The sequence below is a fragment of the Erpetoichthys calabaricus genome, chromosome 2, assembly GCF_900747795.2.
Source record: "Erpetoichthys calabaricus chromosome 2, fErpCal1.3, whole genome shotgun sequence".
NCBI classification, from domain to species: domain Eukaryota; kingdom Metazoa; phylum Chordata; class Cladistia; order Polypteriformes; family Polypteridae; genus Erpetoichthys; species Erpetoichthys calabaricus.
In genome coordinates, this window is record NC_041395.2 from 258,928,192 (window position 1) to 259,072,370 (window position 144,179).

Consider the following 144,179-nt stretch of genomic DNA (forward strand, 5'->3'; position numbering starts at 1 on the left):
ACATCAGCTCATAGTTCAATAAAGAGTGACTCAGTATCTGAGCGTGGTTCTATAACATCAAGAACTTCAGGAAGCAGCTATAAATCCAGGATTTCTACCCTAACAGGAAGATCAGAAAGTGTTATTGAAGAGGAAACAGAGGAAGATGAGAGTGAGGCAACTGCTTCAGGAGATGAAGATGAGGAAAGTAATGATGAAAGCAATCAGGATAAAGATGAAATAGGTAAAGAAACAGAATCCATGACATCCATTGTCAGCAAAGCCACTGTTTCAACAGAAAGAAGCAAGAGCAGCCACATGAGTAAAAAGTCTGGTACTATGAGCAGTCCAGGGCGAAATACAGCTGAGAGTGAAAGCCAGTCAGAGGCAAGTGGTAGTGATGAAGATGGAACACTTTCTCGAACAACAAACATTTCTAAGTCCACTACTGTAAGATCAAAAACTTCAAGCAGAACAGTTAGCTCTTCCATAAGTGACAAAAACAGTTCAGGAAAATCAGTGGCTAGTGGTCAGTCTTCCAGTACAACACAACACACAAAATATTCTGCTTCTCAGAGTAGTGGAAGCACCAAAAGTTCAAAGTCAGTTGCTTCAGCAGCATCAGAGTGTAGCAGCAAAGACACTGCAAGCAGAACAACTCATGACACAGAAGAAGATGAGGCCTCAGATGGTGAAATCTCAGAGTCAGAGGCTGGTGGTGATTCCACATCATTTTAATGTTGGCCTGCAGGTGCAGTTTTATTATTATTTCAAAAGTGTTTTCTGCTGTGCTCTGCGTGACACCTTCTTTCTTCTCTTTGCTTGGTAAAATACTATTAAACACTTTCATTTGGAGAGAACTGGGTCACTGAAACATGAATCTTAGCTCTACCTTGCATGACTTTTTCTAAGTGGTGTGAAAATGTTTTCCTGCATCATACATTTTCAAACCTTTGATTTCTCTTTTTTATCACTTTTTCTGGAGTGAATCATATTTAGAATACTGGTTATGTAGAATCTATACAACAAGTGTGCTCTTGAAAAATGCTTATACAGCAGAGTTTTTGTAAAATATCTTCCAAGTATACAGTATATGTAGTTATATCTCTTAAAAAAGTAGACACATTTTGGAAAATATTCCCTCTTGACATTTTGATGTACTATGATAACTATAAGCACTGAAGTCATTTGTATTTTGTTTACTGTTAACAATATTTATTACTGTTTATTGTGGTTATATTTTTTATTAAAATGTGTCTACATTTTTGAAAAAATATTATGCAACAACAGTCCTGGTTTGAAATAATAAATGATGGTTATATTTAATAATTTATATTAATGTTATTTTAAGAGAGATCTATGAAAGGAGTGTCTTTACAGATCAATTAGTAATTCTTCTTATTTTCTATTTGCAGCTGGTTAGAAAGAAAAAAATCAAGCTTGTTATTGACCGTGAGTATGAAACAAGCTCAACTGGTGAGGAGAGTGCACCGGAGTCACAGAGAAATCGTCTATCGAATATTAATAGTCGCAGCAATTTGAATGGCAGCATCTACATTGCTCAGAATGGCTCAATTGTTAGGACAAGGAGAGCTGGTCATTCGAACAATTTAAAAATGAGCTCACCATCCAGATTAGCAAAGCAATTTAAGAAACTTGATAAACTTGCTGTGACTCATGAAGAAAAGATTCCTCTCAACAGCCCATTGCAAGTGGGTGTTTCTCAATTACCAGTGTGTATTTCTTCAAATGCTGATGACAATCTTAATACGAGACCATCAAGTGGATCTTTAGCATCAAGTACTACGGGACCAGATAGTATAATTTCCAAATCCAATATAGCAAAAACAGGGATTGAAAGAATGAGGAACATAGATGAGCAAGAATCTACAGTTGACAATGAAGATATTAAAGAGCCTTTAGAATCACCAAGCGACCAGACACAGTCCGATGAAGAAGAACTGTGGATGGGACCATGGAATAATCTTCACATACCAATGACAAAACTGTGACTTTTTACTTTTTCTTTCTATTTATAATGAAATTATACTTTTTACTCTCTTTATTCTAATGGATTAAATAATTTGTACTGTGACCACAAGTTGAATATCGGAATGAAACAGTTCACTCTACATATATATAAGCACTTATATTCCTAACTTTTATAACAGTTACCTATGTAAATTGCTTGAAAGAGATGAAATAACTCAGTATAATGTGATTTATTCAGCAAACATCATAATGGTAAATATTAAACCAAATACGGTAAATGGACTACTTTAAATCAATTGCAGTGTATCCACAGGATGGTAAAACAACACTTTTCTAGAAATCTGAAAAAAAAAAAAACAGTTTCCTATAGTAAAGCTGTTTCATTTTGATTATCTTTTTTATTTTACAGAGGTTTCTAAATAAATGAGAGTGCTTTATGTGTTTGTTTTGTTTGTTTTTATGCAAATTACGTTGAGTACATTAAAAATGGCCTGAGTTTTACGAATGCTGATGATTCCCTTTTTCAAACATTTTACTAACTTTAAAAATAAAAGTATAAAACAAAATTCAAATGAGTCATTATCCTAACACCTTTTTCTAAGCAGGATCGTCATAGAAAGAAAGTTTTGAGTATAAAAATGGAGCGATACCCTGTACAGTAGCACTCTAAATCCATAAATGGATAATTTAAATTTTTCATTTAATGATGTCATTGTATGGTGTAAGAAAATTGAATCTCCTGATAATCATCTCGGGCAAGATTTCAATCTCAACAGTGTTCAGAAAACACTGCTAGGCTCTCTTGCTTCATATAGACACACTGTTATTCAATAAATATTTGGCAGAGCATCTAGTATAGCATCTAGAGAAGCATGGTGGCTTAGTGGTTAGTGCTGCTGTCTCATTGCTCCTGAGACATTGTTTTAAATAGTAGACCTGAGCACTGCCTGTGTGCAATTTGCACTTTCTCCTTGTGTCTGCATGATTTTTTTACCTTTGGTTTTCCTCTCATATTCCAAAGAAAGGTTGAGTGTGCAGTTTTAGATGGCAATTTTAATTAACCCAAATGTAAGTGAGGGTGTTGTGTGACAGATTAAGCATCCCATCCAGAGATGGTTCGTTCTGTGCATACTGATGTTGGATTAAGCAGGTTAGATAGAGAATAGATGGATCTCTATTTTAATGATTGTTAAAATATCCTTATGGTAAAGTAATTATCAAGTTTACAAAAAAGAGAGAAATCCAAACAAATGCATATACATAAAGTATTGTACATGAAGTAGCAAGATTGGACTTTCCATTAAAAAAGTAAAGCTTTATAGTGGGTGACACATTATTTTAAACTGGAGAAGCAGTTATAAACAGCAACTAAACAAAGGTAAGTCTGTGGTTTTGATGAGTTTAATACCATAATAAGTTTAATTCTTCTCATGCAGCATATGATGAGCTAGAGGTGTGTTCAATAATTTATCTACCTGAGTATGAAAGAAAGTAGCAAGCATGTTGAAACAAACCTGGGCACGTTGTCACATGTCTCAAGGTTACTCACACACACTTGTGGCTCAGTACGAGTCTAACATTCCAAGAGACAGGATGTCAGGAGAGTCCTCGTGTGAATCAAGCACAACAATGTGCCGGTTCACATGTCATGTCAATCATAGGCTGCCATCCAAGAATATGGGTTTCTGTAGCTGAGCCATCCAGCCTACAGTCCTGACCTGGCTACCTCAGATTATTTCCTGTTCCAAGTTTTGAAGAAACCTTTCTGTGGACAGCAGTTTTCAAGTGATGAAGATGTCAAGACCGCTGTGACATCCTGGTTTGAAGGTCAAACAGAAGATTTTTTTTCAAAGTCATTGCAGGAAAAGTGGATGAAGTGTATGGAGCTATCAGGGACTATATTGAAAAATAAAACAAAAATTATTTGAAAACTCTTTTCTTTCCTGCTAAGGTAGATCAATTATTGAACGCCCCTCATAAATGTTTCTACTTGCTACCAGAAAATAAGAAGCCATAGTGACTTTAAAACGACCTCCTCATCATCAGAATTATTATTTACTTATTTGACCCTCTGTGACTGGCTCCTAGACTTTCTGACTGGCAGGCCCCAGTCTGTCAGGATTGGTAATAGGATTTCAGCCACCATTTTCACAAACACAGGCACCCCACAGGGATGCGTCCTCAGCCCCATCCTCTACACCCTGTTCACCCACGACTGTGTCGCCTCACGTAAAGATAACATCATCCTAAAGTTCGCAGATGACACCGCAGTGATAGGACGCATCACTGGTGGGGATGAGGCGGCCTACAGGAGGGAGATGGACAGTCTGGCGTCATGGTGTGAGGACAACAACCTCACCCTCAACACAGACAAGATGAAGGAGATGATAGTGGACATGAGGAAGGAGAGGAGACCTCACTGGCCACTGTTCATCCGAGGGCTTGAAGTGGAGAGGGTGAGCAGCATTAAATACCTGGGCGTCTATATCAGTGAGGACCTCACTTGGACACTTCACACCACACAGCTGGTCAAGAGGGCTCAACAGAGGCTATACTTTCTGAGGAGGCTGAGGAAATTTGGTATGTCGACTAAGATCCTCAGCAACTTTTACAGCTGCATTGTTGAGAGCATCTTGACCAGCTGCATCACCATGTGGTACGGCAACACTACTGCTATGGACCACAAATGCCTGCAGAGAACGGTAAAGACTGCTGAGAAGATCATCAGGACCCCACTGCCCTCTCTGCAGAGTATCTACAACTGCAGAGTCCGCAGGAGAACTGCCTCGATCCTCAGGGACCTCACCCACCCCCAACACGAACTATTCACTTCTACCCTCAGGCAGGAGGTATGGAAGTATGAAATGCAGGACTTCCAGGCTAAAGAACTCTTTCTTTCCCAAGGCCATTAGACTCCTAAATAACTGACTGGAGTTTATAACCATGGTTCTTCTCATTCTATCTACCTCACTCAACTGTATTTGACTTGTCCATCACACACCTACCTGCACATTACACTTTATATTTCTATTCTGTTTTTATACTTTATGCTGCCTGTTACTTATTATCTATCTATCTGCTACTTATTATTTATGTTTATCTTTATATGTTGGTTTTGTCATTTGGTGTGGACAGCAAAGAAAGAATTTCATTGTACAGGGAAACATGTTTCCTTACTGTGCACATGACAATAATCTTTGAACTTGAACTTTACTGGTTTAACAAGCCAACAACCCCACTCTGAAATGAAAGTATTATATTGTTTTTATGTCATAACAGATTTTTGACTTTCATTTTGACAGAACAGATTGTATTCTCTAAAAGCATTGTTTTAGAGTGAAAGTGAGTCTTGGCTTGAACGGTGAGAAATAATGGATGGAAGTTCTATTTCAGGTATAGCTTTAGAACCATTTTCCTGATATAATTGTTTACATGTATGTCATTTAAGCTGAGCGAATTCCTAGAGGGGTGAGGTTTGGAGAAGAGTCATGTCAGAGAAATGAGACAAAGCTTTGTCAGAACATGTCTAGAGCTTCCTTTTCCTGCTTCTTCTCCAATTACTATTTAGCACACTACTCTCTGCAGATTGTTTTGTATATTCAGGATTGTTGTCTGTGTGGACTTTGCACATTCTCTGCATGTCTGTTTAGCAATGTTATGTTACAAATGAATGAGTCCGATTCACAAAATGCTGCTTATTCAGGATTTTCCTTCTTTTTTTGCAATATTTCTAATAAGGAAAAAACTTCTCTTAGAAAAAGCAAAATGTGACTTGTAAAGGAGTCCGCACAAGCTGAAGTTCTGCCTCTTTGATTTATGACTTGTCACTATTGCCTTGATATTGCAAAATTACCGTTTTCCTAAGCAGAAGTGAATTATTTGTTTCATCCACTGCTTCACATCATTAAGCATTAAAGCATAACAAGATACATAAATGAAAAAGTAACATTCAGTGTTATTTATAAATACTGCTCACAAACAGAATACTTCTGAAATGCATCGTCTCAATAAAAATAATAATAATTTTTACATTTGTTTTCTCTTTATTCAAAGCATTCTCCACACAGGGAGGATCCAAGACATGAACTCCTGATCTGATCTTTTTAATTAGAGGTAGCAGTGCTATGACTGCGCCACTTGCACAATATCTACAGAACAAAGAACTGGTCCTAGCACTAAGCCTTGAGAAAATGAAAAAAAATTAGAGAAAAAAAACAATCTACAGTAACTGCATTCTGCAAAATGTAATAATTTTATCAAAATTCATCACTTTTAAAAAGCAATAAAAACGATGAGGTAAACTAATGAAAAAGAGAGCACGGCAGTTCGAGTAGATTTTAAATCCTAAGTAGCAGTGCAGCATGCCATCATGGACTTCTTTGCAGGGAGTGTCTTTTACGACATGCCTTCTTAGTTTCTATGTTGTAACCTGGATAAAATTCAGACTCTGTTTTTCATAAAGTTTACATTACTCTAGGTAAGGTTCAAGCTGTAAAAGTGCAATTTTCTTAACCACAAGTGTTAGGAGAATGTTATGGATAGTATATGGACATTATATGGATACATATATGGATATGGATAATATAGTGTAATTGTTAATATATTATGCATGAGTTCTTACAGCTTTTTAACATGTTAACCAGCTAGGAGTGTGTATTGACAAAAGGGAACATGGTAGATTTTTACAAGCCAAGGCAGATTAATGATTTTAATCAATACAGTTGAGTATTGTGGACGCTAGAGGCGCTGTTGCCCCGCTAAACCCACCAGACAGACGTCCAAGACACACATTTAAAAGCACCAAGAAGAATTTAATTATTTTCTTCCAATAAAGTGCACAAAGCACCACACACTCCACAATTCTCAAATCAATAATAATAATAAACAATAATCAATAATCACAATCCTCCTCTCCACCCAGCAGCTCCGTCACTCTACCACCCAACTCCTGTTCCAATAGTTCATGACCCGGAAGTATTCCTTCTCCGGGTCAAACGCCACATCATCCTTCAAGTAGCCCAGAAGTACTGCGGGCTTCTGTCTTCATGCTTCCGAAGTACTTCTGGATCGTAACAACAATAAGAGTCCCCAGGTTCCTTGTGAGCTCCCCCTGTTGGCACCCATGGCACCCAACAGGGCTGAGGAAATGGACTCCATGTCCCATGATGCCCTGAGGGAATCCAGGGAATCATTTCTGTCCAGGGGAGCTGCCACCTAGCGTCCCAGGGGATACAGTGCCCTGAAAAGCCTGCTCTTCCTCCTTTTTTCTGTTCAGGGACGTCCCGGCCAGACTGAAACGCTGGCCGTCCATCACAGTACACATAGTTCAAGACAGCTGCAAATTGAAACAAATTGGAAAATGCACAGTTTTACTACAGTACAGTACTTAACTTACTAACAGTATAAATTTAATGTTATGAATGGGAAGAAAGGCTTTTCATTTTAAGAATTGCATTAGTATAGAAAATAAATGCAGTTACATTATTAGGATCCATTAGATTTTAGCAATGCTTCAGGAGACTGGAAGTGATAAAAGTATGGAGAAGATGGAATGATTTGAACATGAGAACGAAGTGGCATTTGTGACTTTTAGAATATACACGTCATTCAATGCTCTATTTGTGTTATTAACCTTTTCTGCAACAGTTTTGCTCATTTGATTTAATGCATGCTTACAGCATATGCTGTTTAATAAAACCATTTAATATTCAGAATTCCAATAAAATGTATGTGTACATTTGCAAAACAACTAAATAAGTTAGGCAATTCTCACACAAATGCAGAAAAGGGAAGATAAATAAGTCAAAAACTCTGGCCATAACAAAACCTATAATATGTTTTTGACAAATTTTATTCAAAAAGAAACAAGAATGCCAAATTCCAAAGTAAAGAATAGTGTAAAAAATCAGGAACAAAATGGTCAAAATTCCAATTCCAAAAGATATAAAAAAAGAAAAAAGCAAACAAAATTCGCAACTGACTAATTACAAAAATAACTAATGACTAAACAAAATTCAGAATACAAAAAAAGCAAAGAGTATAATAATTAACAAATAAAGTAAGCCAAATACTTAATCCATTATCCAACCCGCTATATCCTAACTACAGGCTCACGGGCGCCAGCCCATGGCAGGGCACACACACAAACACACAGATGTCAGAGGGGGACATTTTTTTTTTGTGCACTGGGTGGTTCCATTAGGCACCCATTGTTGGGACTGGGGGGTGAGAAGTTAAAAGGCTGTCTTCAGGATGTATTTATTTGCTGTACTGCAAAGGAGTCACCACTTTGAAGTTTATGGCTGGTTGAGATTTACAAACAATACCACGTGTGATAACAGAACTGCTGCTTCCTTGGAGGATCCTGGATAATCCAGTTACTGATTGTGTCAGGGTTGTTTGTGGAGGTATTTGCTGTCTTGCAAAGGAGTCGCCGCTTTGAAGTCTGGCCTTGGAGGATGTCTGTATTTACCTGACTTGGAAATATTGGTTTCTAATCAGCATATCTGTACTTATTCATGATTGGTAACAATTCCTTTTTTTTAACTTGTGTTTTCATTAATTGTTAAACCCAGGAAATGCAGATGTACCATTGTTTAATCTGATTGTCCAGAACTGATAATGGCAGGGACTGAATTAGATAAAAACTCCTGGCAGCAGAAGGCGGAGGGGAGAGTCCACAGGAAACGCTGCCAAGACACTCGGACAGGGCACAGGGGCTCGCAGGCAGACAAGGGTACCTGGCTGGCACGACGTGAGGCACAAGGACGGCAACATTTAATTCCAGGGAGGAAGAGACAGCTCCACAAGGAGACACCAGTTGTGGGTCCAGCAAAAGAGGGAAGCTGCATGAGAGGACCAAGCGAAGCTCACAGATGAGGAATGAGGCGTGCCTAGGTCCCAGCCACACAAGGAGCCCAGAGTGGAAGAAAAAGGAACAACGAAGAGACGCTGACAGGGAGTCAACAATTTGACACAACTTCTGTCGGGGAACAGAGTGCATCCATGGACAGTTGAGCAATTAAGTGTTGGGGTAACACAGTGCCCAAACTGGACTCTGCACCACTAAAGGTTGTATCCTCCAATTCTTGTTTTTAACGGACTTTTAGAGGTTGGACTGTGTATTTTCCTTTTAAAAAAAAGGGAAATTGATTCCTGATATGTTTAGTTTTTGTTATGTTCGTTCATCTTTTTAATGTACCTTATATTGTTTTGTGTAATAGAACTTACTGTTGCTTTTTTCAAAAATTACTGTTGTGTCTTTCATTGTGTGTTTACTCACCGCCCAATTTAAAGAAACCTGTGTGCTATTATTGGTAAATTTCAGGAGTTCCCAGTCTCTTAATAAAACTGGGTGACGTAGTCGGATATTTTAATGGTGTCTAAGTTAAATTACCTATAAGTGTGACCAGACACCTGTGACACACACACCAAGCACACACTAGGGACAATTTAGAATCGCCAATGCACGTAACTTGCATGTCTTTGCACTGTGGGAGGAAACCGGAGCACCCGGAGGAAACCCACGCAGACATGGGGAGAACATGCAACCTCCACGCAGGGAGGACCCGGGAACCAAACCCGGGTCTCCTAACTGCAAGGCAGCAGCGCTACCCACTGTGTCACCGTGCCACCCATCAAATCCTTAATCTTAATATAAAAATCCTGAACAGACAAAAATCGAAAACAACAGAATTTCAACAATGACATGGTCAACAACCACTAGCAAAACAAAACATATAGCACAAAGGTGAAGAAAAACACAGTTAGAAACTAACTACTGTTATTTACATATAATGCAAAAAGCATCTACTGCAATGCCATGTCTGTCTGCCTGAAATTTATCAGAACAGTTCCATTCTTGTTAAGATATCTCAAAAATGTCAAAATCATTATTGAGGATCATTATTGAATGTGTGCAGTCATCGATCTTAAAATAAAGAAACATTCTGTGCAACTTTAGTTACAGAGAGTGGCGTCACTTCAACTTGTATATTTCGTACTTCGTATTCTTCTTTTACTTATCCAACACCTGCTTCTGACAGCAGAACAAATCCCTAAAACAAATTAGTCTGAACCCAAGGGAAGGCACATAAACACAAACTACACATCACAGGAGGAAAGAGATTGTGCAAGTGTCTCTCTGTAATGTCTCTGTATAGTGAACACATACAGTATGTACTTAGTATTTATAGTATGTTACACTAAACTTCAGAAGAATTCCAGATCTTCTTTCTCTGTCATGGTCTGAGGAAAACAACATTTTATCTTCAGACTTCAACAGATTTTAACTATTAGATTGAATATTAGATAAGTACCTATCTTCATTAGCACATGTAATATATATTCTAAACATATCTATGATATATTGGTCAATGATTTATAAAGTTGACCTAAACAAAGTGAATGCGACAGACAATGTAATTAATACACATTCACCAAGCTCCTCGTTCCTGACAGTAAAAGAAAAAAAAACTTTATTATTTGATCAATTGCAGGAAAAAGATTTATTTTTACTTGTTCTAAATGTAATTTTGCGATGAATCGTATCTCCTACTTCTCTCAACAGTAATGTAGTTCATAGTAATGGCTAGGACAATACGCCATCAAAATATATCATCAATTTTTGGCTTCTTAAGTAACAAAACACAAAGAAAACAAAAACTATTGGATGAATTGGGCATTGCCTTAATTTTTCTATGAATTCAGTGGTACACAAGGCCTGTTTATAGACCAGCCTTAGCAAGGATGCAAAAAGCCAGTTGTGCTACCCTAACTTACATTCCAAATTAACACTCAAATGAATAAGATAACTTTATTCTTCTAAAGGGAAATTAATTTTAAAACATCAATGTCCACGCTATCAACATGACATTAAATCGCATACATGTATTTAAAAAAGGGTTCCTTAGAACTCCATTGCAAGTAGCTACAACAGACAAAAGTATTTATTAAATTTATAAAAAATAGTTTCACTTTAGAACACAAGTTTATGTGGCAAATTAATATATAGTATGATTGTGATATATATTAACTTGCCACTCATATATTAAGAAATAACTTAGACCTAAATATTACTAAACTTATCCTTATAGATAAGTGCATACTGACATATTTTTTTACTTCATGGTAAATGCTAACTTACAACTTCAAATTGTCATGTAGAAAGAGTATTTTGTATAGAAATCCAATTTAGAAACCAAATCTGAAAATGCTGAGGCATATTGCATGACTACCTTAATTCTAGTTTAAAATGCTGTTCTGTTTTTAAAAGGCGGTCATTTTTTATGGATTAGGAAAGCAAAATGTCGTAGCACCTTGAAAATCTGAGGTGAAGTAAGCTAAACTGTCAGTTTAATAAAATACTGTAATTGTAAGTCACAATGTCTTTTTTCTTCTCCTTTCTTGTTATGAACATGCACCTTTCATAAAATTACACCCTGATGGTTTAATTGTCATCATGAGATGAGTGTTATGATGAAACAATCAAAAAAGCTGAAGTATGGTTTGGTTTAAGTAGAGTGATAAAATACACTACACTGTAAATCTGAGGTCACATGTAACCCTTCTCACTTAACCTACGTAGCAGCCAGACAGCCATACACACAATCATGGCTTTCATGGTAGGAATTTTGAAAAATATTAAAACATTTGTAGTAGCAGTGGCAGAAATTTTTGGAGAGTCAGCCCACCATTATATTTTGTATTTGCAGGAAACACTGTATATCTATTTAGCCTGAAACGTTTACTGGAAGGAAGAAGTTGATACTCCGAGTGCAACCCATGTCGCATCCAGGATGATTTTTCAGGATTGCGTGAAGATGGCTTCTTCATATACTGTACAGTACTTTTCATACTGTAGCTACCTGTAAAAGTCTAGTAATTTTCAACTTAAAGTATAATTGAGAACCAAATCAAACCAGGCTGAGTGTTGTGAACTACTTTTATTTTCTGGAGTTATTTATTTAAAAATTTGCATCCGTTCTGCACATTGTGGGCATAGACAGGATGACTTGCTGTTGTCCAGTGTTGGTACCATTGCGTCCTGTTCTATCAGAAACTTTGTTACATCCTTTCCCCTTGAAAACATGACATTAAAGTTTTCCTCGGCCACCACTACCAACTATATAGGGCAAGTAACATACAAAAAAATACAATTTAAATGTCTTCAGCTTGTTACTAAGCCAAGGTAGTACATCATTGCCTATAAGGTCCACCGCCCCATGCCACTATTAGGAAGGCCTTGGATTCACCCGTTCACAGACTTCATCATTGATCCGCTAGTGCCTATTGGACATACCATGGTGTTAGTACAAATCAACTGCTTTTCTAAACTCACCTTTTTCCTACGTTCCTCCTGTGTAATGAGTATTGTAGTAAAAATTGCCTTGTTTTGAGGAATGCGTCTACTGATTTGAAGGGTCCTTGCTAGGAATGTCTACAACACTTTACATCTACAAGGCTCTTCTAGGAGTTAGTGACGTTTAAATGGCTGTTTGCAATGTCACATGTTACTGCCAAAATGTATATTGTATATTGAAAGAAAGAGAAAGAAAGAAAGAAAGAAAGGAAAAAGAAGAGGCAACTGTCAATGAGCAGCAGCTGTTATGAAGAGTTAGAGAGTGATGTGTTTAGTAAAAAGCAGGAAGACAGTATTATTTTATTATAATGTTGTGTGACTCCTCCAAACAATGGTCTACAAGAGAGCTGATTTTTTATTTTAGTCCTAATATGTTTAAATAAAAACAATGTCTATTGGCTGCCACATTACAATTATAAAGTTCTGTGTCTTGTGCTCATTAATAAGCTTTTATTTCCCAACAATAAAACTGCTTTTCTAAAAGCTCTCTGCATTTAGTTTATCTAGGGGTTCAATGCAGAACCTCATTATAATAAAATCTTTATAAGGGTTCGTACTGATGCTGAACAGACTGCAACCCTGTATATTCCCTCCACACACAAAATAAAATTAACTTTATTGTACTCTCAAATTTACTCATAAACATACGCAGTCTTTATCATTTTGTTGTAAACTTTCTTCAAAAACAGGCAATTACTTTGATTCCGTTTGCTGTCTTAATGGTAATAAGAGAAAAACTTTGCATAAAGCAGTTATCATAGCTTATCATTCAAAGTGAAAGCCAGGATACATTTCTGTACTTAAATACAATTATTACAAAACACTTAATATTGAAAGTATAGCCCGTTAGTGGTTTTAATGGAAAAATAAAGCATTTCTACATTTACTCGGTAGCTTTGCAAGTCTTAGTCAAATGAAAATGTATTGTGCAATTACTACATATACAAAGGACATTAGTCATTAGGATTCCATCACAAACTGTATACCTTTCAAATTTTTGTTTTTATTATTTTTTGATTAGCATCTTTCATTTCAATCCAGTTCTTGGTATTTGTTATTTTATTCACCTTAACAGTAGCAATCAAACAGCTTTAAAAATATTTGTAGTGTACTCACAAAAGCAACTTTGAATTGAGTTTAAAATATAACCTACTGCAATAATGGTGCTAAAGATCAATAAAAGAAACTGAACTTTTCAAGACTAAAATGGAATATTAGCCTTAAACCTAATTATTTACAAATCCATAACGTTTCTGGCAAGTCTAATTATCATCACTGAAGTGTAAATGTACTAAATGTGTTATAATGAATGTAAAAGGTCAGGTTTTTTTTTAGTGAATTTAAAAAAAACGTTCCTTTCTATGAATAAATGATAACATATACCATGGCTGTAATTATGTTGATTTATGATCATTATCTAACCTATTGATTTTTTAAAACCTGAAAATGTGTTCTTGTCAAAGGTTTGACTGCCATCATTACAATTCTTGCTGTATGAAATAAAAAAAAAGTAGGAGGTCAGTATCACTTCATTTTTTCCAATAGTTATTATTACAGTAAATTTTGAAATATGGCTCAAGTGCAAACATAGCAGCTTTAACCAGTGAACTTTTATGTTAAGCAATGGCTGACCAAGCTTTATCTGAAATTATGACAGCTTTCTCTCACAAAGTGCATTTTATTAGTGACTACTGGCATTTAAGAGATGGTGGATTATATTCCTAAAGTCCAGAGCCAATATAGCAGTTTTAGAGAATAATAAAGTGAATTACATAAGCTTTACAATTCTTGAGGCATGCTTCTGCTAAGTCTAAGTGTAGCTATGGCTTATAGTAAGTCCTAAAGTAACTAACTGATCACACATGGTTACTGCAAGTTATGAAAGGGGAATGAAGTTTTGTTGTATAATTTCCTTTCTTGTGGCATCCCTGTAATATTCATACAGTACAATGGTTTCTTTACTTTCAAACAATCGTTATAATTTATATAAGCAGTACACCACAACACATTCCAGGTTCACTGACTACATAATTGATAATATACACTTAAAACTTTTTTGACACAGCAGATTGGAAGAATTTTTTAAAAATCAGTCAATGGATTGCTGGTTGGAGGCAGTATTGATAAAGGGTTACTATTGTGAAGGAATATATATATTGTGAAAAGGCGCTTTATAGGCGCCCGACCCAGCACAAAGAGACAGCGAGGCACACGTAAAATAAAATAAAGATTTATTGTCTTCACCTGTGGGGCACATCTTCCCCACAGTCCCACAAAGCACAAAACAACAACAAAAGGCACAATATTCTTCTTCCTCCACTCCTCCCAGGCAACCTCGTCCTCCTCCTCCTCCCAACTCTGGCTCCTTGAGTGGTGACTGCTGGCCCCTTTTATCAGGCACCCGGAAGTGGTCCAGCTGGTTGATTGCTGAATTCTGGCTGCACTTCCGGGTATGGCGAAAACACTGCCCACAAGGGCTCAGGAGTCCCAGCTGCAGCACCCCCTGGCGGTGGCCTGCGGGACCCAACAGGGCTGCACCAAACTCCAATTTCCATGGAGTCCTATGGGAAACCGAAGCACCACTCCAACCCAGGGGGGCTGCCATCTAGTGTCCAGGGGGAGGTATTGCACAGTCCTTGGCTGCTCCCCCTGAACATATAGTGAAGGAGCGTTCCGGCCAGGCATGTACTCCGGCCGTCCGCCACTATATATATATATTTTAATACATACAATAATCGTGCGTGTGTGTGTGTATATATATATATATATATATATATATATATGTATGTATTGTAGCAGTAGAGGTAGTTATCGACCTCTTTCACCCTCAGGTACCACGCCAAACACCAGGTAAAAGTACAAGACTTCTTTATTTTATGATAATTACGTGCACCAAGCACCCTCCACTCCACACTACTCATATAATAATCAATCAACACTACAATAATCACAATTCCTCCTCTCCTAGACACTTCGCCACCCTACCTCCCAGCTCAGCTCAATGTCTGGGCTTTCCCAGCGTCTTTTTATACCCCCTGACCCGGAGGTGTTCCTGTTCCATAACCCACAAGTCCTTATTACTTCCGGGCCAGGGTAAAAAGTCCTTTTCTTCAACCCGGAAGCACGTCGTTTCTTCTTGTCATGTGATTATGACGCACTTCCGGGTTATAGGGCACGTAAGAGTCCACGAGCCTCCCTACAGCGACTCCCAGTGGTCCCCAAGGTATCCAGCAGGGATGTGCATAAAAACTACAAAGTCCATGAGGCCCTGCTGAAATTCGGGGCCCGTCCATGCTGTCGGGAGAGCTCCTCCTGGTGGCCTGGGGGTGAGGGCGGAAACTCTCGCCGGCCATCCATTACAATATATATATATATATGTGTGTGTGTGTGTGTTGCTATTATTGAACACTGCCAGCCTTACCTAAAACATGCCTGACTATATGATAAGTTCTTTACCTTTTCTTACTCTTTCACAGTCTATATGATGATGAACGGCTCTCTGGCTGCCATTTCTAAGCTTATTATTGTCTTTATCTAATCAGAGTCACTCCATTTGAACAAAGAGTTCACTTTCCACTTCCCTATAGATCTACTGAATTAAATAAACATATTTATGTATCCACCAAACCCTTTGTAGAGTGACCAGAACATTTGTTTAAAAGAAATTAACAACACTATACACTAAAGAATTTCTGAGTTATTCCCATTTGTGGACATACAGGTATAGCATCTTATTGGTATTTTGATGATTTTTGCCTTTTCCATACCTCTATTAACTAAATCATGGCCCCTGAAACTATAATATTCCACATCTGTAAGCAATAAGGTCACTGTCATCATTGAATGTTTAATTTCATCCTTTTATCAGTGTAATATGGCCATCAAATATTTGATGTGATCTAATGTACAGAAAGGGAAGAGACATAGAAAGTGTAGGAGTGCCAAGGGCATCCCTATTTAATGAAGGAATTTGCAAAAAAAAAAAAAAAAAAACGGATGCAGGACTTAAACTGAAAAGGACTTGGTGGTCTTTAAGGTAATTAATTTTCTTTTCTTAGAGTTCTTGGATTAAGCCAGAAGTGAAAAACAAGTAGGCTGGCTGCCATGTAGCACTCAGATTCTTCCAGCATTAAAATTAGGCCCCATTTCAGACACACACCAACCACTTGTGTGTGAGAATATATACTTTTTAATGCTAGTATTAAACTATCCATCCATCCATCCATTTCCCAACCCGCTGAATCCGAACACAGGGTCACGGGGGTCTGCTGGAGCCAATCCCAGCCAACACAGGGCACAAGGCAGGGAACAATCCTGGGCAGGGTGCCAACCCACCGCAGGACACACACAAACACACCCACACACCAAGCACACACTAGGGCCAATGTAGAATCGCCAATCCACCTAACCTGCATGTCTTTGGACTGTGGGAGGAAACCGGAGCGCCCGGAGGAAACCCACGCAGACACGGGGAGAACATGCAAACTCCACGCAGGGAGGACCTCGGAAGTGAACCCAGGTCCCCAGGTCTCCCAACTGTGAGGCAGCAGCACTACCCACTGCGCCACCGTGCCGCCCTAGTATTAAACTATGCTATTAAAAAGGAGTAATGAGCAAAATGATTTGTACAAAATTACATTTGCAGTGAAACTTCCAAGTTTTAAGTGCAGAAGTAAGAGAAAATCTATTCTAGCACAGGGAGTGGAAAGGGTTATGTGGATGGCCAACATTTAAATGCAAGCACTTCAGAGTTGCTGCTAAAATCCATTGGCTTGGGTGCAGGATGGGATCCTGACTTGGATTGGTTTACAAAGTTGAGGAACATAAGCAGAGGTGGTGTTAACTCTGACCCCAAATGAGTAGTGTAAGGCTGACCTGACAATGTGAATGTACAGACAAACAGACACAAGGTAGATGACAGTATGTGGACCCATATGGAAGGAGCTGTGGAAGATAAGGACACCTGAGGAAGGAGGCAGCATTCTTACAAGTGGAATAACCCTTACGCCTATGTCACATTAGATGACTTTTTCGATGATTTTTAGTCCAAGCCTTCATGTACGTAATCTTAATGAGTCAGATTCAGTCGGTGACACACTCCAGTGAAGCTGATCGTATAATGTGACATACCCCAATGACTCACTCCAACTATACTGCGGTTCACTACGATAAAATTAAACAGGTTTGATATTGTCTTTTGTCGAAGGGGCAGGCTCTGTGTGCATGAGAGCTGACAACCAATGAATGGTCATCTAGAAGATCAATGCATAGAATATAGCAATGGGGGTTTTGAACGTCACAAAGAGAAGAGAGACTTGCCTTTGTGATGTCTTCTGTTTTATGTACTAAAACAAAATGGAAAAAAAGAAAAATAGGGAACAGGCTATTGACAGTTAGAAAAAGCCATGAGCAGGAACAGTGACATAGCAAGCAATTTTCTGTTGTTTAAGTTGACCTGGTCTGGTGACACGATCAGCAACTGCGGTTAGCAACTCTGACATACCCCATGACTAGAAATCATGCATTGTGACATTGACCTTAGGCAGAAAGTGTTATTTGCTTTCTACCCCAAAAAAACTTTAGTGAGTTTTGCACTTCACTGTTTGAAATCACATGTGAAACAAATTTCAGCAACAATTTTGTGAAACTGTATGTGCAATGAAACATGGCTGTTTTGCTCATCACTATTAAAACACTTTGACTATTTCAACATCCAGTGCACTTTGTTGGGTGTCACATTTGTAGACTTTTCCTCCTTCCTGTTTTGACTGTCATAAGAGGTTGCTGTATACTGCATGAATTACAGAATATATACCAGTACACTGCATGCATTAAATGTTGGACACCTGTTTAAAAATAATTTTTGAGAGCTTATTGATGCATCTCTATTTGCTATTTCAGCCCATCTTCTTAATATTTACTACAGATACAATATGATAACAGAGACAATTTAAATAATCATTTTTATCTTTCAGTTGTCATTGCTGATAATTACAGGTTATTGTGGTCAACCTTTCTTATCTTTGCATATAATGCTTGATATTTCACTTTAAATGCTTATCTAATGCTGTTAATGAATTCTGCTAGTGCACATTTCTGTATGGATGCTATTTAGCCAGCCCTGTTAATCCATTTAATATTTTAAACTTCTTTATAACTTGCTTTCCAAAAATAGATAATAATAAAATAAAAAAAATGATCTTGTCTGTATTAGAGGACAAAACTCAAGAACAAAGAAAAAATGTGAATTACATTAACACCTTAAAATATCCTGATAATACCATAAACATTTAAGCTTTGAAAGCACGAATCCCGATGCAGTGCTGCTAGCTGGGTTATGCTGCTTCATTTAAATGACACCCAGGGCAGATGTTTGTCTTTTTTTGTTTTGTTTTTTTATTGGACTCTTTATTCTTTGTAATGAAAAGTGTAAATCAGGTGAATTTCTGTGTGCTCATCACTCTTTGCAGTGCGGTTTCATGTTTAAAATAAAATTTATGAAATATGCCAAAATATAAAGCATAATAAAAATAAGCCCGGAATCATAATTGTGTGTCTGTCAAAACCCCTAAATCGCTACATGCTGGTTTTATTGTAGTTGTTTAGCTGCTTACATTGGTCTGTTGTTAGGAACTGTTCTTTATGGCTTTCTACTATTTTCTCTATTGCTTTGTTTCTCTGTGTAACTCTTACTAAGTTGACAAAGTATCACATTAGTGCCACTTTAAAATATAATTCTATATAAAGCAGTTTCTAAAAGTGATTTTTAATTTAAAAAATCACATCGTCCCATTTCAAGTCCGTTCATCGTTGATTCATTCTGCACTCCTGATTTTGTCTGACCAGATTTATTCCTGACTTTTCCATTTGATGTTATTGCATGTTGTGGTATTACTCAGCTCTTTCTCTTTAAATGCAGCACGTGTTTGTTCACAAAAGCCTCTCAGATTCAGAGTCTTGGGTTTGAATCCCATGTCCAGTTTTTCTCTTCATGGGTTTTTCTTCTCCATCCCAAAGGCATACAAGGTGGGTTAACTGCAGATTCTAAATTGGCCCTGTGTGGCTGTGTGCATGAATGGGCACAGTTGGTGATGGAGCCCCACCCATGTTGATTCGTACCTTGCACCCAGTGCTGGTGAGATATGCTTTGACCACATGCAGACTTCAACTAGATTAAGTGTGTTTGAAACAATTATATTGTAGTGAGGTTTACTATGCAACAACAAGTAGTTCATGTTTTATATCTGGTTTTATTAGATTAAATTATATGTAAGTACTGTTTTATGCCTACCTGTACTATGATGATACCGACTTTTCTCATTGTTGATATTACAATCTGTTTGTAGCTCACTTGTTAATGTACAGAGAGAAAGAGAGACTTAATATTTCATTTGATTTACTTTGTGTTATAATAATTTGTCTGCAAATGTATTTCAGTATTGATTTATTATCTGTTTAATTTTATTTTTCTTTGTATAATAGTTTCTTATATCTTGTAATGACTGATGTATTTAGAGTAAGAAGTAGTTGGTTGTAAATTAGTTTAAATACACTAACTGCCTGTTCGGGGATTGAAATGAAACACGTTCCGAGTGAGATGTGATAGCCCATTCATCATTGTAGTGTTCTTGTGCATTCCAGTCTTTTGATTATTCACAGCATTGTGATTTTTTTTGTAAATTTCAATCACCTTTACTATGCCATTGTGTTGGAAAAGTGCTATTTGATTGTGCACCCTCCCCAGTCTCAAGATTTAAAGGTGAACTTCAAATTCCTCTGCGGCTTTTAAGACCTGATATTCAAACAGATAATTCCATTCTTACAAATATTTTTCTAGTCTGTGTTAACAGCGCTCATTTGGAATCTGACCTTTACTGCTTATGATATTTTAGCATTGACATAACATTTTCAAAAAAGCTTTATTACATTCACAGTTGTTGGGAGCTCGAACCTATCCTGGCAGCTCTGGGTGCAAAAATAGGAAACATTTCTGGGCAGGTTGCCAAGCCACTGCAGGACCCCCACACGAATACGCCAACACTCGTACTTACACAGGGGCCTATTTGGAATCACTAAATAACCAGATGTGGGAAGAAAATGCACAAAGGTCCAGGCATGAAATTCAGACCCTGGATTCTGGATCTATGTGGTGGCAACGCTACCCACTGCACCATCATGTCATCTCATTCAGGCATTGAATTAATCAGTGGTTATTTTTATATCCTGTTAGAGTATGCAGACAATCAGCCAAGAGTCACACTTTCAGGTTTAATGGATTTATTGCTTATTTTAGGTGTCTTGCTTATTTTAAGGTACAGAATTCTGCTTTAAATTTTGATTGTGTTTCTTTTAAGTAGGGCTGACCCGCAATTGATGACTGAACCCATTATTATTATCAGATGAAGGTTTTAATAAACTTATCTTCATATAATATTTATATATCTGGAGATATCTGTGGTACTGTATGAGAAATACTTAACACTAGAATTACCAGAGTCTACGAAAAAACTCGTAGACCTGGCCCACCATAAAACCGTTCTCACCTCTCTCTTGTCTTCTAAATGTGCCGATTAAGACGAGCAGCAAGCAACCGGTTATTTCATCCCCCACCGCTGCTGAACGTTCACTAAGTTTTCCCAGCTCATGCCTTGTTTGATTATCTGGGAGTGACTGAAGTACTGGAGTTTTAGAGTGGAAATAATAGATCACTATTTGGAACACACGCATTTCATGTGGTTTCCGTTTCTACAGTAATCTGTGTAAACACATTTTTAAAACAGAAACGTTTTTCATATTTTAGTAGTAAATGACAAAATGTAGGCATAAACTATATAATGGATGAAGCCTGAAGTCCAAAGATCAAGTAAACACTTTCACAAAAGATTCAAGGTATTGACAACAGTTTCTGTGGCGTAGCGGTAAGATTTGCTGATTTGTAATCAAGAGTCCCTGCTTCGATCAACACTCACTCCTATATTTGCCGTTTTCAGTAGTGAGCTGCTCCTTTTGTTAATATTATACAGTACACACATACATTTGGTTTGCGTCAGTAACACACGGTGTGCATTTATAGGACTTGTAAAAGTGACTGTTTTTTCAACTTTTATTCTCTCTAAATCACGATCACGATACATACTACCAACCCTGACCCCCCCCCCCCACCCATGGGATCTGACGCTGTTATTTTTCATTTGAAACGGAATAAGTGGAGATGTGAGTGGTGTTTTGAGACAATGGAACTGGACATTCTCTCATCTGGAGGGATTAAAGCTGACACACAAACGCTGGTGAATCTGCCTTCTTCGTATCTCACCGTCACTTGATTTTTTTTTTATTCAGTTTTATTGAGTGTTCCTGCTCATGCTGAATTAGTGTGCACCTTATGGTGTATGATGTCAAAAAAACCAAAAAACACAGATGTAGGTATATATGATATTTGGAATTATTCGTTTTATGACCTGTATAGTACATTTCGGAAAACTTTGTGGCACGGATGCAACATTATTCACATTATTCATATTCATTCGCATAACATCTTGCGGTTTGTAATCAGTGACTGAGTGTTTTTTTCCCCCAATCTTGCCAGTCCCAACATGTTGCTGTTTGCTGTTTCTTTTGTACTCCAGGACATGCAGAGGATAGAATAGTACAGAGCAGTAAGTTCAGCGCTATATGCAATCATCAGATTCAAATGTTAACTGTTCACACACACGCAAGGATCGTCTTTCCTACATTTACAACGTGTGTACCTGTTATAATGTACACGCTTTTCTCTATGCTGTGGTTCCTATTACACACCTGAAAGAAAGACAATATATGTGAAAACATCATCGCACTAATGCAATATTATTTGAAAACGAACAGCGTCAGATCGGGTGTGGACTTATGCTGGCGCTATTACTGAAAGAAAAAAAAGATCAACATGTGCGTTGATCCTGCAGCACTGAATAAGCTCACGCACTCTAACATCACCCCTCCCCCGATCTGACTTTAAGAAACAGTGCAAGTACAGACACAAACCAAGTGTGATCAAGAGTCCCCGGTTCGATCCCCACTCACTCCTATATTTGCTGTTTTCAGTAGTTAGCTGCTCTTTTTGTTAATATTATGCAGTACAGTAATCCCTCCTCCATCGCGGGGGTTGCGTTCCAGAGCCACCCGCGAAATAGGAAAATCCGCGAAGTAGAAACCATATGTTTATATGGTTATTTTTATATTGTCATGCTTGGGTCACAGATTTGCGCAGAAACACAGGAGGTTGTAGAGAGACAGGAACGTTATTCAAACACTGCAAACAAACATTTGTCTCTTTTTCAAAAGTTTAAACTGTGCTCCATGACAAGACAGAGATGACAGTTCTGTGTCACAATTAAAAGAATGCAAACATATCTTCCTTTTCAAAGGAGTGCAAAGCAAGCAGTCCAAAAAAAAATCAATAGGGCTTTTTGGCTTTTAAGTATGCGAAGCACCGCCGGTACAAAGCTGTTGAAGGCGGCAGCTCACACCCCCTCCGTCAGGAGCAGAGAGAGAGAGAGAGAGAGAGAGAGACAGAGAGAGAGAGAGAGAGAGAGAGCCACAGAAAAACAAAGTAAAAAATCAATACGTGCCCTTTGAGCTTTTAAGTATGCGAAGCACTGTGCAGCATGTCCTTCAGGAAACAGCTGCACACAGCCCCCCTGCTCACACCCCCCTACGTCAGCGCAAGAGAGAGAGAAAGTAAGTTGGGTAGCTTCTCAGCCATCTGCCAATAGCGTCCCTTGTATGAAATCAACTGGGCAAACCAACTGAGGAAGCATGTACCAGAAATTAAAAGACCCATTGTCCGCAGAAACCCGCGAAGCAGCGAAAAATCCGCGATATATATTTAAATATGCTTACATATAAAATCCGCGATGGAGTGAAGCCGCGAAAGGCGAAGCGCGATATAGCGAGGGATCACTGTATACACATACACTTGGTAAGCGTCTGTACTTGCGCTGTTACTTAGAGTCAGATCGGGGGGGGGGGGGTAATGTTTAGAGCGCGTGAGCTTATTCAGTGCAGCAGGATCAACGTACATGTTGATCTTTTTTTTTCTTTCAGTACATGTGCCTTCCGTGTTATTTATATATCTAGTGACTTTTCTGCCTGTCTGTCTCTCTATTACGCAGTGCTCTGTCTGTCTGTGTGTTATGGATCTTAAAAATAAGTTATAAGGACACTTGTTCGTGTTAATTGCAGTCTCAATTGTTAAAAAATATTTTAAAAGGAGCATCCCACATGAAAATATAACGATCTCATTAACTGACATCCATCCATCCATCCATTGTCTCCCGCTTATCCGAGGTCGGGTCGCGGGGGCAGCAGCTTGAGCAGAGATGCCCAGACTTCCCTCTCCCCGGCCACTTCTTCTAGCTCTTCCGGGAGAATCCCAAGGCGTTCCCAGGCCAGTCGAGAGACATAGTCCCTCCAGCGTGTCCTGGGTCTTCCCCGGGGCCTCCTCCCGGTTGGACGTGCCCGGAACACCTCACCAGGGAGGCGTCCAGGAGGCATCCTGATCAGATGCCCGAGCCACCTCATCTGACTCCTCTCGATGCGGAGGAGCAGCGGCTCTACTCTGAGCCCCTCCCGGATGACTGAGCTTCTCGCCCTATCTTTAAGGGAAAGCCCAGACACCCTGCGGAGGAAACTCATTTCAGCCGCTTGTATTCGCGATCTCGTTCTTTCGGTCACTACCCATAGCTCATGACCATAGGTGAGGGTAGGAACATAGATCGACTGGTAAATTGAGAGCTTCGCCTTGCGGCTCAGCTCCTTTTTCACCACGACAGACCGATGCAATGCCCGCATTACTGCGGATGCCGCACCGATCCGCCTGTCGATCTCACGCTCCATTCTTCCCTCACTCGTGAACAAGACCCCGAGATACTTGAACTCCTCCACTTGGGGCAGGATCTCGCTACCAACCCTGAGAGGGCACTCCACCCTTTTCCGGCTGAGGACCATGGTCTCGGATTTGGAGGTGCTGATTCTCATCCCAGCCGTTAACTGACAGTACATACCAATTTATAAATTTTATATCTGTTTGAGGTTAAAAAGAAAAAAAAAAAACACTTTCTCCTCAATGGGGAATCGAGCTCAGGTCTCCGATGGACAGTAAGCCTGCTGCACTCTGAGACAGCAAATCTTACCGCTACCGCATATTTGAGGATAATAATCTCTAATGTTTCACACATAATAAACTACAAACACGGGCGACACAATGTATCAGTTATATTCAGTGGCATTTTTAGCATGAAAAAATTCTGGTGGCACTCAGAGTCTGCAGGCTTTGAGAAGGAGTGGAGTCATCCTGAGCAGGTGGCCATGAAAGAAATTGTGCAGATGATGTGTATCTGTATGGTGTGTGTGTGCGGTGTGGGTGGGTGTGAGAGGGAACAGAAGAGAGATATGATTAATCACTTTAGCCTTGTGTCTTGTTGTTATTTTTGTTACTGATTTGGTGTTCACAGGTCTTATAGATCAGAAACATTATTAAGTTTTTAAAACAATAAAAACATTAGATTTAATGTCAAACTGTTTAACAAAAAATTTTTAAGATTTACTATTTGCATCTTGGGCGGCACGGTGGTGCAGTGGGTAGTGCTGCTGCCTTGCAGTTAGGAGACCCAGGTTCGATTCCCAGGTCCTCCCTGTGTGGAGTTTGTATTTCCCTTGTCTGCGTGGGTTTCCTCCCACAATCCAAAGACATGCAGGTTAGGTGCATTGGCGATTCTAAATTGTGCTTGGTGTGTGTGTGCCCTGCGGTGGGCTGGCGCCCTGCCCGGGGTTTGTTTCCTGCCTTGCACCCTGTGTTGGCTGGGATTGGCTCCAGCAGACCCCCGTGACCCTGTGGTTAGGATATAGCAGGTTGGATAATGGATGGGTGGATGGATATTTGCATCTTGCTAGATCACATTAACCAGTGAAAGTGCAATTCAATTCTTGTGATAAAACATGATTTAAACATAATTGGAATATATGATATTAATCTTGAACAAATGATATAAATGAGACAAGTTTTACTTAGCTATTGATGTTTTTGTTTTGTGAACTGTACAAATTATATAGTGTTATACTGAATGATGTATATATTATATACTTTATATAATGATATAATGAGCCCAGGAGAACACATCAAACACCACATGAAGGACAGAGTTTTACTGTGCGTGCATTGCAAATATTTTTTTTCCACTTGGTGCTTAAACACTGTCACAAACATCACAGCATTTCCTCTTGCTGTTACTGGCAACAACCTAGAATGATGAAAACGTTGGTTAGTTCTGAAAGTCTTACACATCTCTAAGAATCTCTATTCCTCACACAATCATATATACAGTATATATACTGATATGTTTATATATATATATATGTATATATATATATATAATCTATATTTGCAGCTGGAGATCCACAAAGGGAGAAAAAAGAATCACGTATCATAAAATAGTTTTTTTTTTTTTTTTATTCCTGAGCTTTCAACCCCTATCAGGGGTCTTCATCAGAGGATAATGCTTAGACTTACAAGAATCAAAGGCAATATATAGCAACACATTCAGTGGATGTGGAGGTGACTAAGTCAGTATGATCAAGGGGGGGGGGGGGGGGTTGTATAGTTTATTTATTGTGTACATGTTCTTCTTAAGTTGGCATATGCTGGATTTATGTCCAAGTGTCTGTTGATGGCATTTTCATCTAATAGCCGAGACTCAGCCAACTCTCTGGCACTTTTAGTACTGGCCTTAAATTTTACTTTTACGTTGTCCCAGTTGAATGTGTGTCCTGTCGATTTAGTAAGTGCATAGATCAAAGATAGTGCATCCTTTCTTCTGACGGCGTTGCAATGTTCCTGTACACGTGTTGAGATTCTTTTTGACGTTTGTCCTATGTATACCGCTGAGCAAGAATTGCATGGAATACTATAAACTGCGTTTCGTGTTTCGGCTGTCGATTTCTTGTTTTTAGCATTAAACAGGACCGTGCGCAGATTGTTCGTGGGTTTATGTGCTATTCTGATGCCCCACTTGGTCAGGGTGCGTGCTGTGCCTTCTGACATATTATGGGGGTTCTGATTTAAGTCGATTGTTTGCTGATTCATTTGGCGTCTGCTGTGCAGACTCTGATTAATGAATGTTTTTGAGTATCCGTTCGAGGTGAAAAGGTGGAAGAGATAGCGTCTCATACTGACTTATTCACCTCCAACCCCCCCCCCCACTGAATGTGTTGCTATATATTGCCTTTGATTCTTGTAAGTCTGAGCATTATCCTCTGATGAAGTCCCCTGATAGGGGTTGACTCAGGAATAAAAAAAAAACTATTTTATGATACGTGATTCTTTTTTCTCCCTTCGTGGATCTCCAGCTGCAAATATGCAAACCATATCACAGACCTTCTCTTCCATTTATATATATATATATATATATATATATATATATATATATAATATAGACATACAGGCAACATCACTCATATTTGCTTCAGTTTCTGGGGTGAGTGTTCTTGCCCCCTCCTCCTGAATCCTCCTTACAGTGGCTGCAGAGGCAGGGGTGTTTGGGATGTTTTATCTCCTCTGGATCTGAGGGTTTGAGGTCTTACCAATTCCTTGCCCAGTTCTTCAAGAAAGAGCTCCTCTGCAGTTTTCCTGTGTTCCAATTTGGATGCAGTGCTATACAGATGACAAATGCATTGTAAGCGAAGACTTCCAAGACATCAAAAAATATTACAAGTGGCCAGCATAGGGCCCTTCTTTTTCAGGGGTAGCCTCTCACCATCTTATCCAAGTTATCTACTCCTCCTTTTGTAGCATTGTAATCCGTAATGTTTTGCAGTTTATGGATTGATGGATGATGCTTTGTTCCCAAGGAGAAATTAAAAACTTTATTGATGCTCAAAAATATAAATATTATTATAAATCAACACAAACAAACACACATAATGGAGAAGGATTTAGGTGTGAGTAAGATGAGGTCATACCTGCTCACATTGTACCTTATACTTATATAGAGAGGCAATGAGTAGAGCAGGTCCAGCTGGTTGTGTTTAAGAATGAAACAAGCTGATAGAAGTTTCTTTGTTTGAAGTCACTAGCATTAGAATGATTCATCACCAGAGTTATGTTGAACAAGAATAGAAGCTTACTTGAATTGACAGGCCTATTTGTATTCATTCAGCTGAGGTGGAAGCTCTGGCATTTATTTCTTATTGTTCCTACCATTGTCACCTTTCTCTTCATGTGTTCCTATCACAAATTGTGCAAAGTAAAAAAATCATCACATGCAGAGTCCCTGTGTCATGTCCAGGACAGCCAACAACCCATATCCTTTGATTTTCCACAGGGACTCCTCCATCCGGCTTCCCAGTATACAGGTATACCTGCATATGTTAAAGCAGCGTTAAAGCCAGCCCAGATATTGATTCCATATTTGGCAGGTTTAGATGGCATGTACTGCCTGAAGAGGCACCAGCACCTAATGACATAGAAGGCGTTCCACCCACTTGTTCCATGCTGACCTTGCAAGATAGCTTGCCTCTCTGTTGTTGAGGTGGTCTGGTGTCTCGATTATCAAACCTCAAATTTCTGGAAACAATGTTGCATGGAAATGTTCTTAGGCAGTTTCAGCATTCCACAAGAATTCAGTGAATTCCTCATTGGATCTGAAAAAATCAGCAAATATAAGAAGCCCAAAGTATGAATTTAAGTTGGTTTGGTCAATTTTCTTCCACTCACTGTCTATAATAAAATACCTCCTCTCCAAATTAATACAGTCCAGAATGATTTTCTGGGAAGTGTCTGGAATAAAAAATAAAAAGTGCATCTTTGTCATAAGGGCAGTTAGACTGGCTCTTTCTCTGGGCAAGAATGCCATTTAGTTTCATCATTTTTTTACATCCGTATTTCTCCTCCTGTCCGAGAGTCAATCCTACCCTTTCCATCAAACTTATTTTTAGACTCCGAATTAACACAAACATCCTTGTTTTCTGAAAATTCTTCATCTTCCAAAGTGGGCTCTCCTTCCATGTTGGCTTCTCTCTCTTCTAAAATGATTTCTAAGGCCATCTGAGCAGAGATTTTCTTTGCCATACTGGTCAGTTTTTAAAAAGGAACCACACAGACAAAGCTATTTAATTTGTCCCTCCAATAATTCCATGTTGGAAATAAATTAAAATGATTGGTCTGATACGATTAGGCCTTGTTTGTGAAAGTTGATGGGGATGTTCATGATTGACGAAAATGATTGGTCTGGGCATAACTTAGGGGAATTTGGAAACAATGCCGCTACAGAGGTGTTATCCATGTTTTATAGACAGTCTCTACAACTGCGTTGCTCCTGGGAATGGCAGACCTGGGGGGTATTTTTCATATGTGGATTACTCATTAGCCGGATGTAATTGTTGACGATTTGGCCTGATCCTGGATCTGTCAGTTTTTCGAAACTCTTGCTGGATGTGTTGTCAATAGCAGCACATCCAAATCCTCAAACCTGCTTGGAGCAGGTTTGTTCTATGTAAACAAGGATTAGCTCACACACTTAATCAGTGTACGTGCATGGAATTCATTCAGTCATGGCTTCACCGTTCATGAATGAGCACCCAATTGATATCGGTGCGCAAGTTATAAGAAGAGAATTTCATATAGAGAGGGCTTTGCGTGATCGGCAAGACCCTTTATTGCTCCCGGAGGAAATTCTTTTTGAAAGATACCGCTTTAGGTGAGGGGGGATATTGTACCTCAAAAATTTATTAGCACCTTATATTCGAAGTCAAACTCGGCGAAGTCGGGCTCTCACAACCAAAAAGACAGTATTCATTGCTTTGAGGTTTTTTGCAAGCGGCACTGTTTTATATACTGTAGGCGATGCGGAAAATCTAACTAAAAGTGCAGTTTGTCAGGCAATTTGTAAAGTCTGTTTGGCTCTGAAATATTTCCTTCGGGTTTTCATAGTGTTTCCTGGACACCAGCGTGTGCAGACAATAAAAGAGGTGTTTCATGCCATTGCAGGTAGGTAATACACAGGCTAAAACACCCACAGTTCCATGAAGAATCTCACAATCAGCCTGAAATTCTCATTATCAGGATTGTCAAATGTGATTGGGGCACATGGGACTGATCAGAGTGGAGTTTGATCAAACATTATTTGGAAAATGTACCTCTCCTCCTGATGAATAATCAGACACAGTGTCTTCAAATATTTGACCTTCGTCAATATTTCATTGGTCAGACACAAGTTCTAGGGATATGACATTCCCTGCAACTGACCCAACAAAAAAAGAGGGATATATGGAACATACCTATGGCACACATGGAGGACAAATATATGCAATGACCATCCTTTACCTGAAATGAAGTGACCACTGCATCCTGCCACTGGTTCTGAGGAGGAACTTCCCCCTGGAATGCCCTCAGAAACAGGGCGATGGGCATTTTGCTGGAGAGCCAACTCTTCTGCAGGGGTTAGGTCTGGACCGCGTGGACCTCCACCTGTTTTTTGCTTGTCTGCCTTCTTATTAGCTTTAAAATTAGTGTTTTTTATATTATATATGATTCTTTATGTCAACAATTCTTTAAATTGTTATATACCAATATTTACCAGTTTGAAGTATATTCTTGTACTTCACTTTAACCTGTTCCCATGTTCTCTTTGTGCTCACGTTTGATCTGGAATTATGACATATTAAATAATAATTAATCTGACACATATGAAATGAAATGCTGCATTCAGTAAGTACAATGCCCTCTATTTAGCGTTTAATTTGTTAGCCACTTTTTGCCAGCCGTCTTTTCTGGTTTGGGCTGCTTTTGCACTGTTACCCCTTGTGCATATTAAATCTTTCATTAAATTCTTCATCTCCTTCGAATAAAAGTTCCTGCTCCACTTGTGTCAAAAAAATGCGCCCGTTCTTTAATCATTTTGTTACAGCCTATCAAAGACTTGCTGATCATGTTTTCTAGACTCAATATATATGGGCTTTTCAATCAGCACGGGTGCATGCATTCATCTTGGGTCATTAGATCCAGCTCGACTAATCTACTACACAGCTGTGTTTGAATAACCGACTTATCCCAGATGAGTTTCACCGGCATTAACTCATCCAAGATGAGGCATCTGATCTTGGATGATTTAAGCAACGTACAGAAAATACCCCCCTGAACTCAACCAATTTAATGTAAATGTTGTTTGGGGTTTGGGGGTCACAGCATGTACTCAATACAAATTCTGCCCTTAACATGTTTGTCATAGAAAATAAGCCAAGGACGTCAAATCTCAGGTCTTTGTATCTTTTTTTTTAAGTTCCCATTGAAAATGGTTATCACAGAAGACTAGAATACCACACTAGGATTAAATATCAGTATCCACGACTCTTACAAGATTTGCAACTCTGCTTAAATCCATTGGACTGTGTATGTGACAACCAGTCTTCAGGAAGCGTTTTGTTTGGATTGAGTCATGGAATTTGGAGAAAGTGAATGCAGATGGTGTTTTTTCTGACCCCAAGTTACAAGTGTGAGGCAAAGCTGGCATTGTGAGTGTGCATGCAATGAACATGACAGAGAAAAGATCATTGGTGCTGTATGGAAGGAATTTGTGAAAGACTAGAGTGGCTAACATCACCAGTTACAATAAAATGTCAGCTGAAAAATGCCATCAAAAAAAATCACAATGAAGATCGACGAGCATTTTATTTTGTCTTTCAGTACAACCATAAAAGGACAGTATTAAAATATATTAACACATACATCAAACACTCAACACTGAAAGCAGAAATACAAATGAATATTCATTCAGTAAGCAGCACACTTCATGGCTAATACATAAAATTCAACACTCAAAGCATTCACAATTTCAATCCAAGAACACAGAACATAACTCTTCTGGGCAATGTAGTACTAAAGATTTAATTTCCTGTTTCTGTTCAATGGGCAGAGTACTAAATCATATTATACTTAAATCATAAACGAGATTCATGATAATGTCGATGACGACAGTTCCAGTGCACCAAGATGTACAAGTTTACTCAGCTTTTAAACTGAGTCAGGGAAAATTCAAACAATGCTTGCTTGAAAGGGCTTTTGTTTTCAAAGGGAAACTAAAAAGTTTATGCTGCATATGCGGACATGCACAAAGGTTTGCTAAAATACCCAAGCATCCTGGAAACAGGCTAACAGTGCCAGACACAAAGACAATTTCTCAAACCTTAAAAGGAAATATTTTTCTAGGTAAGAAACTGGATTGTGTATTTTGTAAATTAAAAAAAAATACATGGTGACTGAGTTGAATTTACTAATAAAACATTTAACAATATGTTGATCATTCAGACAAGTTTACTACTTTTTTATTTTTTGAAAAACAGCACCAACTGCTGGGAAGGGTTGGGAATTTCCCTATTTGCCCCGTAATTACATTGAAGGTATCACCAAAAACAATGTTGAAATTGCCAATTATCTCACAGCTGAAAAAAAGGACAGAATTTAGAACTGAATTCAGTCTGTTGACCACAATATAAAGGGAATAACTATACATCTTTATCCACTTCTATGTGGGGTCAATATTATTGATCAGCCTTGTCCAAACAGTTCAGTCCTGCACCTACTCTCCAGTCAGACCCTTCTCCTTAAAATTTCTTTTATTTTATCCATCCACCTCCATTTCCCCCACCCCTTGCTTTCTCTTCCCTTGTACCTCCAGTCCCATCACTCTTTTTCCCACATATTCATTGTCTCTTCTCATCACATGTCCATACCTACTTTCCTCTACTTTCTTAGATATCTCTCCCACTTTTGTTGTACTTCTCATTGTCTCATTTATTATTCTTTCCTTTCTGTAGCTCCACATATCGATCTGAGCATTCTCATTTCTGCTACATCCAACTTCTGCATTCTCTTTACTGCCCACATCTCAGCTTATCACTTACAAACCTTACCTTTTACCTTCACCTTAATTCTTCGATCAAACAATACTCCTGGTACCTTCTTCCAGTTGTTCCATCTACACTGCAGTCTGGGTTATCTCTGCATCTAATTTTATACCTGATCCTAGATATTTAAATGTCCAGTCTTTTCAAAGTCTCTCCTTGCAGGCTGGATCAAATAGGTAAGGACTTAAAGAAGATCCCTAGTGCAGAATTACTTTAAATGGGATCTTGTGTGTTACCCTAACATTGGTTTTAACCTAAGTCTTCACTCCTTCATACATATCCTGGACAATCCTCAAGTACCTCTCTGGTACTACTGTCTTCCTCATGTACCTGCAGAATAGCATTCTATCACAAGCCTTCTCCAAATCAGTAAACGCCATATGCACTCCTTTGTTTTTCTTGATGCTTCTCTTTGAGCTGCCTCAATGCAAAGACTGTATCAGTTGTTCCTCTCCTTGGCATAAAACCAAACTGCTCCTCCCCTATAATGGCCTCTTCCCTTAGCTGTCTCCCTATAAAGGGGTTACTATTACTTATAGTAAGTCGTATCATTCTTATTATGGATAAGGAGAAAAGATTAATAGGATGTTAGCTCAACAAATACATAAAAAAGATGTTTGAAATGCTGTCACAGAAATCAATACTGCAGCTAAAACCAGAGTTCCCAATCATCCCACACATTTAAGGAATTCTATAAAATGTTCCACGTATATGAATGTAAGGAATGAGGCTCTAACTAGATAGTTTTTTAATAGAATTAAAAAAGACTGCTCCGAGAAATGTGTTTAAATAAGCAACATAAATCTTAAAGACTCTCTAGTCTTGTCACTAAGAAGGCTCTCCAGTGAAACCTTGTTTTAAAATGTCTTTGCTATCTATAAGATATCATACCAGTTATCAATTGCTGCCCCCCAAAAAATTACAAACCCTTTAAAATGTGGATGCTTTAGGACAATATCCTTACTGAACATAGATATTAAGATTCTGGTCAAAGCAATAGGAAATAGAATGGACAAAGTTGTTTCTTCTATACTTAAGAAAGATCAAGCTGGCTTCATTAAAGGCAAATAATTACAATCTCCATTGCATATTTAACATAATGTATTCCCCAGAAAAAAAGCTTCCTGGGTGTTGTTTTTACTTGGTGTATAAAATAATTTAACTGTGTTGAACAGGCTAATTTATTCATTTTATTATACAAGTTAATATTTGAACCCAACAAAAGAAACACCAAAAAACACTGTAACTGATCGCTGTTATTTAATCTACACAAGCATGATAGGACTCAAACCAAAGTAAGGTAATCTAATTTGCAGTGCTGATCTATATTTGCCACTTCTATAACAAAATGTACTAAATGTATTAAAGGAGTTCCATTAGTAGTAGTGTGATGTACTGTGTTAGCCATTATGGATGCAATGAGAATTGAAGCAAAATGACACTTTCAGTTAGCCAATAAAAGCTTGTCACTTTGCTTTACTTCTCAAAGAAGTTCTATAAAATGTAAACATTTTAAGAGTAAATTAAAAAAAGGGCATATTATTTTCTGTAAATAGCTTTGGATATGTTCGAAAATTTTAATTTTATGTTAACTGCCTTTCAAAATGTGATATAATTTGAGATTACAATTACAAAATGACTTAAATATTTACTCAAGTTTAATTATTAACATGAAGGACATTATCAGATGATCAAAGAACATTATCTCACATTACCTTGTAGAATTAAAAAGTAGTAAAATTAATTTGTATGTCAAAAATGTATTTTTCATATGCACTGTGACGGGCAGCCTCGGCCACTACCCGGGATGGAAGAACCTACCCCTGGGACACTAGAGGGCAGCCCCCCTGGGCAGCTGTGGCACCACGGATTCCCACAGGGAATGCCAGGACTTGAAGTTTGGTACAGCTCTGCTGGATTCTGTGGGGGTCGTCTGGGTGAGCTGCAGAGCCCTATAATGGACTTCCTCCACACCTGGGACTGATTCAAGGTAATCCCATGAGCAGAATAAAAAGAGTCGGGAGGAGGTGGCCAACGCTTGCCTGGAGTAGTGGAGGCAGATAGAAGAAGAGAAGAAGGGTGTAGTGTACTGGGTACTGAGGTGATTATGTACTGTTATGTGGGGAGCAAGGAAATAGAGCTCCCTAGTTGTAAGAAAGAAAGAAGGTACTGAGCATTGTGAGCCATTTGGTACAGTGCTGTGGGGTGCAAAGGAAGCACACCCACATGTAAATAAACTGTGTGCTGTGTGGTAAACTTATGTCCAGCCTGTCTGTGTCTGGGTTAGGGAGGCTGTACACACCCTGGGCTTAACAGTACATACTATGAGGCTCTGAAAGGAACTGAAAAGTAACAAAACAGTAAACGTTTGATCAGTGATGGAAAGTAAATCCTGTTTTCTATCTGTCTATTTATCTATCTATTTTTTGAAAGTCACTTGGATAAAAAGCATCTGATTGGTACAGTTTTAAGTAAGATGGAATCAGGAGGTGGAAAGTAATAGTAAAAACAAGCAAGGTTAGAACTGTGAAGATTAATTTCAAATAAACAATGGCCAGGACATAAGACAAAATCAGAAATGGAGAGATGTAGTGAGAGAGTCCAAAACCAGAATATTTTACATAGCCTAAACCAAGACAAAAGATGTAATGCAAAATCAAAGAACAGAAAACAATTCATAGCCAGAGATCTTGAATAACGATGATGCTAGAGTTTTAAGTTGTGAATTAGTCACAAAGTCGGACAGTAAAGGAGTGTATGATGCTGACCTTTACATTGTTGTGGTAATTACATCACACATCACACACTCTTGCCTAGAAACAGGCTAGCAAAACTGCATTACAAACAGCAAACAACAGCATTTCATACAAATCTCAAAACCAACATCTTCAAAAATATCCTAAATCAAAAAACAGACAAGACCATTAAATTCCTTGACCTCTAAAACCTTCAAAATGATATCTTCATTATTTTTAGAGAAAAAGAAAAGGTTGTTAAAGTAAATAAATGAAATAACTAAATAAATAAAAATCCTGGATCATCATGACACAGAGAAAGAAAAGATTTAATATGAAGTAATCCTTTAGAGGTACTGAAATATCCAGAAGGTTTGCAGTGGTTCAACTTATTCAGTTAATTGAGGACAAGATTAATAAATGCCTGCTAGACTGTAAAACACTTATGAATTTCTTTCTAAAGTGAACTCAATTTTATTTTTTTCCTAAGGTAAATTAAACTTTACTGTATAATATAATATCATTTACTGATTGTGGTAAAATAGGTGGATTAGGATTCTTGCAGTTAAGAAAAGTAATGGCAACATAGCAGTGTATATTATCACACTAAGGTTCTTCACCAACACCTTAGGAAGTCCCATTAAGTATTCATTCAAGTATAGCTGGTAGAGGATGAGATGCTGTTGTAATTGACAGACTGTCCGATTAAAAAAAAAAAAAGACTTTGCTCCAATAAGGCCTGATTTGAGGGTTTTCTAAAATTTGTAACCCAAGGAGTAGGTGCCTGACAATAGTTTGGACCTTGACCTCAAAACATTTTTATTAGTATCACCTTATTAAATAATATAAGGAAGCACTTCCCTTATTCTGTTTATGAAAACAGGTGTCTGTCATGTGTGTAAGCTCCATCCCAGGGTCAATTCTGGGGTCAAGGTGGATATCCATTAGCCCTAGAGACTGCAGTCTATTACTCCCTCCTTTAGTTACTCCTAGTGTCCCTGTACACCTGAGATTTTAACTGAGATTCAAGGGCCACATCTTAAAATGGCAGCCCAGTTGTCATCTGTGTGAGATTGGTAGACACCTTCCCTTACAATCTTCCACTAGAACTTGTGCCCTACAGAGTTAAGGAGGTGTTGTCATTCCTGGTGTTTTCTCTATGGCCTCACTCTCTTACAGTGTGCTGATTGGTAATTCTGCCAGTAGCAGGGGCTTCTGCTCCAAAGAATTCTACAGGAGGATTGCATGGTTTCACCGTGGCCAGAGTTTTCTCTCTGTTACTTTTATACTGGTGACCCTTTCTGTTTTCTTCTTAGGGCACACAACACACGCACAGAGACACACTGCCCCTTAATGACCCCTGCGTTCACACGTGTGACTCTCTGTTTCACTCCTGGATGCTGTCCTCAATGTATTCCTACCCTGTGCAATCCTTGTGTGCCCTGGTACGTTCAACACTCTTCCAAGCTGCAAATCTTCACACAATATTTATACAATTACACTGTATCATTGCATCATTTTGGCACTGTATGCTTCTAGTAATGAACTTTAAAATTCTCATTATCTGCATTTTAGGATTATTATTGTTAAATCGTGATCCATACAAGTGCATTCAGCATTCAGCAATAGACTGACCCAAGTATGTTGCTGCAGAGAATGCTCTATGGGGTCATTTTTGCCAGCACCTTTTTGATACCATAATTACTGCTGGAATGGCATTGATCTGTTAGATTTGGAAGTTTATGGACTTGTTATTTTCACTTTATTATTGTCCTGCTTGAAGGATGGAACTTAGCAAGACCACTAAGGGCCGAAGTAAAGGACCACTGGACGAACAGGAACCCAAAAAACAAAGTGAAGGTCAAAACCAGGAAGTTAACAAATTAGCATCTTAATCAAAATTTAAAGCAAAAATCACAGTCAAAAGGTCTTTTCTAGTCTGATGTGGGAAATTTCAATACTTATAAACCACACAAGATTTTACTAGATATCCACAATCTTGGACACAGCCTATTGTGTGCTCCTGGATTATAATACATTGGGAGTGATTTTATATCATGCTATCCACAGCAGTAGGAGTAGCATTATAACTTCCGAGATTCAAGATGGTAGTGCCTGAATCAAAACAAAATGGCAGCATGGGAATATAAACATATATTATTAAAAATCAATCTACTTTCAGAAACAACACAAAAGTAAACTAATTAAAAGTTGTAATTCTTTGGAGTTAAAAATACACAATATGCCTTCCCCAGAAAATGACAGAAAATTATGAAAACCATTAAAAATTCCCAAAGTTACCTAAATTACAATTTTTTCTGTTTGAACATTCTATGTGATGTGATTATTGTTGCAACTTTTTTGCAATTTACTTGTGATTTAGTAAAGTTTTATTTATATCTATCTATTTATATAATAAAATACTAATGTATGTGTGCGTGTGTGTGTGTGGCCATGTCCTATAAGCAATATGATTGTTCACTTTTGTTGCTGTTGCTCAGTCAAACATGATTGGGACAGGAAGACCCAGCAAGGAAGCTTAGCACACATGAGGATATGAGAGGCATAGAAGGAACACTGAGAGTCCCCTTTAAATGCAGGAACACAATTTATGTTTTCACAAAAGGTAACGGAAGCCTGTCTACCATCAGCGTTAGTCAAAATGTGGAGAGGAGGCGAGTAGTACACCTCAAAATAACAAGAGTCTAAGAAACAGGCTACACGGGAACACAATCGAGAGAGGAAGCACCACCCAAGGTAGGTTGAAGCACACAAGACATAGGAAGAAAAACATGGGATGAATTCAGAAAGTACATGTAAAACAAGAGACAACAAATATCATTTTTAAATTCATTCTATTACCTGTCTTCAACAGATAACATAGCTAGTGTTCGTATATATATGTGGTGGGAGCAGTAGAGTGTGTACGCCTGATGAGCCCAAATGAGGGCGAAACATGTGTCGCTTACTCTTTGCTTTATTTGACAGTAAACTATGCAACATTCCATAATCTGCTTCTCGCAAAGAGGGCACCGTGGTGGATGTTTGCCAAATGGCAGACCAACCACAAGCGTTACCTGGTAGGTAACCACCCACACAATTCAGGCCGTCGAGACTCAGACTACGAATACAATAAATGTAATTACTCCGGACCTACAGGCTGTCAAATAAACGAACCACACGCTTTGGCGCAGCATAAAGGGGCTTCGTCTCTGACGTCTGAGGTTCAATTCCCCGAGAGGGGAGCAGTAGAGTGTGTACGCCTGATGAGCCCAAATGAGGGCGAAACACGTGTCGCGTACTCTGCTTTATTTGACAGTAAAACTATGCAATATATGTATATGTGTATATATATATATATATATATATATATATATATATATATATATATATATATATATATTGTGGTACATGGCTGGGGGTCAGACCCGGCCGGGACGCCTGGAAGGATGAGTTGGTGGCGTATTTGTCCTCCGGGCCATGAGGGGGCAACCGCCCTGGACTAGAAGAGGCCCACGGAAAGGAAGCAGGGAGGCTCAAGACCGTTGGGGCCTCTGGTCACCGCCAGGGGGCGCCCCAAGCCTCATGGAGCCCGGGACTATTTTAATGCTGCCACACCAATGGAGGACGATCCTTCCAGGGTCACCCGGAGTGTTTCTGGGTGCTCTCCTGACTCTTCCGCCACACCAGGAAGTGACGTCAGGCAGAGCACCTGGAACTCATCTGGGTGAGGATAAATGGGGCCGCCTCCCTCCTATCAATGAGCTGGAGTTGGGAGCAGGAGCAGGACGAAGCTCCTGGAGAGAGAGGACAGGTGGCCCAGGGACAAGGAGAGAGAAGGCCCAGGAGAAGGGAGACTGGGGCTGAAGCACTGTGAGTTGTGCGGGACTGTGAATAGACTTGTGTGTTGTGGAGGACAAAATAAAAAGATTTTGATGAAGATGCAGTGTCGGTCTGATGGTGTCCGGGCAGATATGACAATATATATATATATATATATATTAAAATGTGTGTACTGTGCACAAGGAAGAAACCTGTCACTATAGGGTGTATTCATGCTCACTCACTCATACCAGGCCAGTTTACAGTTTAGATAAACTATTGCACTTGGCACGACATTAATGGAAGTGTGCAAATTTCATACAGAGGGGGCCAGGGCCAGTATTAAAATGCAGCTTCCTAGAACAGTCTGGCCGCAGAATTAACCACTGCATTGAAGCCTATGACTATTTTGAAAATAAAAATCTGTAGTTTGCATTGCACACTTTATGAAGGTCATCGTCTAAATTTCAATGAGACTGTTGCTGTATTCATGAGTGTGTTTAAGCACTTCACTATTTTAAACGTCTGTTCATTAGTACCTACAGAAGAATAAAAATGTTTGCACTTAGAAATTAATTATGATTCCAGTTCAGCTGAGAATTAATAGTATTTTTATTAATAGTTATCATAGTTTTCCCTTATCGCACTGATGTATTTATGTGTCAGCAAAGACAATTGTTTTCTTCATTCTTGTAGCTTTAAGCATGTATTGCAATAAATCAATAGAACTAGGGAATGATATTCCATTTGGGAATCTTATTTTTTTAAACTCTCTTTCAAAATTGTTCAATCTGCTCTAAGTACCCTACAGTATTTTAGGTCACTGAAGGGCATACATCACCAAGGACTGCTTTATCTGATATTGCTTTGAAAAAACTAGCCAAAGTAAAAGACAAACTGTAGCTAAGTCAATAGGATAAGGGAAATTCCTCCACTTTGCAAAGAAGTGATGTAATATGATTTTTAGTAAATATTTGATATAAGATTTTTTTTATTAGTATTATACCATTTATCTAAGAGTGTGCAACCTCTTAAAGGGCTTTATGTGATATACGCCAGGGTGCATGTCCTAATGCAACATGCTTCAGTAAGAGTAATGTTATTACACCTTTATCTTGTGTGATGTTTATGTAATGTATAATACTAAATTTTAATTTACAGCATTTCAGTTAAGTCTTCTATCGATGCCATTCATTCATCTATCCATCCATCCAGACCTGCTTAGCTTAATACGCCTTCACAGGGAACAGCATAATACACAAGTGTGGACCCCGTCCACCAAAGGCCATGTTCACACACACACACAGACCAACATTTAGTCATATTTGTTCAATTTAGAAATGCTTTTAGTGTGGCCATCTTTGGGATGAGGCATAGAATCAGAATCCCAGGAAAAACCCAAGTTACACCACAGAGAGGGCTCCCTCTAGCAGCAGCGGAAAGAGTTGAAAACAAAATGTAAAGAAAACCCAGACAAGAGAGAAGAGAATAATGGAAAGGAAGAACATAAACTCTCCCTGAACCCTAACAGTTTCATTTAGTACTTATGGGCAGATGTTTTAGGAAGAAGCACTGTGGGTGTAGCCTTTGCAGCATCAGATTTTGCTGCTATTCAATACAAAGTTTTTAACAAAGTTGTCCCCAGATGTGTTACCTTGTTTGAGAATCACATCTGGCCCAGTGAGACAACGTAAAAGTTATTTGTAAAAATGGCTACCTTGCATCAGGCATTGTATAATAGCTAGCACCTGGATTCATAGATATTTTAAAGCTTCCACTGTCACTCCTCACTGTACATATAAGTGGGCCACCACTGTGCTATTCAGCAAAATTCTTGGAAAGATGGTTCCCTAGAATGGCTCTGTTATGGGTTCCTCAGACCCATTTCAGCTTATTGAACATATTGACAGGTCACTAAATGTTGATGCTGTGCCTCTATGTATTGTTGTTGAGCATTCACTTCAGTAGTTTTTTTAATGAAATTGTATTAATTTACAGAAACATATATTGCAAAAAGGCATTATAATACAGCAATAAAAATCCACTGTGCTAAAATTAAAAGATGACACATCGCACCTCCAAAAATACTAACAGAAAGGACTTAAACTAATTAATCTTAAACAAAACTAGAAAAACCCTACTCTTAATCAATGCAGATAGATAATTATTAACAATAAGCCCATTATAATATACTGTACTTCCCTTATATTGATTAAAACAACAGGAGTTAAACGGAAATGTTGGCAGCTGCCCAGCAGACTTATTTTAGAATGACATTAATGAACTCCTATCTGATTCTAAAGAAGCTGTGCAAAGTTTAATAGAAAAAGGTTCGATTTTTTTTCCTAGTTTTAAGATTTTCGACTGAGTTATGGAGAATGCATTAGGATTTCTCTAGTTAAGAAAAATTACTAAGTGTACACTACAAAAAATTACTCTAAGCAGATGAAATGCTTTATATGAAGCCATTATATCTTGTATTCTTTAGTTTAAAATGTATTAGCTTCTCAAGAAAATTGTATTTAAGATTATTTAGCTTATTTTAAGAAATCTTGTCAAGTAAATTTTGCTTACCTCATGGGCAGATTTCTTTGTTAAATAAAAGCAAAACAACTCCTATTTCAAGTTCTTCTGTCTGTTTTTTTGCATATGCATTTTTCACAGTGTAGGAAATCACAATGAGTATCAGTGAGTATTAGTGTTATCAGTCGATTCTCTAATCCAGTATTTCTTAAAATCTTTTTTCTCATGACCCAATCTTGCCTTTCCTTGTGTCCATGAGACCCAGTCTATGACGACTGTTGCTGCTAACAGTCTGAGCAAGGTGGCGGAGTCCCATTGAATACAATGGTAAGTCACCACCTTGCACAACACAATAATCGGTAGCCCATGACCTAACCCAAGCCATATTTTAAGAAACAATGTTCTAATCCCATCCAGTTTGGGATGATTGTAATTCCAAATCTATCTAATAGATAAGCAAATATCTTCTCCCAAAAAGGGTTTAGTTGAGGACATTCCCAAAACATATGATGCAAAGATGCCAGGGTTGCATGGCATTGTTCACAATTTCAGTCGAATTACTGATATATGTTAAGTCATTTTAATCTGGAGAGCTGTGTCCAATATACAATTTTACGATTAACTAGCACAAGTACCTGGCATGGCTAGGACATATCTGTGAAAAAGGGTTAAGGTATGAAAGCAAATATTTATGTTGTTTTTAAATGTTGAGCCTTTTTTTATTGATCCCTGAAATGTGCTGTCTTGTCCGTCATCTACACTACCTTTCTGATAACTGTCATTTTTTCTGCTCTCATGAGTCAAAACTGTGTTCTTTTTGTGCATGATTGTATTCCATAGTTATGGTATCTACTTTCTGATTTGAAAATATGAATGCTACTTCTTTCTGTTCCCTCGTTCAGTATGGTTTCACAAATAGATATTTAATCTCGTATTAATATACTGAATGGCTGAGTGAATAATTAAATTCATAGAACGTGAAAAGTATTTACAGTGGAGGTTTGAATTGGTTTACAGGCATCACTGCTGGTGTCCATATTATTACAGGAGACCGCACCAGTGGCGATATTCAATCATTTTGATTCAAGATAATTCAAAGTTGATTCATTCAAAGTTGATTTAAAATTGCTACAAATCACAATACTGTAGTGGCATTAAAGCATAAATTATAATTGTTTCAAAATGTCTACCATCAAAAACAGTATATGTTACCAGCACCATCCTCTGTCATTCTTTTTGTATCATATTCATGAACTAAAATTTAGGTACTGTATACACTGTTGGATTTGTCTTCTACAGTAACATGAGATGCCTTGCCATTTGTGAAAACCTTGCAAGAGAACTGCTGCTTTTTTAGATTAAGTGAAGCTAACTGAGATGGTTTGAGCCTGGGAACATTTGGTAATCTCCCAGGTAAAAAAGGAAAATGTTGAGCATTGGGTGGCCTGGTCTGTCTAATCACACAGAAAAACAGTTAAAAGTAATTTGATTTGATATGGTGGACTGAAGTTTTTCAAAAAGGAAGGATGCCTTCAAATATGGCTGCTGTCACACCTTTAGGATGAAATGTCTGGGACATCTTAGTTATTAGCTAAACAAACAAGCCTGATAAACTGAATAATCTCATTTTGTTTGTCAAATTTCTTATATCCAGAAGCTCGGCATGTGCTAAAAAACATATTTCATGGTAGTTTTCATTCATGACAGCATGTTTTGCACAGATTAGTGATGAATGAAAAGTTAGAATAATTAAATTCCGCTCCTTACTTGAATTAGTGATAGCAATGATTGTCCAGGAGTGAGCACTGTGACATTATCTGATAAAGTCTGGAAATACTACTGATATTCTCTTCATTGCCAGATTAAATGTATTAACATATCGCCATTGGTGGAGAATTACAGAAATTAGGCAGATTGTTTTAACAAAGCTCGTGACTTGTAAATAATATTAGGTGTAATAAGGAAAATCCATATTTACAGACTTCAGGGTCAAGATACTCAATGACTTGCATAAATTAAATTCTGTGTAAATAAAGAAGACCTAGAATACAAAATTATCCTGCATTAGAGCAGGAGATTACATTACAGTATCTGTGTCTTAAATTGTGTTGAGAAAGTGAAACACAATGTAAATATTAGTAAATTCACAATAGTTATTGATGACTGGAGGAGAGAGCAAGATATATTGTATAGAGAAGTTGGTACAAGATTTTCTTACTGGACCTATCCGAGAATGTGTATTTCAGCACTGTTTCTTCCATTGTTTCATATTACTAATATTCATAATCAAATAGTAAAGTTGGAATTGAGGTAGTGTCATACTACAATCTGCTCTCAGTTTTGCAGTGTTGTTCTTTTAATTTGTGGCTTTTTACCATCCAGATAAAAAAAACTTGCAATACAATCAAGTTTTCTGAAAAATTACTTGTTAATACACATAGGAATAGTCTGAAAAAGAAATAAGAATTTGAGAAGCTTATTTATTTTAACGACATTAACTCTTTAGAGAATTAATTAGAGAGAGCCGAAGAGTTTTCAAGCTGCAAAAGATGAGTTTAAAAAGACCTTCAAGTTTCCTTGTTAGCATAATATCCAAATACCTGAACCATTCTGAGAAAGTCCATCCATCTATCCATTATCCAACCTGCTATATCCTAACTACAGGGTCATTGGGTCTGCTGGAGCCAATCCCAGCCAACACAGGGCGCAAGGCAGGAAACAAACCCCGGGCAGGGCGCCAGCCCACTGCAGGGCACGCACACACACACACACCAAGCACACACTACGGACAATTTAGGATCACCAATGCACTTAACCTGAATGTCTTTGAACTGTGGGAGGAAACCGGAGTACCCGGAGGAAACCCATGCAGACATGGGGAGTACATACAAACTCCACGCAGGGAGGACCCGGGAAGCAAACCCGGGTCTCCTAACTGCAAGGCAGCAGCGCTGCCCACTGTGCCACCGTGCAGCCCTCTGAGAAAGTCATCTAAACATATTCATATAGAGTATAGGATGAAGTGCTAGTGGGTTAACTAGAAAAAGTGCATGTTTAATCAAATTAATTTTAAACATTCATATAATAAGTTTAATAAAATTGGCAATAATACATTTGGATCAGTAATAAACAGAACCATACTCTCCACATAAAAGGATGTGTTTTGTTCCATTCCTACTCTTATGATCCCCTTTATTTCTGACTTGTTGGGGTACATAGCCAGAAATTCAATAACAGTCATGAAGGGCATTGGTGACAGTGGACAGCATCATCTTAATATAGCACTCTTCACAGTCCAGTATTGTCTCAGTAGTGAGAAAGGAATTACCCTGTGGATCAAGATTCCAACTCCTTGAGTGTTCTGGTTATATGTGGAATAGTACACTTGAGTAACTGATCTCTGGAAATTACATTTGTCTCTAGCAAAAACATTATCTGGCCTATGGATCTGAGTACATTCTTCTTTTAAGCTCATGATTGGGACCAATAAACATTCCAGCTTGTTAACTTTAATGTTCAATCTGTATCATGTGGTGTATGCATCCTATAATTCATCTTCCTACTCAGGAGGAAATAACAAGTCTCTAGATTTTTTTACTGTCAGTAAAATTCTACATTTTCAAATATTGAGCCATGCTGAATTGTAATGTTTTGTTAACTATGGAATTACAATTACAATGTGGACTTTAAATGTTGTGTACAGCTTGTGCTTTTTTGTATAGTCTACAGATATTCTAAATACACATGCACAAATTTGCAAGTGTAAAATAATACTAGAAATGCACAATATTATGTAACATTCACAATTATAGAAACACATTTATGTAGTGTCTGGCAGAAATACATAATTGTAATCAATTATTAAAAGTAATCATTGCTTTTATAATAATAAGCCTAAATTTACTCCAGTACTACTATATAGCACCTCCACTAGGTACCCAAATTGTTTGTGTGCTTGACTGCTGTGGGATATTAGAGGATCACACACTTTACACTTAATGATTTAGATATATCCATTAAACAAAACAGTTAAGCCCCATGTTATGTTGTTTAAGAGAGGCAGAGATTAGTGCTAGGATGCTAGGAAAAGTCATTCTCAAAAGCAGAAACAGCCTGCAGTTATCTTTCAATGAACACCAAAAGCTGAAATCACTAAAGGGTCTTAAGTCAATTCATGGAAATTCTTGATTTTCTTTGAAAAACTAGAACAATTTTCTTTAAGTTGTTTAGGCTTCCCTTTTAGCAAATTTCAAAAAAGGCTATGGATGTAGAGCTCGTTAAAATAAGATGTTACATGCTAACACATGCACAAACTAGCCAAGAAATCCTGGCATCCATTGGTAATGGCTGTGAGGTAAGAAGCTGGTGTCATAACCATCATGCCCATCTGAAAAGCCTAAATTGTCATTGTGTTTGCTAACCTTATCAAATATGCTCAGTATGTACTTGGCAACACAAGGTAACTTCTGATTAAAACTGTAACAGCGGCATAGAAAAAGATGTCAAATCAGTACAGTCCTGCCAAGGTCCTTTTACAAGAATTTCAGCAGTGCAGTTCATCACAACTGTCAAAGCAATTTGGCATATACAACACATCAAATATTTCTCCATCATGAAATATATATTTAAATATATATTTATCATGCCAGTACTAAAACAAGAGAATGAATATTTAATCATGCTATTTCCATTTTATTTTTAAAATTTTTTAATAACATTTCTAAAAATAATTCATACAAATTTCAATGTCAGGATCATTTTTGAATTTATTTCAATTCATTCTGATGTTTGTTGTTCCTTTGTACTTCTTTATTATTTATGCTTTTTGCTGTCCTTTTTTTGAGGTCATCATTTTGTGCAATATATTTTGTGTACGTGGACATTTTTATTTTGTTATCATTCAATGTTTTTTTTTAAACTATGTACAGTCCATTTGTGGTATTTTCTGTATTTTTAGTTTTGTTTTGAAATTGTTGTAGTTTACTATTATTATTTTGGTGCTGCCATTTTGTTAAGACAAAATGTGCACTTGAAAAGGAATTACCAAGGGATTGTGACTGTGTTATTGTTATCAGTGCTGCAATGGCTGTCCCATGTTCATGGAATTCCACAGAGGTATTAAAACTTTTGGTGTGCATCTGCTGACGAAGCTTCTCAATACTCCAAACAAAATTCTGCACATCTGAAAAGTGTTTTTTTATTGCTATTTTGGGCTCAGAATCTTTACTAGTTTACTGTCTATATCTCTCGACTTCTTTTTGGCCTTTTGTAATTTGGCGGGTTGGTTTCCTGGTTTTTACTCCAGTTTGTTTAAGACTTGGATTTTCTTCTTTGTAATATCCTGAGGCCTCATGCATAACGCCATGCGTAGAATTCACGCTAAAACATGGCATATGGACAAAAGCGGAAATGTGTGTACGCACAAAAAAATATAGATGCATGAATCTATGCGTACGCCAATTTCCATGTTCTTCCGCTACATAATTCCCGGTCAGCATGAAAAGTAATGCATGTGCATGTGCCTGCTGCCACTCCCCAACTCCTCTCAGAATTATGCCTCTTTGAATATGCAAATCAATATAAACAGCCCTTAAGCTCAGCGTTCTGTGAAAAGACAATAGCAAAAGCACAGGGGAAAATAGAAGAATTTCAGCAAATACCAAGTGGAGGCAAGGAAAAACGTACTATTTGTTGGTTTAAACAGTGATATAAACAACAAAAGGAAGTTGAGTGACATAGCGGGTCAGAGAAACTCGAAAGCTCATGTTCACAAAGTCGCACAGTGCCCGAAATAAAAAAGAAGTTGTCAGATATCAAAGTTGCCATGAAAAGCCGAGTTGTAGCCCACCATCTGAGAGTCATATGGAAGCTTATTACGGTACAGAGAAAAGATAAAAAATAGGCACACCATGGCAAAAAAAGCTTGAAATGTCAACTTTAATCTCAAAATTTCCACTTTAATCACATAGTTTATTTTGTCATTAAAGTAGAACATCATAAACTTCATCTTAAAATCGTTTAACTTACTGGTTTCTCCAATAACATTGTAACTAAAGTAGCACGTTAAATGCTTTGTTTTGTATGTGTTCTTCTATCTGCTCTGTGTGTGTGAATCACTATGTGCTTCTTAAACGAGTTTTCTCTTCCTCCAACAGGACACAGAATCCATTACATTCATGATATTACATCTCTCTGAATAAATTAAATACTGAGATGTATAATTGATATTATTTTCATGATGATAAGAATTAAAGCATGGTATTAAATATGGGTACACTGTGGAGCAGTGATAGTGACGAGCAGGCGCCTCGTCCAGAGATTGCTCCTGCCTCACGCAAGATGCTTGCTGTGCCGTGCACAACCTTCAATGAAATAATTTATTGCAACAGTACTGTCTCTTTCAAACGTACTAACCCCCAATTCCTGTCCTTCCTTTTCTTTCTCCAAGTAACCAATCGCCACACAATCAGCTCTGTAATAGACGTTAGGCCATCTGTAAGCTTAGAACGCCGATTCTTCAAAACTTTTAAGGAACATTGAAATATCTTCGTAGTACATGTTTAATTATTCCATCCATCTATCCATCCAGCACCAGCAAAAATACAGCGTGAGGCAGGAACAATTTCTGAATGGGGTACCAGATCGTCGCTAGTGCTGCACCACCGTGTCCTCACATGTTTAATTCTTAACAATATAGATTATTTAAATGATGTTAACATTTTATCTGTATAATGTAGTAAAAATATTTTGCTGCATTTCATCTTAAAAATGATATTGTCATCATATGTAAATATGCGCTTTATTAAGTGGCTTAGGTTGTGCAATATTATAACTGTATCACAAGTTTACAGTGAGGTGATTGTACTAATAAGTACAAACAGTTCTACAAGGAGCACTTGATGGACTGATTGAGTGCATTTATAATTCTTGGGATGAAACTTTCTGAAACGTGAGGTCCGTACAGGAAAGGCTCTGAAGTGTTTGTCGTATGTGAGCAGTTCAATAGAATGTGCGCATGGCTGAGGCAGTGTGTGCTTGATCTTTCAGATCAACTGCTGTAGAGCTGTGATTCCACACTCAGATACAGTGGGATAAATACTCTGAGTATTGCATTGAGAGGAACAACACTAAAGCAGCTATGGTATTTGGAATAGTTTGGCCATTCCGTGGACCATTATATTGTTTCAGGTTAATTACAATCAAATGTTATAAACTAATAAACAATATGTGGTTAATTTCAGTGTATTTGATAAAGCCGCGTCAGGGATGTGGATCTAAAAAAGGAAGGGAAACCACACTGGAACAAAAGCACTGCTTTGACACTGGGTGCTGCCAGTTTGCAAAACCGAGTGGAGAACTTGCGTACACCAAGCATTTAGCTGGCGTGAAAATGTGCGTGGCTTTATGCCAAGTTTAGGTTTTATACATCTCCTTGTGAGCATGGAAATGGGCTTACGCAACATTTTTGTGTGTACGCACCGTTTATACATGAGGCCCCAGGAGAGAGGCAATACCTCTCCTGGGACATGAGAGAGCAGCCCCCCTGGTTTGTATCAGGGCCACGGGATTGGAGCTTGGAAGCTCAACCCTGTTGGGGCTATTAGGCACTACCAGGGGGCACCTGGATGATTCCAGAACCATGGACTGCAGTGCTTCCACCACATCAAGAGGTGCTACTGGAAGAGAATCCGGGAACTCCTGGAGTGCTTCCGGGTGCCCATGCAGCACTTCTGCCACACCAGGAAGTGCTGCAGGAAGATCATCAAGGAGCACCTGCAGCACATCTGGGGGCAACATAAAAGGGGCCACCTCACTCCATTTGGAGAGCCAGAGTCGGGAGGTAGAGGACAGAGCTGGCGGGAGAGAAGTGGAGGCAGCAGAAGGAGAGAAGAAAAAGAATAAAGAAAGGAAAAGGACTGAGCATTTGTGGCTGATTGGTGCACTGTATTGTGTAAAGGCAGCAGAAAAGAAATACGTGTGTGTTTTGTGACTTGTGTCTCAGTGTCTGTCTGTATGCAGGCTGATCTTCCACAAGTGTCATCCCAGATGGGACTGTCTAGCCAGTAATTGGGTGGGGGCCCACGAAAAAAATAATCTTGTGGCCAGCCAGATCAACAGACACGCCTGCACAGCAGCCAGCGGCTCACCTGCATGATCGCCGGAGGTCCACAGAAGCGCCGTTCCTGCCAATGAGGAGGAAGAAAAGTAGGCAAGCCTTGGGAGCTGTGAACTCTCAAAACGCATTGTCGTCGCAGACACCCGGGTCAGCACAGTAGCTGAAGAAGCCACTGGGAGACGGGCAAGTCTCACACCTGATGTCGGCAGGCCTAGTGGGGATTACTTTGCCATACCCTGGTCTTGCTTTATAGAAGGGGACTGCCCGGATCCAGATCTGTGGCTGAAGCATGCTGACACGTGGGGAGACATCGAGACGACGGCGGAAGAACAGGGCAACGAGCACCTGGAAACTTGCCTCCCCATTGGACCTAATTGAAGAGCCAGAGTAGGGAGGTGGAGGACAGAGCTTGCAAAGAGAGGAATTATGGTGGCAGAAGAGAAAAAAGGAGAAAGATAAAAGGAAAATAAAGAAGGGACTGAACCTATTTGTGGTGATATGTGCACTGTATGCTGAAAAAGAAGAAAATAAAAAGCGTGAGTTTTTACAAGTGTGCTTCTTATGCCTGTCTGTGTCGGATTGGGTGGCTGGTATGCCCCCTACAGGTGTCACAATATATACAAATACTATATGTACAGTACTAGCTGTGCTACCCATCCAAGATGAGTTGAAATTAAGCAATTAATGTAGACCTCAGCATTAACATTTGCACTGAATCATGCAATGCATATGTCTCTCTAATATGCCATTTGATATGGAATTCATAAAAGCACTGTTCATTTTGCTGATCCCCTATCTATTAGAATGACAAATGCAGATCAGTTTTTTACTAAAAATATTTGTAATGTGCAATCTTTTGGGATGACAAAGACTTGGCAAGTGGACAGACACTTATCCTTTTATTAAGGAGGATATATTTGTAAGTAATTATTTTATATGTTCTCTCTTTCTCTCTTTCTCTCTCTCATATATATATTATAAATATATTAGGCCTGGGAAAGTTAACATGTTCATTTTTGTGATTAATGTGGCCTGTTTAATGCATTAAAAATTTTGTTGCATCCTGGGCTGGCAATGAGGTGATCGCTTCAAACAGTACTTTGGTCAGGACGGCGTTTTCATGCAACTTTTTTTTTTTTGCATTACAAAACAGAAATACAAAAAAGTTAAGTGTGAACCTAAAAAATTACATACACATCCAGTACCGTATTTTTATACTACCTTTAAAAATTTCGAGAAAATTTTATTTAAAAGTTTCAAATGACATGTTTCACAATGCCTTGCCGCATGTCAGTACGTGGTACTGTTATGTATTTCCTTGATTTATACATACCAACATAGGCGCAGGGGAGTGGGAAGAAGGTGTTTATGGTAGTCCTGGAGCAATACCAAAGAAAAGTAGCAAAGATAAAAATTATGTTCTCTTTTCTTTATTCATGTTTTGCATGTTTCTATAAGAAGATGAAATCAATGTCATATCACATATGTGCAAAATATGTTCTCTTTGAGTGATATATATATATATACACATATATATATATAATACTGTATATATATATATATATATATATATATATATACTGTATATATATTAAAAAGTAAATATTGATAAAGATTGCAGGTTTACTGAAGAGTATGATAATTCTATGCATATCTAGTTTGTTAACACAAGCAGGTATGTGGCTTCTGTCTTTTTTAACCCGTAGTGCAGTTTAAGTAGTGCAGTTTCTATGCTTTGATTTGTTCTAAAACCTGAGTGAAACTTATCAAGAATAGAATGTTTATTTAGTCATTCAGTTGTTGAAAACTACTTTTTCTAGTATTTTACTTAAAAAGCCAGGTTAGAAATTTATCAAGTACAGAGGAATTGAGATTATTTTTCCTAAGAAGGGGTTTAATTATTGCATTACTGATTACTGATATCTAACAATGTGTTCACTATGCCAAGTACACTGTCAATTAGCACATCCCAGATTTCTCTGAAAAATCCTGTTGGGACTGGGTCAAGGATACAGGTGGAAAGTTATAGTTCAAGAAAATCTATTTCAGTGAAGGAATTTAATTGTCTAAAATGATCATGCTGAGGTTCAGCAGGATTCATTTTGGAGGGATATATTAAATTATTTCTAATATAATTTTTTATGTGTTTCCAAAATGTGACAAACGCCTCACAAGTTTTTTTTTTAGAAGTTTCCAGGCAGCATTCTGTTGAATGAATTTGGTGTGGAGGACGATCAATCGTTGAGAATGAAAATCTTGGATTTCCAGCGTTATGATTTGTAATTTTAGAAAAAATAGCACTGCCTCTCAAGACAGCTACATTATTCTTTTTATTTTAAACATGTTTGGCCCCTAATACTGTTCTAGTAATTTTTCAAGAATTAATTGTTCCTGAAATGCAATGTATTCTAACTTAAAAATATATGCTTTTGACAGTTTTGTTGTAAATATGCATGCCTGATTTAAAATTGCCTGTTTTGTCTATTCATTAATTTTGCAGTATATTCTTTATGCTAGAAGAACTTTGTATTTCTTCATATTTTAGTCTATGCAAGTTTGTTTAATATAGATGCTTTGTTTACTTACTTATATATTTTCCATTGTATATTCAACTTAATTTGTGGTCCATTATCCATCCATCTATCCATTATCCAACCCGTTATATCCTAACTACAGGGTTACGAGGGTCTGCTGGAGCCAATCCCAGATTTTGTCATAAGAGGTCTTACTAAATAGCAAGTGACAAGATGATAAAACCTTCAAACACACCACATTGTGACTGAGGAGGAGTTTTTTCCTACAGTCCATCCCCATCTTGAATGAGGTAAGTGTCTAGAACTACATTATGCTCTGTTGTTAACATTCTTACATTAAGTTATTAAGTTATTTATTTAGTTATCATTTATTATCACATACTTTATCCATCCATCCATTATTCAACCCGCTTTATCCTAACTACAGGGTCACAGGGGTCTGCTGGAGCCAATCCCAGCCAACACAGGGCGCAAGGCAGGGAAAAAACCCCGGGCAGGGCGCCAGCCCACCGCAGGGTGCACACACACACACACACACACACACACACACACCAAACACATGCCAGGGACAATTTAGAATCGCCAATGCAACTAACCTGCATGTCTTTGGACTGTGGGAGGAAACCAGAGCACCCGGAGGAAACCCACACAGACATGGGGAGAACATGCAAACTCCACGCAGGGAAGACCCGGGAAGCAAACCCAGGTCTCCTAACTACGAGGCAGCAGCGCTACCACTGCACCACCGTGCCACCCCACATACTTTATAATTCTAGTAAATATTGTACATAGTATTGCACTTGTTTAACATGATTTTAATTGATATTTATAAAGTCATGTATTATTGTTATTGCCCTTTGTTTTCCACTTAAATGCAAGTTCTTGCAGTTTCACAACAAACCATTTCAATACATATGGTAATGTTTTATAATTGGTATATAACAAATAAAATTTGACATGACTTTGACTTTTCAGTCTGTTGACTTCAGGAAAGAAATAATAAATGTACATCAAAATGTTCATAATTATTTTATATTAAGTCTCCATCACTTAAAACATATACATATTACATGATTCTCTTACAGTTCAATGACATTTCTCCCCTAGCTCTTCCAGTAGATGTGGCATGAAATCCTTTATACCTTTGTGTCTGCTAATTTATCAATCAAGCCACACTTCACATTGATGATCTTTTGGAGTTTTTTAAGCCAATTTTTTTAGCACAGCTCAATTTCCTCCTCTGTAATTCTTGACATATTTCTGGGATGTCTTTCTGCATTGAACTGGTTCATAATTACATCCATTTTCATTTCAGCTTTGTAGTGTTCCCGTTTCTTTCTTTCTTTCTTTCTTTCTTTCTTTCTTTCTTTCTTTCTTTCTTTCTTTCTTTCTTTTTCTTTCTTTCTTTCTTTCTTTCTTTCTTTCTTTCTTTCTTTCTTTCTTTCTTTCTTTCTTTCTTTCTTTCTTTCTTTCTTTCTTTCTTTCTTTCTTTCTTTCTTTCTTTCCAATTGCTTCTTTTCTATCTTTGTCATTTTCTCTTTTATCCTCCACTCAGACATTACCACATCTGTTCTAATAGCTATAATGCCCACTATTTATTTCCGTTTTTTTGCCCCTGTCTTTCATACAACCTACACTGCTCTATACTTCAATAGTACAGTATGCTTGCCATGGGTTTTTTCTCATTACATTCACTCCTGTGTCTTCTGTCCTCTTTGCTATATGTGGAGGTAACACATCATCCACTACCATCCATCGTACATCTGTGTTTTGTTGTCTCCTGCCATACTGTTTTTGATATTTCATGGTCTACTCCACCTCCTTCTCTGTCAATATCCTTCTTGTTACTTCTAACCTTCCCCACATTTCTTTATTTTGTTTATCCTCTCCATAAACTCTCAGACAGTTGACCTATAATTTTCCATTGGTCTATTAGTTCAACTGCCAATGGAGGACTACCCTGGTGCATTTCTGTCAAGTCATTTTCACAAAGAGATTTAGCAATCTAGCAGATTTGACCAAGGCTGCTCAAACATTTTTTCTGAAATGTATTTTGTATTTTCTCATAGGATGATATTTAAAATTTTGTGGAGAATTTCGAGTAGGTATTCACTATGAAAGGGTCTGTTTAAAAAATGACTCAACAACTGATAAAGTACAACAGCAGCAATTTAAAACGATGTTAATCATATGTTGGTTAACTTAAAATGTGATTACTTCCATTGATGTACAGTATTACCTCATCCTCTGCAGCTTTGACTCCACACTACACTGAGTGTCTGTCACCAGCAGATGGTGCAGAAGATGTACTGCTGAGGTGCTTTAGGCCAATTTAGTACAAAATGTTGATATGAATATGTTCTGCCAGCAGAGAGCGCTATTGGCAAACGTTAGAAGGTGAACAGAAAAAAAATGAAAGCCTGACATGCAAAAAGAAATGCACATTGTACTTTAGTGTATGTACACAGATATATCATTTGTGGCTTTCTAATAAGTCATGTTGATGAATACAAAGAGGACTATTTCATTTATGTTAGGTAGAATGCCCAGAGGGGACTGGGCGGTCTCGTGGCCTGGAACCCCTACAGATTTTATTTTTTTCTCCAGCCTTCTGGAGTTTTTTTTTGTTTTTTCTGTCCACCCTGGCCATCGGACCTTACTCCTTTCTGTTAATTAATGTTGTCTTATTTTAATTTCTTTTTTTGTCTTTTATTTTTCTTCTCTTCATTATGTAAAGCACTTTGAGCTACTTTTTGTATGAAAATGTGCTATATAAATAAATGTTGTTGTACTTTGTTTCAACAAAAGCACTCCCAAGATTAAACCTATAAAAAAGGAAAATTATTATCATTATTAATAACACATAGATTACAAATTGTTATGGAGTTTGCATATTTCATAAAAGTACAGAAATGCATTACTCACTTTCCTTGATTAATTTTTGCAATAAAAAAATAAATGTATGCAGCTTCTTTAATTGTTATTGTGCTAACTCTTTAAACAGATACAAGGCAAACAGGTACAAGTACAAACTGTAGAGGTTTTGAGCGACACCCTCAGGCGCTTGCTGCTATGTGTGTGGTCTCCTCCTGCACACCAACTGACAATTGCGTCATATTTATTCCTATTCCTTTTTAAAAATATCATACTAAGGGATTGCTCTGAAATCTTGTGGGGTTTTTTTCTATTAACCATTTTGGAAATACTCTGAATGCTGAAGATGGGTAACAATTTGTTTTGGATAGAGATGGAAAGGAACTGTTAAAGATGAGAGGTCTTTCTGACAATTGAAACTCCACAAATTATTGTTATATGAACCTGAAGTATTACTCACGCAAGAAGAAAATGCCAATACAATTGAGAAGATACTTTTCAGAATCAGAGATGTTCCAATATTTAGTTTCTTAAAGTTTTTTATAATTTTTACTAAAATGGTTATTCTTTGGTAGCACGTTGATCGACAAATGGGTTAGTTTCACAAACCTGAGGTGCCGTGTTCATTAAATCTAAATAATCTATAATGTCTGCATGATTTTTTTTCACTCTTGGTAACAGGCTTTCTACCCTTTGGCTTGCAAGTAATGGCACACGTATACTGGACTACTACCTAAACAACCTGGCTTTGTACCCAAAAATATTCACTTCATGTTATTAGCATGTATATTTTTTCTGAAGAATTTATAAATGTGCTGTAGCCCTGCATTCATTCTTTCTGTTGTTACATTCTTCTTGTTAGTTACAACATGAGGGAAAGAACTGCTTGTCTGTGTCCATTTCTCTGCTCTTTAGTCTTTGCTTCTTGGCTCTCCTTTCTTTTGGTATTTTTCCAATTCATATTTTGATTCCATTGTCTTGTTCAGTTCAATCGAATACATGATTTTTTTATATTCCACTGATCCACTTGGTGTTGTAATGCCCTTCCAGATCTGACATATTCATTTATTACCCTTTCTATTTGTGATGGACATTTGTTTGGCTGGTGTAGTTTCAAAGCAGGGGCGCTAAGAGTTCAATTTCAGAGCAGTGTCTGCTAACTTCAGGCCACTCCAGTATTTCAGAACTCTCTCGTTGTTAACTTCAAATTCTAATTTAAATCCAGAATTTTTAAACCAGGCTTTTGGATTCCATAGCCCAACCACAAGCTTACAGTGCATTCCCACACCACTAGCCTGCACATGCAATGAATGTTTTTATGAATTTTGTTCAGAAAAAATAACATGTAATATCATCCATGCTTTGTAATAATATGTTCTATAAAGGGTGCCAATTGAAATAGAGAGACTTCTGATACCTTCAATGTTGAAGAATTCTTTTTGCTGTTCTGCCTTGCTGATGTCTACAGGAGTGTTGTGGCACATTAATCAGCATTGTTGCCTCATTGCTTCTGAGTCCTAAATTTCAATTCCAGTCTAAGCAATGCCTATGTGGAGCCTCCATTCTCCCCCAGTGCCTGTGTGGCTGTCCTCGGGACTCTTCACTTTCCTAACACATAACGAGAGTGTATGGATTTGGTTTATTAGAATTAATCCTGTGGGAGTGAGGGTGCACTGTATTGGCAGGCAAACCACCCCACAATAACCACTCAACCCAAACCCCCCACTACCGGAACCTTCGTCTAATGCTGCTTCTGGCTCCAGCTCCTCTAACCATGGATTTGGGTAATAAAATAAGCAGATTTGACAATCGAATGAATGCATGAATGAAAGTATTAGTTTGTTGCTTACTTATGTACAGTGTGATGTCATAATGATGCCATATGTACATTCATGCATACTGAATTTCTAGTTTGATGACAATGACCAGCCACCTGTGACCCTGGAATAAGCATCTGGACAGATGATCCAGAAAATGAATGATTCATCTAAATCTGCCCTGTTGAGCAAATAGCTCAGCCACCACAGCAGTGGCCAGTTTATTACTTTGAAATCTAATGGCAAGTATGCTAGCATCAGTAACTTGCAGACTATAAAGTAAACGTTAACAACTCTTAGTGAGAGGATTCTTTAAAAAGTAACTAATCAAAGTGGATTCTACAGCAAGAGGTGGAGTAATGTAATTTTGTTATAATTACAGAGAAGACTGCAAGATGATACTTTAACATCGCAGAAGGAGGCCTAACAGGTCTATCGGAAACCACAAACGATTAAAGAAGACATAAGACTTTCAAAAAAAGAAAGTCTTATTAACTACTCAGAATAAAATAAATGGATTTCTAGTATCTTTTTGCTCTTCTTTTACTTTAAATTTTTTATAAACTTTTTTATTTTTTTTTTTAACTTTAAACTTATTTTTTTTATTTCTTGTCCGTTACCTCATTTAGTTGTTAAATAAACACTTAATAAGGATCTGGCCTGGATGTAACCTTTTTTTTTGTTTTGTTAATGAGTTATTATCCTGCATGGGTTAAATACCACAAAAATCATTTAAAAAGACATTTATCAGAAAAGATAAGCACCTCGTTCTCAATACAGTGTATTTTAATAGGCATCACAGCAGTGGCTTAAACAGCAGGTATCCCTTCATCTTTTTTAATTCACAATATTTCACAAAGTTTCAAAATGAAAATAAATTGCATCTTCTTGTACATATTTTGAATGCATTACGGAACAGAAAAAAGTACTTAAACTAGCATACAGTTATAGAGGGGAATAGATTTGCACACCTGTTTAGTAGTGTTTATGGCCTATAAATTATGGTGGGGCCATTAAAGAATTTTCTTTTTATGTGTAAACTTCTTTAATGTTAACATTAACTTAACCTATCATATCTGTCCCTCTTTTACCAATGACTAGCAAGATGTGTAAATTCACGCATTGCACACATCACAAAAAAGACCAAACATTGGGATGCTGATGCCTGACGCGTCTCAATTGGCACCAGATCATTGTGCTTTCTTCTGACTTCATCATTACTTGACAAATAACAGCCATATAGCTGTGAACACTAAGTGAGAGTGTCATAACTATTTGGTGCCCAAGAACATCTATTGGCCATGAACTCCATGAACTGAAGCAACAACACTTAAAAGTTTAGAATCATACAGCTGTGAGGTGAAAACGGAGAAGCCATAATAACACAAAGAATATGCAGACTACGCACATGGCACAGCTCAATCATACGACTCTGCTGTCCTGTAGCAGTGCCATCCACTGTACAGACAGGTATTTGCTGGATAACATGACATCGACATGCAATTCAAAAAATGATTTTCTACATAATTGTGCCAGGAATCTGTACTTTTTTTTGAAACATTGTCCTCATGCTGCTAGCTTCTTTTCCACAAACTGGAAAGAGCAGATGCAAGTCTTCCTTCCTGGCGTTTTCAAATTTTCCACAGTCAGGTAATCCTCCTAAGTGGTGGTTGAAGATCAAAATGCTACTTCATTATAATCAGTGTAATGTAATATGCATTCGTGATATTGATCTGTTTTGTTACCTTTCAATGAGCAATTGGTACTGGACTTTTTATACCTTTGGATTATGCCACATAGCCTTGACTAGGAAAATAGTGAATCTAAAGTGTAAATGCACAATTAAAAAAATAATTCTCATTTCAATGCCAAGAATAAGGAGCTGTTGTCTTCAAGCCATTCTGCTAAACTATAAAGTTCAGGTTAAACATGCTCACACACCCAAGAGTAAACCAAGGACACTGCAGGGCCAATGGAGGTAGTTTACATAATAAAAAACTGGAAACAAATGAATAAGCAGAAAACATTGAGGATTTTTGTAAGCATTTTAAACATGAGCTAAAAAACTGAGTGACGCTTATTCATTATTTTGCACAAAATCTGGTGGGACTGTGCCCCGCTGTTCTTTAATTCAGAAACACCACTGTGCCTATTAATGGTGGCAAAATTATTAATAGGAGTCACAGCCGTCTTTTTCAATCCAGGAAGACTTCATGTTCTATATTTATTTAGTTGTTGTAGTGATTGTGGGGATTTGAAGCACTGCATACTTGACTTCCTTATGGTTTGCTTATTTCTGGATTAGGACACCTCTCCAGATATGGCCACCACCTTGCACTGTGTAGCTACAGTAATTATTCTTAACAGGGTTCATGTGAGAAAACTGGAATGCAGCCATGGTGTCACTGAGTATTAAACTTGTATTATGACTGTGTCTGAGTAATGACGAATCATGAATAGCACATTGTTTAATTTAGCTAACTCATAAACTGCAAAATACGTTTTCTTAATGTTACAACCGCAGTGCAGGTGCAAGACTTTGGTTAACAACCTTCACTTTACATTCCTGTGGTGAGAAGTTTAGTGCGGAAGGCTGTCCAAATCAGCAAGCCTGGTAATCAAGCATCAGTTGTTGGCTTTTGTTTTTGTTTTGTTTTTCTTTCTCTCTCTGAGATCATCCACTAAACAGCTCTAGTCAGAACTAATTTTCATTAAATGGAGGTCAGCCCTAATACAGGTATGAGCAATTGTGTACTTGTGTAGCGCAAAGGAATTTCACAGTCATCTGCATGTGTCTATCAGCTGCACTGCACTCTGACTAAATGCCTTCCAGATCCCAGATGTTTTTCCAAGGTCTCTAAGCGAGGCACTTGGCTTCAGTGATTGAAGGAACAGAAGTGGTTTTGAAATAGGGAAAAATAAATTATAGAGTTAACCTATATGGCTTAATTTACAACTAAGAAGAAGAAAACTAAACTCACTAACTGTGACAATCCTTTTAAATCACATTTATGCCAATACCTGCTTGGTCTGTAGGAGATGCCTCTGCTCTATGCCCATGCCTAATTTTGGAAAAGAATATTTCTGATTTATTCATTACCTTGGAAATTTGTAACTTTAATGTACACATGAGGGGACATCAGCTACTGCCCCTAGATAGCCAAGTTATTAGTGCTGCTAAAAAACAAAGAAAAAAAATTATGGAGCTGAGACATTGTGTCTCTGAGATACTTGTACTCATGGCTACAACAGAATGCCTGGATGACGCATTTATCAGTCATACATACAAATGAGTGCCTTTGATAGGGGCTGAATTGCTTTCCTTCATTAATCTCAATATATAATACATGGGGGTCTTAAGTATGTGACAGTGGAAGTATGTTGCTGGTAATGGTTGTAAGTTTGCAGTCATACTTTTTGGAGTAATATATGGGAGATAAGGAGGAACAGAATATTAGATGACCCAGCAGATCACATCAAAGTTTTCCACTATCTATAGAGATATAGTGTTCTTAATGTTTTTCATTTCCCAGGTATGTAATTCAAGGAATCTTTTACAGCAGTCTTCATTGATCATCTGAGCTGGTGTTGTGCTTGGGCAGCCTTATTTGCTTAGCATTTTTTTCACTCACTCAGTGAGGCAGATGTCAAGTGTCTGCTACAGCATGAATCAGTTTAGGGACAGTGGCAGATGAAGAGCTTGACTGTGGTGTTCCACCTATCACATTATAACATATGTGTTCTAACCTGAGCTCAGAGGGGCTGGAAACCTCGTGTGGAGCAGAAGGATAAAAACCTGCTTCACCTTGATTTTCAGTATGAGTACAGACCATGAAAGGGAAGGCTCACGCTCCTTCTGGCTTCTTGGGTTTCAAGTGAGAGGAGTCAGAAAAGTCACCACAGAGATAAGTAGCTTGTGGCAACCATGCTTTCATAGTCATGTAGCTTTACAATCTTCGGTATGGGTTATATTCCTATCATTGTGAAACAGAAACGACCAAGCATTGGACTGTTCACCCAGGTCAGGTCAGATCAGGTTGGGAATCTTGCACTGATACAGCACGTTGCCACACCTACCACACAACGAAACAGCTTAGGATCCCAGTTGGCAACCCCCAAGGCAGACACATGGTCCAGTTCCACCATCCAGAAATGACCATCTATCTGCCACAGCCAGGTGTTGTGGGGGCATCCCCGTGGCCTGGTCCAGCCACTGTGAACTGGATCAATCTCAAGAAATCACGCCACAGAGCAGTACTGATGTAACTGACACTTCTTAACAATGCAGGTAATATGTCTCATTTGGGACTCCGTGAGCAACCACTTATTTAACACAGAGTCACCAGTGACATGAATATCGCTGCCAAGGTAAGTAAACCTCTAGACGAAGCTGACATTCTATCCACAGACAGACACAACTGATGGCCGTGCCCAAGAGGTCATTGAAGGCCTGGATCTTGGTTTTTATCCAGAACACTCACAAGCCCAGACACTCAGCCTCCATTGACTCCACAAAGATCACAGCAAAGTCAAGATCAGTAAATCTTTCTTCACAAACAGATGCCCCACAGCCGCTGGACCCCACAACACTGCCCAACAACCAGTCCATGCAAGCAACTGTTCATCCACTTGTGAGAATAATGAGGTAGGAGTAGTCAGCATGAGACAGGTAGGTTTTAGCCTACTAATGATGTGTTTCTGCTGTGGCAATCCTGTTAAGTATAAGTGTATCTATAGGTTCAGACAAGTGGTGTATGTGCTTGACTCCAGAGCCAGTGGTGCAAAGCTGCTATCTGTTGGACTGTGATTAAATGCCTGTTAGTCACAATACCTCTTAAATATGATAATATCCTACGACTGTAAATATTTAGTGGTCTGGAGATAGCCAGCAGCCAACCTATCCTGTGGGAACTATTTCAAAGAGCCATTTCAGATGGGCAGAGAGAGTAACCAAAATGAACAGCTGCACACTCTTCCTCTTTTGCACCACACATTCATGGGAAGCCTGGTGCTAAGCATTTAATTGCTGACCACAATAGTGATACATTATCTTTAGTAATGGTTTATTATTCTCCATTGGAGCTGAGGGCCATTATATTTGTACACTGGGACATCATGGACAGCATTGCAATCTTAAAAATGTCATTGAACAGTACACTCCTGGAAGTGATGGGTGCCATGGTGCCCAATGCAACTGTCTGCAATAGCTCATAGAATTAGCTACTTATTGTGCTTCACTCACTCAGAATATGGAACCAATGTAGAAAGCATTTTAAGATGGAGAATCTTTTATCTGTGGCACCTCTGCAAGAGAACCACCTCTTTCAACCCTCGCAAACATATGCAGTTTTTAATATCTGGAAAAGATTTGGGATTAAATTGCTTAGAGATTTTTATATAGACAACATCTTTGTCTCCTATGAACATTCTCCTATTACATTCCAAATTTAACTTTCCAGCCACACATTTCTTTCACTATCTTCAAATTAGGAACTTTGTTAAACAGAACCTGCCCAATTTTCCTCATCTTGCACCCTCCTCCATGCTGGAAAAAAATATTGTTCAATTTCAAGGACTTAGACACCAATCTCTGCAATATATAAAATTATCTTGCAGTCCCTCCCTTTTAAAGATCCAAGAGGACAATGGAAAAAAGATCTCTTAATCAATATATCAGAAAGGGAGTGCAAAATAGCAATGCAGAGACTTCACTCACACTCCATATGCGCAAAGCATACAATTATTCAACTCAAAATTATATATCGAGCACATCTGTCTCGCCTAAAACTGTCCAAAATGTTTCCAGGGCAAGATCCAACCTGCGAACACTGCAATCAAGTCCCAGCCTCACTGGGTCACATGTTTTGGGCCTGCGCCAAATTAACATAATTTTGGACAAAAATTTTTAAGTGCCTTTCAGACAGCCTTGGTATCACAATCCTTCCTAACCGGTGTGTTTGGTGTTCTTCCAGATGGGTTTAAAGTGGAGAAGGACAAACAAACTGTGATTGCATTCACTACACTTTTGGCATGCAGACTGATTCTGCTAAACTGGAATAATCCTAACTCTCCTCTTTTAAGTCAGTGGGAAACCGATGTTTTATACTATTTGAAATTGGAAAAAATCAAATATTCACCTAGAGGATCTGTACAGAATATTTTCAAAATCTGGCAGGATCTAATCAATAATATCTTAGAATAAGCTCTAAATGCACCGAGGAAGCAATTATCTCCACATTTCTTCTTCTTCTCCATTTATCTCTATTGCCCTATTAAACTCATCAATTTAGGTATGTTTACAATCCTTAAGTTTTACTCTGTTGGCCATGCTTTCTCTCTCAGGGATGGGGGCAACTTGTTTTCAATCCTATCTTTTGTAAAAAGTGATCTATTTGTATGGAATGATTACAATAAAATTAATAAAATTAGAAAAAAAAATTTAGCTACTTATTTCAAGTACTGTAGTTTAAAAGATTGAGGAGACTCAATAACTCATCATAAATTCTTTTTTTGCAGGCATCTCTGCAATTATTTGCCAACAAGACAAAACCCATCAACTGATTTCTGGCATTTTCAATAAGATATTAGGTACGTTCCTTTTTCTACTATAGCATTTATGAAGCTTTGTAATATACCAACTTGTCTGTTCCACATCCTCTAAATGCCATTTCTTTCCTGAAGTTGCCACATTCTTGGTTAAAACCAATACCATTTATACCACCAACCATGAAGGTTTTTATCTGATACTAATAATTCTAGTGTTTTGTCACCATTTTGGACCAATGTGTTATTTATTTTGAAATTATCCCCTAATGACATTCTGTGTGTCAGTATCCATGCAAAAAGGATCTGACTGTTGGACCTCAGTTGCTATGTGGCATTATGTTACATAATCATTTCATCCAGCCATTCCACTATCAATCTTGTTTTTGGTGGTAACTGGTGAGAAAATAGGCTAATCAATTCATGGTTTCAGTTTACTATCAGTAATAACAAGCTTCTGAATTGCCTCGGTCAAATCATTAAACTGATTTATATTGGAAGGCTCAAAGTCTGCTCATTTAAAAACCAGGCCTAGTCATCTACTTAAATTACCCCCTAGATGTGGCAGCAAATGAGTAGATCTACATTGCACTAAAGATGTGGATCAGTCTGGAAAATATAAACAGTCCTGGCGAAACAGACAAAATTGAAGAGAATAAAAAAGACAAAAAATGAGAACAAATAAGAGAAATCAGACAAACATTAATTGAAGAGAAAATAAAGAATAACAACAACTGTAGCTGTGTTTGACAAAGGTTTTCAAATGGTTCAAAATAGTTCAAATGCAGCTATCAGATAGATATTCTGGCATTAGCATAACTCATCATGCGAAAAATACTCCACAGTCCAAGTGTCTTCATTTTTAAATATTTTAGTGAAATTCAAAGCAAACAGTTCACACAAAAAATATAGAGAAAAAGAGTTGATAGTACACGCAAAAAAATAAAAGGAAAAAATGGGAACTTTTGATATTCTGCTGAATTATCTAGGTTACGTTACTTAAGATTTCAATGCTCTATGCAGCATATGGTCAGAAAACTATATGCCTTTAATGTTTATCTGGCTGTTCATGTTTCTTTCTAGCTGTAAAACTTCAATCTTTGTGTTATTTTACTGTCACACAGAGATTCAAATTATGAATGTTCAATTTTCGATAACTTATAGGGGATTAAACTGAATATTCCATTATCTGTATTAAGCTATATTATATTCAAGCTCAAGCTAAGCAGACTAAAGAAAATGTACTATTAACATTAACTTAAAGGGTTTGCCTTTACAACAACACTTAATAAAATATGAAAACAGGCTCAAATCAAAGCATTGAGCCAAAATGAAACACTTCTTGTTGTGTTTGTGACAGCGTATGAGTAAAGATGAACACCTGGTTAACAGCAGAAGGTCAAGGCTCATCAGTAAATGAGACAGTGAAAGATGGAGTCTTTGGAGTCTTGGAAACCAGTGTGAGAATATAGGAGCCACAAAGGAGTTCTATGTCCTGCTACTATTGTTTGTGCCCTGGAAAGAAGTCCTTAGATATCACTTGAGGAAGAGAAACAGAGACATTGTTAGTACATGGCTTGATGGTAGGTGGTCTCCTCAAGCCCAGTACAAAGTAATACATGACTGTCAGCTGTGACAGGTGAAATCCTGTGGCTGTGTAGAAAAAGTCTTGGAGATCTGTCCTTTTAAAGACAGTTCACAACTCATGAGTACAATAGTCCTTCCACTAGGGGCATTCAAAAATGGTGGTCTGAAGACTTGTTAGGTGTTGCCTAATACCAGAGTACAAGTTGAGCATTAAAGGCCACAGTCAGAACAGAGATGGGCTGAGGTTCAATGGAAGGTAAGGAAGAAAAAGTGCAAAATAAAGAGTGAGGAAGACTGGACTGGGAGACTGATGCACTAGTTTGTCATCTCGAGAGATAAGAAAGTTGGAAGCCACCCCAATAGACAACCTAAAACAATGGATATTATGGATACAAGGCTGCAAGCTTTTGGTTTGCTGATTCACTTGAAACATTGTGCCTTCTTTTTGTCTGTCCCTCTGTTGAATTTTGATCAGACTCATTTTAAATATGTATGAACTCCTTGTAATTATGTGTTAAAAAGACATCCAAGAGAAAATGACAAATGTCTGGCTTAGCAATTAGAAGATAATAGATAATATAGTTTGACATTGTTAAAACTGAACAGTTGCTGAGAAGTATGGGTATGAATTGCATCTGCTCCTACAAAATCAATTTCTCATGAAAACAGTCAAGTGAGAATACACACCCATCCATCCATCTTCCAAACCCACTTTATCCTGAGCAGATATGCAAGGCAGATGGAGGTAATCCCAGCAAGCTTAGGGTACAAGGAAGGAACATCCAACTCCATCGCAGGGTGAAAACACATACAGTACACACGCATACGTTACATACACCAGAGCTAATTCTATATTGGCAATCCACCTAACTTGCATGGGAGGAAACTGGAGTTGTACACACTTCTTAGAAACGTTATGAGAAAGTATTAAAGAAATATTTTATACTGATGCAGAAGTTGAGCAGACACAGAAAAATGTTTTTCAGCACCAATCAGAGTTTAACATAATGCGGTACAAAGTAGCATGTAAACTAATTAAATAGCTCAGTAACTAAGCATGTCACTGTTTAAATTCCTGTTGCCACTTTGCAGTTCCTAACTTAAGTAGAATTTTGTTACTTGCATTACATACATTTTTCTAAGTAAATATGTAAATGTTGTAAATGTCTTGAATGTTAAGCATTCCATCACACATGCAGAGCTAAGTGTGGGGAGCTGATCGGCATCTTATGTATGCTCATTTTGCACTGCACTCTTCACTATTTTCATGCTGCCACAAGAAACTTTGAATTTTTTGATGCATTTAAAATTGTTTTGGATATGTGTGTTTAAAGCATTACATGATAGCTAATTTTACTTCGGATTACTACTGAGGTCGACATTATTAACAAGGAAATGTTCAGGTGTTACTTTGAAAGATAACTTAGCAGTTTTACAGCACATTTAAAGAATATGACTAACAGAGAGAATATAATTGAACAGAAATGGAGCAAAGTGAACCACAGCATGTATCCAGGAACCTTTAAAAATTAAATGTTGGTTGTATCAATGTTTTTGTTCACTGTCATGTACAGCCTTTGGATGAAAGAACTCATAATAAAGTAGTTTTATGCAGAAGCTAAAAATCTTCAATATCTAAAAAAAACAAAACACGATAAGTGTCATTGCTGTAAAATACAGCAGCATATTGACATAAATGTTTATTTTTTCCATCACATCCCTTTAATATTTCCAGAAAAATGGAGACATCAGTGTACAAGTAAAGGCATTGTCACATTACACCATTTTTCCAGTGGCTTTCAGTCACAGACATCGTTTATATAACCTTTGTGAGTCTGGAGAAGTTGCAGCATCCAGCGTTGTAGTCTGACATCCCAAGAAACTCGGGCCAATCAGCCTGCCACCCACCATAACAAAATCAAACAGGTTTGATTTTCTTAATTTGTAAGGGTGGGCTGTGTGTATGTGAGAGCTAACAACCAATGAGCTCTCGCCCAAAAGTATAATACAGCTATGACGAATAAGGAAAGTGTTTTGAACCTGGCCAACAAAAGATAGATTCCTTTGTCTGATGTCTTGTGTTGTTTATGGCAACAACAGAATGGAAAAAAGATCAAACAAAGCAGAGATTGTTGCTGAGCTTTCTTTCCTGGAAAGCAATTGTAGAAGCCCGGCTCCATCATGCAGTATGTTATCGACTGTCAGAAAAAGGAGCAAGCTTGTGATACTTTGGAAAAGAGGAACTGTGCTAGAAAGTCATCACAGACTCAAATTATTTCTTATACCTTGCAATTTTCTGTCATGTAATATGACATGCTCAGGTGATGAGATCAGCAACTCTGTCATCAAGTTTGACATCCTTGCCAACCTTAAGTCATATAGTGTGCCACCAGCTTAAAAGATTTAGAGATTTTGTGAATGGTTGTAGCCATTGGATGTTGACTGTAACATATAACCGAGCTATCTTAATGAGGTTGTAACCAGATATTTATTAATTAAGAAATCTTTCATTCCCTTGGGATTTTGGAAATGTAAAGCTTTACTGGAAAGTCATGACAGAGTCATATAAGTTTGTCATCCCTGCAATTTATAGTTGTGCAATCTGAAATCCTCAGCAACTAAGCTTGTCAAGTTTGATACACCATCTGACAAGAAGTGTGGTAGTGTGACACTCGCTTAAGGCCACTAAGTCTTTATCTTAATGGTTAGTAGAAGTAGAAAAGTTACTTAGAAAGTATGAATGCTTTCTTTCTGATTGCCATTTGCCTTTTTCATAGTGTAAGAGGCACCATGGCAAGAGTGACACAAAGACATAGGCCTAATGTTTGGTGTTACACAATAATTAACTTCATGTAGCTGATCTCCCTGGCCATCGGACCTTACTTTTATTCTATGTTAATTAGTGTTCCCTAATTTTAATTATTCATTTTGTCTTTTTTCTCTTTCTTCATCATGTAAAGCACTTTGAGCTACATTGTTTGTATGAAAATGTGCAATAGAAATAAATGTTGTTGTTGTGCCAGCCACTACACTAGGAATAGTGACTCCATCTGTACATCCATATTTATTTTTAATTGTTCTTCTTCTTCTTTCGACTGCTCCCGTCAGGGGATGCTACAGTGGATCATCTTTTTCCATATCTTCCTGTCCTCTACATCTTGCTCTGTTACAATTATTAAGATTTATTTTTGTTATTAAGGATTCTTTTTGTGAACTAAAGACCTCTACCTGCTGCTTTGTATGTTTGAAAGGAGCAATGCCAATGTAAGTCTTGTAGTTTACTTGTTTAAGTGCTCAATTCATGTTCATTGTTATTGGTTATTTCTTCCTTATTAAAATACTGAAAGAATATTTTGGTGTCACTCTTGTACTTTCCAAATATTAGTATGAGTTTGGCTTAGAAAGTAATGGAACAGTACTGCAATTAGGAATGCTACTACTTTTTACCAGAACGGAATGAGTAAAGCAGTCAAGCAACAGAGTAAAGCAGAGAAGTACTTTCTTTGAGTAACTACCCCAACTCTGAGTGCAATCATTTATGTTGCCCTAATGTTAGATGTGGATCCTTAAATATCTGAACACTTCTGTTCAGCTGTCTTTACAGGTATCCATTTATCTATCCATCATCCTGCTATTGACACTTTGTGACCATGAGCAAGTCACTTGACCTGCCTGTGCTCCAATTAGAAAACCAAAAAGAAATGTAACCAATTGTATCATAAATGTTGTAAGTCGCCAATAAGTAAAATGTAAATGATGTGCCCGTATGCACACTTCTCAAACAACTTAATCCAAATTTAGTACAGCTGGCAACAGAAGCCTATCCAGATAACACCACTTGCTGGTTTATTTTTAACCCTCTTGTGGTTGCATAATAAATTCCAGCATTTAGTAATCTGGTACAATTATGTTCTAGTAAAGACGTTCTGCTATTACAGTATATTTATATGATCATATCCTGTAATTCATATAGAGAAAAAATGGAGTTAGAGTATAGGCAAATAAAGTAGAATAGGGACTGTTTAATTAGGTTTTTATTACAAATATACTTCTGCCTTATTGTTGCCAAAGTATACTTTATGACATTTCTGTTAAATATCAAAGCAGTGACTGCATATTTTATACTATATTTATTTTGAACTGATAAAATTTGCTGTCGTAAACATGTATTAGATGCAAAATGTTTACTACAGAATACAATACAAAATACTGCTTCTTAACATGTAAAGCTCTCCACAACCTCACTAATCTCGTACAGACTTACACTTCCTCTCGCTCACTCAGATCCTCATCTGCAGCTTTACTTTCTGTACCGCACATCACACTCTGTTCTATGGGAGCTCGAGCATTCACTCATGGTGCTCCTCAACTCTGGAATTCTCTTCCCTCTCATGTCCGTCAGCTAGACTCAATAACACATTTTAAAACTGCCCTCAAAACTTCTCTTTTCAAACTGGCATACCAATTATGAATTTAATACTGGTACTGCCTGTTATCTTTGAATGTTTGCTACTACCTCTGTACCTTATTGCTATTTGATTTTATCATCCTCTTTGTTTTTATATTTTATTAATGTTTAATTTCATTTTAAGGTGACCTTGAATGTTAAGAAAGGCACCTATTACATAAAATGTATTATTATTATTATTATTAAAATGTGTCTTATTTTGTAAATAGCCAAAAATAAGGATATAATAAATTAGGTAGCAATGGGGGCAAATATGCTAAAATGCTTCTAAACGCAGTTATGAAGAAGTCGGGCAATAAACAACAAGGGTGCATCTAGGTAGTGCACTGGATATGAAGGCAGTGGCTTCAGATACCACGAGCTGTCATAGGACCAGTCTAAAGCATCATTCATTCTTCTTGAGATGCTAGAGTCATACATGGTTACTAAATTCTAAAAAAAAACATGGAAAAAACATTTCAAGAGTTTCTGGATGTATGTTTTTTTCAATTATAAAACTGACTTCACATTGGTAGGACTGGAAGATGACTCACTGGAAGAAGAAAGGCCAGACAACAAAGAGAGAGGCTGAATAAATATGTCCACTGTTGTGTTTCTCCATCCCAAATACTGACTAATAAAATGTATCCATTGGCTTATTGTTATTGGCGTTACAGCATACAATACAATACAGTTTATTTTTGTATAGCCCAAAATCACACAGGAATCACACAGCATAGCACTACTTGGTTCTCCATTTGATTTCTGGGAACATCTACAAGCGTTACTTTATTGCAATGTATATTGGTGGTATTAAGTAAAATTATTTGTACTTAGAAATCATACCTTTGGGTTTTGGGATCATTTGACAGATGATAAACTTATACGCATATGCATTATAATGTGGCACCCTCTTAGGTAAACCTCTCAAAGTTTAGTAGTTACCTTACTTAATTTATTATTAGTTTCTTATTTTCCAGATACACTACAGAATATTTACGACTGTGTTTATTCAAAAAAGCAGAAAAATAATGTGTTGACAGTTTTTATATACAGTATGCGCATTTCAGACTTCTAAATTATAATTTATGAACTTATCTATCATAGTATAAAGAGGCAGTAGCAGTTTTAAATAAGATGCACTTATAAGATTCACATATAAATGACCATAATCACCTTTAAATCATCAGTTTGTAATTAAATAGATTGAGCAGATGAATTTGCATCTAAGAGTCCATTTTGACACCAATTATATCCTTCTGTATGTCCTTTAAAAGCAAGGTTGCCTCCCAGACGATAACACAATGCCACTAACCTTATTTTTGCAACTATATATTAGATGCTGCATATGCTGACTAATTTATATGTACACAAACTTCACGCATTTATGTAATGACTGCTCTCTATCGTCTAAGGACAACATTAAACTTTTAAATGTGTACAGTGTTACACTTAAGATCTTGCTGATTATATCTTAGACTTTCCTTTTTTTTTTAATAAATATTTGAAGTACATAGGACTCTGTGAGTCCTGCACATCTCACACTTGAAATAAGGGGTTATGTAATAGGCATCTGTGCTGTACCATTTTACACTTAATTTCATATTTTATTTCCCTCTCTAAATAAAGCTGAGCATCAACAAGCAATACTTTCAAATGTTTATTAACTAAAACCAGGCAGCTATTATAGTATATTTCATTAACTTTAAAATTAAAAAAACAGAGCCGCATTTAAAAATTGTAAACAAAAAAACCCCCACTGTTTTTACAAACCGTCTACTTTAATACCAGTACCATAAGTAAAATCATTTTTGGGGTGATTTAAAGTGTTCCTTTTAAATGCAGTTTTATTATTAAGTATGTATGACTCTGTGAACTGCTGTTTACGGTAGGCATTTAGACTTACTGATGAGAGCCTGAAAAAGTACAAAGTAAAAGCACTCCATGTGGAAGAGCCAGACGTCATGCGGCCTAAATGAAGGCGCTTGTGGTAACCCAACTGTTACAGTTTAACTCACATTTACAAGAAAAAAGTTTCCATTTTTACATTGCTTTCATACTGAAGGCAGTACTTGAGTCTGCAGCAGTCAGCTGCATTGGCGGCCTGCCCAGTACTGCGTCATTTTAGCAGTTATGATAGAGTAAAGTGAAATAAGTCCAGCTTTTTTAATTCTGTGTGTTCGTAACTTTATAGAGCAAAAACAACGAGAAATAGGAATTGATCTGAAGATTTCCCAGTGCAAATTTTCATCTTGCATGTCATAAAACACAGTGTTATTTAAATAAAAAATATACAGAATTCAGCATTGTGCATCACATAAAACTAAACAGAAAAACTCTTTAAAGGTGCACAAATTAATGCCTCAAAATGTAAGCTTCTGAAGCATCGCCCTTTTAGAGATGTGCATTTTGGTAACGTTATTTCTGTTCAAAAACAATTAAATTGTAATTTTCTTTCAGTAGAAATCTGATGTGATTTTTTTTTTGGTAGCGGACTACATTATTGCTTTATCACTGTCACATGTACAGAGTACAGTGAAATTCTTACTTGCATGTGCTAATCAATGCTGCCTCCATGTTGAGCGTGCAGTGCCCCCTTGCTCCCTTGGATTTTACTGAGGGGGCTGACCTGCATCCTTTAAATATATTTAGTCATAACTATTCTCAGCACCTTATTTTAATCGGTCTTTCCCTTTTTTATTTACTCTAGATGTACAGCACAATGAATATACAATCTAAACATATTTACTGACTCCTTAGCATAACACTATTGCTCTCTTCACCTCTCAAATCTACAGGTATACCCAATTAATATTAAAAGCATTCAACTGCTCATTTGGTCATTGTAAATGTATGAACTGTTAAATAAATATAAATATATATTAATAATACCTACATTAACATTTCTATGTGTTCTTCATATATACAATTGTGAATATATTATTGCTACACACACTATACTATAATGTACAATACTACATTAAAAAAATGCACTTGTTTGAAAACACAGTTAAATAAATAAGTAAATAAATCCCACTTTTTCACTAATGGCAGCAAAAAGAAAACTGAAATGTAAATGATATCACAAATAAAACTACTGAAGGCTTGGTTGATGCTTGAGAATGGAGAATGAAACACGCAGTTCCTTTGCTCCAGTAGAGCACACAGGAAACTCTACTCCTTAAGATGATCTGTGTGGCCGTCATTCTGTTAACGATATGCTCAGCAGGTAAGTCTGATGCTCCTCCAATCTCCAACTTTCACTGAAGTCCCGGTTTGTTCAGCCCCTAAGAGACAGAGCTTGCAAAGTCTGCAGGGTTGTCTCACTTAGAACAGTCCTTGGAAACAGCCACAACATCCAATAGTCTATCGAACCAGTTAGCTTTGTGTTAGAATTGGCTACTTACTAAGTAAGCTTCTGGTCGAAGTTTATAACAAAAAAAAACCAAATACCCTCTCCTGTAACCTGTCACCTGCTTGACAACTTAAAAATTCCTCACATAATTTCTAAAAGCATAACTTTTGTAACTTTAGTTTAGGTACTGCAAACAATACACCAATTACTCATTTACTGTTATGTAACAAGACCTTAATAGAGGCCTTCTTTTGGTCTTCATAACACATCTTCTTATATAATACGCTACTATGGCTGTTCGTTTGTCTGTCCAGGATTTTAAATCACCTGTACTTCGCCAACCGTTTGACCTGTTGACCTATACGTATACTACATAATGTCTACTGTCCACCTTTGAGTGATGATTGACCTCCAAGGTTATTCCTTTTTTTATATTTATTTTATTTTATTGTATCAACTCTTGGCAGCAGCCAGCACAGCGGCCGTGCGAAGCATGCGTTTTAGCGCCATTCTCATTCCTACTACCTTCGCCGTCACTTCCCCTACCTCTTCATATCTTAAATCATTCTTGAGGCAGACTGAAAACTTGAGTGCCAGCTTAAGTGAAAAGTTAAAGAAAACGTACTAAGTAATTGCAACACAAACACTGACTTAATCAGTTTTAACGCAAAAAGATGTGGACAAAAGAAGACAAGAAGCAGGCTGCTAGGGTGGAGAAAAGAAGAGCTGCTCAGGAAGCAGCAAGTGCATCAACCTCTGAGCAAACGAATGCTTGCCATATGCTCAAGTCAAGTGTATTCACAGCACGTTATCGTGCAGTGCACCGTTACTGGTATAAAATATTAGTAGATAGGTTATTCATCTCTGTTCAGTGTGGCATACTGACATGCTGGTAAAATTACTTGTTAATATGAAGGATTCACAGGCCTTACACTAAATATGTAATATCAAGAGTTAAACTACCTCAGACCACTCTAAAGTGAAGTTTTGTTAGTAGGTCACATTACAGAGATAAATAAACAATTTACTGATGCTTTCCAAGTGCTATGAAGACTCAGAAAAATGTATGTTAGAGCCTTGTTACATAATGGTAAATGAGTAATAAGTGATTTGTTGCAGTCCATAATCTAAAGTGTTACTAAAACTTCTTTATTTTTGTTGTCTCATTCCTTGTCTCTATCTTTCTTTCTCCTTCCCATATGCCTTTTCTTTATGACCTTTGACTTGCCCTTTTTTTGCTACTGTTACTTTGTAGCTCAAATTTTGAAGACATGAAGGACTTCATAAAATTCCTTATTTAAAAAGAGTCATTTTAAGCTGAAAAAACTGCAGTTATGCCCAACTATTTACTCGATTATTGTTTACAATTTTAAGGTTCAATGGATAGGCTTGCAGTTGTAGTAAGACCTGATGTAAATGTGAGAATCAGCGCCCAAATTAGATATTCTATAGTTCAAGGACTGTGACTATTGTTCAAAAAGCTGAACTTTAGTTTGCTGAACTTTTGATGCAGCTGCACTAACCACTGTGCCATCATGTGTGGATAGTACATATTTTCTTTATTCTATTTGTTTGTTAATGGCAAATGTGTTCTGAATAAGAAGACAGAAATTTTGAGGTAAGGTGGTTATACTCACTAATCATGGCACCAGAGAGTGGCATATTGATATGAAACAAAGATAACAGTCTTGCCACTAAATTTTAGGGAACATTCCATGGCCAAGTTTTCCAAGCTAGTAGTGTTAAGTAGACCTTCAGAGTGTCTTTAAACTTGGTTCAACTGAGTAGAAGGAAGTCGGGTGTTCAGTGATGATAGTAATACATAGAGAACAGTATTCACCTAAGCCAGCGGACCACTTTAGGTAAATACCTACTTCGATTATGTTGAGTAGAGGATCTTCAAGGAATTCTACTTACAATCAATGCAAAGATATCCCATGATTTTTACTGCTTTCTTTATACTGCTTCACTATGGATGGATCTGTGATTAAAGTTGAATGTGTTCTTCAAGAAGCATTGTTGTTATATAAACCACAAAATCTCTCTATGTGCCTGAAATGCAAAAAAAAAATATAAACAGTAGGAAGTAAAAAGATTAATTAATTTGACTGACACCATCACTGGGATGCAAACTCAAGGGCATCCCTCCTCTCCCAAAGTGAAACGTTCTCCTCGTAGGTAATCAAGCCAAAGATGCGCACCTTCCTGTCGAGGGTCCTTCTAGACTATTGATGACCAAGTCACATTTTTCTGCATCCCTTGAGCTCAGTTACGCTTACATCTAGTGATGAGTGACATAGCCAAGTTTTGATTTGCAGACAGTTTCATGAAACTAACACTAAAATATATTTAGAAGGCAATTGTGAAACACTGCCCACTCAAAAGGTTTATTTAGGGATATTAAAGTTTTTTTTGGGGATTGAAAACAAGGAATATCGCTCCCTAAAACCTCATTCATACTTCCTTGTTTACTTGTGTTTTTTTCCACAGCTACATAATGTAGATAATCCTTAGCACACCAATAAAATAAATTCTGTTTGTGCCTATTGTTCATATCATCATGGATGAGTGGTGTGTGCTTTAAAGAAATGTCACATGATATTTTCTTTTCACAAGAAGACATACCAAAATTCTTCATCATGCATATTTTCCCTTTACAGGAAACTCACCTGATGTTACCTAACAACCGCCTGTTCCTATTTCTTGATCCCTGTAGATTTAGCTACAAGTTTCATTTCTGTTTCTAACATATATTTAGATTGCGATCGTCAAGATCACCATGATAATTGGCAAAGTGGGCATTGTACTAACAGAACAATCACAACACACATCTAACATGATGGAAATAAGTCTGTTTTTTTATTTTTCACTAGAGATCTTTATTTAAATACTAAATGACAAGCAGATGCATGTGAAAATGCTTCCATGCAGGAATTAAACACTGTTCTTTTTATGTCAATGACACAAATTTCCATGGAAGTGAAATGCCAATTGTTTTGTAACTGTTTTTTTTTGCTAGGTGAAACTGTAAGTTTTCCTGTGAATTAAATTTTTGTACAAAATGATTTGCTTATCCATATTACTAACCGAGAATGCTAAACCGGATGATGGACACAGGCACATCCGGCAATGGGCCATAGCTGCAAAAAGACATACTGCGCAGGCGCAAAAAGAGTCCGCGAGAGTCGGCTGAGGAGCCGAGAAAGGCGGACAAAAGAGGGCGAGAGAGGCGGATGAGGAGAAAGGCGGACAAAAGAGGGCGAGACAGGCGGATGAGGGTCCGCGAGAGGCGCAGGCGCAAAAACAGTCTGCGAGAGTCGGAGAAAGGCGGACAAAAGAGGGCGACAAAGGCGGATGAGGGGCCGCGAGAGGTGGACAAGACCACAGAAAAAAGGAGTGAGCACATACAAAAAGGAGTCACAGAAATGAGTCGCAACAAGCACCGAAAAAAGAAAAAGGCACATAAAAAAGTAGTCAAACGCGGGCAAAGCACGAAACACATTGCACACGAAACTAAACACACCAAAAAAAAAGAACAGACGAGCGCACAACAGCAAGGCACGACCACACCCCCCCCACACCCTACAGGCACGGGACAGGACGGGACGGGACGAGACACACACCAAGAGGGGGATTCAACAAGCCCATGGAAGACAAAAAAAAAGAACACAAAACCGCCCCACAGACCCTACAAGCAAGGGACGGGACACACACAAAGAGGGGGATTCAAACAAGACACAGGAACACAAAAAGAAAGAAGACGCTCGCGCAACAACAATCCCCCCCCAAATCAATAAGAAGTGACACCCAAAGCCACATATTTAAAGGAAACGTCCATATTAAACATACGTCATCTCAAAACCTTCACACTAGGCAGCATAGGTGGATCTCATTAAAATAAAGCACTATTAACCGTTCAACTGGAGAAAAGGCTCCATATTAACAGTGAGTGCGATCCTCCTTAATACTTATACATATTTCGCACGCTGAGGAACAAACAAGTCATGCATACACGGTCACGGGTACAAAACGATTCGGATCGGATAACGGGACCAAACACACGAACACGAATGAAACAAAAAGAATACACGGCGGCGCATACAACGCGCTTCGGAAAATACGTGAGAAAAAATGTCTCGGATCAAAAAACGCAAAGCTCAAGTAACCCCGTTACAGAGACGTGGCCAAATGAACAGACACATTGAACGTAGATGCATACAGCGCGCGTCTCAAAGTGCTGCATCGAAACAAGCACGATTTCAAAAGAAAGAGCTCGCGTCTCAGACATACAAAAAAGGGAGCAAAGCAACGCACATATGACCGGCCAGAAAACAAGCAAAGGAAGACTCCAAAAGCAGAAAGCGCAACTGACCAACATACAAAAACGGACAAGGCACGATACAAACAATGCACGACATAGAGTGAAACGGACTTTGCGCAAAGCGGAGGCGAATCAATTAAAAATCAAAAATAGCGCGTCACAAATAATGGACATGCAACAACGCGGCACTCAAACACCACAAGCAAAACATGTTAACGGCAGCGAAGGCTACAACGGGCTTCTCACACAGCACAGGCAAATCGATTACAGCTCCAAAACAACACGTCCCAAATACTACACATGCAACAACGCGCCTCTCAAACGGCACAAGCAAAACATACACCAGGAAAATTCATTCGGATTAATGAATGTCATTTGCAATCATTGTCATTCAGTTCACTTCCCTGAAGAAACAACTGGCAATACAAGTAATACATTTACACGTTGTTGTCAAAAGGGTCAAATTAGACTGCCTCCTTTACATTCATATCCTGAATTTCTACAGAAGCTTCTAACTGATGATGTACCTGAAAGTGAAATCTTTATCAACTGCATTAGATCCTACAAATCGGTATCCACTATGAACATTAACGGTGGCACTGCACGTGACATCCGTCTTGCAAAAATGTTGTTTATTGATGAATGTACAATGGCATGAAGTCACTTACTCAACACCATTCATAAACTTCTACAAACGTTTATGAATAATAATATTCGATTTGGAGGAAAGGTACTTTTATGAGGAGGAGATTTTAGACAGTGATTAGCTATTCTTCCAGATGCCATGCACTCAGCTATTGTTCAGTGCACCTTAAAATACGCAGACAATTGGCATTGCTTTCAAAAGATACAGTTAGTAAAAAAGATACGATGTCCAGAACCAGATCATAACAATTGCTTATTACAACTGAGAGATGGTACACTCACCAATACAGATGGACTTCACCCACATATTATTACAATTCCTCAAGCCTTTATCTGCGACGACTTAGTTACAGACAGATTTGGAACAGCAATCTCATTAGACCAAATGCCCCTTTTAACACAACGCACTATATTATGTCCAAAAAATATTAATGTGGAAAACATAAATACCCAAGTCATTCCATTACTTCCTGGAGAGACACAACTCTTTCTAAGCTCTGACAAACTTGACTCTGATCACAACAATAACCATCTTCATTGACCTTACAAGTTCTGAGCTGGAATTACCTTTTACACTTAAACGGCGTGTACAAAGAAATTTTCCAATAAACCTTTACACTGTGCCACACACTTTATTGTTTGCTTTCTATTTGCATCATCTACACCTTCACACTATTCTATATCTCATTCATACATCACGCTCTTTGTCATTCCCAACACCAGGGGTTGGCGAGCGAAGCGAGCAGGGGGCGGAGCCCCCTAGTCATTACCTATATGGCTGCCACAAAGAATAAATGTTAGTCTATATTCAGGCTATCCTAAGTATTACAATCAATATAGATTTTCTGGCATAACAGGGTAGAATATCTTTAGGTTTACAGGTTTAAATACGGATCTGTGGCCAAAGCTATGCCAGTGCATTATTCAAGCTTATAGACCAGATCCTTTGTCTGCAAAAATATTGCTTTCTCTCATTCATTATAAAGTCTCCTTCCTATGTTATCAATTCATCTCTTTTTATAGGTCTATCTAATTTTGATCCACCATTTTCTCTTTGCCTTTCACTTCCCCTCCCAGAGTTGGTTTCTATATGTTTGTTTGACTTACCTGGTAATATTTCTCATTCTAAGCTCTTTTTTTTGAGTTTAGATTTCCTAACTTAATATTTTCTTAAAGAGTCCAGTGGTTCTGTCACTTCTGCCAGAATCTATTTGGACTAGGGGGCTCCGCCCCCTACTCGCTTCACTCGCCAACCACTGGTGTTGGGAATGACAAAGAGCGTGATGTATGAATGAGATATAGAATAGTGTGACGGTGTAGATGATGCAAATAGAAAGCAAACAATAAAGTGTGTGGCACAGTGTAAAGGTTTATTTGAAAATTTCTTTGTACACGCCGTTTAAGTGTAAAAGGTAATTCCAGCTCAGAACTTGTAAGGTTATTTAAGATGGTTATTGTTGTGATCAGAGTCAAGTTTGTCAGAGCTTAGAAAGAGTTGTGTCTCTCCAGGAAGTAATGGAATGACTTGGGTATTAATGTTTTCCACATTAATATTTTTTGGACATAATATAGTGCATTGTGTTAAAAGGGGCATTTGGTCTAATGAGATTGCTGTTCCAAATGTTTCTGTAACTAACTCGTCGCAGATAAAGGCTTGAGGAATTGTAATAATATGTGGCTGAAGTCTATCTGTATTGGTGAGTGTACCATCTCTCAGTTGTAATAAGCAATTGTTATGATCTGGTTCTGGACATTGTATCTTTTTTACTAACTGTATCTTTTGAAAGCAATGCCAATTGTCTGCGTATTTTAAGGTGCACTGAACAATAGCTGAGTGCATGGCATCTGGAAGAATAGCTAATCACTGTCTAAAATCTCCTCCTCATAAAAGTACCTTTCCTCCAAATCGAATATTATTATTCATAAACGTTTGTAGAAGTTTATGAATGGTGTTGAGTAAGTGACTTCATGCCATTGAACATTCATCAATAAACACCATTTTTTCAAGACGGATGTCACGTGCAGTGCCACCGTTAATGTTCATAGTGGATACCGATTTGTAGGATCTAATGTACTTGATAAAGATTTCACTTTCAGGTACATCGTCAGTTATAAGCTTCTGTAGATATTCAGTATATGAATGTAAAGAAGGCAGTGTAATTTGACCCTTTTGACAACAACGTGTAAATGTATAACTTGTATTGCCAGTTGTTTCTTCAGGGAAGTGAACTGAATGACAATGATTGCAAATGACATTCATTAATCCGAATGAATTTTCCTGGTGTATGTTTTCCTTGTGCCGTTTGAGAGGCGCGTCGTTGTATGTCCAGTATTTGGGACGTGTTGTTTTGGAGCTGTAATCGATTTGCCTGTGCTGTGTGAGAAGCCCGTTGTAGCCTTCGCTGCCATTAACGTATGTCTGAGACGGGAGGTGTTTCGTTTTGAATCCGTGCCTGTTGTGATGCAGCACTTTGATTGATAGTTTGCGTAATGTGGATCTAGGATGTAGATTTGTGCATATTTGTGTTGTTGATTTGTTTCAGGGTGCACTGTTCCAATGCGATGCAGTATCTGTGCACATATGCGAAAGCAGTATGGGCCATTGCCTTTTGGTGGCCTGATATTTACTCTGGTATATGCAAAAGCAAATGAACTATTGTAGGATCTAATGCAGTTCATAAAGTTTTTACTTTTAGGTACATCGTTTGTTAGAAGCTTTAGTTGAGCTTTGCGTTTTTGGAGTCGAGACATTTTTTCATTTAGAAATATGGATAAGTAATAAGGAGTATTGCACTCACTGTTAATATGGAGCCTTTTCTGCGGTTGAACGGTTAATAGTGCCTTATTGTAATGAGATCCACCTATGCTGCATAGCCGTCTATTTTGTTGTTTCTTTCGTGTTCGTGTGTTTGTTCCTGTTATCCTTTCCTTTTCGTTTTGTACCCGTGACCGTGTATTCATGACTTGTTTCTTTCTCAGCATGCGAAATATGGATAAGTAATAAGGAGGATCGCAGTCACTGTTAATATGTTTCCTTTTCTGCAGTTGAACGGTTAATAGTGCTTTATTGTAAGGAGATCCACCTATGCTGACACCTATGCTGTCTAGTGTAAAGGTGTTGATGTTCACTTTAGAATATGTGGCTTTGGGTGTCACTTCTTATGGATGTGTGTGTGTGTGTGTGTGTGTGTGTGTGTGTGTGTGTGTGTGTGTGTGTGTGTGTGTGTGTGTGTGTGTGTGTGTGGGTGGGTGGGTGGGTGGGTGGGGTTGAGGTTGAGGATTGTTGTCGCGCGAGCGTCTTCTTTCTGTTTGTGTTCCTGTGTCTTGTTGAATCCCCCTCTTTGTGTGTGTCCCGTCCCTTGCTTGTGGGGTCTGTGGGGTGGTTTTGTGTTCCATGGGCTTGTTGAATCCCCCTCTTGGTGTGTGTCCCGTCCGGTGCCTGTAGGGGGGGGGGGGGGGGGGGTGCCTTGCTGTTGTGCGCGATCCTCTTTTTTTTTGGGTCTAGTTTCGTGTGCAATGTGTTTCGTGCTTTGCTTGCGTTTGAATACTTTTTTATGTGCCTTTTCCTTTTTTCGGTGCTCTTTGCGCCTCATTTCTCCATTTTTCCTGTGCTCACTCCTTTTTTCTGTGGTCTTGTCCGCCTCTCGCGGCCCCTCATCCGCCTCTCTCGCCCTCTTTTGTCCGCCTTTCTCGGCTCCTCAGCCGACTCTCGCGGACTCTTTTTGCGCCTGCGCAGTACGTCTTTTTGCAGCTACGGCCCATTGCCGGATGTGCCTGCGTCCATCATCCGGTTTAGCATTCTCGGTTAGTAATATGGATTAAACTGAAGTTTTCATAAATTGTCTCTGTTTTGTATGCTGCTAAGATTTGAAACAGGTCTGAATCTAAACTCCAAGTATCCAACAGGCTCAGGAAGCAGAACTAGGCTCATGGTCAACACCCAAAAGCTGAAGCCAAGAAATCTCCAAACTCTAAAATAAAGACCAAGCTAATTTAACCTTTGTGAGAAATGTCAGTGTCAGTAAATTCTCCAGCTGATGATGGACTAAAAGCCCTTATACCTTTTCAAGATATTCTCTAAAAAAGAAAAGTGTCATTTAAGTTTTTTCAATTTTTGTTGCTCTTTATTTCTAATCATTATTTTTTGTTTATTTCCCTAAGTTTTTCTGAAAAACTGTCATTTCATAAAATAAACACAAAAGAAATATTTTTTATGTATTCACCAGCGCAATTCAAAACTTTTTCACTCATTCAAAACGAACGTTCGGTCCTGTGCAATAATTCTTTGTAACCAACTGTACAATATTATTTGACAAATGTTTAAACTTTGAATCAGCAGCAGAGTCTATCCAAAGGTCTACTTGCCACTGAAGTCTTTTTTCAAGCATTTGTGCACCTCACATACATTACGGTAATGTTTTTCCCTTGATGACCAGCTTATTCTCCCTTTTTTTCAAAATCATTAATATCTATCTATCTATCTATCTATCTATCTATCTATCTATCTATCTATCTATCTATCTATCTATCTATCTATCTATCTATCTATCTATCTATCTATCTATCTATCTATCTATCTATCTATCTATCTATCTATCTATCTATCTGTGTCTGTCATTAATGCCTTAACTTGAACTAGTTTTATTTCTACTCATGAATTTGTTGCCTTCACTCAGTTAAAGACATCTTATGATGATGTATACTACTAAAAGTCCTGTATTTTACTCCCTATTTAACTTAATTTGTGACTTTGAGTATATAAATACTCAAAATGTTTTTTTAACTGAGTGATAGTGTATTATACTTGTTAGTATATGTAAGCTGTCTGTGGTGTTAAAGAGAACCATGCAAAAATGCATTGAGATAACTTGAATATTAAAAATTAAGTTAAATGGAATTATTACTAAAAGCAACTTAACATCTGCAAAAAAAGGCACATACTGTAATGTTAATTCTGTAAATAAATGGTGGCTTTCTTAAGAGAGGTAAGTGGAACCAGGACATAACATGTTAACAAAATTGTGCCTTGGCTGTTTAAAGGGTTGTTGGTTACAATGAGCAAATGGTTAGAATATTGTGGGTTAAATATCTTGTGTGTTTGAGGTAATCAGACTTTTATAAATTTCACAGTCTGCTGTAATTAAACAACAGTTTTATTTGAGTGAAAACCTAACCACATTGTCTCACACCCTCTAACCATTTATTCCAACCATTTTACAGTGTCTGAAACAGAAAAATGTACCACATGTCAAATTATTCTGGGAGTTACATCAGTAAAATAGTTCAGAGTAGCAGAGGTGACGGTGACTAGCCAAATAGTGTGACATTCACAATATCTGTGAGTTGAGCTATGCTGAATACATGATGTATTTTGTTCTTAGATCTTACTATTTGTTTTTCTTCCTAATTTATTGAATTATTTGATCTATTTGTTCTGTCAATATAAATTACTGAATGAACACAATGATTTTATTACTACTGCTGTGTGATTTGGTAAATTTGTTAAATCTAATTACTCTAAATTGCTCTCTAAGTGACATTAATTAGCAACTGCCACTTGCTTCCTTTTTGCTCTAAAGATTTCCTAGCAATAGTCACATAGCTCTGTTTTCTATTGTATTTTTTGATCCAGGGAAAGATTTATATATTGTTTTTTTTTCTTCCTTTCAGGTGCAGTACATTAACTGATTTTTATGGTGGCTAAATTGTGTGAAATAATTTTAGTTTTTAAACCAAGAGTGGGAGAAATAAGAGACCAAAATGCAATGTAAATGAAAATGTGAACAAGCAATTGCTGGTAAACAGATGGGAAGGCAGACATCTTGAATTGTAGGGGTAGGCAAACCTACCACTTTAATCAAATATTTAGTGAATGTTAGAAGAATCAGGCGAACAAGAATTCTTTTTTTTTTATTAAAAGTTTTGACAGGAATCAAATGTGGTGACTGTAGTGTATATGATTCTGCCACTTGATTAATTTACAAATGTAATGTACAAAAGTAAATGATTTGGCAAGTTGAAACTAGAAAAGTAAAGTGAACAAATGAAAAAATACTAAACAAATAAAATAAACTAGCATCTTAATAATTAAGTGGCAAAAATAAAATTAGCATAAGAATGATGGTAAGTATCTAGAATCTGATATTACAGTCTTTTAAAATACAAAAAGACTTTTTATAGCAACACATCCATAAAGAAAATGATGAAATAAATCTTTAAAGAACAGTCATAGTTTACCTGACCACAATTACTGTACACAGTGGGTTGAAATGCATTTTGTTTTCCTTTTAGTTTTTACAGTGAGGTAGCCTGCAAAAGCACAAATAGAGTACAGATAAAAACAATCTTCATAGCCTTTTGTGTATAATGTCTGAATTTTGTGGTGTAACTGTAAATCCAACCATCTATCCATCCATTATCCAACCTGTTATATCCTAACTACAGGGTCATGGGGGTCTGCTGGAGCCAATCCCAGCCAACACAGGGCGCAAGGCAGGAAAAAAAACCCAGGCAGGGCGGCCAGCCCACCACAGGGCTAACTGTAAATCACTCCTTGAATTTAAAATGCATGTTGCTCCCTTTAGTGCCATGTCATAGATTCGGATCTGTTCTCAAAGCTCATCCTTAGAAAACAGATGCCCAATTTCTACATTACATGATGTGAAGAAGGCATTAAACATACATTGCACAGATTCCAAAAGTCATTTGAATACTTTTATTATGCTATTTTATATTTATGTGTTACATTTATATTCATTTTTACTTCCATGTAAATGGAGGTTTGGTGATGGAGTCAAAAATTACCTTTTGAGTTAAGTTCAAATTCTGATTCTGTGATGGTCAAAACATCAAGAAAAATAGATTTTAACATATTTTTGTGAAAACCAATGTACAAAGATAGCTTTTTTCAAACAATTTGCATTGTGTTTGTCTTGTTACAGGTGTCAGGCCTATTATTTCTGGTCTAGTACTTATACCCATCTATATATATAAAATTCTTTTCGCATTTGAAACGGAAATTACGTATGACCACGTGATATGGAAATTACGTATGAAACGAAAATGACGTATGGCCACACGATATGGAAATTACCTATGACCACAGAACATATTATAATACAGGATCTAATCACTTCATTTGTGGACGCCATTTTTATATCGTCTTTACGAATTGTTAATATTTGTGTGCGCCACGCGTCGCCCTCTCCCACCCCTCCTGTCTGGACTACAGTGCTTAGCCGTCCGCCGCAAGGCGCGTTCTGACAGAGAAGTTTTATTTATTCGTCCACGTGACTGTTGCTGAAACTGCCACATTGAAACTTTTTTTTAGTTGGCAGTACTTGATAGTAGAAGAGATGAGGAAAACAGCTTTGCGTCTTTCTACTTTTTAACTGCGCCGAGCTGTAAACAATGTGAAGACAAGCCTTCAGCTGCGAGGGGTCGTGAGAACAAAGTGGACACTGGGAGGCGTGCATCCTCTCTTCTCGCACTGTTTGGGACACTTCAAGTCCCCTGTTGGCTCCTGGGAGAGTGGAAATCTTTGCGAATGAGTGTAATCTGTGCCATCGAAGCAGGACTCTGTTTGTAAATTGCCCTGCGCAACTACTTACTGTCCCTTAAGGTAAGTTCGGGTCACTAAAACCCCACAACATTCAAGGTTGCTTTTGTGATTAATTATTTTAACAAGTAAATCACAGGCATGTAGTACAAGGTTGTCAGGCAAAAATTTGGACGATCACATAGAAAATGTAATTTCTATACCACAGTGGTCGTGTAGCACCTTTCACAAGGGATCTACTACTTGCCTGTTGTGTTATAGCGCATTTAAAATGTAGTTTACCCAAAGCCACTCCAGTAGTGCTCAATGTATCTTTACTTCTTAAATGTTAATGTTTTACTGTTTAATAACTTATAGACTACATTTTATTTTTTTCCCTTGCACTCAGTGAGCAAAGAGACTTGGTAATGTAAAAACATAAAATGATGTAATTGAACAAAATGTATGTGTGTAAGTACAGAAAATAGGACAGAATGATCAAACTTGTTTGTGTTTTGCGTACGTGACAAAAAGCAGATATACTTTCTGTAAGTTTTCTTTCAATGATGTGTGTGACAAGAAAATGTACCTTTAGGGTAAAGACTTTACCAATTGGAATAATACAAAATGAGTCAGGACGCTATTTTTATTGCTTACGTGGTCTATGATCATGAGACTAGAAAAGCTATAAAAGAGCAAGGACATCTGCGCTCGAGGCAGATGAAGTGCGGTGTCCTAGGACTGTATTTCTCTGTCATTTTACCCTTGCCTGGTATGTATCAATAAAAGGTTTTTACTAATTTTAATTTTCTTCTCTGTCTTCAGTCACAAAAAGTGTCCACAGTAATCAACTAGTATCCTTTAAAAATAGTCTGACCTATGTCCAATGATAACTGATATTGTTTAAATTAACCAGGATTTTTGCCACCCTGCAGTGGGCTGGCGCCCTGCCCAGGGTTTATTTCCTGCCTTGCGCCCTGTGTTGGCTGGGATTGGCTCCAGCAGACCCCCGTGACCCTGTAGTTAGGATATAGCGGGCTGGATAATGGATGGATGGATGGATTTTTGCAGTCTGCACCTTTTATTCAGTGGACCAGGTATATTGATTTTCAAAATTCTTGCACAGTTTTTGGAATACATAATTTGTTTAAATATACATGTATGCTCACACAGAGGTACAGAGGCATGCACACTTGTGCACACATACACTTGCACTTTCATATTCATATAAATTATAGAAGTTAAGATAACTGACAGCTTGTTTGCCCAACCAGAGTACATGCTGGATGATGAAGAGAAAGAAATGAACACCACAATAGATCTGTATCTTATGCCACCTGCACCATTCAGTCTGTCTAAGCAGCTTGTTTACATCATTTCTTCCATTTGTGACTATTTTTACATTAAATATCATTTATTTTGTTGACTTGATTCAATTTCCTATTGATTTTAACACACTATTAATTTGTGTGCATAATAAATATTATACAAGTTAATATACTTGAGTCTATATTATTATACTATACATATTGTACTGTAAAATTATCTGCTGAGTGATTTTCTTATGTAAAATTTATATGGAAGTGCAGTATGGACCACACCATCTTGATTTTGTTACTTCATTACATTAATTTTTATTTTTTATTTGTGTTTATATTTTAATCTATATTTAACTATATTTTATTATTTAAGTAAGTTCTTTTTTACTTTTACTTTAATGCAAATACTTTTAAATCCAAATTTAATTGAAACACTTTTCTACTCTGTGTGGGCATTATTTTGATTATCGTATAGTATCGTATGTTTTATTTTTTCCTGTTGAACTCTTTTGTCTTATTAATAAGTGCCAAGAAAAAATAGAACTTGGGGCAGGATGTTCAACTGGATGTTGCTCAGCATAACAAGCTCTTGTTAATTTTATTTAATATCCACTACAGCATGATTTCATTTAAAATGCAGCATGCAAAACCCTCTGAGTTACTCTTATTTAAAATGTAACATCAGACATAGTGGTAATGTTTTCTAAGTTGGAACACATACCAAAACAAAATGTCCTTTGGGCTGTCTGTGTTTGTGGGTTTTCACATTCTTTCTGCTCTGGTGATTTCTTGGTTACATCAATGGTGAATGGAATTTCAAGTACAGGGTATGATTATAAAGTTTATAATGTTAAAACAACAACAAAAATACACAGCAAAAAGGAAGGATATGACACATCAAAGATGACATTTCATGTGACATAGCATAACCTACATTTCTAAGTACAACCAACTAGATTTACTTGTTGCACCTGTTGTTACAAATATTTAGTGAACACTAGAAGATTCTAGTGAATCTCTTTTTTTTTACAGTAACTTTTAGAAGAGACACACATGTCCTTAGTGTGTAAGACTGGACCACTTGATGTAGAGCTCTTCCACTAATGGTTCTACTAATCACAAAATCATGAAAGATTAGAGCACAAAGGATATCTCAGAGGTCTGATCAAGAAACTGGAGGTGCATTGACCTCTACTGGCAAAGAAGACGACACAGAGTGTGATGGAGTTGTGGTGAAGGCAGACCATGTGAGTAACTGTAACTTTTAGAGGGAGTAACAATCAAGGCGGGCCAAACTGCAAGCTAAGTGAAATATATTTATCTTTCATGATCTAATTCAAAGGGAATGGATATAGAGCAGGTACAGAAAGCCATTAAGGACAAAAGCGTATCCACTCTCTACACAGGCATGACCTCTCAAGACACATTGAGCAATTATTGCACTGTGCAGTGATGTATCTGCAATGGTTAAATTGTATCCTGAGACTTGATGATTTACTGTCCTTCTGCGTGTCCTACGTACTGTTTTACTGCATGGTTTAATCATTTCATGCGTTATCCCCACATGTGTTTGTCAATAGCAGATTTAGTGACTAGAAAAATGTAGACTACAAAAAAAGCACTGAGCAACATAAGTGAATTCTTATATTATTGTCCAGATCAAAACACTTCACAAAAATAAATGGATCCCTTGGGTAACATACTGAGTCAGTGGAACAGTATCTGAAGAAGTTACTTTGGCATGTAGTTGAAGTTTCTGTTCCTGTGTTAAACAGGCTTTCCTTTCCAAGGAGACGATGAGCTTTTGAGGTCACAACATATTGGCAATTATCTCGAATTCTTAGAAATCAATGCTCCGTTTGACCCCTTTTATCTACTGAAATACAAACCAGTACTCTAGGTAGAGAAATTCACTAGTACAGTGCCATAAAGTGAAAAAGGGTGTTAAAAAAGAATGCAAACTGTTAGTTAAGTACAAGACCCAGGACTATGCATGCAGATAATGATAACCATATAAACAAGTATTATTTCAATGCCAATGTGTCGTTATAATGGCTAGGGTGAAGGCGCCATGCTGACAGGAAGAATTAAATAGCCTGATGGGTGTGAGCAAAAAAGAGACCCAGTAGCTCCATTAGGCACTGTGGTGGAATGAGCTAGTGACTAATGTTGCTCCAGGATAACACATTATGCAGATGATGGGGTGCACAAGTGATGATGGCCTCAAATTTTTCCATCATCCTCATTTCTGCCACTTCCTCCAGTGAGTCATTCTTGCAATGCAACTGACATTCCTGATAAGTTTTTATTCAGGCGTCTGGCTCCTCTGAGCTGGTGCTACTCCTCCAGCAGACCACAGCATAGAATTGCACACTAGCCACTGTGGAGAGACAGAAAATCTCCAGCAGTTTGTCACACACACTTAGGGATTTTGAGCGTCCTTAAAAGGAAGAGACTGCTGTGAGCCTTATTCTACAGCAGATCTTCATGTCTATTCATTTTAATCTGTTAATCTCCGTGACTCCTTAGCACACTGAAACTCTGTGATCAACTCCCTTGCCTTTGTAATGTTCATGTAATGGAAACTGAAGTTCCCCATTACTGTGAGCACAAGGGGTAACTGGGAGATGAAACACAAGCCTGAAGACTTGGTCTGGGGTGCACACAGGTGAGAACCAAAAGGACAAGCAATAGATGAAACAAAACCAAAGGGTAACAATAAAATCCAAAGTCTAGGACAAAACTAGACACAAAACAAAGAATGCTTAAAATAGGCCTACTTGAAAAAGAAGCTAAAAGAGGCTGAATGCAGAGAAACACACCAAGGAATATCTTTCACACCACAAGCTGTCATATTTATATCGGAAGTCTGCGTTCGTCACGGATAACAGAGGGCAACAGACCGGACTGGAACCAGTCAAACAAAATGCTAACATTAAAAAAAAAGTGAATATATTTTGTGACGTTCGAGTCCCTGTCTTGCACCCCAAAACACAAAGCTGAGTCTCAGTACTTTAGCAACACCAGCTTTATTCAGCTTGAAACAGGAATAGCACGGGTACTTATTGTAGCAGGATCTACCGCTCTCCTATACACAGACACAGCAGTCAGGCATGATCGTGGCCAGGTTAGTGGCCAAGTAATACTGTGCCCTACAGTTATAATGGTCCTTGCATTACCCATCGATGGCAGGTGCTCATAGCATGACCGCGATATTTTCGGATTTGTTTTCATGGCGAGCTGCCACAACGGTGGGAGCCAAGGCAACCAACAGGCTATCTTCCATAGACGTGGCGATCGCACTTTGGGACGCTCTTTGGCAGGTTAGAAACCTTACAATGTCAAAAACAAATTCCATATATGCCCAAAGCTCTACTTGAAACCAGAAGTGCATTCAAAACACATTGCTAAGTTAAACAATAAATTAATAAAAAGTAACATAACAGTCCTCCATCACCACTCTATACTCCTCCTTGATTTCTATGTTACTAATGCAGCCTTTAATGGAGGAGTGAGGCAAATTAAGAAGTATAGTCCGATAATTTAGAGTCTACTTTCATTTTCTGAGTAAGAAAATGAACAGCACTGACAACTGTGGTCAAAACACAAGCCTTTACTCTTTATTTAGCCACTTTCACTCACACTTGTCAAACATATAATTAACTTCTGTGAAATCTACAATCCCCCTGTAACTGATCTGGTCAAGGGTTAGCTCATGAATCAATTCAGTTTAGATATTTTGCAAAAATGCAGATTGTGCAGGAAAATCAGATGACATACACAAAGCATGTACATACAAGTAGTCACTCTTTCTTATTTTTGCCTGGATTTGGCTCTTAGCCATAGGACACTGTTCCCAAGTGAAAGTTTCAGAAATGTTTTAGTACACTTGCCTATGACCAAGATGTCCAAGCTAGTGACAGAATTAGATAGGGGACTTGATGAGACAGCTATGGAACCACAGGGGGCCACACTGAGCCCCAAAATCCCAAACATAATTACACCACCACAGTCCCAGTTCAAATCAAGTGCTTTTTACTTTACAGCGCACCTTTAACAGGCTGCTTTCTCTTCCAAATGAAGCATAGCATAACTCTTCTTTATTTTATTTTCTCTTGTCACTACCTCCACACCTCCCGGGTGAGCTTCCTCCTTCCTCCACACTTGACATCAACACACCTCAGTGATTTGGAATGGCTAATTTTATACCGAACCTAGGAGTACCATTCCAGTACCATTACACTATCCCCAGGAAGCATTTCTGGACCCAAAAACAAGGAATACACCTTTCTGCCACACCCCCTGCCAGCTCTCGAACCAAAACCAAAAAATAAAACACCTATGCAAATATGCACAATATTTAACTCTGCCAATTATCTAAAATAGGGGCTTCCCTGCTTTATGAAAATACACATATATGAAGAATCTGGGACAGTTTTCAAACAGGCTGGGACTATTTATGATTATATGATCACCTATGTAATCTTTCTAAGTACACCTTGCCACAGTTATTTACACAGTTCAGATACTGTCCTCATGGCAGCAGCCAGTGGAATGTAGAGATGCAGGATTCTTAGTGAGGTGCTGATTTAGAGTACAAGTCATTTTCATTATGCAGTCGATGGAGCTAGATGTTGGTGATGCAACATTCCTATTCGTTTTCAGCAGCAAGCCCTTTTTTTGGAAAAGTACAAGTTTAAAAAAACCTGAAAGGCCATTCTTTTGAATGTCAAACTAGAAGTGATAATGTCTAGGTAAAGCACTTTATTAAATATTATTAATGAAGGTTAATGCCTTATTGTGGGTTGTCTGACCAATGTATTAATAAACTAATTCTGTCAATTTCCATGTAGTTTGATGCAGTGATTTGCACAGAGGGATGGCTGCAGGGGTTCAATTGGTCCAATTGCCTTTTCTCCCACTGGGTCCTAAGCACAAGGGTGCCTCATTTTCACTGTAAGAAACAAATTCAAAACACCAGAATTATGGAAATATCTTTCCTCTTTATACTGTACTAGCCAACCCGCGGCGTAGCATATGCCGCATAATTATGTATTGATGGGTGAACACTTCCTGAAAGACACAGTTGTCCAAATGAGGTGGGTTTGAGGATACGAGGTAGGTGAATGAAAAAATGGAACTCTGGAGAGAGCAACATACAATTGTCCTGCCTGAAAACTGGAGGACCGCCATCGCGCATCCACCTCCCAGAGCGAGGGACGGGGCTGGACGGCACTCGGGCGCGGAGGGCGGAACAGGGGGAGAGGGTAAGGACGCCCATTCCGCCCCCTCCGCCCTGCCCCCCCCCCGCCATTCTAGTCTGCTGATTTCTTAGTCATCTCTTAGTCATCGTTCAGTATGCACTGCCTGCTCATGTGCCCGCCCCCAACTCCTCCCCTGAGTTGCTTTCGTCTGTGTACAGTCCACGTGCACCTGTGAGTCACGTTGACGTTTCATTTTCCAAACACCGCCTCAGTCGCTTTCATCTCTGCTACAGTCCACATGCACCTCTGAGCCACATTGACGTTTCATTGTTCTTTGTGGTTCTGGCTGCTTTTCTATATATAATTCATCAAGTCACCCGAACATGGTAGTAGCGATGGGGGGTGTGTACAAAGGGCAGGGACTTAATCAGTGCGAGCGTATGACCCACACTTACTGGGAATTCCTCGCCACTTGTCCCCCTAAGAAGTTGGATGCTGACCGCTCGGGGGTCGCGTAACTATTTAGCAGGAGGGAGTTTCGTTCGTTATCGGAATTAAACAGACAAATCGCTCCACCAACTAAGAACAGCCATGCACCACCAATCACAGAATGGAGAAAGAGCTATCAATCTGTCAATCCTCTCTGTGTCCAGGCCGGGTAAGGTTTCCTGTGTTGAGTCAAATGAAGCGAAAGGCTCCACACCTGGTGGTGCCCTTCCGTCAATTCCTTTAAGTTTCAGCTTTGCAACCATACTCCTGCTGGAGCCCGGCAGGTCATGGGAATAACGCCGCTGGATCGCCAGTTGTCATCGTTTATGGTTGGTACTATGACGGTATGTAATCATTTTCAAACCTCCAACTTTCATTCTTGACTAATGAAAACATTCTTGGCAAATGCTTTCGCTCACGCTCGAATTGTTGGTGGGCGTGACTCTGTGAGTTGTCATCGTATCCCATTGTCTTAGTGTTGGTGGGTGGGTCTCTTTGAGTTGGCGGGCGTGGCTATGTCGTGCGTATCCCATGGTTGTCTTGCGTGCCCTGTCGGCTTAGTGAATTATATACAGTATATAGGTGGTTTTTCCCAAAGCAACAAATAATAATACAAGGGGGGACCCAAAAATAACCGGAATTTTGTTGTTGTTAGGTTGGTACTTGTAGTACGTGGTTGGACCGCTAGGGCGATCTAGTTACACTCCTCACAAGTCAGTCTGCCAAGTGCCATCAGTCTGGAAGGTTGTGCTTGTGTTCAGTGAATTTTTTTGTAAAAGTAGGTTGCGCAACAGTGTGAGAAGGAAACGCCCTGATTTGTGGGAGTCGGGCGATTGGTTCTTTCATCATGACAACGCTCCATCTCACACTGCTCTCACCATTCGCCAATTTTTGGCAAGAAACAATATGACAACCCTGAACCACCCACCCTACTCACCGGATTTAGCTCCGTGTGATTTCTTTTTGTTCCCTCGGATGAAAAAAGACTTGAAAGGAAGGCGTTTTGCTGATGTCGAAGAGGTAAAACAAGAAACGACCAGAGCATTAATGTGCATTACTTCAGACAAATTTAAAAAATGTTTCGAACAATGGAACAAACGGTTAGATACAGTAAGTGTATTTCCGCCAATGGAGAGTACTTTGAAGGAGACTAATTGTAGTTTGTACAGAAAATTAAATTAAACACGTTTTAAAAATATTTTCGGTTATTTTTGGTTCCCCTCTCGTATTTTAGCAAAAGATGTATGTGTTTTGCACGTTTTGGGCATACAACTAGATAATGGATTTGTGAATTACACAACACTAGTAACGTGAGAATTTTTTTCTTTTCCATTCACATTTTTTACGTTTGCCATTGTACAGCATTGGTCACCATTGGGTACTATTATATCATAAACCTTTTTCTCTTCATTCTGCATGAAAGCATGGCATTGCATTTTTTTCTCTGTCGTCATTACAAACTACATGGGCTAAGTAACATATAAAAAAATGCTTTAAATATACTTAGTGTCAGATATTTTAAAGGTCCTACTTGAATAGTTTTTTCATGGGCAAATTTTACTTTTTACTTGAGTTGCTTTCCTGAAAGGTGTCTGAACTTTTACTCCAGTATGGCTAGTGGGTACTTTAAACAACACTGTTGTGATATGTTTTTTTCCAGAGTGGACTCTCAAGGATTCATGAGACTTTATTCTGTCCTGTGCCATACTGGTAAAGACCATGTTCTTTAAAAAGTCTAAACAGCTGTTTACTCCATTATAATGGAACCATACATCAGTTAACCTCCTTAGCGTTGCACTTTATTCCAAAAAAACATGTAAAAAGCATTACATTTTTTGACATGATAGTAATGATGAATAGAATAATAATATGAAATGAACAATAATAACAAAAATAATAATAATACTAATGATGCCAAAATAGTAGATAATCTTAAAATGAGTCGTTTGTGTGGTAAATCTTAAAACATGTTAAAGACACAATCCAATGTCACAGTTGGAACAAGAATAGCTTGTTTCTTTTTGGGTTTTCTTTCCAGATGTATCAGTTTTTGAACAGCACACTGCACAGGCACAAGTTGGATTCTGTTTTTTTCTTTTTGAGTTAAATAATCAATAAAACATCTACCGATAAGATGCTCTGGATTGATCTGCAATGTGCTGGGTCAACCGCATCACTTTAGCAGTAGTGTGGATGTACGGCAATGATTTGTTCTACAAGCTGGCATGTAAAGTTTGCATGAGATACAGTTTTGACAGCTTTTTGTTTGAATAACACAAATGCAATCCAAATGCATTGTTCCACGAGATGATGAAATATCTATTTGTAGTATTTCTTTTGTTGCCTCTGCATAACGTGATAGAAAATCAATTCTTGATCCACACGATTTACGTCGCCCATTGTGCTATTGTAGTCGACCATAGCACAAGGCTTCGTAACCTGCTCGTTGCCTTTTGCCTGTACAGTAACCGTAGCTACATTATGTACAGAGCTAAGAAGACAAACATCTTTCTTGTCCTTCCATTTCAGAATAAGCACTTTACCCTTTTGCCAAGCTACTAGCACACTTTGCTGTAATTTAACTCTGCCAAAGTCTTCAGGCATGCCATGACAGGACGCACTGTTCCATATGGGTCAATCTTTCTTTGCAGCAAGATGTCAAATAGCTCTGGCAAAGTATAAAAATTGCCCATGGTTACATAGTAACCTCGATCCAGCAAAGCATCTATGAAAGTCAGGACCGATGATATAGCAATGGCGTACTGATTGTATTTCGGATCAAACATTGTTCCTTACCCTGTGTACAGAACTGAATTCCAAATGTAGATTCACAACCTTTGTAAAGCTTTATGCCAAATCTTGCTCTTTTTGATGAGATGTACTATATCCTTGAGATTCTGCCCTTATAAGCCATGAGACTTTCATCGATGCTGACATTGCGCTCCGGAATGTAAACACTCTGAAATTTTACTACAATCGCCTGTTATATCTCCCAAATTTTATTCATTTTGGGTGCTGGATGGGTATTCCCATCAAAGTCTTCATTACTGGTAAAGTGCAGATATTTCATAATTAGTGAAAACCTGCACTCAGACATGATTTCTCCAAAGAATGGCAGCACCAACAGCATGTTTACAGCCCGAGTGATTCTCCGCTTCAACGCTTATGCAAGATGCATCTGTTGCCTGAGTGACAGTCGGGACTAACGCTTTTAGCACGGTTTTCGCAGCCCGAGTAATGCTCGGGTCTAACGCTAAGGAGGCGACAGGAACCCTCTTAGTCATTTCAGGGTAATGGAGACCCAGAGCCTATTCCTGTGGTATTGAGTGTAAAACAGAAACCTACTCCAGACAGGATGGCAATTCATTGTAGGACACATTCATGAATACACCCACACTCAAAATGTACTACACAACCTAACCTGCACATCTTGTGAGTAAACATGGAACAGCTGTGTACAGCAAATATAGACATGGGGAGAACCTGCAAACTCAAACACACTGAGCCTCAATTCAAGTCTATTCTGTTAAGGCATTGTGGTAATCACAATAGCATCCTCCACTATCTAAATAAATATATAGATGCGTATATTTACATTTTTTGTTGCACTCTGAATTTATCACCTCAGTGTGCTTTGTAGACCTGGAGGATGTCACATCTTGATCTTTTCTCTGTTTAAATAATACATGTATAATATTGAACTTAATAGCCTATGATAAACTTGCAACCCAAGTAAGTCTAGGGACTTGTACCCGATGTGACCTGATTGGCTATGCCTCCCAACAGAACTGAACTTGCTTCAGAGGGTTAGAAGAGGGATGGATGCGTAGGGGCATTATTTTGTTAATTGCTGGCATTGTTTATGTACTAATTGTTCATAACAATTTTGATATTTTTTTGTCCATGGTTTATTGTTTTGATTATACAGTCTTTTTGGTACATGCTTATACATTTATAATTCCTCGAAAGATCTTTTTAAAATTCTGATTCCACTCTGTCCAGTCCAAGACCAAGCGAAGTCTGACCCTATTCTGGAAGCGCTAAGTTTAAGGCAGGAACAAACTGTGGACAGGCTGCCATTCCATCCCAGAAAACTCTCATTCACACACAATCAATTAATCATACGGGTCTAATTTAGAGTATTCAAATTAAAGGAACCTTTGGTGTTTGAGGTGTGGATATGCACTAGTACATTATTGTTAAAAATACTAATTTCATGGCCTACAGCAATATTGTGAGGATATAATTGAAGTAATAATTGCTGATAGGAGTAACAATTCTTCGAAGAGGCAGTGCGATGGGTAATAGAGGCAAAGGAAATGAAAATCAGTTTCCTGATACACTTCTTGAAATAAAAAAGGGAAGTTCTAACAACTTTGTTCATTTTTCCCCAGTACTAAAATCACTCTGGTGAGACATTTTCCAAATAAAAAGGGAAGTTCTAACCATGGTTCCTTCATTAAATTTCTATTTAGCTGTATTAACATCACTCTGGTTGTGTCTTACCAGCTCCCACACACTAAACGAACACTAGTTAACTGCAATTCATATTACAAACAACCATCATTTGCAAGAAAAAGACATGTCATCATTTTCTGGGAAACTGTATAATAGAGATTTTGGGATTTCATCAGAAAAGTAATTTTTTATTACTTAGCCATATAATGATGCAGATGAAATGCTGATTCTGATGATGCCAGTTTCCTTGAAGTGGTCATGGAGTTTCCATGGAACAATAGCAGATAGTTTCAAAATAAAAGAAAATGAGCAGTAAAGCAAGCCCAGCATATTTAACAAAAATTGCATTTTCAAAACTTTATTTTTACCATCCACCATTTCACAAATGATCCTTTAGTTCAATACAGATCGCATTAAATACTGAGAAAGCAGAATGTTGTTTTTTTTTTATTATTATTATTATTTAAATGGCTTGCCAGGGTCAGCCACTCCAACCACATTAATGAATTTTCAAGTAAAAGTGACAGGGATTTGTTTTGTATCATTTAATATTTGGTCAGGCGTTATTTGTTAAAACACACACACAAAAAAATCATTATTTTTTTCTTTTTCCCTGGTTCTTGTTGTTTAAGGGTAATGTAACAATGTCTGGAAAATAGATTACACTCTTTAGTGGTTGAAAGATAAATTCCCCAGCCCCCCTGCCAAAGCCAAACAGGGCTGAGTGAGATGTAGTCATACGACCCCGAGTTGAACTGGTGGTCTGTCAGGCTTAGGTTTAATCAGAGCATATGTGAAGGCTGGAGCCATGGTCAACGCTCTGGCATACCATCACCATGTGGTGTTTATTTATGACACCATTTAAATAATCATTGGTCAGCCTGTGGTGAAATGATGCAAGACTGCAGGGCATGTTCAACTATTAAATTCAGATAACTCCCTTCTATGACAGAGTACCTCACAGACGCCATTTAATACAGTCTTTGTCTGGGCTTTATGCAGCTGAAAGGCATGCTTTTATTTTGCCTGTCATTTTCTTGAAGGTTCCATACAACACAACATTTTCCAATGACGACAGAGACACCCGCTTTAAAAATCATTTTAACAGAGTCTGAATGTCATAGTCACAGCAGAAAAAGAATGAAAACAATCTTTCTGTACTCATTCACTGTAGTAAATGTTTTTATTCATGTTATACCATAACAGAACATTCTCACATCCCCTCGTATGTAGACAGCATTGAAATTAGACACTTCTTCTTTTGTAGAGTGTATTAAGATTTCACAGAAGTCAGGAATGCCTATTGATTCATTAACACCTTTCCTTTAATGATAATTCTTAATGCTTTCTATTTTTTGGTTGAGATAGTGTGCAGTCTGCGGTGGGTTGGCACCCTGCCCGGGATTGGTTCCTGCCTTGTGCCCTGTGTTAGCTGGGATTGGCTCCAGCAGACCCCTGTGACCCTGTGTTCGGATTCAGCGGGTTGGAAAATGGATGGATGGATGGATGGATAGTGTGCAGTGGTTACCTCTGCTGACTAAAAGTAGCAGATTACCACATTTAAATCTCATCCCAGTCACAATTTCTGTAGTGTTGTCATATCCCCCTCTTGTCTGTATTCTGGGCTCATCAATATTTCCTCCAACCCTAAAGACATACATTTAAGATGAATTGATGTTCATAAAATGGCCCGATATGAATGTGAACGTGTTTTGCCGAGGGCTGGTGTGCTATTCAGAATTAGTTCCTTCCTCTGCAGACCGAATGATTAATTGTTATAACACCTCTGATGTCACTTCAGGTGTCCGCCCACCTGGACCCGCCTCTTCCTGTCAGAAGGACTGAAGACTGGAAACTGCAACATCTTTTTCAGTTCTATACAGAATTTGTGTCAGAAAGGACGTCTCTGCAATTATTGCTTGTTTTTTGTTTTGCTTTGCAATTCAATTATATACGGGGTTATCAGGCTGGTATGCCAGCACTTTATTGTTGTTGTTTCTTTTCTTTTCTCTTACAAATTACATTTTATATATTGTAGATTCAGAGGCACATTGGTGTAGTGGGTTAGACTCTACACTCCAGAACTTTAGGGTCATTTCTTGGCACTTTCTAACTGAAATTGGCAGGCTTTGCTTATTTTCATGTGTTATTTTTTATCTATATTGCAGGTTTCCTCTTATATCTTAAACACTAAATTATTTTTCAGTGTGCGAATGTGCTCTGTGATAAACTGCCATTCACCCCCAGGGTTGATCTCTGCCCTGTGTTTGAATATGAATTGAATATGAAATGGTATTAAGTAGACCAGACTCTGCCCTGTGTTTGAATATGAATTGAATATGAAATGGTATTAAGTAGACCAGAATGTGGATTTTTTTTAATGAAAGTGGTTCACACATTCATTCCATAATCATCTGTGTAGTGCACAGTAGTGCTGGAGACCCTTAAACTGCATAACAATAATCACAGTAATCAAACCCTGGGGTGCAATTTCATTACAGTGTGAACTCATATATACAACCACACTCATTCTTACCAATGTTTTTTTTTTTAATTATGATGACTGCTTACACAATCCTGTTGAAAATCAAAGTTTTGTAGTATGGATATGTCTTAATTATAAGCATTATATCTTTATGTTATGGGTAAGCTTTTCATAGGTTACATATGGCCACAATTCTTCCTGTGGGTGTGAGCCTTCATATGATTTTAGAGAGTGCTGGACTAATGAGACACTAACACAGGAGTATAAGAGCTGTGTGGATGAAGGAGCCACCAGGGGTAATCATGGCTCCGCTACTACTACTACTTTCTTTCATTACTGATTCATCTAATTTCTTTTGAAAGAATAAGCAAACATGAGCTAATCAAAGCAGCAGAGAATGCAAGGCTGTATATTGTCATAGAATCGTCTTGTTTTAAGGTAAACATAAGGTTAATTTTTTTTTAGCTTTAGTATTTCAAAAGTCAGTAATATGTAGAAAAAATGACAAGCTTTATTAAAATTGTTAATGTTTTAAAGAATGATGTAACAAAACCAATACGAGAACAATATCTGTGAGATAAATCTCAATAAATGGCATGTTTACTTTCTTTTATTTTTGACATTTATCCTATACCAGGAATATAGTAATGAGAAACAGAAAATAATTCACAGTCTATCATTGTTATTGGTTGTTCTTGTTTTACAAGCAAGTAGTAAAAGTTTACAGGCATTTCAGACTTAGGTGCTTTCACATGGTGCACCCTTTAATGACCTGTTAAGAGTCCTTAAAATAATTAAATGCAATTCTAAACCACAAATCATCCATGTTCTGTGCATACCATACGGAGCATTCTTTCTTTAAATCTGTACAAAAGGAGCCAGTGTCTGAAGAGTCTGCCAATAAAGCTTACTGTAGAACAGGCGGAAACAGTCTATTAGGTTTTATCCTGCTGTTTCAAGGTCACTGATTTCCATCTGTATTGTTATTTTAGGAGGGTCGTCGGGATTGAAGAATAATCAAGTGGCAGGCTGTCATCCTCTTTCAGCATTTTTGTTATGAAGAAGTGCATATTTTGTTTTTTTTTGTTTTGTTTATAAGCAAATGGTCAAGTGGGAAGTCTTGAGTGTAGAGACCAACGCATCTAAGGGCAGGGAGAGCAGGATAGCGGGTTATCTGTGTTCCTTCTACATCTTTGCAGAGCAGAAAATGTACAAATTGTATTTGTTCCTTCCATATTCATTGACTTCAAGTGCAGATCAGTTAGGGATCTAGTAATAGCATTCTTTACAAATCCTCAGATAGTTTATCACCCAGAAACTATTTAGTGTGACATTAAATGTTAACGTCTTTGTCAAATTTTTATGAAAGTTTTGTTCTGTATTTCAAGATCTTCTTATATAATACGCTACCATGGCTGTCCACTTGTCTGTCCAGGATTTTAAATCACCTGTAGCTCGCAAACCATTTGACCTATTGATCTGAAATTTGGTACAGATATACTACGTGACATCAACTATCCGCTTTCGGGGTGATGATTGACCTCCAAGGTTATTCTTCTTTTTATTTTTATTTTATTTTATTGTAGAATCAACTCTCAGCAGAAGCCAGCAGGGTGGCTGTGCAGTGCATGTGTACAGGCGCCGTTCTCATCCCTCCCACCTTCGCCATCACTTCCCCTACCTCTTCATATCTTAAATCATTATTGAGGCAGATTGAAGACTTAAGTGCCAGCTTAAGTGAAAAATTAAAGAAAATGTACTAAGTAATTGCAACACAAACACTGACTTAATCAGTTTTAACACGAAAAGATGCAGACAAAAGAAGAAAAGAAGCGGGCCAATAGGGTGGAGAAAAGAAGAGCTGCTCAGAAAGCAGCAAGCATATCAACCTCTGAGCAAACGAATACTAAACGTACAGAGAAAGAGTGTGAAACTAGGAATGCTCAAGTCAAGTGTATTCACTGCACGTTATTGTGCAGTGCGCCATTACTGGTTCTTTACATATTCCAATCATGTAGATTTTTTTTCATTTAACATGCATGTATAATCATTAATATCAGCTATCAAAAGCTATTTAAAATTGTGAACTGTACATCAATAGTCAAAACTACACATTGAAGTTCCAAGCTTGTCAAGGTGGTTTGGTTTGTTGCAGCAATATTCAGAGTTTTTGTACCTTTCTCTCTGAGTTTAATTTTGAACAAATGACCTGGTGCTCCCAGGAGTGGATCTGCTATGAAACTAATGAAGCTTAAGCTTCAGGGCCCCTAGTCCAGGAGGGGCCCCAGAAGTGACCTTAGTCTACATTGTGTAAAAATTTTGGGTGTCTACTGTATGAAAGTGTTTTTTTAAAAATAATAATATTCATAATATGGTATCATTCAATGCAAAATAATCGTTTAATTAAAAATGAAAAGGTTATTAAAGTATCATGTATGACTGCCATATACCAAAAAACACTAAATATAAGAATGTTTTATTCTAAATATATTTAATATCAAATAATTAAATAAACTATTATCCAAAGACTGCGCTGGGCTGGCGCCCTGCCTGGGGTTTTTTCCTGCCTTGCGTCCTGTGTTGACTGGGATTGGCTCCAGCAGACCCCCGTGACCCTGTAGTTAGGACATAGCGGGTTGGATAATGGATGGATGGATTATCTAGAGAATACAATATCCAAGTGTTTTGCAATGCAAACAGAATACAGTTGGGAGAAACGATTTAATGAACCTCTGCCTCTGTTGTAGCATGTTATACTTATCTGAAATTTAATGGAATGCGGATATACAAATTGGGGTTTCATCCATAACTGTTAACTGTTCACTATTTAACAGTTAAATTTATATTCATGTTTGTAATTCAGCTCATGCCTTTTTTCAATGTGATTAACAACTTACAGGTACCTAAAATGTGAAGAGAATCAAACACCCACTAAATTACTAAAAATGATGTATCACAAGTTAAACTAAATTTATATGGCAATTCATTCTGCATATTAAAATTAGAAAAAGTGTTATAGTAGTTTAAAATACATTCACATAGCCACAAAGCCCATACTAGAGGTGTCAGGATGTCAGACCACAGAGGTTAAGTAAAGTCTGAAGAGGTTGATCTTTAGCTCTGTGTGAAGCACAGATGTATTTAACACTTCCAGTTATAATGGGTAGACTGTTCCTCTACTGCTATGCCAAGGCTTAAAAACGGCACGCAGCCAATGTCCTGCCCTGTAGCAAAAGCATCGTCAGACTATCAGGGCAGCTTGACCTTAGAAATCAGGTTGTCATAAATGGTATCATCAGGAGCTGTGCAAGGCCTCATTGCTGGCAGTTTGATACAAGAGGTAGTTTAATGAAACCAATATGGATGCAGTATTATCTACCGTATACACAAATTGCATAGCACAGTTCAGTGCCAGTGAGGATTTTAGTAATTCAACTGAATGACAAATAGGAACAATTATACTAGGAGCTGCATGAAAAATGTAGTGTGATACAGGTAGATATTGTGCATGGGAAATGTGCCTGAAAAGGCCATTAAGGCAATACTTTCGGTGAAGAGGGGATTATCATTGGTGAAAATACCCATATTTTTAAAGGGTTATTAAGCTTTTACTGTATTTGGAGTGAAGGGGATAGGGAGGTCGTACATATTGAACAGTTCTTATTAAAGGGAGTCTCCTCAGCCAGACCAAGACCCAGGAAGAGGTCTGAGGAATAGCAAGTTTTGAAAATCATGTTGTGCATTTTAAGCACTTTGTGATTTGGTATTAATTACCAATCATTTTACAGATATAAAATATGAGAAAAAGTAAATGCATATGTGAATTATCATTTTTTAACTTAAATGAGACAGCATAATGACTTTAATAGGAAAAAGTTTCTTGCTCTCATGTAGAGCCTGTGATAGACGAGTTGCCCAAATTACAGGCTTTGTACTATAATGATACTTTGGTTCACTGAAACCTTTTCTCCTGCTATCCATCATGAGTTTCTGTGTAGAGATTCAGCATCGTGGAAGAACAAACTGATAAAACAGCAACTGCCATGGATTATGATGGTTTACAAAAGAATAAATACCAATCATTTATTTGTATGTCAGATGACAGCAGATAAAGGATAGTTGACTCAGATATTTGTTCTTGTAGGCAGTAACACAACGATGATTTCACCAGCCTTGGTATGGTGGGTTTCCTTATTTCTAATTAAAAGCTCATTATTATCAATGTAGATCCACCCAGACTTTGTAATGTTCAATGGCTGAGACTTAAAAGTGCAAGGAAAAATGCAAACAAAAGGAAATTAAATAATAAAAAGGAAATACTTATTGAGGCAAGGGAAGATAAAACAATGCTTTGGAAATAAAGAAATTTTCAATGAATGAAAGAATTTACTAACGAAAGAAAAGAAAGCTTCAAAACAAAAAAATTACTTTGCTTTTTAATTCTATATGTTTTTTTTAAGAACAAACTACTCTGTGTTGAGTTTAGATCAAAAGTGTGCTTCTGTATGCCTGAAGATGTTACTGCATCATATATGATGATGTCACATGCATTGTAAACATAGAAATACAAAGCATACAAAATCATGAGCAACGTGAAGTCTTTTGCATGCTACACTACGTCACCAGGTAAATGGAGAAAAATAATTCAGTAAGCCACACGATGGCAACAGGCATTGCAAACACATAAAATGTCAAAAAACAACCTGAGTATTATGACATTAACAACGAAGTGCAATAAGGAAGAACAGGCATCAAAAGGCCACACAAAGGCCAGACCAACCTCAATTGAGGTCTGGACCCCAGGAATGGATTTCAACCCAGGTAGCCTAACCCCAGCTCAACAGTCACGCTTTCCAGTGGCACATAGCCAAAGATGGAGCCAAAGCTTTTAAATCATAAAAATTTCAAAATGTCTATACAAAAATGAAGAAGTGGAAAACTGCTAAAAACATTCAAACCTAAAATGAAACAAAGTTGATAAAATATTTATTAGAGAACTTTTCAGAAGTTGCCAAAAAATTTATAATCAAAAATAGAGAAAAGGGCTCTATTTAGGCAAACCAAAAGCAAAGAAATCCAGTAACCCATAAACCAGTAAACAGTACATTAAAATGACAGAGGGGTCAAAATATAGGAAATCCAAACATCAAAAGAAGATCAACACGAAAAGTCATGAATCAAAATCCACAGCACCAGATCTGTTGTGAGAGCTCACACTTCTCCATTTATACTGCTGGGACAGTCCCCCAGCCACATGGGCAGCTACAGGAGACAGGACATTTGGAAATACAGCAAACTAATAACTGCAATGCTAACATAATACAACACTACATATTAGTTAACAGTCATAATATTAAATAAATAAAACACGCACACAGAACAAAACCAAAAATAGAGTTATTAACAAATTAGGAAAAATTGCATTTACCTAACAACGAAGAGTAAAAAAAACAAGAAATAAACTTGAGCCAGGGTAACAACCCTGGCCGCACCATAAAAGCTGAAAACAACAGCGTGATAATAATTAAAAATTATGTTTTGCAATTCTAATGATAATAATTACTAAATGGTAAATAAAATAGTAACTAAATAAATAAAGGATCATCAGACACTTGAGAGTTCATGTAGAATTATTAGTGTCTTTAATCAGGCAGAGTACACAAAATATTAAAATGGCTAATAAGCAACTTGGCTATAAAACACATTGTTTTATGTACTTGGCAAATGTGTTTATACTTAAATTGTTGTGTGGCCCTATGGGGAGAACGGTGTATGTTTTGTTCTCAAAATAATACATGTAGAAAGGGTAGGGAAGAGTTATTAATCTTATTCTGGAACTTACTACAGTTGTTCCAGCTGTAGAAATAAATAAAAAATATATTTATTTTTTAATTATAAAAAATGTATTTTTTTTTAAATAAATAAAAAATATATTCACCTTATCCACAGCATTGAATATTCTGAACACTTTTACAATACATAGTGTGGCTAATTCTGCTCCAGCTAGTTCAGTATACCAATACTGATGTCTTTACAAGCTTGAGCCATCATGACCATGCAACAACTTAACTGTCTCTCCTCTATCTTGACAATATTTTAAGAGCCTGTAGCTCACACCACTTAGTATAATAGCCTCAAAAAACCTCCGTCTGCTTCCTCCATATTAACCCATGAGGAAACTGAGATCCTACAAATCCACCTTTCCAGCACTGAAACTTTTCTGCACCCAGCATTGACAAAAGCAGCTTCAGCCTTCAGGAGTGAGTCCAGATGATTTCAGTCCAGTCTTGTAAAGTAAGTCTGCTGCACTGCTTAAAGCACCAAAGAAACATTCTCATAATATAAAAAGGCTGTCTTTTAAGTATAACATTATTAGCTTACCATTTTAAAAAACTGTACGAGAAGAAAACCAATTTATAAATACCTGCCTTGTTTTCATCAAATCAAGTCTGAACAGAAGGAATTTGGATTTTTGTAAAGAGCACTTGAACAATTATGTAATTATAAATATCCACCAAGTCAACAGTGGTTAGAATTAAGCAATTTTGGATTGTTGTAATATTCTGTCTTCCTCCTTTTTCTTCAAAAAAATACATGAATTGACTGTTTTGGCTTGTGCTCAGAGTCAGAAAACAATTCTTTTAACAAATACAGCATGTTGCTGTCTATAGTTTTCTTCTAAACCATCAAGCATCATTGCATTTTTATTGGACATGGCAACACACCACTTAAAAATTCATAGCTTATGATTACTTACACATAATGACAGCTATTTATTGTTTTAAAAAACACAAAATGAACCTTATCTGTTAGCATGAATGCAAAGAGTAAACAAGCATAGAATTCTTTATATTCCAGTATCATCTTTGTCAATTAAAGTATTGTCTACTGCATTTGTCTTATTTTTAGTTTGTGGCCTGTGTATGATAGATAGATAGATAGATATGTGAGGCACTCTTACATTAATGTTATTCATTACATTACATGTTACATTAATGTTATAAATGTTATTCAATGATTTATATATTATCTCCTTTTCTAATAATCCTCAATCTGAGTGTCTTACAGCAGTGATCTTAGTCAGTTCATTATCTAGTTGTATGTGATGTTCTTCAAAGTGAGATTTTGACCGCACTGGAACAGCTCACACTGGGCTTTGAGGGTATAGTATTTTTTTAAGATGAGTGCAGTCAACATATGGTTTACAGTGAATACTCTGCAATATTTCTTTTACTTTTATCTCTTGACTTTTGTCAGCTTTCAATTAGGAAGACAGATCATCTTAGCAATGCTTTAATCTATACACCTAAAGGCTAGACAAGAAAGAGAGGAAGAGACAGAGAGAGTATGCAAACAAAACTGAAAACCAGGATTTCATCATAGAAAATTTGCCCCCGTCCTGCCACTGCTAACCACAGAGACCACCTGCTTTCACCTTCCACTTCATAGTGACACTCTTAAACCACTCTGTATGTATGAAGTGGAAGGTTAAATGCAGGTCGTCTGTGTGGTTAGCAGTAGTTTAACACTGTAAGGTAAGCAGCACGTACAATAAATCTATCTATCTGTAGACAGAAGTTGTTATCATATTATACAGTTCTTGGGGACGTTTCATTATAATTATGGAATTTTTAGATTTGTATTTGTTGTTTATTTAATTTAATGTTAAGATGGTTCCATCATCACAGCAACATATTGTGGTATTTTTTTTCAGTGACTGCCATTTTGTGTGTTATGTTTTTTTTGTTGGTACAGCCATGTTCTTTCTAGCCTACTGTTAGTCACATGGGTCCTGACCTTATGATGTTAAACAAGGAGTGCAGATATTTATGATAGCAGTGTACAGAACACAGTGCCCAAATTTTTGATTGCAAACAAACAATTCTACAGTTGAATTCAGATTGATTGAGTTTAGTTATGGAATTGATTACAGTCAGGGTCTCTGAGACAACTTTTTTGACTTCGTATTTTTGATTAATGATTTGATTTTGTGTTCTGGCTGTTTTAAACTTTTTGCCTTAGATCCCTACTAGTTTGTTTAAACTGTGGGGAACAGCCCGGACACAGACAGTGAGACATGATTTCAGCACCACAACAAGTTTATTTACACTATTTTTACAAATGAAACACACACACAACCCAGTGCCGCAGCACCAATCACCCCAAAGTCCAGACCTCACAATGCCTCTTCTCTCTTTCTCTGGTCCACCTCCACTCCTCTCCTCTGAGCTCCGTCCTCTTCCACCTGACTCCAGCCATCGAATGGAGGGAGGCAGCCCCTTTTATACACACCCGGATGTGCTCCAGGTGCCTCCTGATTAGCCTCCGCCAGCACTCCCCAGTGTGGCGGAAGTACCGGCTGCGCACCCGGAAGTACTCTGGGTGTCCCTGGTCTTCTTCTCCCCAGCACTTCTGCCATACCCAGAGCCAGGGCTCCATAGGCATTGGGGCGCCCCCTGGCGGTGACCATGGGCCCCTATAGGGTTGAGCTTCTAAGCTCTGTTCCCATGGTGTTCAAAGCCACCAGGGCAGTCGCCCCCATGTGGTCTGGGGGAGGCGTAAGCCCTCCTCCAGTCCTCCTGGGCATCCCGGCTGGGTACCACCCCCAGCCTCCTGTGACAACACATTTTCTTCTTCTCTTTGGACTATTCCTTACCTTTCTGGGCCACAATAGTTGGTTTCTGCCTTGTTCCTAATGCTGCTTTTAGTATGGCCCTTTGTGTCCAGCAAGGGAGTGTTTGCTCCATAAATGATCCAGATTCAGCACTGGGAATCACATTGTGGAAAAGTTGTTTTGCTTACAGTGTCACCTCAAAGTTATAACAGAAAGTTCATAACTTTAACAACAACAACAAGACCAATCATGACACAAGAAGAAACTTTATACTATATATTAAAGAAACAATCAGCAAAAGCTGCAATAAAGCTCTGTAGAGAAACCCACAATAAAAGCTGACAGAGATAAATGCAATAGTTAGCTGAGGTGCTGTCAGTGCTCCAGCTGTTATCTTATCCAAATGTTGTTGGAGCATGCAAAAGTGTGGTGTATGGTTACTGAGTGATGAAGATTAAGAAGTCCCAGGTTTGAGTGGATCAGTGGTGCTGATGCTCAGGTGAGTTTGGGATTCAAAGGTTGTGGTGGCTCAAATGTCAGGGAATGGTAGAACTTATTGTATTTTTAATATGATATTATTTTGGCACATTGTATTAGTGTCTAACTAGAAACTACACTACTCACCCCCATTTCTAGAAATCTTGAGAAACAACATTCTAAAAAATGCTTTCTTTTATATAGCACAATAATGAAAACAAATGCAAAAATGCATAATAAAAAGGAAAAGCAAGGAATGTGATGATAATAATAATAATCAGAAATAATATATGCTCTGTGTGTATATATGCTGACTTACAACAACAACATTTATTTATATAGCACATTTTCATACAAAAAGTAGCTCAAAGTGCTTTACATAATGAAGAGAAGAAAAATAAAAGACAAAATAAGAAATTAAAATAAGACAACATTAATTAACATAGAAAGGAGTAAGGTCCGATGGCCAGGGTGGACAGAAAAAATAAAAAAAAACTCCAGAAGGCTGGAGAAAAAAATAAAATCTGTAGGGGTTCCAGGCCACGAGACCGCCCAGTCCCCTTTGGGCATTCTACCTAACATAAATGAAATAGTCCTCTTTGTAGTTCGGGTTTTTCACTGAGTCACTTGATGCTGATGGTCATACAGACTTCTGGCTTTTAATCCATCCATCATTGTTGGAACATCATGGTGCTTTGGGTAGATGGTGGTGGCACACGCCACCACCAACAGGACAACAGAAAAGGAAACAGAAGAGAGAGTAGAGGTTAGTACAGATTTTGAATGAATAGTTATTATAATGAATTGGATATACAGAGTATCAGGATTAAATTACAGTGAAGTTATGAGAAGGCCATGTTAAAAAAATGTGTTTTCAGTAGTTTTTTAAAGTGCTCCACTGTATTAGCCTGGCGAATTCCTACTGGCAGGCTATTTCAGATTTTAGGTGCATAACAGCAGAAGGCCGCCTCACCACTTCTTTTAAGTTTTACTCTTGGAATTCTAAGGAGACACTCAGTTGAGGATCTGAGGTTACGATTTGGAATATAAGGTGTCAGACATTCCGATATATAAGCCGGGGCGAGATTATTTAAAGCTTTATAAACCATAAGCAGAATTTTAAAGTCAATTCTGAATGACACAGGTAACCAGTGTAGTGACATCAAAACTGGAGAAATGTGTTCGGATTTTCTTTTCCTGGTAAGGATTCTAGCAGCTGCATTCTGCACTAGTTGCAAACGATTGATGTCTTTTTTGGGTAGTCCTGAGAGGAGTGCGTTACAGTAATCTAGCCGACTGAAAACAAACGCATGAACTAATTTCTCTGCATCTTTCGATGATATAAGAGGTCTAACTTTTGCTATGTTTCTTAGGTGAAAAAATGCTGTCCTAGTGATCTGATTAATATGCGATTTAAAATTCAGATTACAATCAACGGTTACCCCTAAGCTTTTTACCTCCGATTTGACTTTTAATCCTAATGCATCCAGTTTATTTCTAATAGCCTCATTGTATCCATTATTGCCAATCACTAAGATTTCGGTTTTTTCTTTATTTAATTGAGAAAGTTACTATTCATCCATTCTGAGATACAAGTGAGACATTGTGTTAGCGAATCAAGAGATTTGGGGTCATCAGGTGCTATTGATAAATACAGCTGTGTGTCATCAGCATAGCTGTGGTAGCTCACGTTGTGCCCTGAGATAATCTGACCTAATGGAAGCATGTAGATTGAGAAGAGCAGTGGACCCAGGATAGAGCCTTGTGGAACACCATATAGAATATCATGTGTCTTTGAGTTATAATTACCACAACTAACAAAGAATTTTCTCCCTGCCAGGTAGGATTCAAACCAATTTAAGACACTGCCAGAGAGGCCCACCCATTGACTAAGGCGATTCTTAAGAATATTATGATCAGTATATATGCTGTCGATTGCTGAAAGGAGGCTGTCACTTAGATCTTAGTGATTATTGGAGACAGACTCTCATTTATTTTGTGAAAAGGAGTGATGATAGTCATATTGGAAAACAGTTTGATTAAATGAGGTTTCACTGTATATATATATATATATATATATATATATATATATATATATATATATATATATATATATATATATCCATCCATCCATCCATTTTCCAACCCGCTGAATCCGAACACAGGGTCACGGGGGTCTGCTGGAGCCAATCCCAGCCAACACAGGGCACAAGGCAGGAACCAATCCCGGGCAGATTGACAACCCACCGCAGGACACACACAAACACACCCACACACCGGGGCCAATTTAGAATCGCCAATCCACCTAACCTACATGTCTTTGGACTGTGGGAGGAAACCAGAGTGCCCGGAGGAAACCCACGCAGACACGGGGAGAGCATGCAAACTCCACGCAGGGAGGACCTGGGAAGCAAACCCAGGTCCCCAGGTCTCCCAACTGCGAGGCAGCAGTGCTACCCACTGCACCACCGTGCCGCCCGTATATATATATATATATATATATATATATATATATATATATATGGTTGAAATAGTTTACTGTCAAATAATGCAAAGAGTACGCGACACGTGTTTCGCCCTAATTCTGGGCTCATCAGGCGTACACACTCGCTGCACTCCCTCTCGGGAATCGAACCTCGGACGTCAGCGCTAGAGGCGAAGCCCCTAACGTTGCGCCACGGTGTGTATGTGTGTGTATATATATATATATATATATATATATATATATATATATATAGATAGATAGATATAGATGGATATATACAGTGCATCCGGAAAGTATTCACAGCGCATCACTTTTTCCACATTTTGCTATGTTACAGCCTTATTCCAAAATGGATTTAATTCATTTTTTTCCTCAGAATTCTACACACAACACCCCATAATGACAACATGAAAAAAGTTTACTTGAGGTTTTTACAAATTTATTAAAATTAAAAAAACTGAGAAATCACATGTACATAAGTATTCACAGCCTTTGCTCAATACTTTGTCGATGCACCTTTGGCAGCAATTACAGCCTCAAGTTTTTTTGAATATGATGCCACAAGCTTGGCACACCTATCCTTGGGCAGTTTTGCCCATTCCTCTTTGTAGCACCTCTCAAGCTCCATCAGGTTGGATGGGAAGCGTTGGTGCACAGCCATTTTAAGATCTCTCCAGCGATGTTCAATCGGATTCAAGTCTGGGCTCTGGCTGAGCCACTCAAGGACGTTCACAGAGTTGTCCTGAAGCCACTCCTTTGATATCTTGACTGTGTGCTTAGGGTCGTTGTCCTGCTGAAAGATGAACCGTTGCCCCAGTCTGAAGTCAAGAGCGCTCTGGAGCAGGTTTTCATCCAAGATGTCTCTGTACATTTCTGCAGTCATCTTTCCCTTTATCCTGACTAGTCTCCCAGTCCCTGCCGCTGAAAAACATCCCCACAGCATGATGCTGCCACCACCATGCTTCACTGTAGGGATGGTATTGGCCTGGTGATGAGCGGTGTCTGGTTTCCTCCAAACGTGACGCCTGGCATTCACACCAAAGAGTTCAATCTTTGTCTCATCAGACCAGAGAATTTTCTTTCTCATGGTCTGAGAGTCCTTAAGGTGCCTTTTGGCAAACTCCAGGCAGGCTGCCATGTGCCTTTTACTAAGGAGTGGCTTCCGTCTGGCCACTCTACCATACAGGCCTGATTGGTGGATTGCTGCAGAGATGGTTGTCCTTCTGGAAGGTTCTCCTCTCTCCGCAGAGGACCTCTGGAGCTCTGACAGAGTGACAATCGGGTTCTTGGTCACCTCCCTGACTAAGGCCCTTCTCCCCCGATCGCTCAGTTTAGATGGCCGGCCAGCTCTAGGAAGAGTCCTGGTGGTTTCGAACTTCTTCCACTTATGGATGATGGAGGCCACTGTGCTCATTGGGACCATCAAAGCAGCAGAAATTTTTCTGTAACCTTCCCCAGATTTGTGCCTCGAGACAATCCTGTCTTGGAGGTCTACAGACAATTCTTTTGACTTCATGCTTGGTTTGTGCTCTGACATGAACTGTCAACTGTGGGACCTTATATAGACAGGTGTGTGTCTTTCCAAATCATGTCCAATCAACTGAATTTAGCACAGGTGGACTCCAATTAAGCTGCAGAAACATCTCAAGGATGATCAGGGGAAACAGGATGCACCTGAGCTCAATTTTGAGCTTCATGGCAAAGGCTGTGAATACTTATGTACATGTGCTTTTTCAATTTTTTTATTTTTAATAAATTTGCAAAAACCTCAAGTAAACTTTTTTCACGTTGTCATTATGGGGTGTTGTGTGTAGAATTCTGAGGAAAAAAATGAATTTAATCCATTTTGGAATAAGGCTGTAACATAACAAAATGTGGAAAAAGTGATGCGCTGTGAATACTTTCCAGATGCACTGTATATTGTGAGAAGACAGCCTGGACACAAACAGACAGACACAGGCAGTTCTAAAAAACACACACATTTTATTATATACAAGGTCCCCAAAGTCCATGTCCCACACACAGACAGTGCTCCAGCACCAAACACCCTTCACTTCCTGGGCCTTGCAATGGTCCTCCTTGGGCCACCTTTCCTCCTTATTCCCGAGCGTTGCCTTCTTCCACCCGACTCTGGCTCTCCGATTGTAGAGAAGGCGGTCCCCTATTATCCCCACCCGGATGTGATCCAGGTGCCCCGATGAACTTTCGGTGGCACTTATTGGCGGCACTTCCTGGTGCAGCACAAGCACCCGGAAGCTCTCCGGGTGACCCATGAAATCCTTCCACCAGCACTTCCTGGTGTGGCGGAAGTGCTGGTTTCCAGGGCTCTAGGATCCTCCGGGCTCCCCCTGGCGGTGGCCACGGGCCCCAATAAGGTTGAGCTTCCAAGCTCCGTTCCCGTGGCCCCCATACTAACCAGGGCGGCTGCCCTCTCATGGTCTGGGGGAGGTATAGTCCCTCTCCCGGTCCTTCCAGGCATCCCGGCTGGGTATGACGCCCAGCCACCTGCCACAATATATATATACTAGCTGTGTAAACCTGTGCTGTAAAAATCCCAGGGTCCTAGAAACTATTGAAATCGTCAGAAAAAAAACTGAAATGTAGAGATATCAGGTAATTGAAAGGAACTACTCTGGGCGTCTCTCTCCTAGGAGGTTTCATTTTGCCGATGTGCTCGCATCGTTTTTCATTAACGGCTAAGAGACTCTTTCTTTGAAGGTTTTGTTTTGCCGATGTATTCACCTCACTTGTGTATTAGCGGCAGGAGGAAAAGTAAAAGGTATACCATTTTGCGGATGTGCTTGCCTTGCTTCTGTATTAGCCGCTAAGCAAGTGACTCTTTCCTCGGAGGTTTTGTTTTGCTGATGTGCTGGCTTTGCTTGTGTATCCTCGGAGGTGGAGCCCTTACCCCGACTCCACCTCTCACTTCCAGGACGGACAGACACACACACTTCCACGCTTAGAAGTTTATATATATGATATGAAAGTGAAGGTCTGTGAAACCATTTGCATATTTGTAGTTAGAGATCGACAAAGGGAGAAAATGAGTCACGTATCTTAAATTAGTTTTTAGTTCCTAAGCTTTCGACAACCTAACAGGTATCATCATCAGAGGAAAATGATTATGCATACAGGAATTAATGGCAATATATAGCAAGTGAAGGGGGTGGGTTGTAAGGGGAGTGGATTAATATATATTAGACAGAGTAGAAATAGGTAGATATAGACATAGATAGATTTGGATTAAGATTTTCAGATAAAAAGGGGGTATAGGATATATTTATAGGAGAAGCTACATCCAAAAATTGGCAGAAAAGGTGATCAAAAGTACTATATATGGGAAGATTCACAAAGAAAAACCAACTAAACTGCCTCTTTGTCAGAAGGGTTGGGTCATCCACTTACCCAGCAAAGGACAATAAAGCACTACATTTTCTCAACTGAACTCTCTCTTTGTTTCACTCCCTCTCTGTCATTGGGCACAGATTAAAACTGGCTGAGGGTAACTTTCACAAAAACAAATTCAATTTGAAATGTATCGCTATTACCAAGCTGTAAGTAATAAGTTAAATAGCACATCATTAAAGACATTTAAATGTATGCTTAATGGCATTTTGTAAAAATTACATACAGTATGCTGTGATTTTTAAGATATATTGGTGAGAATGGGTTGTTCTTGTTTTTATAAATGTTAAGTATTTAAAAAGTTCTAGCTGTCATTGACCTCTTTTGTTTTCACAGTTATAAGAAATTTTAGATACAATGATGTTACACAGTATGTATTTGATACTATAAATGATTGTAGACCTTTGCAAGAAATCAGTTGATTCAAAAGAATACTAAAACATGCAATACTTGCTATATATAGTAGTGTGTATCTATCATAGTAATAGTATTACAACTAAATCTGTGCAAAAAGCAAAAGCTAATGATGCTTTGTTGTGCTACCAAGATCTCATTAAATGCAAATACATAGCTTCATTTTAAGAGGTTTTGAGAAGTTATCCCCTATTGATTTCCTTGAGACATTGCATAACCTATTAATCATGCTTTACTCAGTAAGATGCCTGGTTATTTAGTCACCAGGCACATGATGTGTATAGACATAAATATGCTTGAGAAAATGGGCTTGCAAATTACTTCCTATCTGTCCATATAAAGGTGCATCCTGAGGTTCATTCAATGGGAATTACAACGCCAACGCTGACTGCTGAAAGCAGTTACACACAATTTGGTCGTAGCTGTGAACTCTTGTCCGAGGACATTACAACCAAATTTCCAAAAATAAACAAATAGCATTCCTTAACTAATTTGTGCTTCATGCTGTCTTTCATTCCTGGAACCACAGTGTTTCATTTTGAGAATTTAGCACACCACTATAAATGCCACATTACACCTCAATTACTAAGATAGACTTATTTAATTGCAGATCTTAATGCTCAGACAGTAAAGAACCCTTTCTTAGTATAAAAGTGCATTATAGAGATATAATAGTTATGTTTTACTCATAATTCGAATTGAAATCTAATTGATGTATTTTCATATCTCAAAAAATGCCTTTTTTAGTACAAACACAATTGAGAGACAAAAGCACACTTACTAAATCCATGGCAACTAATTATAATAAGATATAAGAAATAAACTAAGAAAGTAAGTAAGCCATGCCAGCATACTTAAGCCATCCGTTTCCTATCAAACCCCAACAAGTTGTTTCCTCTCTGTTTGTCTGTCTGTCTCTACATCTCCCCATGTTGCCAGACTGCCAATGGAAGGACACTCAGGGCCATAGCCTAGACATGCTCTAAGGATTACTATGCCTCCGCTGGCCTGGGCGTGCCCAGGAGTTCCTCCCATTATTGTGAACACAATAGTTGAGTCAGACCCACTTAGCTTTACCTGGTCAAAATGATGGAAAATGAAAAGAGAGGGCAGCTTGTAATTTATGTTCTGTGCTTTGCATAAAACCATTGATGTTTTATGAAGCTAAATATCCTCCATTAAAAGGTGCCTGCAGCTTTCTAATTATTTTTTTTTTTTATTTAAAGTCACTAATTGTCAATCAACCTGTGTTTGCTTTGAACCCAACCTGAGAATCAACCCAGGATGTCATTTCTGTGAAGTAGCACTGTCTAGAGATTACAGTATTTAGGTATAATCATATCATACAACATGTAATTAATGTAAAAGTAAGGGTCAAAGTAATTCAAAGTTTCATTTAACAAATACAGTTGGATAATTGATAGCTACTTTTAATGTGATCAGACGTTGCCTATATTATAAGATACCACTCTGAAGAACAAACAGACCATATTGCTAGATAAAATGCTTGACTCACATTATCAGAATTATATTTAAAAAATTGCCCATCTGCTGGGTCGCCTGTCTTTTACTGTCCTTGGGTTTCCACCTAGATCACAAGTCTTTTTCATGTACCCTTCCAATCTGCCTATTACTGTTCTGGGCCACATACAGGGCATACTGGCATAGTCATAGCCATCTTCTCACATGTTTCATCACTGTCAGCGCATTGTTTTCTTTGCTGCCCAGAGCTATGGTGAGTTGTTCCCCTTGTTCTATGCTGTCTTTTATGCCTGCAAAAATCTTGATCACAAAACTGCCCAGCACAATGTATTAAATTAACTGTGTTCAATAACATTTGTCACCATATAATATAATTTTCCAATAAATATTGAAAATAAATACATTTTAAAAGGCAACTTTTACTGCATGAAATGAAATATTCTGAAATAGCCAGTTCAGCTTCTAAGAGATGCTTAATCTTAACAACAGTAAACAATGTATTCAAGGAATCCTTCAAATTCACAAAGTGGTAATGATTCTTTATGAACAAGTCATGCATAATTCCTCCCAAGTGGTGTGTGAAGCTAACAAACTTTTAAATGAAAATATGTAATTCTATTTACTTTTGCAAACAATTGCACCACAGGTTAAGGAATCAAGGGACATGCAAAAATGTTGGCAGTTTTTTAAAAAATTGATAAACTGAGTTTTGTTTTGGTCAAAATGGATTGATGGTTATCTGCCACTAGAAGATAACCAATACTGTGTATTTAGGTATTTGAAACCATATAATTGCTAAGAGGTTTACTGTCATTTTCACCACCTGAAACCTTCTGTCTGCTTGACATCCAGCTATTGTGTTGTGATTTTTTGGTTTGGCTTTAAAGAGCTATTATCACCAAATATGGCAGGTTTAGGACATGTAGACAATGTAATATAATTAAGGAGTGAACTTCTTACAAGATTAAGGTACTGACAACAACAATTCACACTGAAGAACAAATATTCTAACTTGCTAGTGTACTGCCATGTTCCTGTACCTCAGAATTTAAGACACTCAATTTGCAACTTTTATGAAAGCATTGGCCAGGATAACAACATAGGCTTATATTATGAAGAGAACTGACTTGTCGGATGAACAGTGCTATACGAATTTTCTAGTGATGCATGTTATGTGTTTCAGAAGCAAATGGCATTGATCAGCAATGTGCCCTTAGAGGTATACATATACAATTTGTAATACAGCATGATAATTTGCAGTATATGTTTGGGTAAGTACAATCTAAATCATCATTATATTTAAGAGATGCAAAATGAGAACCAACCCTGATCCAGTACATTACAGGATACATGCATGCACACAGCAACATCCACTCTCATATTGGCCATATACAGACCCACCATTTAACTCAACTTACAGGTCTATTAGGTCCTTGATGAATATTTACATAAGTAAAGGTGTAACATCTCTGTTTCTTAAACATCTATCAGTTTTATGGAGAATTTTTTTTCAGTACAATGTCTGAGCTTATCTCTGCAGCATGAAGAACAAAGTGGGATCCAACCCGAATCTTAAGTTGGGACACACTCATTCACTAAACCTCACTCATTCTGGATCAATGTACTGTAGAACGACCTGACATGCACATGTTTGAAGGAGGGTCCCTAAATGGGCCAGTGAGGCCCAAAGGCCAGGAGGCTCTCACGAAAATTAAACCAACTGAGTCTCAGAAGCCAAACATAGATGCTGTGATAAAGAATTTGGGTCCCCTTGGTTAATATGTCAAATGCAGGAGTCTTTTAGGGCCCTTGTGAAATGTGTTATGTCATTCTCGTAACAACTGGATGTCCAAGATTCTGGATACAAACAGCAAAACAAAAAACATTTGCAGGGTGATCAATGTATAGGTTTAAAAACTATTGCATGTCTCCTCATTTTTTATTTAGGAAATTGGGTTTAGTAGATTGGTTTATTTTCCTAATGCCATTTTTATTTTTAATTGGGTAATGACATTTTTGTGGAGTGGTTACTCAAATGTTGCTATGGAAACTGACACGAAGAGCATGACACATGATGTCACATCTTATAAAGATTGGCACCATGTAGTTCCTAGTTATCCATGATTATGGATAGAAAACAAAACTCTGCTCATAGGGGTGCTTTCTATGTCTGAATTTCCAGGTAAAGGATATCATTGCTTCGAATTCCAGCTAGAATTTTTGATTACAGTTGTAGGCTCTGATGAAACACAGGACCGAAAATATACTTGGTTTTTGAAGAAGTTTATTCTTATGGTCACAATAACTTTCACTTGTGTCTTATTTCAGACAGCACAACAAATTCTGCACTAATATATATGTAGTATATACAGTATATGTGTGTATGTGTATATATATATATATATATATATATATATATATATATATATATACACATATACATATATCTCTCTATTATATAAAAAAATCTTGAGACGAGATGAGACTTTTTCAGAGAGATGAGACAAGACATTTTCAGAAAGATAATTTCAAGTCCTGCGAGACGAGACTTTGTGCCAAGGGATGAATTGAAAACCTAACAGGTCCAAGGTGAAAGTGAAATCCACAAACACTACGGGCAAAATATCCGAATCTACAATAACCTGTTCGCACTTGCATCATTCAGTGCTCAAAATGTAGATGTATACGATTCAGGACCATACGCTATGAGAATCTGTGGTCCCGCAACAATTAAAGCTATGACAAGTTTAATTTCAAAGAAACCACAATTTGTTCAGGTTTATATTTATGATCACGGAGAAGTGATGCGACATAGAATTGAAAGAGTTAAATGATGGAACATATTAGAAATTCTACAGCCAATAATGGATACAAATCCTTACGTCCAAAAGTATCGCACTTTACACGAAATTTATCTGAAAATCACGGACAAAGAAGTTTTCTTGGATTTCTATATCAATCCGAAAATCACGCTCGCATATATAATAAACCAATATGTGACGAATTGTCAGCAATAATAGTTTAGAAAGATGGTGATATCAAAGACAGAGTTGATATTCGTGTTTATCCAAAAGCACAGCATGATTTGTCACAAGTGGCAGATCCGGGAAATGACTAACGCAAAGGGCCCGCACAGGGGTTGGCGAGCGAAGTGAGCAGGGGGCAGAGCCCACTAGTATATATATATAAATATATATTCATTGTGAGCAATGGCAAAACATGCATTCTAGGAAGTTTCAGCATTCAGTCCTGGACCATGTGCATTGTTAAGTCAGCCAGGGATACTCTGCCTTTTACAAATAACTGAAGGGTCAGGGTGTGAGGACACAAAGAGCCACTTGTTAGAACTGGGAAGGGGCTTTGTTTCTAGTTTCTTTTTTTGCTTGTAGTTTTCACTGGATACTTTGTCTATGACAAATCTTATCACATTGCAGATGGTGCCTGGCTAGTAACTTTACACAAGCATTGTTTTCTAATATTTCCTTTGCTAAGCACTAAGCACGTTCCTCTGCTGTTGTGGTGTTTTCATTGTCTTCTGTTTGCTTTTTGGATTCTGTTTTTGTATAATTAATATATTTTTTTTCCTTTTTAGATACTTTTGCCTGTCTTCCCTTGTATGACCTTTAGCCCATTTTTTTGAGATTTTTGACTTTTATCTGGAAGGGTGTTTTGAGAGGGTCCCATCTCTGAATGTACATGTGGATAAACCACTAAAGAGAGTTTTAGCCTGGCATCTCTGGTGTAGAAATTCTACAGCATCAAAGGAATTCAGAAATTGGAGTTGTGAGGTCAATTTGGGTATACGGTTGATGGAAGAAAGAAATACAAGAGTGTGTGAGTGATATGATAGGAAAGTAGATGAACCAAGCCTTCCTAGCATCAACTCCTTTATATGGAGGCCCAGAAGCATTTGTTATTTTTTCTCATGTCTCTTTGCAGTTTGATTACATACTTGTGTATTTGTTTAAAGAAAAACAATTTTTTTAATATCCTGGAGTCTCTGGCATGGGTCTAAGTAAGAGATTGTTCTCAGTTTCACATTATGAACCTAGAGGAATTTGATCCTTCAGTCTATGATGTTTTCCGTCCTGTTACTTTGCCACAAGAGACTGTAGCCCATGAAGCCTGATAACAATGCTCTGCAAACCCCCCGGCAATTTTTTTTTTTTTTATAGATTTGAGGGTGCTCAATCCAAATGTAGCAACAGAATTTCTCTATCACATAAACTTTTTAAGAGATGAAGATTTAAAATAGGAAATACTGTATTTTAGAGAAAATATGCAATATATATTTAAAATGAATTATTTAGACATGAAAATAATATAATTGTTTAAAATGCACAGCAGTTATTACTTACAAAAGTAGTCACTTGCTAGTTTTTTCCTCTTATAATCCTAAGAATATGTTTCACAATGGAATAACCAGCAGATGTCTACTAACATTGAGTCACTCCACTTTCCACTATAATGTCTCTCCATCTGAGTGATATCCTGGTGGAACCTCTCCCCATGTTTATTAGAGATTACTCCTGTATTCTTGGTGATAAAATCCAAATGAGAGTGTTGAAATTGGATTTACCAAGTGCATTTAAGCAACAATTTTCCATGCCCAACAAAAAACTTTGTTCTAACATTCTTATAATACAATTTCCTGGCTATTTTGAAGGCATCAGAAGAAAAAAAAACTTAATGAGAGCAAGAATGTGTAGCAAATTTTTGATTTTGATTACTTATTTTTAAAAATTAACAATTTTTTTAAAAACTGTATTTTTCACTGAATCCAATACCTTGTAGGAATGGTTTGCGGTAGAGAAATTTCAATTTCAGAAATGGTTTTAGCACAACTAACTCTATAAAGTACCCAGATTTTATTTTTATAGCAGCAGGGATTTGGTGCAGATAAGTGTAATTTGTTAAATACAGATAATTTACTGTAGCTATTTTATATCTCTAGATGGCTGTATAAGAGTCTCTGGTCAGATGTGTCCTTGAGGCTATATTTGTTACTGTGACTCTGTGCCCCTCATTGTCATATTAAAGACTTATTGTCCCAGCCTAGATGTTTAGACTTGAGTTAAAGACCAACGATAGGAAGTATCACACATGATGGAAAGCACCTTTAATGCAGATATTCTTAAAAGAAGTATAATCTAAAGAAAGAAAAAAGCTTTGTTTTCTTTGTGCTGTTCATAAATTCAGTGATCTAAGAAGAACTCATTGCCTGAATTGTTGAACATTCATTTGACTTGAATAATTAGCATCTTTACCCAATGTTTTACTTACTTAATTAGGCATTGTCAGATGTTAGCAGTTTTTAAATTGAATCATAATATTTTTATCATTAAAAAAAATCTTTAGAAAGATTTATGGCAAACGCTCGTAATATGTAATTATTTTAATTGATGCATTTGCATGAAACATTGTACTGATTAAATTTGCTGTACAGATATGCCAAAATGTATTGTTATTTCTTATGATATATGAATGTATGAAAAAACATCTACTACCAGGTCACATTAATTATAGTTTTAATCTACAAATGATTACCTCTTTATAGATTAACATTGGTATTATCATTGGGGAAAACATAAGTTATTGATATTACATGGATGCCAGCTGGTTTGGCGGAGCATAGGATTGTGAAGAAGCAGAAGAATGCTTTGTGCCTTCAAATGGAATTTGTACAGATGGGTCAATATCTGTTTGTAATTTGATTTGCTTGTATAGACTGGGTGTTTTTGAAGACTATTGCCTATGCTGAGTCTTATAAAAACAAAGACATTTTTAGAAGAATAGAAAAAATCTGTTTGTGGCTTACTCATTTCCTAACTTAAGCCTTATTCATTTCCTAAAAAATAGTTTGAATACAAAGTATCTATCTATCAATCTATCTATCTATTATATAGTACCTTCCTTTTACATGCTTCAAAATCCTTTCTTACTTAACATTTGAAAATATTAACAAATTTGAAACATTAAAACATTATTGCAGCTATAATAAGCTATGTACTATAAAAACAGGTTGCAAATTAGATTGTTTTCTTTGACATGATTTTATTAATGTAAACTGAGACCTTATTGTAATTAATAAATAATATTTAGGATTTGAGGCATTGTTTACACAGATTATCCACTTAAAACAAACGCAAATCAAAGCATTTTCCTTGAAGGTTTGTTTCATGGTTTATTCTCTGTTTTTATACAACTCAGCCCATGTTTAAAAACCACTTGTTGGCAATATAATACTTGATCTTAAACATTCAAATATAATACACCATTCCGCATTACCTCATTTTATCTGTAGGGATAAATGTGATGAACAATAAAGTGCTGAAGTCACTAAGTTCAACTTACATCTAAATGAAACCAATTCTGTCCCTGGAGGAAGTTTGGTGCCAGTCTAAAATGATATGCACATTGTGGTTATATTTCCTGAAGTTAAAAGTTAAAAGTGCAATTTGCTTTCCCCCATATAAATTCCACTGATCTTGTTATTCAACATAGAATGAACTAAGAAAATGTTTTAATTGTGTCTATATATATATATATATATATATATATATATATGTTTCAGAAATTGTTATTATTTTCACAATGATCAAATGAGTGCGGCATACTCTAAAAACTTAATTAGGACATGCAAAAAAAAACATTTTGCACTATAAATTCACCAAATTACCCAAATGAAGACCAATGCTTTGCTCTGAAGGAGCTTCATTATAAATAGTGTATAGTACATTGCTCTTCCGTGTGGCTGAAAAACAAAGCAAATGAAAGAAAAGACATACTATAAATATACTTTTGTTTTGAATGTTGTTGAATTGTTCCACCACTTACACTAAATTTCTCTTTCCTTTTTCCAACCATCCATTTCCTGGATTTGCTTTTTTCAATTTAAAGTTATGAAGAGCCAGACTCTATCCCAGTAATGCTAGGCTCAAGAAAGGAACCATCTCTGTATGGGAATGTTGGCAAGGAGGCTCAGTAATTTCAACCATTTACCCATCTTTAGTACATTTGGTTTCTCCTTTAGCTGGTTAGAGTTATCATAGCAGATATTTATTCTGTCATGCTTGGGCAGATATGAAAGAAAGAACCTGGGCACGACCCCTGTTGGAGCAGCTTGTAGTTTGTGATTGAGATGGACCAGCAGTAAGTGAGGAGACACACATGACTTTCCAGTGCAAAAAGTGAACAGTATTTATTAAAGAACATAGAACTTAAATGTCACAGTGCATTCAATAATAAACAAATAAACTTCCAATAGAATTATGCCAAAATACTAGTCTAACAAATTAACAATCCAAATAAAACCTATTCACAATGTATTCCATTTCCTTTTCAGGACATTGGAACCAATCCCTATTGTGAAAAGTTCAACTTTAAGTTCTGTAACCTTGACTGAACCCTTCACTTAACAGAGCGAGATTATCACAATGCCATCTCTCCGACGAAGACCTCGATAATCTCCTCCAGCTCTGCTCTCTCCACACCAACGGCACATTACTCTCCCTTTCCCATGATGACTCTCCACCATTCTCCTCTGCTTTTTAAAAGTAATTCAGTAGACTTTAATTCTGCTGCACTACATAACTCCTTGACATTCACCAGTTCTGCACCCTCATAGAGCTCAGTGGATCCTATGCTATCCATTCTGACACTCTCAGAACATATACATCCCTAAAATATGCTTCTTCTGATCGATCTTTTCTTTCCTGTTCTTGCTTTCTTTCATTTTCTCTCCTCTCCTACCACTTATCCCCTCCAATTTATACTTTGCCAATCCCAGCTGGCACTAATTACCGTACTGCTTCCACAGTAATTAACTACTACTAGTAATCACACTTGCTCACATGCGAGCCACGTTTCAGTGATGGTTAAGCGACTGGGAAGTGCAGCAAAATTACTAAAATCAATAAATAATTGAACCCTTTAGAACAATTTGTGACATTATTATAAGGCACACTTATACATCTCAGGCCAATTTAGAGTCAACAGTCAACATGCCTTTGGCCTCCATAATGAGGTGTCTTAGTTTAGAATGAAGCTAGGATCCAAATGTAGGGCAGGTAACACCACAAACTCCTGCACCACCACATCATTTAAAGTTTATTCAGATATTACTTGTTTTGAAATCTTATAATGCTGATTAGATTGATACAGAGAGCATATTAAAGGGCCAGTCTGCTGAATGGCAGAAATCCCTGGGGCACATAATGAAGTGAATGTGTGTGCATGTGTGTGTTTTTCAGCTCTGTCCTATGATAATGTTTGCACTGCTTTAGGATATTATGTGTTGTATGATACACAAAGTTAAGAGTTCAATTTCTCCTTCTGATGAACCTGTTAGATCAATTGGCGATACTAAATTGCTGTGTGTGCATCTGTGTGTTTGCCTTGCGATGGCCTGGTTTGTTGCCGCCTTACACCCTATGCTATCTGGGATAGGCACAAACCCACCCCACAACCCTGGTCTGGATTAAGCAAGTTAGAAAACAACATGACATTTTAGTACCTCCAGGCACAAGACAATGAAGCCAACAGAAAATCTTATTTCATTGCAGATTTCAATTACACAGTCACATTCCGATATTTATTTTTGAACTAATTATATCACAAGTAATTGACATGTTTTCTCAATACAACTATATTCAACATTGGTAACAGCAGCTAATGAAGACACATAATGTTAATTGCCTTAGTATGAAGCCTATCTATATTGTCTATAAAAAGGGTGTACTGTGTGTTGTATGACATAATTGGCAATGGCAGCATTATTCTTTTTCAGAATATTGCTGGTGGCAGGCTAAAGAGAGTTTTCAGAGATTACGATGCTATTTTAGCTCATGGTGATGACTGACTTATATGCTGATTTAGACTTTTAGAGCATTAAGTGTTAGTTGTGCAACAAATTAGAGCCTTATAAGGTTTCTAAACTCTTTTGGGACTCCCCACAAAAGCTGGTTTTGCTAAAGTACTGAGACTCAGCCTCTGTGTTTTGGGGTGCAAGACAGGGACTCACACGTCACAGCCTACATTACAGAAAACATCATGCAGAGATTACACAATCCATGTACCATTACAGTGTTTAACAACTGTAGGGTATTTGGTGGCGAGTGCTTTTCAGTGTTGCCTATCTGACCAGTCAGGAATCTCACAGTCTCACATGCCATGCCATCAGTTTGTGATGGTATAATTAAGATACTACCCAGATACAGTACATCCAATTTCTTTACCATCAGGGTGAGCAAGCTGAGATCAAAAGGTAATTTGTAGTGATTGCTGATTCTTCTAATTGGTGCACACACATTTTACTGCACACACATTGCAATAAAGGCATCTTCATGGAATAAATTTTCTTTTTTAACAGAAAGCACTTTCATTCAGTTAACATACAACTAATACGTGATGCTCAGATGTATCTGATTAATGTTGTGAGGTGGTCCAGGCTGTAGAAAATCTTTCATTCAGGTAATATTGACTACAGCACAAGAGAGGAGATATAATGAAAGGCACTCCCACACACAGACAGTGATCGAATGGACCAGAATGGTTCATTAAATGGTAAATGGCAGTGCTTGGACCTATCGAGTGGCACACTGCTGTGCAGCCATACAATGTTTTGCTGCATTGTGATGCTTGTGCAGTGCTGCACATCATACCTGAAACATGGATGTTCCCCAGATGCCTGAGACAGGCCAAGATGAGTGCAAGACTGACCCAGACCTTCTCCTTCAGGACATCAATGCAATGGCAATACAAGTTCAATAATAATATTCTTACAGCTGTAGATAGATAGATAGATAGATAGATAGATAGATACTTTATTAATCCCAAGGGGATATTCACATACTCCAGCAGCAGCATACTGATAAAGAACAATATTAAATTAATATTAATTTTAACGTTTACCCTAAAACCCCAACCCCCCCCGTGTGGAATTGAAGAGTCGCATAGTGTAGGGGAGGAACGATCTCCTCAGTCTGTCACTGGAGCAGGACATTGACAGCAGTCTGTCGCTGAAGCTGCTCCTCTGTCTGGAGATGATACTGTTTAGTGGATGCAGTGGATTCTCCATTATTGACAGGAGCCTGCTCAGTGCCCGTCACTCTGCCACGGATGTCAAACTGTCCAGCTCTGTGCCTACAATAGAGCCTGCCTTCCTCACCAGTTTGTCCAGGCGTGAGGTGTCCCTCTTCTTTATGCTGCTTCCCCAGCACACCACTGCGTAGAAGAGGGCGCTCGCCACAACATCTGTAGCATCTTATTGCAGATGTTGAGGGACGGCAACCTACTAAGGAAGTATAGCCGGCTCTGTCCTTTCTTACACAGAGCATCAGTATTGGCAGACCGGTCCAATTTATCATCCAGCTGCACTCCCAGGAATTTATAGGTTTGCACCCTCTGCACACAGTCACCTCTGATGATCACGGGGTCCATGAGGGGCCTGGCCTCCTAAAATCTACCACCAGCTCCTTGGTTTTGCTGGTGTTCAGTTGTAGGTGGTTTGAGTCGCACCATTTAACAAAGTCCTTGATTAAGTTCCTATACTCCTCTTCCTGCCCATTCCTGATGCAGCCACGATAGCAGTGTCGTCAGTGAACTTTTGCACGTGGTAGGACTCTGAGTTGTACTGTAATACAGTATCTTGCAGCTTTGCACATACAGCCTGTGCCAATTCACACTGAGTACTAACGGCAACCTTGGCACTGCATGTGGCACATTGCTCTTGCTCTCTCCACTCAACTGCTTGCACTTTTTCTTTTACTTGTGACTCCTGCAAATAGACCATTAAAAAGAATGCTTTTGCTGTTCTCTACCTCAAGTTCACATTCACTGAAGTCTCCTTTTCTGTGTTCTCCCATGGTTTGTAGTAAAGATGTCACTCAGGAATATTCAAATGCATTTTAAACCATACGTAGTTACTGGCAGGAGGTGATGGGGAGTAGCTAACAGCTCATGTAGAAGTGCATAGTTTTAAGATGATCTAAAGTTTATAAAGAAATTTGGCTTGACACGTGGTGCACGTACAGTTTTATAAATCAGATTGTTTTCTCTGTGTGTGCTGTTTTTACTTTTGAGCATGAGCAAAACTTTAGTATGAAATTTATATAAGTTTTAATACATGAGGCCCCTGAATTTGGTCCCTACCCAGTTTTCTTTGCTTAAGACTAAAGAGATTTATTTCCGTTACCCTCTCAACATTCAATTTAGTTTAGAAATGCACCTTGTTCCTTTTTATTTCTTTGCGTCTTTCTGTGCTGCAGTGTGTTTTTGCTAATATTTTTATCAGAACTGCATGAAGTACTACAAGCAAAAACAAAACAAAATGGCAATGTGATAGCACAAGACAACATTAAAATAAATGAATAACAAATTTGCCTCAAACAGAACATCAAAATGTTCCTAAGATATTCCTGCCAATATTTAATAGTTTTTTACAATGTAACCTAGCACTCTATTTGACTGAAAAGTATGTTGCCTCAATGTAAACCACTAAATCTTTCTAAGAGTTTGTTTCCTGAACAAGTGTCTCTCTGTGTGCCTGCATGTTACACTTTGCACTCCTCTACAATAAACTGCCTTTTCCAGATATTTGCCCAATTCTACATTTTTTGATATTCTATCATTGATATGTTTGTGTGTCTTTGATCTCTGTCCTGTTGCATGATATATGGCTTTCACTATCAGACAGTTGGTATTTACTTTTGAATATTCAACTCCAGCAAAAGTGATGGAGAGACATCTGGAATTAGAGGAAAACACAAGCAAATAGCAATTTATGTGGAATATTACTGTATTTTATAGGGTCATTATTGTCATATATGTAGAGGACAGTGAAACTGCATGTTCTAATCAATGTGCTACATGTTGTCACATCGTACAGGGCCATAATTATTGAATATAACTACTGTACCTTACTTTAAAAATTTCTGGTTTCCTGTATACTTGAAAATTTTCAGAACATATCAGTGGTGTCTGGAGAGACAAGACACAAAACAGATTTTGCATATACATGGAATCCCTTCCAACCAATCAATAATCCTTGTCACCTTTTTCATGGTTCGCCTGTTTCGAACTACCTTCTTAACTGAGATGATGGAATTTTAGTAAAGCGGCACTTACCATATCTCAAATGCTTGGTAAATATTGTCTGATTTTGCTTTTTTTGTTAAATCAGATTATTCTTATCTGTAAACAGAACTTGATGAGTAGGCATAGATAAAATATGTGTAGTCATGCTGGAGTACTGTCTTTTTTCATCTTAGCAAATGACATTAAAAATGTTGTGCTGTTTGAATACTGTTATGCTCTGAAGAACACATCTACCTATGTGTTTCCTTTTTTTTTGAAATGAGTATAATTTTAGTCGAACAAGATTATTATCATTTGCCTATTTTGGAACAATAATGAATATTATCATTTGCCTATTTTGGTACAATAATGATCATACGCTTTGATAACATTTGTCTGCTCATATCCTTGTGTAAAGCATCTTCTGTCTTGAAGCATATAATAAAGTGGCACACATAACAAAGGAGAGTGAGCCTTGTGGCAGAATGTTTACATTGAGGTTGCCAGTTTGTCTAAATCAGACATACTTTTTTGCATGTTGAAACAAAACTTGTTATTGTAGCACAGCAATTTATCCTTATCTTTTTAATTGGGAATTTATGAGTTAGTGAAAGAAAATTGTTTTTATAACAGTTTTTGAGTGATAATATGCTGACATGCTTGCTCCTGGTAAAGAACATGATATTCCTCACTCATGTAATTGTTTTCTGTTGAGTTGGTGGCTCAGCAGGTTGTGCTATTTCCTTACATATTCTGGATGCTAGATTGTTGCCTTTTCTGCACTGTTTGCACATTCACCCTGGGGATAAGGTCATCTGGGGGACTCTTTACAGTCCAGAAGTGTGTGGTTTGACTGAGTACACTAAACCATTTCAGTGTAAGAGTGTGTGCTTCAGTGTGTTTCAACTGTAGTGAGTCCTAAGAATTGGAGTCCGGTTAACCTTGCATTGAGAAGTGAATTCAGAATAAGATTGAATAACTGTGCTTTAAAGCAGACAGTTGTTACATGGCAAAAAATAAGATTTTTTTTTTTTTTATTTCAGTCATAACAATTGTTAGCAAAGCATAATCATACACAGTAATTGTCTAAATAAATAAGCTGCCAAGATTCCTATACAGACATTGCTCTAAGCAGTGTTTTGTATTTTTTTTTCACAGCAGCAAGTATTTTGTATTTTTTTTCTACCTCTCCATTTATTCCAAAACATTCTACAGTTAGACAGCCTTAATGACAGGATGTGGTTGGTACAGATATATGACCTCATCTTTCTTAATCACTGGAATGGTATTTCCAGCAACCAGAGTCTTTTGGGAGGCACTTTGGTTGATATGTCTGTTCTGATATGTGCAATTATGCCAGCCACTTATTGACACATGTTAGCCGTTACTTGTTGACAGCTGCAAGAAAAAAATATGCATGGAACTGTTTTCCTACATCATTCACTGTAACACTGTTACAATACAGCAAGATCTTTTTATCATTATGAAATTATTTTGTAATTTCACACAGATTTCTTTTTATATGTTTATAGGGCCACAATTGTCTGCCCATTGTATGTTATGATATCTTACCACGCTACTTCAGGTTAAAAGCCCTGAGGGCATGAATTATAAATCTTAGAAGAAACAGTTAATTTTTTCTGAGTTTCTGCTTCAGTTCTGCTCTCTCTCTTCATGCTCAGGGATGATTCCTGCCTGGAACCCAAGGAACTGCAATAGGCTTTGTGACCCTTTTCTGGATCAACTAGGTATGATGAGGAATTCTTGGATGCAATAATTCTTCCATATTTTATTTTACAGTCTGTCAAAATGTTATCAGCTTTGTACAATAGCATTTCTACTTAGACTTCTCTGAGAGGTGTAGAAGATAGGACAGAAATAAAACCAAGGAGGCTAAAGATAGAAATGATGTTTTTTTAAAGACAAAATCACTGACGGAAATAAACAACATGGGTAACAAAGTTCAAAGTAAACAACAGGAACCAAAATCCTGCTTCTCTGGGAACGTCTCCGTAGGTCTTGAACTACTTTCTAACTGCAGAGTGGCTTTCTGTACTTAAAAGTACCACACATAAGCATTTCTTCATTTCTGAAGAAATTCCTAAAGGCTGGAAGCTAGGAAATGCAACGTAGTATCCCATTTTTATAAAAAAGATGATCTGGATGATCCAAGTATCTATAGGTCAGTAAGATTAACATGCATCAGGTAAATTAATGGAAGCAATGACTAAAGAAAAGACTGAGAAGAACATGTCATTGGGTGGTTTGAAAGTACAACTTATGAGAAAGATCTCATAGTTAAAGTGTACTTTTTAATATCTACAGGATGTCAGGTTATATAGCACGTTGTGTACAGAACAGGTCAAGGGAGGTTATGTTTAAGTTATATGATGCACTAGTGAGGTTTCACCTGGAGTACTGTCCAGATGAGAGTAACAAGGCTGATACCAGGATCGAGAGATTCGAGCTATCATGAGAGCTTGAAGGACCTGGACCTTCTGGTTAAGCAAATGGAGATTAAGAGGTCACATCAAAATAAGCTGTTTCACAAGAACTCAGGGGCACTGTTGCAAACTTGATAAGGACAAATTTTAGAATATTTTTCTTAATGCAAAGAACCATTGCCATATGGAATAAATTACAAAACAGTGTGGTAGAGAGTAGTACTTTTAGGGTCTTTCCAGTCCAAATTTGATATTACAGTGGACCCTTGACTTACGAACTCAATTCGTTCACGAGGGCTGGTTGTAACTCAAGTTGGTTGTAAGTCAAGACTATTTTTCCCATAAGAAATAATGGAAATACCCATAATGCGTTCCGAACCTCCCACAGCACCACTTACTTAATCTTTTCATAATAAAAAAGGGTTGTATAATGTGCATAATTTACCAAAACACCAATAATTTTTCTAATGTACTAACCAAAAAGTTATAAAAAGTGCCTAGTCTACCAGAAACAACAATTTCATACTGTACTCACCATTTAATTTGACATCTTTGGGCTGCAGGAAGGGAGGAGGAGGAGAATGAAATGGAAGGTGGTTATTGTTTGGAAGGAGCCTCCTTATACAAATCTTTTCTTTGTAAAATTGTCGAGATGGTGGATTTCGACATGCTATACGTATTAGCGAGATCGGTCACACGAACACCACTCTCATATTTATACACAATTTCCTTCTTCGTTTCGATTGTGATCGCTTTCTTTACCTTCGTTACCTTCTCTTCCTTCCTTAGCAATTATCGAAAAAATTATATAAATCACTGCACTGACCGAAATTACGTCCACAAACACATGTATCTGGGTTCCGACTGACGCTTACAAACACTCTCGGCTGTTTGTTTACAATCACGCAAGCAGATACACGTGACCGCATTCAGGTCGTAATGCAAGATGTTGGTCGTAAATCAAAACAAAAATTTTGGTCGTAAATCAAGTTGTTTGCATGTCAAGCCAGTCGTTTATCAAGGGTCGACTGTATTTGAAGGAATCTAGGTTTGTATAATTGGCAAGCAAAATTGGTCTAATGTTCTGATGTTGCTTCTACTTCTCGCTCTCTTACCTCTCATCTTCCTTCCATCTTCCAGCTGAGCTGTTTCCCTCCTCATCTTCCGACTGCACCAAACAGAAGGGACTGTAAAGATAACATTTGAGAAAAACAAGGGGTCAGGAACCTTTACTCTACATTGTGCCAGATGATTCTGCAGCCTTGATGATAAGTCTGCACACCATAATATGTCACAGGGAACCAAATACAATGTACTGGATTGTAATACTGCCACCTGCTAGATAGGGGACTTTTATTAAATTATACTTTGTCCCCATTACTTTTGTTCTACTTTTGACTCCCTTGCATAAGAACATCCAGGGCATTTACCATATATTATTGGTCCACTTTGATGGGCAGGTGCTGCCAAATTAGTTTTCTTATACCCAGGATTTTGTTGGGCCCTGTCTCTATGCTCTAGACACTCTAGACCGGTCCTGCCACCTTACTAAAGAAAGACCACTGTAACAACTTGAATGTTCCCATAATTATCTACAAAATAACCCATCAATCAGTTTTCTTTGTTATGTAGAACCATTCACAGAGTTCAAAGAACACAAGGCACTTTATAGTGATCACATGGAGTACAGTTCAAACAAACAAAACTACATTTTTTAAAAGGCAAACTACCTATGAGTATATAGCCTATAACTGTTTTTAAACTGAATGAGGGCATTGCACTTTCATCAATATACTACCATTAAAAAATAAAGACCAATTTGAATGACTTAATGCAATTGGGGAAGGTTCTTGTTGCAAGTGCTCCTGTGAAACACACAGTTTAGCAATTGGTATAAAAAGAGAAATACTATGAGCAATACACAGAAATCCAGAAACCCTTCCATCTGTTTTCCATAGGTTGTTGCTGACATTGGAGATTGTCCGGAAAGAAGTCCTCATAATTCAAAGATTTTTACAACAGACTGGCTGAGGATTGTTTTCATGAATATGTTGTGGCACATGGAACTTTACAGTGGTCAGTAACTTTATTTATCAATATTCACTAATAATAATAGAATAACAAAATAACAGTTCAAGTATAATATAACATTTTTTACTCTTTTGTTACTCATAGAACTCTTGTTTACATTGATAGTAAGCCTGGGCTATTTTTTTGTATTGCCACACTGTACTATCATTCACTCACTACATGGAATTTAGTGATACAGCAGAAGAACAGCAGCATCTGACAACCACCCATTGCAGGACTTACAGTATATTAATACAGCCTCACCTCAATCCATTTTAACCTAGGTTTGAACTATGGAACCAGTTACACCCTATTCAAGTTCACAAAGTCTAATCTATCTATCTATCTATCTATCTATCTATCTATCTATCTATCTATCTATCTATCTATCTATCTATCTATCTATCTATCTATCTATCTATCTATCTATCTATCCAATTTGGGGAGGGAAAGCTCAGTACCTGGGAAAAAAAACAAATTTAATATGCAGACAAGGGGTAAACATAAACTCTATGCAGAGAGAACTAGGAATGGCAATCGAACCCAGAATACTGTAAACTGGAGTGAGAGTGCATTGATATAAAAGGTTCTTCTGTTTGAGTAGATCAATGCAAATACAAGCAACATGTCTGTGTAAAATTGGACCTGGAGCTGAGCTATGTGCCCATGGTCATAGTGTGCTAAGTCTATCACTTACTGTTCTACCTTTTAATTCAAAACGTTAACATGTAAACAATAAGACAGATTGGCTCCTATCTGAGCCTACTGTTGATTCCTATCTGAGCTTACAGGTTGTTGAGCCACTGTGGAGGAAACAATTGAGATAAAATTAACTGGTCATTGGAACTCTTTGCCTACAGGTTTTCCTTCTTGTTAGCCTGATGTTGTAAATTGATTTATTTACTGCCTGTAACAGGAAGCTAAGCCTTAGGCAATAGTAAAATGTGTATGAAGTGCAAAAAAGTGGAGTCTAAACAAAACAGTTAAGGGCAATGACACAAATCAGTAGAAGGATATGGAATGTGTTGGAACACATACACTTAAACTGCCTGGAGACAAGAAACTGGACATCATTTTCCAATTATATAAAATAGAACTTGCTGTCCATGAACTCCTTTGCCCTGAGGATTTTATGGAAGTCTGACCCACACTATTAGGCTATTAGCATTAATTATTGTTCACAGTTAGGTCAAGGTGACTACTTTGCCCAAAGCGATTTCCTCATCTTAAATGAGTTTTGTCATTAAATTACCCTGACATATCAAAACCTAACACATTTCCTCACCACTGCAGAGTGTTGGAACATTATTTCCTTCACAAGCCATTTATCTGAATGAACTTCTGGAGAATTTATATTCTGTTGCCAGTTACTGCAAAATTTTTAAATGCTTTAAATTTCGCATCAAACATTTGCTTTGTTTCTGTAAATAAATAATTAAATATTGAGTAGGGCTGGCAAAAGTCAAATGTCAGCAAACATCAATGTACATCATTGATTTCCCCAATGCTGTACAGAAAAAATATGCAAAGTTTCAAAAATAGTATGAAAAACTTTAAGCCTGTAATATTTTTCCCAAAACAATTACCTTATGGTTCGCTTCCCAGGTCCTCCTTGTGTTGAGTTTGCATGTTCTCCCCGTGTCTGCATGGGTTTGCTCCAGTTTCCTCCCACTGTCCAAAGACATGCAGATTAGGTGCACTGGCGATCCTAAATTGTCTCTAGTGTATGCTTGGTGTGTGTGTGTGTCCTGTGGTGGGCTGACCTCCTGCACAGGATTTGTTCCTGCCTTGCGCCCTGTGCTTGCTGGGATTGGCTCCAGCAGACCCCTGTGACCCAGTGTTAGGATATAGGGGATTGGATGATGACATGACATGACATGACAATTACCTTATTAATTTGATCAATTGCATGATCACATTTTAAGTTATAGTGCCCCTTCACAGATACTCTATTTAACACCATTCCAACCAAATACAAAACAGCTAAATCCAGTCGTAATGTTCCTGTAACATGGCGATCATGGTCAACCTATGAAGAACAACACTAAGAGAATATGACAATCACATAGAAAACAACATTAAGGATATGGCTACACTGCTTATATACCGAATGCAAGGGTGTTTGACCTGTTAATCTGCATTTTTTATTAACTCATTTCAAGCTTGTCTGTTTTTCTTTGGGTTGAAGACCTGTCTCTGTAGCCAGATCTGTGCCAAGGTACTGTATCTTTAATATCACTTATCCCATGATGCTCCTTAGTTCTAGGACAAGAGTGAGCAAAACTATGATCCATGGGTTGCATCCAGTGTTGTTACACAGGTGCAAGCAGCCCCCGGGCTACTCATAGAAATATCTAATATTTTAGCCATTGTAAAGTGGCGTTAACAAGATGATGCTAGAATTGACTGATGTATGCATAGTAAGTTGTCATGCAGATGCAGTGTTAGTCAAAAAATAAATCAATGACCTAAGATTTTATAGTTCATATAAGGAACCACATAGATGGTAATTGGGTATATTTTGATGCTTGCTTGGATGTGTCTTGTGTATTTGTTTTTAAAGATTTAAGTTTGTATGTGGTGATTTTATCAGTGGTATCCCTGAAGGCTTCGGTCATGACTCGAGGTTTGTGCACAAATCAGTATTAAGAGCACTGTTTACAAATGTGAGAGAAAGAGAGAAGTTTTCTGGTAGTGTATCAACCAAAATGGACTATTCCTGTACTTCAATCCATGAGACAAGGATATGAGACATGCACTTCCAGCGACATCCAAAAAACTTAATTTCCAAGTTGAAAGAAGAGGATAGTTACAACTTTCAAATGAGCTCATTTAAGTTTTAGTTTAGTGCAGTTAATTTATTTTTTTGTTCATTCTTCAATCTTTTCAATAATTTGAGTGAATTGCAACACACAAAATCTGTTCATTTTGCAATTTTAAGCAACCATGCCTGGACAGAATTGTGGTCTTTTCCAGACACACCACTCAGATTACCATCCTTCATAGCCCAAAATAGCACAAGGAATGCCTCAATGGCCATTAACAGGCCCTGTTTTTGACAGCCCCGCAGCCCTGACACTCTATGAAGACAAAAAAAAACTTCCAAATAAAAAAATGTGCAGAAACAAAATGTAAGAAATCTTGGAAAAGGCAATTCAGAGAGAGGTTGGACATGTAATGGATTTCAAAAAATGGAATAAATACAGTACATAAATAAGTACACATTTAATCCTCATCAGAGCTAATTCACCAGTCTATCATTGCCACCTCAGAAATACAATACAATAGTAGAAACTACTTTGTTTTTTCACAGCGCTCCTCACCAAGTGCTGGCGGAGATTGCAGCAACAACTCTTAAGGCAAAATGCAAGAATAGATTATACCATACAGTAGATTATTCCACTAAATACAGCACTAACATCCTAATCTAAACTCTAAAGATACAGATTTGTTAAAATACATCAAAAACAAAGTAGAAACTAATTAACTAAACTAATAAACAACAATATCTGTCCATCAGATAATTGTAGAATCACAGTCAGATAGTAAAAAAGAACTCAGGCAAGCCAGACACATTCAGAATCCTAGTGACCTTGGCTAACTAGCTGCCTCCTCCCTATTCTCCATTCTACAGCTGAGTCAGTGCTGGGCTGGCCAGTCTGATGAAAGGACCCTTCTACCTAATGATCCCAGTGATTCTCTATTTGAGAACTTTTAAGTAGCAGGCAAAGAACTTGGCAGCAGAGCAGTGGCACCAAGTGCCATATGAGGATACCAAGAATAGAAACAGAATAGAGGAGGAATAGTAACAATTTATAAATATAGTATTACTTATATTTTAGTACTTGTGACTAACAAACAACAGAGATGTAGTATGCACAGCTAATCAGATGCTCTACTCAGGGTATGCTAAACTAAAGTCTTCAGCCTGAATTTATAGTAAAAGCTGAAACTGAAGGGGCAGGCAGACCATTCCACAACTTTGGGGCCTTGTAACTAAAAGCTTAACCTCCCACTGTTATTAATTTTTAAAAAAGTTTCAAAGGTGTTGCAAAAGGATGTAACTGAACTTCAATGCAATACTGAACTTACAAATAAGCTTATCAAAGTTTCTTTGCTTGATTTCTGCAGATCGTGCTTGACTTAGGATTTGTTTTCAAAGCTTTGCAAGAATTCTATGCACCTGCCATTATTATTTAGTAGCACATACAGCTGCAAACAGGTCTTCTCACAAATGAAAAGTTGTAAAAGCAAGTACATGAGTTTACTAATAGATACAAATCTTAACAATGAATTAATTCTTGGGATGTCCAACATCTCTGCTCATATTAACAGTTTGTACAGAAGAAAACATTTTTATGTGCATGACTTGAACAGCGTCATAGTGAAATTACTTTGCATTAAAATTGCTCTCTTATTGGCATCTGAACATTGCTCTTAATAGTGTCTAATAAAAATGTTTAATTAATTAATTGATGCATGTGTTCTTAAAGTTAATATTTTCATTAACACATGTGCTAGCTTTCCCTGGTCCACAGGCACATCTAAGACATTATGCAGCCTGCTTTGTGAGTTATTATTGTCAATGCAACCTGTGTAACCAGATAATATTTGAGTAATTGTGATTTGTGAGCCTAATGCAGCTGATGTAAAGGCAATTGTTTCAGGCAGGGATTATGGTTGATTAAAGTAGGCCTGATCCATCACTTCAGGACTGACTCATCACTTTCACGAGTGATGAGAGTAGTTACACTGCGCACAGATAAGAAAAAAAGATGCTATTTGCATCTTAGAAAAGCACAGTCACCACGGAAAGAGAAATGAACAGACTCATCAACTTCCTGGACATCTCCATTGAAAGAGGTAATGATGCCACTTTGATTACAAGTCTTTATCGCAAAGAATATTATGTGGACAAAATATTACATTGGTAGCAATCACCCCTTTTTGAATAAACAGAGTTGTGTTAAAACATTGTTCAATATAAAGGAAAGTAAAAAGAATGAAATACATTTGTTCCATCTGTTTACACCTAATGGCTACTCCAAAACATTTATCAAACAATGCGTATATAGGAGATGCTCCAGACCTCAGTAAACAATTGGCACCAATCTCCCATTCTCCCTGGTACAGTCTTCCTTATCACCGTGGCATATCAGAAACCACAGCACACATCATCTCCAGATCAAGCACTGAAGTAGCACATAAACTGGGGGACACTCTATGGACAGTTCTTTTTATTGCCAAAATCAAGAAATCTGCAGTACAGACACGAAAAGTAGTATACGGTATACTGTGCAATTCATGCCCAGCTGTATACATAGGACAAACATCTAAGACACTTGCAACCGATATACAAGTATATTGCAATGCTGTTGGAAGGAAGGACTCATGGTCTCTGATATATGCAAATACACAATTCAATCAGACACACATTTAATTGGGATATGGTGTAAGTAAGATTCAGGGCAAAAACTAAGAGTGGTGGAGAGCTGGCAGAATCGTGGCTCTCAAATGAAAACGCCGTTAACTGACACTTGGACATGAACTCCAGCATATGCAGGCTTAAAAAAAGGAACATCCACATAATAAATAAGACTTTATGACCAACACCCTCTGAATCTCACCTTACTAATCCAACCCTCTTACATCCACCTACACCCCTCCCTGCTTCCTCATTTGCTATATATTGCCTTTGATTTCTATATGTCTAATCATTTTCCTCAGATGATGGTGTCGAAAGCTGAGGAATAAAAGACTATTTTAAGATACGTGATTTATTTTCTCCCTTTATGGATTTGTAGCCATAAATATGCAAACCGTATCACAGACCTTCACTTCTACTTATATATATATATATATATATATATATATATATATATATATATATATATATATATATATATATATATAAATAATATCTTTTTGTACCATATTTCTCTCGTTTGATTATTTCCACCATGTTACTGAAGGAGTATATACTGTATACAGGTTCAAGAATGTCCTGCAATTCTAAAAAGAACACAATCACAGGAAGCAAGAGCCCCCTGCTGGATGCAGTCTGCCAACAAAAAAGTTGGCCCACCCCTGTTCTAGGAGTGTCTGAATGATGGTGACCTCCAGTAGCCACAGTTCACACCGCACGGCATATCTAAATATTTGTTTTGAAATATAGTTCATGGTCAATTTAAGATAGTTGACTGGTTTTATTATGGTAGCTACTGTATGTCAAACTCTTATCATTTACAGAAGTATAAATATAATGAATCTTTCAGACCATATTTTTCTACATGAACTAAAACATAACTTCAGAACGATGCATCCATTTACTAAAATCACTTATATCAAATTTCGATCCTGGTAGCATCAAGTGCTAGGCAGGAACCAGCCATTAATAATGGGTCAGTACATCACAGTTATACTTATGTATAACTTATACTCACATTGGGCAAATTTATAACTGATAGTTTTTCTAATTTGGATGTCATGGAAAAGCCATAAAAACTCTGCACAGACAGGCCAGCAAAATCCAGCCTCTTGAAGCTTTGAGGCAACACTGGTAACTAGCGAAACTTTGAGCCACTAAAGTTTTTTCATTTTTTTTAATGATCTTCAGATTGTGGTCATACTTTAATATTCACTTTCTAAATACATGATCCATTGGACAGATTTACTTCCTTCTTTGTCCACTCCAGCTTGAGCAACCTAATATCCTTCAGTCTTAGGCAATACCTGCAGCTTAGCAGCAGTATATGAATTATCAGTTAGAATTCTAGGCTCACTTTGGTGTTTGTTTCTAAGTTTGACTTATTGGGAAGTGATGTGGATTTTGGGGGGTCTATAATTTTAAGGATTTCACTTTGTACATATCTTTTTCTTTACCTCATTACTTTTGGTAAGACTGTAAGTATGACTCTTTGTGTATGTAAAATCATCAAACAGAGCTGCATATTTCTTGAAAACCCAAGAGATTTTGAAAACGTTTTTTTCACACTCTCACAAAGCTATTAAAATTTTGGATTCCTCACTTATAATTACTGGCTTATATGAAAATCATATAAAGTCACACTCACATTTTTTGCAGGGTAATTATGCTCAATGATAAACCACTTGTTGACAGATTATTCTTTTTAACAGATGAATAATTCAGTGAGCATCTGGATTTTTGGTGTTAACTCAGTCAATCATTTCTAATGCTTTATTTCTCAGTCAACATTACTACAGAGATGGCATTTGTGTTTAATATATTTTTCTTTCTTTGCTGAAGAATGTTGCTTAATTCTCTCTGCCTGATATGTTTATGATATTTTATGTTATGCACTATATGCATTTCCTTACATGTAATTTTTGTAGGCTACAATAATATAATGTAACATTCTAAAACCTCTGTAAAGCAATTTGGAGTCATGGTTGGCTGTAGCATTTCCTGACAGGTTTTGGTGTAATCCTTTCCCTCTCCCCAGACGGGACAGTGTTCATTACTAGCCCACTTGCACATAATAACTCACATAGTATAAAGAGCCAGTTTTAAATCACCAGTTGACTTAAAAGGCACATCTTTGCTGTTTTGAGGCCAACATATACAGATCCAGAAAGAAGAAACTAACTTCACAACAATAGGATTCAAACCCAGAAATATTAAGATGTTAATAGGATAGCGCTATATAAATGCAAAGAATTATTATTATTAAGTATACAGGTATACAGTATATGAGTATATGTATGAGAGTGAGTGTGCTCTAAAAGAGACAGCGTCCTTATACCGAGGACAGGCTCTAGTTCTTGCCAACATGAACTAGATTAAACAGGTCTAATGATGAATGGAGGTTGTAAGCTTCTCAATGTATCAAGTTCTATAATTGTATAAGTTCCAGCATGGTGTTCAGTGTCTATACAGTTGATTCCATATGTTTGATACTATGATTTATTTTATAGAAACGACAGAAATATAAAATGAGAGTTTCAGTCTTGAAAGAAGAGAAGTACATTAAGATCTGGTGGTGGTTTAATGTGTTTGTGGCTTTGGGCAGATGTGTCATGGTGTGTGTGTTATAGTTGTTGGTTCAGTTCATTAATTAACTTTCATTTTTGTGGTTGTGTTTAGGGCAGGTTTACTGCCTCAAAACACATGGAGCACAGTTTGAATCTAAGCTGGGTGTCCATCCCTATGGAGTTTACATGTTCCTCTCACACTAACATGCTTTTTTTTCCCCAAGGTCTCTGTTTTCATCCCACAGTACAATGGATTGCTTCCAGGTTGTATGGTGAATCTATATTCTCTTAGTGTAGTAATATGAGTAAGTGTGTCCTGTGTACGAACTGGTGCCCTGTTCATCTTTGGTTCCTGTATTGGGATAGTCTGTGATTCATCAAGACCTATATATTTGAAAAGGGAAGAATGCAGAGTTTAGATAGATTTTCACCATTGAACTATGAGGAGTTTTAATGTTTTTTGCTTTATTTATAACTGAAAGGAGCAAAATATTGCTTGATGATGGTAGAGGAAAGCCAAGCAAAATGACACCTTTTATTGGCTAACTAAAAAGATTACAATATGCAAGCTTTCGAGGCAACTCAGGCCCCTTCTTCAGGCAAGATGTAATTTGATTACATCTTGCCTGAAGAAGGGGCCTGAGTTGCCTCGAAAGCTTGCATATTGTAATCTTTTTAGTTAGTCAATAAAAGGTGTCATTTTGCTTGGCTTTTCTCTACATTCATAATGGCTAACACGGTACCCTAGTACTACTTGATGATGGTAAAAAACCTTTTCTGAAATATTTTTATTAAAGTATTGTATTTTAAAATGACAGCTGTTCTGTAGCTTAAGTTTTACATTCAGTTTTATGTGAATTTTTTTAAACGTGGAATGTTTGGGGGTTATAGATAGATAGATAGATAGATAGATAGATAGATAGATAGATAGATAGATAGATAGATAGATAGATAGATAGATAGATAGATAGATAGATAGATAGATAGATAGATAGATAGATACTTTATTAATCCCAAGGGGAAATTCACATACACACCCAGTATAATTGTTTATTATGCAAAAGAGATTAAGTAATGTAAAGATCAGCAAAGTTAAACAAGTACAGTAAATAATAGATTACATCTTGCCTGAAGAAGGGGCCTGAGTTGCCTTGAAAGCTTGCATATTGTAGTATTTTTAGTTAGCCAATAAAAGGTGTCATTTTGCTTGGCTTTTCTCTACAGTAAATAATATATAGAGAGAAAAACAAAACGACTCTCTGAGCTTACCTGTATAGGTTAGTCTGTCAGGTGGGGTGGCTAACTAACTTTCCAGTTCCATACTACACTACACCACCCTCCTTGTGTCTCTGTTGCCCTCCCCTCTTTACCTCTAGCCTCATTTCAGCCTGCCAGATGAACTCTGGACCTGTCTCACATGCTATCTTCAAGTTCAGTTGCATTTTTCAAATGTGGCTTTATTCCCCATCCTAATGTCACTTCCTGGGAAACTACTGTGACTAATAAACAAGCATGGAATTACATTCTTGAATATCTGGGCACTTTGTTATATTGAATCACTACTCTTATTTAAAGAGTCAGGCAAATTCCAAATATATTGCCCTCTGTAATATTCTACAGGAGCTTTGCGTAGTGCAGGGCAGTGTTACTTATCCTGTTTGCTTGAATACCCTTTGATGAAGCAAACACAATCTTTAGAGCTAGAATGGGATTGAGCGTAATTATCAGAGCAACTTGTGACATGCTGTCATGCTCCAGTGCTTGAAAAACTCTTACATGTCACCTAAGGATCTGTGGACTCCACGGTCACCTCTTACTCCTGTTTCACTTATGTACCCTAAGAGTTATTTTAGCTATGACTCTTAAAATGTAGCATTCACTGACTTCTGGCTTCTTCCACTTAAAAGTCTTGGCATGACAGCAAGCTTTGTTCCTGCCAGGACTTCCTTTTAGTTTAATGTCAGAACCTCATAAATTCCCATTCCTGTCCTGATTCACCCCTTTTTACCCTGCAGTCCCAGGTCAACCAGGTATCCCACTGCACTGATTACATATATGTATGCACAGTGTATTTACTTTTAAGTCCATATTGCATAGAGGTCATTGGGGTTCAACATTATGTTTGTGTTTTGTTGTGTGTCACTTTTTTATACTGAATATTATTTTAGGTTTTAGGTTTAAGTCCTCAAAGTAAACGTTTAATTGAATGGGAGGTTTTTGTGTACTTACTGTACACTCATTTAATATATTACCATTAAAATATCAAATATTAAAAATAACTGTTCTGTGTCTTTTGCTGGTTTATTAGGTTTGAGCAAGCATGAACTAAAAAAACAGATATGAAAAATTGATGAATGGAAAGTCTGTAGGTCCCCAAATGGAAACAGCTAATACCTAGGAAAAGTTAATACATTATTTCATTTTATTGGAGGTATGGGTGTACTTTATTTTAAAAATGAATATATTTTTAATAATCTTTAAACAATCAAGATTACCAATGTGAAAATGTTGAGAGGTATAAGCAAACAATACATGGACAAAACATATGAAGTATCACATTGTTCAGTAATTTGTTAAAAATAAATTGTAATAATGACAAAATATGTATATTAAAAACAAAAAGCAAAATTTTAAAAGTGGCTAAAGCCCTTCAGTGTTATAGCAGCAAAATGAGTGATGGTGACATTCTATCACACGTTGATACAGTAGTATGCCACACAGCAGGCGTGCTACCAGTATGAGGCCTTGATTGCAGTATTAATAATAATAATAATAATAATAATTCATTACATTTATATAGCGCTTTTCTCAGTACTCAAAGCGCTATCCACACAGGGAGGAACCGGGAAGCGAACCCACAATCTTCCACAGTCTCCTTACTGCAAAGCAGCAGCACTACCACTGCGCCACCTGTTAGGACAAGTTAGTTATAAACCTACACAGCAAAATCACCAGTGTTATTTTGCCACTATAACTGTTAATTTAGGTCTTAAAAAGTATTTGAAAAGTGTATTACTGGATTGCAATTTTACATCTGTGTAATAAAGTTTAGAATATAAGATCTGATTTTCAATTTTACTTTTGATCACAAACATTTAAACAACTATTAAAAGGTGGCTATCAAGTGGTAGCTTACTGAATTTACTTTAGTTATTTATTACTGTATGTTCTATTATAGGGAAACATGAACAAGGTAACATAAGCATGAACAACATCTCGACAAGCAACCCTTTTCGGTTATATTAGCAAAAGCAAACAAGGACTTTCTCTAATAAAAGACTGCAAAATATTCCCAAGTGGCACATTAATTGACAAGTGAAAGCTCTGCCGCTAGTAAAGGTAAATTTAGCCAATGGGTGCTGGAAAATCTACAACCACTTCACTGCCAATTGTTGATAAATTGACCAATGTCACAGATTTGTCCGATATTAACAAGTCACTAATTCAACTTGTACTGAAGTTTCCAGTATCTCCTACAGCTAGTAAGGCACGTTGTTTTGCGAACCATTGGTACAGCAGATACTGTGCATGGCTTGAACACAGTATTTTGAAAGATACAATTTTTTTGTAAAATGTGCAGACATTTTGGTGATAACCTAACTAAGGATAGATTCACTTGTGAATTCATAGACTTGGATCAGGCA

The 144,179-nt window shown here is 37.6% G+C and overlaps 1 protein-coding gene across 1 annotated transcript in view; it reads left to right on the plus strand.

The window, feature by feature from the left end:
- pcdh15b (protocadherin-related 15b) overlaps window positions 1-1,528 on the plus strand; it is a 718,592-nt gene extending 717,064 nt beyond the window's left edge. The window contains exons 38-39 of the mRNA XM_051923141.1: window positions 1-730; window positions 1,395-1,528. The exon at window positions 1-730 is cut by the window's left edge and continues 1,260 nt beyond it. Of these exons, the coding sequence (XP_051779101.1) occupies window positions 1-717 (717 nt within the window). The 3' untranslated portion in view covers window positions 718-730; window positions 1,395-1,528. The remainder of the gene's footprint in view (window positions 731-1,394) is intronic.
- The last annotated feature ends 142,651 nt before the right edge of the window (window positions 1,529-144,179 follow it).